This window comes from Coregonus clupeaformis, chromosome 31 (genome assembly GCF_020615455.1).
Source record: "Coregonus clupeaformis isolate EN_2021a chromosome 31, ASM2061545v1, whole genome shotgun sequence".
Classification (NCBI taxonomy): Eukaryota; Metazoa; Chordata; class Actinopteri; order Salmoniformes; family Salmonidae; genus Coregonus; species Coregonus clupeaformis.
The window spans coordinates 20,606,671-20,714,425 of record NC_059222.1 but is presented as its reverse complement, the minus strand read 5'-3'; the positions used below and the strand labels follow the sequence as shown (position 1 = coordinate 20,714,425).

At 43.1% G+C, this 107,755-nt stretch overlaps 3 protein-coding genes, 1 long non-coding RNA gene and 1 other non-coding gene across 9 annotated transcripts; 4 read left to right on the top strand and 1 right to left on the bottom strand.

The window, feature by feature from the left end:
* The first annotated feature begins 1,091 nt into the window (after positions 1–1,091).
* On the top strand, positions 1,092–24,073 carry LOC121547220 (SUMO-conjugating enzyme UBC9-B). 3 transcript variants are annotated; one of them, XM_041858378.2, is made up of 8 exons: positions 1,092–1,213; positions 6,217–6,267; positions 10,592–10,670; positions 22,068–22,151; positions 22,414–22,486; positions 22,632–22,741; positions 22,834–22,913; positions 23,039–24,073. In XM_041858378.2, exons 3-8 carry the CDS (start codon positions 10,605–10,607, stop codon positions 23,100–23,102), a joined length of 477 nt encoding a protein of 158 aa, XP_041714312.1. In that variant the 5' UTR covers positions 1,092–1,213; positions 6,217–6,267; positions 10,592–10,604; the 3' UTR covers positions 23,103–24,073. The 3 variants fall into 3 exon arrangements, with proteins under 3 accessions (XP_041714312.1, XP_041714311.1, XP_041714310.1); XM_041858377.2 differs by having other exon boundaries at positions 6,214–6,267; XM_041858376.2 differs by lacking the exon at positions 6,217–6,267.
* Positions 24,074–38,374: 14,301 nt separating this feature from the next.
* Positions 38,375–60,893, top strand: LOC121547221 (E3 ubiquitin-protein ligase BRE1B). The gene is made up of 20 exons (XM_041858379.2): positions 38,375–38,462; positions 39,159–39,307; positions 39,436–39,603; positions 39,711–39,918; positions 40,141–40,338; positions 42,141–42,262; positions 42,466–42,612; positions 42,911–42,985; positions 43,135–43,254; positions 43,598–43,777; positions 44,291–44,426; positions 44,764–44,885; positions 45,221–45,480; positions 45,626–45,743; positions 45,925–46,074; positions 54,780–54,992; positions 55,276–55,401; positions 55,610–55,750; positions 58,889–58,990; positions 59,150–60,893. The coding sequence occupies exons 2-20, from the start codon at positions 39,167–39,169 to the stop codon at positions 59,324–59,326; spliced, it is 2,904 nt and encodes a 967-aa protein (XP_041714313.1). The 5' UTR covers positions 38,375–38,462; positions 39,159–39,166; the 3' UTR covers positions 59,327–60,893.
* Positions 60,894–62,988: 2,095 nt separating this feature from the next.
* On the top strand, positions 62,989–73,446 carry LOC121547222. 3 transcript variants are annotated; one of them, XR_005996501.2, is made up of 5 exons: positions 62,989–64,887; positions 69,720–69,818; positions 69,938–70,081; positions 70,252–70,300; positions 72,282–73,446. It is a non-coding gene; the product is annotated as an uncharacterized LOC121547222 (long non-coding RNA). The 3 variants fall into 3 exon arrangements; XR_005996500.2 differs by having other exon boundaries at positions 70,252–70,304; XR_005996502.2 differs by having other exon boundaries at positions 69,938–70,120; positions 70,252–70,304.
* A 9,002-nt stretch (positions 73,447–82,448) lies between these two features.
* On the bottom strand, positions 82,449–95,346 carry LOC121547223 (zinc finger protein 646-like). Its single transcript, XM_041858380.2, has 4 exons — positions 95,131–95,346; positions 91,479–94,261; positions 88,913–90,019; positions 82,449–85,306 (listed from the first exon to the last, which is right to left on the bottom strand). The coding sequence occupies exons 2-4, from the start codon at positions 94,052–94,054 to the stop codon at positions 84,406–84,408; spliced, it is 4,584 nt and encodes a 1,527-aa protein (XP_041714314.2). The 5' UTR covers positions 94,055–94,261; positions 95,131–95,346; the 3' UTR covers positions 82,449–84,405.
* A 10,556-nt stretch (positions 95,347–105,902) lies between these two features.
* Positions 105,903–105,976, top strand: trnav-uac. Its single transcript has one exon. It is a non-coding gene; the product is annotated as a tRNA-Val (tRNA).
* The last annotated feature ends 1,779 nt before the right edge of the window (positions 105,977–107,755 follow it).

Below are 107,755 nucleotides of genomic sequence, written 5' to 3'. Positions count from 1 at the left end.
TCTGTGTACTTTGGTCTGACCTGTGTCACAGTGGCTGGCTGCACTACCTCCTCAGCAGCACCCTTCTTTCTGCTAGAATACATGCCATGGAGAAATAACATAATTATATTTTGTGCACCAAAGTATCCAGTCAAGTTCCCAGTATAATGTGATGAGTCAATGTATGCACTCACTAACTGTAAGTCGCTCTGGATAAGAGTGTCTGCTAAATGACTAAAATGTAATGAGTCAGCTGGTTACTTCATCACAGACCACTGCAATGCATGATTGAAGACTGTCACACTTAGGCCTATTATTCCAGAGTAGATGGGCTTGATTTCTTCCTCAATAAGAATGATGATGATTATGCTGTTGATATCAAAGATAATTATCATGATAATGTCATCACTACATCAGTCACTTCTGACTATTACCATGATTTTATGCAATGTTTAAAATAACTAATGTTACTGGGATAGATTTATGGTCTTGCATAGGGTAAGCCCAATAAAATGGTTTGTCTTTCACATTTGGTGTGTGTGTGTGTCTTTTTAATGCAGTTTGTAGCAGCACACTTAGGATATTTTTTCTGTCTTAAATGGAGAATAAAAATAAGTTAACATACGAACTTCATAGCACCCTATGTGGTAGGCTAATCATATATATTTAAAAAATGGTTTCAAAAGAGCATAACATTGTTTGATCAAACATCCATTTATGGAACTGATCAACGTAAACAAATGGCGCCCTCTAGTGTTATTTATTAAAAAATGCTCGTACCTCACCTTTAAATCTTTAGTCGTCTACAAAATTGCCTGTTTGCGCTTATTTTCTGGACTATATCTAAAATTATCCAATTTCTGTGGACATATTGCATAACTGAAATGATCGGACATAGTAAGAAGGCCATCTTCATCAGCTGTCACTTACGAATGCAAATTGTGCCCAAGTCAATGCAGACCACATTATGAACATTGTACCACTTAATTGTCAATTATTTCAACTAACACAAACTAGTAACGTGATTATGGTACATCAATCCCTGCAGAACCCCCACTTAATTATAATTATTTTCAGGCGGTTGGGAGGTTGCCTATGTTACTGGTCCGGTTATTTAGCCTGGGCAGGAACGGTTGTTTTTTCAGGAGGGAAACTTCACCGGGCTTTATCCCGATTTAAACACGGCTAATTCATCCAGTTAAAAAAATACGAGTCATTATAGCCATATTGAAAGGTAAGAGAATGTCGCCCGTGGCCTTACAATTGTGTATTTATGTAATACGAGGTTATATAATCTGCCTGAGTTTGCGCAATTTTCGGTAGTTGGTTGATGCGTAAATGTGCGCCAGTTTGGGAAGCCCTCGGTTCTTTGTCCTGCTCAGTCATGGGTGGTATTATTGCAAATTTGTTTGGTTCCGTTTTAAACTAAAGAAAGCGGACCAACATAGCAACTCATATTTATGGGCTTCAGATGATGAGAAGAGCGAGTCTCGTTGCCACAACAAGATGTGAAAGAAAAAAAAAAACACGACAAGTGTTCAAGCAGACTCCGTTCGCCAGCCGTGCGCCACATATGGGTAGGGTACTCGCACATGTTGGCTAGTTGGCCACAGTTTCTGACCTGTAACTTGCACTATGAGTAATTTCTTTCATACGTAATTTGTATCGTCGCTGACATAGTTACCTGCTAACGTGCTTTAGGCAGCCAGCGGACCAGAGATATTTTGCGCAAACATGGGGTTTTCTGGCGCAGATGAACAGCCGGATGATGTTATGTTGCTAGCTAGCTATGATGATAGCTGTGTGCTCAGTCCATGACTATCATAGTGGTCAAATAGGAAAAATCGCGTCAAATAGGCTGGATTCTGTGCAATTACTAAATCTACTGGCTACCTCACCGGCTCATTTTCCTGTTGAACTGATCTTCTCGAATCCGCAGGACATAAAACAATATAGAGGTAAGATGGATATCGAGTTTGAGACATGACATGTAGTATTTTAAAATACGCTTTTCATACTTATTCAAAATCCCTGTTCTTTTTGTAAGCTTTCTCAGAAAAACAAGAGTATCTCTGTTATATGTCAACGGAACAATGAGGGTATACCAAGCTTTATATTTTCAAAGCCTTTTACTTTTAATTCAGCTCGTGTCATGCAAAATTTGCTTTTTGCGACCAGCGAAAACAACTTTGAAGACAATGACCACAAAATGTAAAATCCCCAAAAGTTATGAGAAACCTGCACCCCTATGTCAACAGAGCTAGGCTGTATTAGTTTACGATATCTCACTTCTTGGATATAATGTTGATGATATGTCAGAGAAAGACCACACTGAACGATTCAGAACATAAAATCACATTTGTCATTGTAAAATGTACACTGCTCAAAAAAATAAAGGGAACACTTAAACAACACAATGTAACTCCAAGTCAATCACACTTCTGTGAAATCAAACTGTCCACTTAAGAAGCAACAATGATTGACAATAAATTTCACATGCTGTTGTGCCAATGGAATAGACAACGGGTGGAAATTATAGGCAATTAGCAAGACACCCCCAATAAAGGAGTGGTTCTGCAGGTGGTGACCACAGACCACTTCTCAGTTCCTATGCTTCCTGGCTGATGTTTTGGTCACTTTTGAATGCTGGCGGTGCTTTCACCCTAGTGGTAGCATGAGACGGAGTCTACAACCCACACAAGTGGCTCAGGTAGTGCAGCTCATCCAGGATGGCACATCAATGCGAGCTGTGGCAAGAAGGTTTGCTGTGTCTGTCAGCGTAGTGTCGAGCATGGAGGCGCTACCAGAAGACAGGCCAGTACATCAGGAGACGTGGAGGAGGCCGTAGGAGGGCAACAACCCAGCAGCAGGACCGCTACCTCCGCCTTTGTGCAAGGAGCAGGAGGAGCACTGTCAGAGCCCTGCAAAATGACTTCCAGCAGGCCACAAATGTGCATGTCTGCTCAAACGGCCAGAAACAGACTCCATGAGGGTGGTATGAGGGCCCGACGTCCACAGGTGGGGGTTGTGCTTACAGCCCAACACCGTGCAGGACGTTTGGCATTTGCCAGAGCACCAAGATTGGCAAATTCGCCACTGGCGCCCTGTGCTTTTCACAGATGAAAGCAGGTTCAAACTGGGCACGTGACCGACGTGACAGTCTGGAGACGCCGTGGAGAACGTTCTGCTGCCTGCAACATCCTCCAGCATGACCGGTTTGGCGGTGGGTCAGTCATGGTGTGGGGTGGCATTTCTTTGGGGGGCCGCACAGCCCTCCATGTGCTCGCCAGAGGTAGCCTGACTGCCATTAGGTACCGAGATGAGATCCTCAGACCCCTTGTGAGACCATATGCTGGTGCGGTTGGCCCTGGGTTCCTCCTAATGCAACACAATGCTAGACCTCGTGGCTGGAGTGTGTCAGCAGTACCTGCAAGAGGAAGGCATTGATGCTATGGACTGGCCCGCCCGTTCCCCAGACCTGAATCCAATTGAGCACATCTGGGACATCATGTCTCGCTCCATCCACCAACGCCACGTTGCACCACAGACTGTCCAGGAGTTGGCAGATGCTTTAGTCCAGGTCTGGGAGGAGATCCCTCAGGAGACCATCCGCCACCTCATCAGGAGCATGCCCAGGCGTTGTAGGGAGGTCATACAGGCACGTGGAGGCCACACACACTACTGAGCCTCATTTTGACTTGTTTTAAGGACATTACATCAAAGTTGGATCAGCCTGTAGTGTGGTTTTCCACTTTAATTTTGAGTGTGACTCCAAATCCAGACCTCCATGGGTTGATACATTTGCTTTCCATTGATAATTTTTGTGTGATTTTGTTGTCAGCACATTCAACTATGTAAAGAAAAAAGTATTTAATAAGATTATTTCATTTCATTCAGATTTAGGATGTGTTATTTTAGTGTTCCCTTAAATTTTTTTGAGCAGTGTATTTTAAAACATAAGGAAGTTACGTTTCTTCACCAAAGCGCTTTTTCACCCCCTCTAGGCAAAGTTGGACACCCTAAGTTTTGGATACATAACCTTCTGTACACACCAGGAGCTTTCTAGGGAAGTCAACATGGGAGATAGACTTAGCAACTTATCTATGAATGTAAAACTCCAGTCTTCGAGGGCCACTGTTTATACATATTTTTATCTTTTGACATATAGGCTAGACTTTAAACCAGGTATATACCCTTGTGCAAGATCAAATTGTATTTGTCACATGTGCCGAATACAACAGGTGTAGACCTTACCGTGAAATGCTTGCTTACGAGCCCTTAATCAACAATGCAGTTCAAGAAATAGAGTTAAGAAAATATGTACTTTTTATTTTATGCTTTGTTTTATTTAGTAACACAATAACGGGGCTATATACAGGGGGTACTGGTACCGAGTCAATGTGCGGGGGTACATGTTAGTCAAGGTAATTTGTACATGTAGCTAGGGGTAAAGTGATTATGCATAGATAATAAACAGCGAGTAGCAGCAGTGACCCATGCCAAATCTCTTCAGTCTCCTGAGGAGGAAAAGGCGTTGTCGTGCCCTCTTCACGACTGTCTTGGTGTGTTAGGACCATGACAGTTTGTTGGTGATGTGGACACCAAGGAACTTGACACTGTCGAACCGCTCCACTACAGCCCCGTCGATATGAATGGGGGCGTGTTCAGCCCTCCTTTTCCTGTAGTCCATGATCAGCTCCTTTTGTCTTGCACATGTTGAGGGAGAGGTTGTTGTCCTGGCACCACACTGTCAGGTCTCTGACCTCCTCCCTATAGGCAGTCTCATCGTTGTCGGTGATCAGGCCTACCACGGTTGTGTCGTCAGCAAACTTAATGATTGTGTTGGAGTCATGCTTGGCCACACAGTCGTGGGAGTACAGGAGGGGACTAAGCATGCCCCCGTGTTGAGGATCTGCGTGGCAGATGTGTTGTTGCCTACCCTTACCACTTGGGGGCAGCCCGTCAGGACGTCCAGGATCCAGTTGCAGAGGGAGGTGTTTAGTCCCAGGGTCATTAGCTTAGTGATGAGCTTTGTTGGCAGTATGGTGTTGAACGCTGAGCTGTAGTCAATGAACAGCATTCTCACATAGGATTCAATCTTAGTCCTGTATTGACGCTTTGCCTGTTTGATGGTTCGTCTGAGGGCATAGCAGGATTTCTTATAAGTGTCCGGATTGGTGTCCCGCTCCTTGAAAGCGGAAGCTCTAGCCTTTAGCTCTGTGTGGATGTTGCCTGTAATCCATGGCTTCTGGTTGGGATATGTACGTACGGTCACTGTGGGGATGATGTCGTCGATGCACTTATTGATGAAGCCGATGACTAAGGTGGTATACTCCTCAATGCCATTGGATGAATCCCGGAACACATTCCAGTCTGTGCTAGCAAAATAGTGCTGTAGCGTAGCATCCGCGTCATCTGACCACTTCCGTATTGAGCGAGTAACTGGTGCTTCCTGCTTTAGGTTTAGCTTGTAAGCAGGAATCAGGAGGATATAATTATGGTCAGATTTGCAAATGGAGGGCGAGGGAGAGCTTTGTATGCATCTCAGTGTGTGGAGTAAAGGTGATCTAGAGGTTTTTTTTCTCCTCTGGTTGCACATGTGACGTTGGTAGAAATGAGGTAAAGCGGATTTAAGTTTGCCTGCATTAAAGTCCCCGGCCACTAGGAGCGCCGCTTCCGGATGAGCATTTTCTTGTTTGCTTATGGCCTTAAACAGCTCGTTGAGTGCGGTCTTAGTGCCAGCATCGGTTTGTGGTGGCAAATAGACAGCTACGAAAAATATAGATAAACTCTCTTGGTAGATGGTGTGGTCTACAGTTTATCATGAGGTACTCTACCTCAGGCGAGCAATATCGAGACTTCCTTAATATTAGACATCGCGCACGAGCTGTAATTGACAAAGGCACACCCCCACCCTTCGTCTTACCAGACGTAGCTGTTCTGTCCTGCCAATCCACTGAAAACCCAGCCAAATGTATATTTTCCGTGTCGTCGTTCAGCCACGACTCGGTGAAACAAGATATTACAGTTTTTAGTGTCCCGTTGGTAGGATAGTCTCGAATGGATATCATCCAGTAAATTTTCCAGTGATTGCACGTTGGCCAATAGAACGGATGGTGGAGTTGGGTTACCCACTCGCCGACAAATTCTAACAAGGCACCCCGATCTCCGCCCCCTGTATTTCCGTCTTTTCTTCACGCGAATGACGGGGATTTGGGCCTGGTCTCGGAGAAGCAGTATATCCTTCGCGTCGGACTCATTAAAGAAAAACTCTTCGTCCAGTTCGAGGTGAGTAATCGCTGTTCTGATATCCAGAAGCTCTTTTCGGTCATACGAGACTGTAGCAGCAACATTATGTACAAAGTAAGTTACAAACAATGCGAAAAAACACACCAAATAGCACAGTTGGTTAGGAGCCCGTAAAATGGCAGCCATCCCCTCCGGCGCCATAATGCTTATAATATTTATTTATTACACATACAATTGGTATCATAAGGATTCAACCCCCTTGGGATACATTTAATTTATTCTGTTGCATTACAAAGTGGAATTAAAATAGATTTAACAGATGTTTTATTTTATCATTGGTCTATACAAAAATACTCTGTCAAAGTGAAAACAAAATTCTACAAATGTTTACAAATGTAATAAAAATTAAATAACTAATATACACTGCTCAAAAAAATAAAGGGAACACTTAAACAACACATCCTAGATCTGAATGAATGAAATAATCTTATTAAATACTTTTTTCTTTTACATAGATGAATGTGCTGACAACAAAATTACACAAATTATCAATGGAAATCAAATTTATCAACCCATGGAGGTCTGAAATTGGAATCACCCTCAAAATTAAAGTGGAAAACCACACTACAGGCTGATCCAACTTTGATGTAATGTCCTTAAAACAAGTCAAAATGAGGCTCAGTAGTGTGTGGCCTCCACGTGCCTGTATGACCTCCCTACAACGCCTGGGCATGCTCCTGATGAGGTGGCGGATGGTCTCCTGAGGGATCTCCTCCCAGACCTGGACTAAAGCATCCGCCAACTCCTGGACAGTCTGTGGTGCAACGTGGCATTGGTGAATGGAGCGAGACATGATGTCCCAGATGTGCTCAATTGGATTCCGGTCTGGGGAACGGGCGGGCCAGTCCATAGCATCAATGCCTTCCTCTTGCAGGAACTGCTGACACACTCCAGCCACATGAGCCCTCATACCACCCTCATGGAGTCTGTTTCTGACCGTTTGAGCAGACACATGCACATTTGTGGCCTGCTGGAGGTCATTTTGCAGTGCTCCGCCTGCTCCTCCTTGCACAAAGGCGGAGGTAGCGGTCCTGTTGCTGGGTTGTTGGCCTCCTACGGCCTCCTCCACGTCTCCTGATGTACTGGCGCGCCTCCATGCTCTGGACACTACGCTGACAGACACTACCTGAGCTGCACTACCTGAGCCACTTGTGTGGGTTGTAGACTCAGTCTCATGCTACCACTAGAGTGAAAGCACCGCCAGCATTCAAAAGTGACCAAAACATCAGCCAGGAAGCATAGGAACTGAGAAGTGGTCTGTGGTCACCACCTGCAGAACTACTTCTTTATTGGGGGTGTCTTGCTAATTGCCTATAATTTCCACCTGTTGTCTATTCAATTTGCATGTGACATTTATTGTCAATCAGTGTTGCTTCCTAAGTGGACAGTTTGTTTTCACAGAAGTGTGATTGACTTGGAGTTACATTGTGTTGTTTAAGTGTTCCCTTAATTTTTTTGAGCAGTGTAGTTTCATAAGTATTCACCCCCATTGTTTAGGCAATCCTAAATTAGTTTAGGAGTAAGATTTGGCTTAACAAATCACTTAAGTTACATGGACTCACTCTGTGAAATGATAGGGGTTGACATGATTTTTGAATGACTAACCCTTCCTCTGCCTTGCAAAAGTATTAAGACCCTGTGGATTTCTTCACATTTTGTTACAAAGTGGGATTACAATTAATGTAATAGTTTTTTTTGTGTGAACAATCTACACAATACTTTGTCAAAGTGGAAGAAATTGTACTTTAAAACGTTTTTATAATTTAATATAGTTGCGTTAGTATTCAGGTCTCTGAATCAATACATGTTAGAAACACCTTTGGCATCGACTACAGCTGTGAGTCTTCTGGGTAAGTCTAAGGGCTTTGCATTTACATTTACGTCATTTAGCAGACGCTCTTATCCAGAGCGACTTACAAATTGGTGCATTCACCTTATAGCCAGTGGGATAACCACTTTTACAATTTTTTTATTTTTTTTGGTGGGGTAAGGGGGGGGGTTAGAAGGATTACTTTATCCTATCCCAGGTGTTCCTTTAAAGAGGTGGGGTTTCAAATGTCTCCGGAAGGTGGTGAGTGACTCCGCTGTCCTGGCGTCGTGAGGGAGCTTGTTCCACCATTGGGGTGCCAGAGCAGCGAACAGTTTTGACTGGGCTGAGCGGGAACTGTGCTTCCGCAGAGGTAGGGGAGCCAGCAGGCCAGAGGTGGATGAACGCAATGCCCTCGTTTGGGTGTAGGGACTGATCAGAGCCTGAAGGTACGGAGGTGCCGTTCCCCTCACAGCTCCGTAGGCAAACACCATGGTCTTGTAGCAGATGCGAGCTTCAACTGGAAGCCAGTGGAGTGTGCGGAGGAGCGGGGTGACGTGAGAGAACTTGGGAAGTTGAACACCAGACGGGCTGCGGCATTCTGGATGAGTTGTAGGGGTTTAATGGCACAGGCAGGGAGCCCAGCCAACAGCGAGTTGCAGTAATCCAGACGGGAGATGACAAGTGCCTGGATTAGGACCTGTGCCGCTTCCTGTGTAAGGCAGGGTCGTAAATGGGCAAATATTGTGAAATATTTGCCCATTTATTCTTTAAAAAACTATTCAAGCTCTGTTGGGGTACACGGCTAGACAGCAATTTTCAAGTTTTGCCATAGATTTTTAAGCAGATTTAAGTCAATTTTAACTTGGCCACTCAGGAACATTCACGGTCTTCTTGGTAAGCAACTCAAGTGTATATTTGTTCTTGTGTTGTAGGTTATATTGTCCTGCTGAAATGTGAATTTCCTCTCCCAGTCTCTGGTATAAAGCAGACTGAAGCAGGTTTTCCTCTAGGATTTTGCCTGTGCTTAGCTCCATCCCATTTATTTTTATCCTGTGAAACTCCCCAGTATTTGCCGATGTCAAGCATACCTTTCTGCAGTAACCACCATGCTTGAAAATGAGGCAGTTACTTATGTTTGGGCAACGCGGAGTAACGCAGAGTGCCTGGATACAGCCCTTAGCCGTGGTATATTGACCATATACCACAAACCCCCGAGGTGCCTTTTTGTTATTATAATTGTAATTAGAGCAGTAAAAATTAATATTAATTTTGTCATGCCTGTGGTATATACGGTCTGATATACCACAGCTGTCAGCCAATCAGCATTCAGGGATTTAACCACCCAGTTTATAATTACAAATAATTTGTATCCTGCAAATTGACTGCAGCAAGCCCAAGCAGATGTTTGACTAAAACATAAACATTTCAAACCTTGTTTACGTTTTTATACAATCACGTGTCTCTATTATGCGTGGGAATGGTTTAGAATAGATTATTTAAATAAAAATCACTTGGGGGGGGGGGGGAAATGTATTAATTATTCCCTGCTATAGACCAATAAGCATGACCAGTCAAATGTATTTCGATCAATGAATAGGCTAAAAAGCATTAGACCTATTTCGCAATGGGATTTTGTTTGTTTTAAAAATATATATATCTATCTCTCTGACAAAAGCTGGCAATTACCGGCTAATGGAAACCCTGAACACATCACTGATTAACTGCCTCATTATTTTCAAGCATAGTGGTGGCTGCATCATGGTATGTTTGACATAAAAGGCTTTGCAAAAAGTAGAAATGACCAAGAAGACAGTGAATGCTCCTGAAAAGAGCTTGAACAATTTTGAAAAGAATGATGGGCAAATATTGCACAATCCAGGTGTGCAAAGCTCTTAAGGCGTCCGCATGCTTCCCAGCCGAAACCGTTCGGAAGAGTTTGTGCATATATTATGATGATATTTGGTGCCGTCCTTTGTTCGAACATCTTAGTTAGATCTCGGCAAAAACGTCAAAATTAATGACACATTTCTTGAGTGGAAAAACAGTACTATTGGTGCTTTTTTTTTTTTTTTTTTTTTTTTCAAGTGAAGGTCTTAAGGGAGTATGAAAGCACACTTGTTCGGTTCGCATAGCTAGGCGCCAGCCGAACTGAAGCATACTAACGCCTTTAGACTTACTCATGAACTGAAAGCTGTAATCGCTGCCAAAGGTGTTTCTAACATGTATTGACTCCGGGTGAATATTTATCTAATCAAGGTGTTTTATTTTTTATCTTTAAAACATTAAACGCTTTCTTTCACTTTGGCATTGGAGTATTTTGTGTAGATTGTTGACAAAAATAACTATTAAATCAATTTGAATCCCACTTTGTAACAAAAATGTAGAATAATTATAATACCCACTCTGCCTTAATGATACATGTAACCTAATTTCTTAGATTTTGTATGTACATGCCTTTGAAAGCACACTTGTTTGTTACTTCTGCTGTTTCAGGAGCCCACCAGTCATGTCTGGCATTGCATTGAGCCGGCTTGCTCAGGAGCGCAAAGCGTGGCGGAAAGACCACCCTTTCGTGAGTATTTATGCCAGTCAAGTTTCACATTTTCTGTGTGTAGTTCTAGACCAGGGGTGTCGAACTTACAGCTCAGATCCGCCACGCGAGGGGGTCCAATCCGGCCTGCAGGTGGTTTTAAGTAAAACATTTTATATACACTGAGTGTATAAAACATTAGGAACACCGTCCTAATATTGAGTTGCACCCCCCTTATTATATTATACCCCCTTCAAAGGCACTTAAATCTGTTGTCTTGGCCATTCACCCTCTGAATGGCACACATACACAATCAATGTCTCAATTGTCTCAAGGCTTAAAAACCCTTCTTTAACCTGTCTCCGCCCCCTCGTCTAAACTGATTTGAAGTGGATTTAACACGTGACATCAGGTATCATAGCTTTCACCTGGTCAGTCTGTCATGGCAAGAGCAGGTGTTGCTAATGTTTTTTTACACTGTGTGGTATGTATACATACAGATACAGTGCATTGGGAAAGTATTCAGACCCCTTGATTTTTTTCTCCACATTTTGTTACGTTACAGCCTGATTCTAAAATTGATTAAATAAAATAACGAATCCTAATCAATCTGCACACAATACCCCATAATGACAGAGAAAACAGGTTTTTAGAAATGTTGGCAAATGTATTAAAAACAGATACCTTATTTACATAAGTACTCAGACCCTTTGCTTTGAGACTCGAAATTGAGCTCAGGTGCATCCTGTTTCCATTGATCATCCTTGAGATGTTTCTACAACTTGATTGGAGTCCAGCTGTGGTAAATTCAATTGATTGGACATGATTTGGAAAGGCACACACCTGTCTATATAAGGTCCCACAGTTGACAGTGCATGTCAGACCGAAAACCAAGCCATGAGGTCAAAGGAATTGTCCATAGAGCTCCGAGACAGGATTGTGTCGCGGCACAGATCTGGGGAAGGGTACCAAAACATTTCCGCAGCATTGAAGGTCCCCAAGAACACAGTGGCCTCCATCATTAGAAATAGAAGAAGTTTGGAACCACCAAGACTCTTCCTAGAGCTGGCCGCCCAGCCAAACTGAGCAATCGGGGGAGAAGGGCCTTGGTCAGGGAGGTGACAAAGAACCTGATGGTCACTCTGACAGAGCTCCAGAGTTCCTCTGTGGAGATGGTAGAACCTTCCAGAAGGACAACAATCTCTGCAGCACTCCACCAATCAGGCCTTTATGGTAGTGGCCAGACGGAAGCCACTCCTCAGTAAAAGGCACATGACAGCCCGCTTGCAGTTTGCGAAAAGGCACCTAAAGACTCCAACCATGAGAAACAGTACTTAATACAACAACTGATGAAACCAAGATTGAAACTCTTTGGCCTGAATGCCAAGCGTCACGTCTGGAGGAAACCTGGAACCATCCCTACGGTGAAGCATGGTGGTGGCAGCATCATGCTGTGGGGATGTTTTTCAGCGGCAGGGACTCAGAGACTAGTCAGGATCGAGGGAACGATGAACGGAGCAAAGTACAGAGAGATCCTTTATGAAAACCTGCTCCAGAGCGCTCAGGACCTCAGACTGGGGCGAAGGTTCACCTTTCAACAGGACAACGACCCTAAGCACACAGCCAAGACAACGCAGGAGTGGCTTGGGGACAAGTCTCTGAATGTGCTTGAGTGGCCCAGCCAGAGCCCGGACTTGAACCCGATCGAACATTTTCGGAGAGACCTGAAAATAGCTGTGCAGCGACACTCTCCATCCAACCTGACAGAGGTTGAGAGGATCTGCAGAGAAGAATGGGAGAAACTCCCCAAATACAGGTGTGCCAAGCTCGTACAGTGAGGTGGAACATTTTTATTTGATCCCCTGCTGATTTTGTACGTTTGCCCACTGACAAAGAAATGATCAGTCTATAATTTTAATGGTAGGTTTACAAATAAACCTACCATTTAAAATTATAGACTGATCATGTCTTTGTCAGTGGGCAAACATACAAAATCAGCAGGGGATCAAATACTTTTTTCCCTCACTGTAGTGTCATACCCAAGAAGACTCAAGGCTGTAATTGCTGCCAAAGATGCTTCAACAAAGTACTGAGTAAAGGGTCTGAATACTTGTCTAAATGTGATAAAAATGTTGCTTCGTCATTATGGGGTATTCTGTGTAGATTGAGGGGGGGAACAATTTAATCCATTTTATAATAAGGCTGTAACGTAACAAAGTGGGAAAAGTCAAGGGGTCTGAATACTTTCCGACTGCACTGTGTGTATAGAAAATATAAATAACAATTTTACTGAGATGCAGTTCTTATAAGGAAATTGGTCAATTGACATAAATTCCTTACACTTTAATCTATGGATTTCACAACTGGGCAAGGGTGCAGCCATTGGTGGGCCTGGGAGGGCATACCCAATCAGTTTTTCCCCACAAAAGGGCTTTATTACAGACAAATACTCCTCAGAACTTTTACCTTTTATTTCAGCTCATGAAACATGGGACCAACACTTTACATGTTGGCATTGTGTTGTGACAACTGCACATTTTTAAAGTGGCCTTTTATTGTCCCTAGCACAAGGTGTACCTGTGCATGCAGGAGAAATGGGGATGTAAACATTTGTGCACAAAATGTGAGAGAAATACGCTTTTTGTGCATAAGGAATAATTCTGATTTAAAAAAATATATTTCAGCTCATGGCCAACACTTTACATGTTGCGTTTATAATTTTTGTGTGTGTGCGCTTCAGAGTCCAATGGCGGTGAGCTTTACAGCACTCCAGCTGACGCTTGGCTTTGCGCATGGTGATCTTAGGCTTGTCTGCGGCTGCTCGGCCATGGAAACCCATTTCATGAAGGTCCCGACGAACAGTTCTTGTGCTGACATTGCTTCCAGAGGCAGTTTGGAACTCTGTACTGAGTGTTGCAACCGAGGACCGATGATTTGTACGGGCAACGCGCATCAGCACTCTGTGGTCTCGTTCTGTGAGCTTGTATGGCTTACCACTTCGCAGCTGAGCCATTGTTGCTCCTAGACGTTTCCACTTCACAATAACCGCACTTATATTTGACCGGGGCAGCTCTAGCAGTGCAAAACATTTGATGAACTGACTTGTTGGAAAATTACGGTGCTACGTTGAAAGTCACTGAGCTCTTCAGTAAGGCCATTCTACTGCCAATGTTTGTCTATGGAGATTGCATGGCTGTGTGCTCGATTTTTATACCCGTCAGCAACGGGTGTGGCTGAAGGAGCCGAATCCACTAATTTGAAGGGGTGTCTACATACTTTTGTGTGGCTAGATAGATAGATCGATCTATCATAGATATATCTCTACTCAGCAAAAAAAGAAACGTCCTCACTGTCAACTGCGTTTATTTTCAGCAAACTTAACATGTGTAAATATTTGTATGAACATAACAAGATTCAACAACTGAGACATAAACTGCACAAGTTCCACAGACCTGTGACTAACAGAAATTGAATAATGTGTCCCTGAACAAAGGGGGGGGGGGGGGTCAAAAAAAGTAACAGTCCGTATCTGGTGTGGCCACCAGCTGCATTAAGTACTGCAGTGCATCTCCTCATGGACTGCACCAGATTTGCCAGTTCTTGCTGTGAGATGTTACCCCACTCTTCTACCAAGGCACCTGCAAGTTCCCAGACATTTCTGGGGGGAATGGCCCTAGCCCTCACCCTCCGATCAAACAGGTCCCAGACGTGCTCAATGGGATTGAGATCCGGGCTCTTCCCTGGCCATGGCAGAACACTGACATTCCTGTCTTGCAGGAAATTACGCACAGAACGAGCAGTATGGCTGGTGGCATTGTCATGCTGGAGGGTCATGTCAGGATGAGCCTGCAGGAAAGGTACCACATGAGGGAGGAGGATGTCTTCCCTGTAACACACAGTGTTGAGATTGCCTGCAATGACAACAAGCTCAGTCCGATGATGCTGTGACACACGGACCCTCCACCTCCAAATCGATCCCGCTCCACAGTACAGGCCTCGGTGTAACGCTCATTCCTTCGACGATAAACGCGAATCCGACCATCATCCCTGGTGAGACAAAACCGCGACTCGTCAGTGAAGAGCACTTTTTGCCAGTCCTGTCTGGTCCAGCGATGGTGGGTTTGTGCCCATAGGCGATGTTATTGCCGGTGATGTCTGGTGAGGACCTGCCTTACAACAGGCCTACAAGCCCACAGTCCAGCCTCTCTCAGCCTATTGCGGACAGTCTGAGCATTGATGGAGGGATTGTGCATTCCTGGTGTAACTCGGGCATTTGTTGTTGCCATCCTGTACCTGTCCCGCAGGTGTGATGTTCAGATGTACCGATCCTGTGCAGGTGTTGTTACACGTCGTCTGCCACTGTGAGGACGATCAGCTGTCCGTCCTGTCTCCCTGTAGCGTTGTCTCACAGTACGGACATTGCAATTTATTGCCCTGGCCACATCTGCAGTCCTCATGCCTCCTTGCAACATGCCTAAGGCACGTTCATGCAGATGAGCAGGGACCCTGGGCATCTTTCTTTTGATGTTTCACAGAGTCAGTAGAAAGGCCTCTTTTTAGTGTCCTAAGTTTTCATAACTGTGACCTTAATTGCCTACCATCTGTAAGCTGTTAGTCTCTTAACGACCGTTCCACAGGCATGGGAAACATCTTTGAAAGACAGGGTCCTGAAAAAGGGACGTTTCTTTTTTTGCTGAGTTTATATTAGTGCCTTCGGAAAGTATTCAGACCCCTTGACTTTTTCCACGTTTTTTGTTAGGTTACAGCCTTATTTTAAAGTTGATGAAGTTGTTTCCACTCATCAATCGACACATATTACCCCATAATGACAAAGCAAAAACAGGTTTTCGAATGTTTTGCTAATTTATAAAAAATAAAGGAAATATCACATTTACATAAGTATTCAGACCCTTTACTCAGTACTTTGTTGAAGCACGTTTGGCAGCGATTACAGGCTTGAGTCTTATTGCGTATGACGCGACAAGCTTGGCACACCTGTATTTGGGGAGTTTCTCCCATTTTTCTCTTCAGATCCTCTCAAGCTCTGTCAGCTTGGATGGGGAGCGTCGCTGCACAGCTATTTTCAGGTCTCTCCAGAGATGTTTGATCGGGTTCAAGTCCAGGCTCTGACTGGGCCACTCAAGGACATTGAGAAACTTGTCCCGAAGCCACTCCTGTGTTGTCTTGGCTGTGTGCTTAGGGTCGTTGTCCTGTTGGAAGGTGAACCTTCGCCCCAGTCTGAGATCCTGAGCTCTCTGGAGCAGGTTTTCATCAAGGATCTCTCTGTACTTTGCTCCGTTCCTCTTTCCCTCGATCCTGACTAGTCTCCCAGTCCCTGCCACTGAAAAACATCCCCACAGCATGATGCTGCCACCACGGTGCTTCACCGTAGGGATGGTGCCAGGTTCAAAGAGTTCAATCTTAGTTTCATCAAGACCAGAGAATCTTGTTCCTCATGGTCTGAGAGTCTTTAGGTGCCTTTTGGCAAACTTCAAATGGGCTGTCATGTGCCTTTTTACTGAGGAGTGGCTTCCATCTGGCCACTCTACCATAAAGGCCTGATTGGTGGACTAATGCAGAGATGGGAGAAGCTTCCAGAAGGACAACCATCACCACAGAGGAACTCTGGAGTTCTGTCAGTGACAATCGGGTCACCTCCCTTACCAAGGCCCTTCTCCCCCGATTACTCAGTTTGGCGGGGCAGCCAGCTCTAGGAAGAGTCTTGGTGGTTCCCAACTTCTTCCATTTAAGAATGATGGAGGCCACTGTGTCCTTGGGGACCTTCAATGCTGCAGAAATGTTTTGGTACCCTTCCCCAGATCTGTTCCTCGACACAATCCTTTCTCTGAGCTCTACGGACAATTCCTTCGACCTCATGGCTTGGTTTTTGCTCTGACATGCACTGTCAACTGTGGGACCTTTTATATAGACCGGTGTATGTGCCTTTCCAAATCATGTCCAATCAATTGAATTTACCACAGGTGGACTCCAATCAAGTTGTAGAAACATCCAAGGATGATCAATGGAAACAGGATGCACCTGAGCTCAATTTCGAGTTTCATAGCAAAGGGTCTGAATACTTATTTAAATAAGGTATTTCAGTTTTACATTTTTTTAAATACATTTGCAAAAATGTCCAAAAACCGGTTTTCACTTTGTCATTATGGGGTTGTGTGTGTGTGTGGATTGTTGAGATTTTTTGGGGTATTTTAATCCATTTTAGAAAAGGCTGTAATGTAACAAAATGTGGGAAAGTCAAGGGGTCTGAATACTTTCCAAAGGCACTATATATATACAGTACCAGTCAAAAGTTTGGACACACCTACTCATTCAAGGGTTTTTCTTTATTTTTTACTATTTTCCACATTGTAGAATAATAGTGATGACATCACAACTATGAAATAACACATGGAATCATGTAGTAACCAAAAAAGTGTTAAACAAATCAAAATATATTTGAGATTCTTCAAATAATCACCCTTTGCCTTGATGACCGCTTTGCACACTCTTGGCATTCTCTTAACCAGCTTCACCTGGAATGCTTTTCCAACAGTCTTGAAGTAATTCCCACATATGTTGAGCACTTGTTGGCTGCTTTTCCTTCACTCTGCGGTCCGACTCATCCCAAACCATCTCAATTCGGTTGATGTCGGGGGATTGTGGAGGTCATCTGATGCAGCACTCCATCACTCTCCTTCATGGTCAAATAGCCCTTACACAGCCTGGAGGTTTGTTGGGTCATTGTCCTGTTGAAAAACAAATGATAGTCCCACTAAGCCCAAACCAGATGGGATGGCGTATCACTGCAGAATGCTGTGGTAGCCATACTGGTTAAGTGTGCCTTGAATTCTAAATAAATCACGGACAGTGTCACCATCACCCCCACACCATAACACCACCTCCTCCATGTTTTACGGTGGGAAATACACATGTGGAGATCATCTGTTCACCCACACCGCGTCTCACAAAGCCACAGTGGTTGGAACCAAACATCTCCAATTTGGACTGCAGACCGAAGGACAAATTCCCACCGGTCTAATGTCCATTGCTCGTGTTTCTTGGCCCAAGCAGGTCTCTTCTTCTTATTGGTGTCCTTTAGTAGTGGTTTCTTTGTAGCAATCCGACCATGAAGGCCTGATTTCACACAGTCCTCTCTGAACAGTTAATGTTGAGATGTCTGTGACTTGTACTCTGAACATTTATTTGGGCTGCAATTTCTGAGGCTGGTAACTCTAATGAACTTATTCTCTGCAGCAGAGGTAGCTGGGTCTTCCATTCCTGTGGCGGTCCTCATGAGAGACAGTTTCATCATAGCGCTTGATGGTTTTTGCGACTGCACTTGAAGAAACGTTCAAAGTTCTTGAAATGTTCCGTATTGACTGACCTTCATGTCTTAAAGTAATGATGGACTGTCGTTTCTCTTTGCTTATTTGAGCTGTTCTTGCCATAATATGGACTTGGTCTTTTACCAAATAGAGCTATCTTCTTGGCACAACAAAACTGATTGGTTCAAACGCATTAAGAAGGAAAGACATTCCACAAAGTAACTTTTAAGAAGGCACACCTGTTAATTGAAATGCATTCCAGGTGACTACCTCATGAAGCTGGTTGAGAGAATGCCAAGAGTGCGCAAAGCTGTCATCAAGGCAAAGGGTGGCTATTTGAAGAATCTCAAATTGAAAATATATTTTGATTTGTTTAACACTTTTTAGTTTACTACATGATTCCATGTTATTTCATCGTTTTGATGTCTTCACTATTATTCTACAATGTAAAAAATAAAGAACCATTGAAGGAGTAGGTGTGTTCAAACTTCTGACTGGTAGTGTGTTTGTGTGTAAGCACGCACGCACACACACACACTGAACAAAAATATGAACGCAATATGTAAAGTGTTGGTCATGTTTGACAAGCTGAAATAAAAGATCCCAGAAATTTTCCATAAGCACAAATGTTGTGTACAAATGTGTATTTCATCCCTGTTAGTTAGCATTTCTCATTTGCCAAGATATGCCACACCTGACAGGTGGATGGATTATCTAGAAGCTAATTTAAACAGCATGATCATTACACAGGTGCACCTTGTGCTGTGGATAATAAAAAGCCACTCTAAAATGTGCAGTTTTGTCACACAACACAATGCCTCAGATGTCTCAAGTTGAGGGAGCGTGCAATTGGCCTCCGTCGTTTTAGAGAATTTTACAGTACGTCCAACTAGGGCTGTGGCGGTCATGACATTTTGTCAAGCGAATAACTGCCGGTCTCACGGTAATTTACTATTAATTAACAAACACGTTTAGCATCTCCTGGCGTCCATGCATAGCCTACAAGCCACTGATGCAGACCTTTTTAGAACATCTACATTTGAAAAAGTATAATAAATCATTTTAATATGGACTACACCATCACAAATCTATTTTAGATGGGTCTAAAGAAACATGATATGAAGTAAATGTAGTCCATTTCAGAAGAACAGAATAGCATACTCTGCGTTGTCCTTATGTTAGGCCCTGATCTGGCTACACTAGTTCATTTAGCAGACAATATTTGCTTATAAGTCCCGTGGCATTCTTTTGTAGTAAGAACAATACAATTGAACATAGCTGAATAAAATAGAAACTGTATTTTTCCCCAAACAATTTCAGAGGGAGTGCGCACATGCGGCTGTTCTGTATTGAGCGGTTGTTAATAATAATAATATGCCATTTAGCAGACGCTTTTATCCAAAGCGACTTAGTCATGCGTAACAAAGAAACAGGTCCTCCTATATGCTTAATTTAGAGTTATTTATGCAATTTTAGTTTGTTTTAAATTTTTTCTCCCCAATGTCTCATCGCTGCAACTCCCCAACGGGCTTGGGAGAGGCGAAGGTCGAGTCATGCGTCCTCCGAAACATGACCCGGCAAACCGCGCTTCTTAACACCCGCTCGCTTAATCCTGAAGCCAGCTGCACCAACGTGTCGGAGGAAACACTGTTCAACTGACGACCGAAGTCAGCCTGCAGGTGCCTGGCCCGCCACAAGGAGTCGCTAGAGCACAATGTAGTGACGCCGCAACACTGCGATGCAGTGCCTTAGACCGCTGCGCCCTATGTTTAGATTTTTAAAATAGATTCTAAGGATGCATGATGCGACTGATTTGAAAAAGGTTGCATGAAAGGCATGAACTCTGCTTTGTTTCTTTTGCAGGCTGCACACACTTCATCAGTCTCTCATTCACATTTTGACAAGCACTTGATAATATTCTCACCAGGCCTCAAATTTCCTGGCAGCATCCCCCTTGTGTGGCTGTAATGCCCCCTACAAAAATCCATGCATTTTGCGGTCAAAATGGCCGTTATGCCCTTGGGCTGAATATAATAATTATAATTCCGGCTGCCAAGCACCTCACGCACATGGCTCTCTGATATCTCAATTCCGATTAGCCAATGCCTGTCACGTGATCAGATCCTTGTCACAGGCATCTCCGCTCCGAAGTAGGCTACAAGTGAAGACCGACACATCGTCTTATTGAATTCCGAGGAGCATATTGAACATGTTATAACTGTCTACATTTACTTTTCATCAGCCAACAAGATGAGTAGGCCTAACGAACAGCAAAAACACTAGCCTATGTCAATCTACTATCCCCCATAGTACAAAAGTTTACCTATTCTATTGGTCAGCTTGTCCTTCTGTGCAATAAATAAATATTCCAAACATACTCTGGGACAGTTGTGATGCCAAAGATCCCAAATTAATACAACCACTGGCATCTCAAACTTTTAAAAGCAATGTGGCTGATGCAACAGATCAGAACGTTTAGCTTAAAATGTTGATTAACTATTCGGCCATTTCTTCACATTATAAGCGCAGCAATGCGCACATGGCAGTAGGCTATAAGCGCAAATGTTCCAAAATGCAATCAGTTAGCGGGAAAACACCATTCTCAAAAGTGACTGCAAATGCGATTATGCATGTAATGCTTTATTATAAAGGAGCATTCTCCAAACTTGAAACTCACGCGCCGCCTATGAATGCCAGTTACGCTCTACACCGGTTGTAAAGTGGATGAATGTGCTTAATTTTAAGTAGTTATTTGGCCACTTTAATTGTGATACAAACCTTGTCAAAACATATAGGGGCCTGGGCCTCCCGAGTGGCACAGCGGTCTAAGGCACTGCATCGCAGTGCTAGAGGCGTCACTACAGACCCGGGTTCGATCCCGGGCCGTATCACAACCGGCCGTGATCGGGTGTCCCATAGGGCGGCGCACAATTGGCCCAGCATGGTCCGGGTTAGGGGAGGGTTTGGCCGGGGGGGCTTTACTCATCGTGCTCTAGCGACTCCCTGTGGCGGGCCGGGCGCCTGCAGGCTGACCTCGGTCATCAGTTGAACGGTGTTTCCTCGGCACGTTGGTGCGGCTGACTTCCGAGTTAAGCGGGCGGGTGTTAAGAAGCGCGATTTGGCGGGTCATGTTTCGGAGGACGCATGACTCGACCTTCACCTCCCGAGTCCGATGGGAAGTTGCAGCTACGCTACACGCTGGGCATCATTCACAAGTGGTGATAGGCTAATAGTCACCAATCAGACTATTCTTAATTTAATCATGTCTTTACATATACTAAATAATATATGTGTGAAATTAGTTTTGATTTAGAATGGATCATTATCATGCACCTGTCTCGAAACAACAGGGGCAGGAGAAAAAAATACATGTCATCTATGCACTTAAATAGCAAATGGAGGACGCTTTTCCCGTGGCTCATTTTCATGCCAGCCAGGTAGGTTATACTCCTGTTGTACAGCAAAGCAATGTGCTTAATATTAGGAAAGTTGAGAAAAAATATATAGTAGGCCTAGCCTATAGAAAGCTGATGGGATCCTCTTTTTAATAGAGGCCATCAACTCTTTTCAATTACATAGCCTATAGAAAATGTTGCGCAACATGAGCTCATGGGCTCTCATGAAGAGTTTTGATTTGATTTTCGATTACGTTTGCATTAATGTCAGAGTAATTAGAGGGCCATCAGCAGCATCCGAGCTTGGGGAACCCGGGACTAAACGCTCACTTGGAATTTGACTGCGGTCATGACTCGTGACCGCAGGTGTGGCGGTAATACGGTCACTGTAATCGTCCAACTGGCCTCGCAACCGCAGACCACGTGTATGGCGTCATGTGGGAGAGCTGTTTGCTGATGTCAACGTTGTAAACAGAGTGCCTCATGGTGGAGTTATGGTATGGGCAGGCATAAGCTACGGACAACTAACACAATTGCGTCTTATCGATGGTATTTTGAATGCATAGAGATACCATGACGAGATCCTGAGGCCCATTGTTGTGCCATTCATCCACCGCCATCACCTCATGTTTCAGCATTATAATGCATGGCCCCATTGATGTTTATTTCTTTTTGCTTCATCTCACTCTGTTATACTGTTTGATGCACCTCTTTCTCAGGGCTTTGTGGCTGTTCCGACGAAAAACCCAGATGGAACTATGAACTTGATGAACTGGGAATGTGCCATTCCTGGGAAGAAGGGGGTAAGTACAGCCATTTCTCTACACATGCAATACAGTTTCAAATAGTCATTGTTTATAGCACTCCATCTGTGCATAGTTGGTAGTAGATCATTGAGAGGAAATGTTTTGCACCTGCATATGTAGTAGTTGCATACACCAACACTAAGAAGTGGACATCTTGTATGAAACCAAAGAATTCTAGGATGGGGTCATAGCTCATCCTTGACCCTCACATAGTCCAAGTGTTTGTGATCCATTATAAACACGTATGACTCATCCCCAGACCCCATGGGAAGGAGGCTTGTTCAAACTGCGGATGCTGTTCAAGGATGACTATCCTTCCTCGCCCCCAAAGTGTGAGTTTCTTTTTCCCCCTCACATTTTCAGTCATATCAGATCAGGTGATCACAAAGGTAGGAAGGATGTATTGGAACAGGACTTAGAACTTATCTCATGACCTATTTTCCCCTTACTGATTCCCTCGTTTTTTCTATTTTATAGGTAAATTTGAGCCGCCGCTCTTCCATCCTAACGTATATCCGTCCGGCACAGTATGCCTCTCCATTCTAGAGGAAGACAAGGACTGGCGACCAGCCATCACCATCAAGCAGGTTAGGAGATACTGGTGATCGACTTACAAACTATAGCCACCAAATGGCTATGCCCAACTAACATTATCTTTATGTATTGTCATTTCTTACAGATCCTATTAGGAATACAGGAACTCTTAAATGAGCCAAATATCCAGGATCCAGCCCAAGCAGAGGCATACACAATTTACTGGTGAGTCCTGCTAGTATCGAGGGGATTCCTTCCCGATTGTAGTCTTGTTTTTGGATAGGGATATGGTGGATGTAACACTAGATTCCGATCATTGTTGTTTTACTAAACCCCTCTCTTGTTTTCAGCCAAAACAGAGTAGAATATGAAAAAAGAGTTCGAGCACAGGCCAAAAAATTCTCCCCTTCATAAGGGTGAAGACTCTGTTCGGCTTTGGCAGAAGGAATGGGTCAAACGCGGATCACCGCCCCTCTGTTTCTCAATGAATGTGCCCCTCTCACATCGGGACTTGCTTATAAGGACTTCTATATAAAACTTTGACAGGCATTCTGTGCCATCCTCTTCTCCTCTGACCTACCCCTTTTTTTTTTGTTCTTAACCACTGGGCTGGCGTGTGGTGGGTGCTGGGAGGAAATGGGTGCCGTAGCACCCCGGCCACTTCCTTTTAGCTGTATTACTTGTCTTATGGTGCGAGGGACACGGCACAGCACCGGTTTCACCATCGAATCAAAATAACCCGATCTTCAACGTCTTGGTTGTCTTAAGTTTTTTGTTTAATTTTGCTCTCATTGGTCTATTCCTTAAAAACCCCTCCCCTCTTGTATTTTTTATTATTTTAATTATGTAAAATGTGCTATTTACTTACTTGTCAGTATTTCAACTGCTGTATAATGAATGGCACTTTTACACTGTCATCTCACTAGTGTCTCTAGATGGCTGGTCTGATTTGTCTTACGCAGGTTTTCTATTCAGCATGCTGTAATATAAGAATCTGCTACCTAAACTGTCTTTTTTGTTATATGGAGTGTTTGCTATGAAAAAAAGAAAATGGCCACATTGAATCGCAAGGCAGGTAGGGTTACTTCTGTATTAGTCTTTATGTTTATATGGTGCTTTGTTCATGTATGTGTTAGTAAATAAACTGTTTCTATAAAGCCATTGTTACTCTGTCTCGAGCAGTAAAACTAGTGGTTAACAAATGTTGGCATAGAAAAGTTAATAGCTGTAGCTGCCCCCCATAACTCTTATTTAAGACACTTTCTATATACCAGATTTTGTACAAATAGTATATTAAAACATGTTTGAGCATCATGATACAGAGTAAGACATTTGATTTCCATCTCATTGAGTGGAGAAATAAAATAAAGGATCATAATACAGGATATTTGCACCTTTTATTTACAAAAAAACCCATATGTAAGGATGTTATTATTCCATATGAGTAAGAATTAACACCTTTTTCTGTAGATTAAGAGCAAATGGGGCTTATTTATTTTTATGTTTTCTAGCCTCTTCCATGCTAACGTATGTCAGGCACAATATGCCTATCCATTCTAGGGGGCAAAATATAAATCTGTTTTCACTTTGTCATTATGGGGTGTTGTGTGTAGATAGAGGAAATTGTTTTATTTAATCCATTTTAGAATAAGGCTGTAATGTAACAATGTGGAAAAAGTCAAGGAGTCAGCATACTTTATGAACGCACTGTATACATGATCAAGGATGGCCCCAGCGACGACCTGTAACCCAGCGTCTGACGCGCCTTTCCTGGGCATTTCTTATGCCGTGTCTCTGGGGCACCGCTCCCGGCTCCCAGATGGCCCACCGGAGAACGTGTCTGAGGCAGTGTCTAGACTTGACAGTTCATGCAGCTTTTGTATTCTGATCATGGAATTGCGGACACGTCATGCATCTACATTTAAATGTCTACCGTGTCACTTACGACTTCTGCTATCAAAATGTGAAGATCGCATTGAAAAGACTGGTCTAGACACACAAGTCGCATTGTGGTTGGATTGTGTTCAGATCTGGCTGACCACTTCAGGAGGTGGTCAGGGACGCATTGTGTGCGGATTTCTCCTTAGGTCTAGACGCAGTCAAGGCGCATACAGTGGGCGAAGTCATCAGCACTTTGCCCACAAGTTTCCAGAAAACGTTTTTGGGAGCAAGAGGCACCTTTTTTCATTAAACGTTGGAGGAAATGCCTTCCTAGTGTGTGAGGAACGTGTTTGCTGGCTTCATAAATCCTAGCCAGCTAGCTACTTTTTGTTTGGCTAGAGTTATGCTAACCTTTTTGCAATCCCTTTTAGCTTTGCTTGCTGGCTAGTTACAGAGGTCAGCTGCAGTAGTTGGCTACTGCCATCAAGATATTGTGTTATGATCAGATTTAGCGTGTTCCACTGTTTGCAGAATGCATACCGGCATTTCAATATAGCGCTGGAAAAGGGAATCCGGACTACGGCTGACCCCATTTAGTCGACTGGTCAATTGCTTGGTCGATAGGCTTTTGGCCGACCGAGATTTCTTTAGTCGAGCAGTAGCAACAAAAAAAGACACCTGTCTGATTCGTGCCTGTCCGAGTCGACTGATCCATTGTGGAGGCCGTGGGGATGGCAAAGTCCATCAGTCTAAGACATGCGAGTGACATTGTATATGGTTATATTACTTAAGAACAATGGTGCAACACAAATACAAATATTATTTTATAACAGATGTGCTTTCTCTCGCGTTAGATAGTGGTCTCTGTCGGCGGTTCTGAAACATCAGTGCGCTGTTGAATTGGCGCCTTTTCCAAGACCATGTTGGTATGTGCATAATAGCAAAGATAACCAGCATATTGGTGTTGAGAACAATGCGGCAGAAGCAGCAGCGGAGTTAGGAGATGACAAACAGCCCTTGCCTTAATTGTCTAAGAAAAGTGAGGAGAGAGGAAACGCCAACTTAATTAGGTCTATAATCAATAGCCTAACTGTTAAATGTGCCTCTCAACCAGCTTCACCTGGAATGCTTTTCCAACAGTCTTGAAGGAGTTCCCACATATGCTGAGCACTTGTTGGCTGCTTTTCCTTCACTCTGGAGTCCGACTCATCCCAAACCATCTCAATTGGGTTGAGGTCCAGGGATTGTGGAGGCAAGGTAATCTGATGCAGCACTCCATCACTCTCCTTCTTGGTCAAATAGCCCTTACACAGCCTGGAGGTGTGTTGGGTCATTGTCCTGTTGAAAAACAAATGATAGTCCCACTAAGCCCAAACCAGATGGGATGGTGAATCACTGCAGAATGCTGTGGTAGCCATGCTGGTTAAGTGTGCCTTGAATTCTAAATAAATCACAGACAGTGTCACCAGCAAACCACCATAACACCTCCTCCATGCTTTACAGTGGGAGATAATAATATAATAGAATATACCATTTAGCAGATGCTTTTATCCAAAGCGACTTACACACATGCAGAGATCATCCGTTTACCCAAACCGCGTCTCACAAAGCCACGACGGTTGGAACCAAAAATCTCCAATTTGGACTCCAGACCAAAGGACACATTTCCAACGGTCTAATGTCCATTGCTCGTGTTTCTTGGCCCAAGCAAGTCTCTTCTTCTTATTGGTGTCCTTTGGTAGTGGTTTCTTTGTAGCAATTTGACCATGAAGGCCTGATTCACACAGTCTCCTCTGAACAGTTGATGTTGAGATGTTTCATCATAGCGCTTAATGGTTTCTGTGACTGCACTTGAAGAAACTTTCAAAGTTCTTAATGTTCTGTATTGACTGATCTTCATGTCTTAAAGTAATGATGGACTGTTGTTTCTCTTTGCTTATGAGCTGTTTTTGCCATAATATGGACTTGGTCGTTTACCAAATAGGGCTATCTTCTGTATACCACCCCTACCTTGTCACAACAACTGATTGGCTCAAACGCATTAAGAAGGAAATAAATTCCACGAATTAACTTTTAAGAAGGCACACCTGTTAATTGAAATGCATTCCAGGTGACTACCTCATGAAGCTGGTTGAGAGAATGCCAAGAGTGTGCAAAGCTGTCATCAAGGCAAAGGGTGGCTATTTTAAAGAATCTCAAATATAAAATATATTTTGATTTGTTTAACACTTTTTTGGTTACTACATGATTCCATGTGTTATTTCATAGTTGTGATGTCTTCACTATTATTCTACAATGTAAAAATAAAGAAAAACCCTTGAATGAGGAGGTGTGTCCAAACTTTTGACTGGTAGTATGTATATTTGTGTGTGAATATATGTGTGTGTGTACAGTCGTGGTAAAAAGTTTTGGTCTTCACAAAGTTCGCTGCTTCAGTGTTTTTAGATATTTTTGTCAGATGTTACTATGGTATACTGAAGTACAGTAAGGGAAAAAAGTATTTGATCCCCTGCTGATTTTGTACGTTTGCCCACTGACAAAGACATGATCAGTCTATAATGTTAATGGTAGGTTTATTTGAACAGTGAGAGACAGAATAACAACAAAGAAATAAAGAAAAACGCATGTCAAAAATGTTATAAATTGATTTGCATTTTAATGAGGGAAATAAGTATTTGACCCCCTCTCAATCAGAAAGATTTCTGGCTCCCAGGTGTCTTTTATACAGGTAAAGAGCTGAGATTAGGAGCACACTCTTAAAGGGAGTGCTCCAAATCTCAGTTTGCTTCTGTGGACAGGTGTCTTTTATACAGGTAACAATCAATCAATCAGATTCCAAACTCTCCACCATGGCCAAGACCAAAGTGCTCTCCAAGGATGTCAGGGACAAGATTGTAGACCTACACAAGGCAGGAATGGGCTACAAGACCATCGCCAAGCAGCTTGGTGAGAAGGTGACAACAGTTGGTGCGATTATTCGCAAATGGAAGAAACACAAAAGAACTGTCACTCTCCCTCGGCCTGGGGCTCCATGCAAGATCTCACCTCGTGGAGTTGCAATGATCATGAGAACGGTGAGGAATCAGCCCAGAACTACACGGGAGGATCTTGTCAATGATCTCAAGGCAGCTGGGACCATAGTCACCAAGAAAACAATTGGTAACACACTACGCTGTGAAGGACTGAAATCCTGCAGCGCCCGCAAGGTCCCCCTGCTCAAGAAAGCACATATACATGTCCGTCTGAAGTTTGCCAATGAACATCTGAATGATTCAGAGGAGAACTGTGTGAAAGTGTTGTGGTCAGATGAGACCAAAATTGAGCTCTTTGGCATCAACTCAACTCACCGTGTTTGGAGGAGGAGAAATGCTGCCTATGACCCCAAGAACACCATCCTCACCGTCAAACATGGAGGTGGAAACATTATGCCTTGGGGGTGTTTTTCTGCTAAGGGGACAGGACAACTTCAACGCATCAAAGTGACGATGGACGGCGCCATGTATCGTCAAATCTTGGGTGAGAACCTCCTTCCCTCAGCCAGGGCATTGAAAATGGGTCGTGGATGGGTATTCCAGCATGACAATGACCCAAAACACACGGCCAAGGCAACAAAGGAGTGGCTCAAGAAGAAGCACATTAAGGTCCTGGAGTGGCCTAGCCAGTCTCTAGACCTTAATCCCATAGAAAATCTGTGGAGGGAGCTGAAGGTTCGAGTTGCCAAACGTCAGCCTCGAAACCTTCATGACTTGGAGAAGATCTGCAAAGAAGAGTGGGACAAAATCCCTCCTGAGATGTGTGCAAACCTGGTGGCCAACTACAAGAAATGTCTGACCTCTGATTGCCAACAAGGGTTTTGCCACCAAGTACTAAGTCATGTTTTGCAGAGGGGTCAAATACTTATTTCCCTCATTAAAATGCAAATCAATTTATACAATTTTTGCGTTTTTCTGGATTTTTTTGTTGTTATTGTCTCTCACTGTTCAAATAAACCTACCATTAAAGTTATAGACTGATCATTTCTTTGTCAGTGGGCAAACGTACAAAATCAGCAGGGGATCAAATACTTTTTTCCCTCACTGTATAATTACAAGCATTCCATAAGTGTCAAAGGCTTTTATTCACAATTACATTAAGTTTATGCAAAGAGTCAATATTTGCAGTGTTGACCCTTCTTTTTCAAGACCTCTGCAATCCGCCCTGGCATGCTGTCAATTCACTTCTGGGCCACATCCTGACTGAAGGCAGCCCATTCTTGCATAATCAATGCTTGGAGTTTGTCAGAATTTGTGGGTTTTTGTTTGTCCACCTGCCTCTTGAGGATTTACCACAAGTTCTCAATGGGATTAAGGTCTGGGGAGTTTCCTGGCCATGGACCCAAGATTTCAATGTTTTGTTCCCCGAGCCACTTAGTTATCACTTTTGCATTATGGCAAGGTGCTCCATCATGCTGGAAAAGGCATTGTCCTCGTCAACACTCACCTGTGTTAACGAGAGAATCACTGACATGATGTCAGCTGGTCCTTTTGTGGCAGGGCTGAAATGCAGTGGAAAAGGGTTTGCTTGCAAGCTGAAGAACACCATCCCAACCATGATGAACGGGCGTGGCAGCATCATGCTGTGGGGGTGCTTTGCTGCAGGAGGGACTGGTACACTTCACAAAATAGATGGCATCATGAGGAAGGAAAATTATGTGGATATATTGAAGCAACATCTCAAGACATCAGTCAGGAAGTTAAAGCTTGGTCGCAAATGGGTCTTCCAAATGGACAATGACCCCAAGCATACTTCCAAAGTTGTGGCAAAATGGCTTAAGGACAACAAAGTCAAGGTATTGGAGTGGCCATCACAAAGCCCTGACCTCAATCCTATAGAAGATTTGTGGGCAGAACTGAAAAAGCGTGTGCGAGCAAGGAGGCCTACAAACCTGACTCAGTTACACCAGCTCTTGTCAGGAGAAATGGGCCAACATTCACCCAACTTATTGTGAGAAGCTTGTGGAAGGCTACCCGAAACATTTGACCCAAGTTAAACATTTTAAAGGAAATACTACCAAATACTAATTGAGTGTATGTAAACTTCTGACCCACTGGGAATGTGATGAAATAAATCACTCTACTATTATTCTGACATTTCACATTCTTAAAATAAAGTGGTGATCCTAACTGACCTAAGACAAGGAATTTGTAGTAGGATTAAATGTCAGGAATTGTGAAAAACGGAGTTTAAATGTATTTGGCTAAGGTGTATGTAAACTTCCGACTTCAACTGTATATGTATATATATTTATGTATTGTGTGTGTGTGTGTGTGTGTATGTATATATATTAGAAATAAGACCGATCCTGCTTCTGTTGCCTGTTTGAATGTTTGTTTAATAGCCTACTGATCACCAAGCCTCAAGCAACCACATGTTGTCGGATAAACAATTTCACATTTTGCTTTTTTAAATATCTTTGCTATGCTGTAATAAAGGCTTTACACTTTCTTTCATTAGACCAGCCTCTATTAATAATAATGTATTTAGTGTTTACACTTCCAAATGATCAGAAATTATATTTATAATAACCCTCCTTTCTGTTATTATTACTATGAGTTTATTATTATTATTATTATTATAAGTAATGTCATTATCATTAGTAGGCTTAGTATAACAGCCTTGTATAACCACCATCGAGCTGTAGGCCTAAGAGCGCATCCTGTTTAGTCTTAATACCGTAACTTACTTAGGCATATATTTCAATACTTACAGTGCCTTCGGAAAGTATTCAGACCCCTTGACTTTTTACACATTTTGTTATGTTACAGCCTTATTCTAAAATTGATTAAATAGTTATTTTTTCCTCATCAATCTACACACAATACCCCAAAATGACGAAGCAAAAATAGTTTTTTAGAAATGTCTGCTAATATATATATATATATACACAGTCGGGAGAACAAGTATTTGATACACTGCCGATTTTGCAGGTTTTCCTACTTACAAAGCATGTAGAGGTCTGTAATTTTTATCATAGGTACACTTCAACTGTGAGAGACGGAATCTAAAACAAACATCCAGAAAATCACATTGTATGATTTTTAAGTAATTAATTTGCATTTTATTGCATGACATAAGTATGTGATACATCAGAAAAGCAGAACTTAATATTTGGTACAGAAACCTTTGTTTGCAATTACAGAGATCATACATTTCCTGTAGGTCTTGACCAGGTTTGCACACACTGCAGCAGGGATTTTGGCCCACTCCTCCATACCTTCTCCAGATCCTTCAGGTTTCGGGGCTGTCGCTGGGCAATACGGACTTTCAGCTCCCTCCAAAGATTTTCTATTGGATTCAGGTCTGGAGACTGGCTAGGCCACTCCAGGATCTTGAGATGCTTGTTACGGAGCCACTCCTTAGTTGCCCTGGCTGTGTGTTTCGGGTTGTTGTCATGCTGGAAGACCCATTCACGACCCATCTTCAATGCTCTTACTGAGGGAAGGAGGTTGTTGGCCAAGATCTCGCAATACATGGCCCCATCCATCCTCCCCTCAATACGGTGCAGTCGTCCTGTCCCCTTTGCAGAAAAGCATCCCCAAAGAATGATGTTTCCACCTCCATGCTTTACGGTTGGGATGGTGTTCTTGGGGTTGTACTCATCCTTCTTCTTCCTCCAAACACGGCAAATGGAGTTTTGACCAAAAAGCTATATTTTTGTCTCATCAGACCACATGACCTTCTCCCATTCCTCCTCTGGATCATCTAGATGATCATTGGCAAACTTCAGACGGGTCTGGACATGCGCTGGCTTGAGCAGGGGAACCTTGCGTGCGCTGCAGGATTTTAATCCATGACGGCGTAGTGTGTTACTAATGGTTTTCTTTGAGACTGTGGTCCCAGCTCTCTTCAGGTCATTGACCAGGTCCTGTCGTATAGTTCTGGGCTGATCCCTCACCTTCCTCATGATCATTGATGCCCCACGAGGTGAGATCTTGCATGGAGCCCCAGACCGAGGGTGATTGACCGTCATCTTGAACTTCTTCCATTTTTTAATAATTGCGCCAACAGTTGTTGCCTTCTTACCAAGCTGCTTGCCTATTGTCCTGTAGCCCATCCCAGCCTTGTGCAGGTCTACAATTTTATCTCTGATGTCCTTACACAGCTCTCTGGTCTTGGCCATTGTGGAGAGGTTGGAGTCTGTTTGATTGAGTGTGTGGACAGGTGTCTTTTATACAGGTAACGAGTTCAAACAGGTGCAGTTAATACAGGTAATGAGTGGAGAACAGGAGGGCTTCTTAAAGAAAAACTAACAGGTCTGTGAGAGCCGGAATTCTTACTGGTTGGTAGGTGATCAAATACTTATGTCATGCAATAAAATGCAAATCAATTACTTAAAATCATATAATGTGATTTTCTGGATTTTTGTTTTAGATTCCATCTCTCACAGTTGAAGTGTACCTATGATAAAAATTACAGACCTCTACATGCTTTGTAAGTAGGAAAACCTGCAAAATCGGCAGTGTATCAAATACTTGTTCTCCCCACTGTACAGTGGGGGAAAAAAGTATTTAGTCAGCCACCAATTGTGCAAGTTCTCCCACTTAAAAAGATGAGAGAGGCCTGTCATTTTCATCATAGGGACATGTCAACTATGACAGACAAAATGAGAAAAAAAAATCCAGAAAATCACATTGTAGGATTTTTAATGAATTTATTTGCAAATTATGGTGGAAAATAAGTATTTGGTCAATAACAAAAGTTTCTCAATACTTTGTTATATACCCTTTGTTGGCAATGACACAGGTCAAACGTTTTCTGTAAGTCTTCACAAGGTTTTCACACACTGTTGCTGGTATTTTGGCCCATTCCTCCATGCAGATCTCCTCTAGAGCAGTGATGTTTTGGGGCTGTCGCTGGGCAACACAGACTTTCAACTCCCTCCAAAGATTTTCTATGGGGTTGAGATCTGGAGACTGGCTAGGCCACTCCAGAACCTTGAAATGCTTCTTACGAAGCCACTCCTTTGTTGCCCGGGCAGTGTGTTTGGGATCATTGTCATGCTGAAAGACCCAGCCACGTTTCATCTTCAATGCCCTTGCTGATGGAAGGAGGTTTTCACTCAAAATCTCACGATACATGGCCCCATTCATTCTTTCCTTTACACGGATCAGTCGTCCTGGTCCCTTTACAGAAAAACAGCCCCAAAGCATGATGTTTCCACCCCCATGCTTCACAGTAGGTATGGTGTTCTTTGGATGCAACTCAGCATTCTTTGTCCTCCAAACACGACGAGTTGAGTTTTTACCAAAAAGGTTTCATCTGACCATATGACATTCTCCCAATCCTCTTCTGGATCATCCAAATGCACTCTAGCAAACTTCAGATAGGCCTGGACATGTACTGGCTTAAGCAGGGGGGACACGTCTGGCACTGCAGGATTTGAGTCCCTGGCGGCGTAGTGTGTTACTGATGGTAGGCTTTGTTACTTTGGTCCCAGCTCTCTGCAGGTCATTCACTAGGTCCCCCCGTGTGGTTCTGGGATTTTTGCTCACCGTTCTTGTGATCATTTTGACCCCCATGGGGTGAGATCTTGCATGGAGCCCCAGATCGAGGGAGATTATCAGTGGTCTTGTATGTCTTCCATTTCCTAATAATTGCTCCCACAGTTGATTTCTTCAAACCAAGCTGCTTACCTATTGCAGATTCAGTCTTCCCAGCCTGGTGCAGGTCTACAATTTTGTTTCTGGTGTCCTTTGACAGCTCTTTGGTCTTGGCCATAGTGGAGTTTGGAGTGTGACTGTTTGAGGTTGTGGACAGGTGTCTTTTATACTGATAACAAGTTCAAACAGGTGCCATTAATACAGGTAACGAGTGGAGGACAGAGGAGCCTCTTAAAGGAGAAGTTACAGGTCTGTGAGAGCCAGAAATCTTGCTTGTTTGTAGGTGACCAAATACTTATTTTCCACCATAATTTGCAAATAAATTCATAAAAATCCTACAATGTGATTTTCTGGATTTTTTTCCTCATTTTGTCTGTCATAGTTGACGTGTACCTATGATGAAAATTACAGGCCTCTCTCATCTTTTTAAGTGGGAGAACTTGCACAATTGGTGGCTGACTAAATACTTTTTTCCCCCACTGTATATATATATATATATATATTTTATTTTTTTATTTTTTTAAAATCACATTTACATAAATATTCAGACCCTTTACTCAGTACTTTGATGAAGCACCTTTGGCAGCGATTACAGACTCAAGTATTTTTGGGCATGACGCTACAAGCTTGGCACACCTGTATTTGGGGAGTTTCTCCCATTCTTCTCTGCAGATCCTCCCAAGCTCTGTCAGGTTGAATGGGGAGCGTCACTGCACAGCTATTTTCAGGTCTCTCCAGAGATGTTAGATCGGGTTCAAGTCCGCGCTCTGGCTGGGCCACTCAAGGACATTCAGAGACTTGTCCCGAAGCCACTCCTGTGTTGTCTTGGCTGTGTGCTTAGGGTCATTGTCCTGTTTGAAGGTCAACCTTCACCCCAGTCTGATGTCCTGAGCGCTCTGGAGCAGGTTTTCATCAAGGATCTCGCTGTACTTTGCTCTGTTCATCTTTGCCTCAATCCTGACTAGTCTCCCAGTCCCTGCCTTTGAAAACATCCCCACAGCACGATGCTGTTGCCACCAACATGGTTCACCGTAGGGATGGTGCCAGGTTTCCTCCAGACGTGACGCTTGGCATTCAGACCAAAGAGTTCAATCTCGGTATCATCAGACCAGAGAATCTTGTTTCTCATGGTCTGAGAGTCCTTTAGGTGCCTTTTTGCAAACTCCAAGTGGGCTGTCATGTGCCTTTTACTAAGGAGTGGCTTCCGTCTGGCCACTCTACCATAAAGGCCTGATTGGTGGAGTGCTGCAGAGATGGTTGTCCTTCTGGAAGGTTCTCCCATCTCCAGAGAGGAACTCTGGCGCTCTGTCAGTGACCATCGGGCTCTTGGTCACCTCCCTGACCAACGCTCTTCTCCCCCGATTGCTCAGTTTGGCCGGGCGGCCAGCTCTTGGAAGAGCCTTGGTGGTTCCAAACTTCTTCCATTTAAGAATGATGGAGGCCTCTGTGTTCTTGGGGACCTTCAATGCTGCAGACATTTTTTGGTACCCTTCCCCAGATCTGTGCCTCGACACAATCCTGTCTCGGAGCTCTACGGACCAATTCCTTCGACCTCATGGCTTGGTTTTTGCTCTGACAATGCACTGTCAACTGTGGGACCTTATATAGACAGGTGTATGCCTTTCCAAATCATGTCCAATCAATTGAATTTACCACAGGTGGACTCCAATGAAGTTGTAGAAACATCTCAAGGATGATCAATGGAAACAGGATGCACCTGAGCTCAATTTCGAGTCTCACAGCAAAGGGTCTGAATATCAAATCAAATTTGATTTGCCACATGCACCGAATACAACAGGTGTAGACCTTACAGTGAAATGCTTACTTACAAGCCCTTAACCAACAATGCAGTTTTAAGAAAAATAATTGTTAAGTAAAAAATAGATAAGTAAAAACTAACAAATAAATAAAGAGCATGGTGACGTCACCATTTTGTCCAAATGGGGATTTAAAACCCTTCAAACCAGTTTCATGTTTTCATTGTGAAATGCTAAAATAGATATCTATAAAAATACACTAAAATAAAACATGACATTCTGTATTGTTGCCTCATATTCATAATTTGTCTGTTTTGTGTGCTCGTTCACCATCAAATGACTGACTGGGCTGTCTCAGTGGCTGTGCTCATTCACCATCAAATGACTGACTGGGCTGTCTCAGTGGCTGTGCTCACTCACTCTCTAATGACTGACTGGGCTGTCTGGCTGCAGAAAGTCCATAGGTATTGTTGCTGTAAGAGATATTTAATCAACTTAAGCACTCCGCTTTGGTACATTATATATTCACATAAATGATTGTATAAACAAAAATAAAATAGCCACTATTTTACCTCCTGTTACAGTCTCTTCAGCAACTCAGCCCTCATCTCCGGTGTTGTCGGGAGGAAGTTGCTGGACAGGCATTTGTATATCTGGACCACAGCAGCCTGGTGCTTGCATGGAGCTCCTGTGTGCCCTACTGGACAAGTGCAGAGGTCCATCTCCATCTCAACAGTAAAGGTCTGGCCTGGTGTGGTGCCCTTCACCCTGTACTGCTTCTCCCCCACCTGACAGACATTAGGAGAGAGAGGATAGGCAACTTATAATAGAAGATACAACAAATAATAAAAGACCACATGATGGATTTTTTAAATATTACAAACCTGTATTCATCACAATTTTACCTGCTCGATGTCAGATTGCTTGACGTTGCTTTCCTGGGCCAGACAACTTGAGTGCTGGAACATTTCCCAGCGACCAAGGGCAACGTCAGTGACCCCTGCCTCATAGTAGGCCTCCAGGTGCGATGTCAGCAGTTAAATAAGGCAGGGTGATTGAACGCGTTCGTGTGCTGAAGGATTTTATCCTTAAGGACCCGCATTGCTGCCTCCACCAAGTGTTTTGTGTCGTTCCCTCAGTTTGGCAGCCCTCCCGATAGCTGAGTGCCCAACACTCTCAACGACTGAACAGTCGATCGAAGTAGACCATGAATTTCTTGTACCTGTAATTAGGGTCAAATATGTACTTGAACAATGTCTTGTACTATCACATATTGGTTACAAAATGTATCCCAAATAACAACATATCCCAAACAAGGACTGGGAAAATTTTTATTAGAAAAGACTCAAACGGATCAGCATGTCCTGGTTTTATCATAAAGTTACTGAGAATAAAGCATAAGTTAATATATTGCACCTCATTATACTGTCATACTACACTAACCTGGCTACAACTGGGTTTCGCTTTGCCTGTTGATAGAGGGGCTCAACCATCTCTTCACTGTCATACATTATGTCTTTGATGACAGTGAAGAGGGTCTGCCTGTCTCAGGTGTACTCCACTCTCCTTGCTCCACAGCCACCTCCACACTGCCTGGAGTAGGTGGAAGGTGCAGAGGAGCAGTTTGGCCCCTGGAAATGCCGTCCCTAATGCTCCCCTCTCTGCCTTGCAGTCATCTGTAATGATGAGGCGAAGACCAGCCTGAACTCTCCCTGCAAAGGCGTCCTCCCTCAGCATGTCCTTCAACAGTTGAAATCTGTGCAAAAAGATGTGTCCACAATTCCCTACACCTGTTCACTACTAATACTTTCAAACGAAAAGGAGAGCCGCACACTCTAGGAGCTCAGATGCAATAATTGAATAACCTAATATACCCTGATGAAGACAGCTTGTCTGTCGAAACGTTTGTTATTAGGTTATTCAATTATTGCATCTGAGCTCCTAGAGTGTGCTGCTCTCCTTTTCTTTTTTAGGGTTCTACTCCGTTAGCCAGCACCTCGCCTAAATCGGTATGCGTTTCTTTCGCCTCCACACTACTAATACTTGAACACTTACCACGATACAAAATGAAATGATCATAATCATCATAACACAAGACTGTCCTGAATTCAAAAAAATATCACCCAGTTTCCTAGGCACCTATCTTAAAAATGTTTTAACTTACCGGTAACAGATCTGGAGGTCTGGACAGAGGGATCTGTTTGCCGAGATGAAGATGTAATCCTCTCCGTACTCCATCTGCAGGTCGTTCTTCAGGACCGTCAGGGCAGATGAGGGGGAGTGCCCGATTTCAAAGAGCTGGGTCAGTGTCTCTATGTCTTTGGGCCCCACATCCCTGTGCCTGAGGGCGTCTGCCACAAACATGTTGTGGTTATGTACATTGTAGTTGCACACAATGGACGCATATTATGGAAGATGAGGGTCTTTGCTCCTGGGACCAACCACACACAGAATTATGTCAAATTGAGTCAGAGAACAAAGAGGGGATAACTGGATTAACAAACAGGTTTATTAGACATGAATCGCTGACCCACCTGCTCAATCTTCCGGTCTTGTCGGCACATGTCAGCAGAGTACAGGTAGTCTTTGCCTCGCATCAGGATTCTTGGACAGTCTTCTGTCATTGGCTGTTTGGAATCTGACGGCCACATTGTGTTGACACCTATAATGAGCCTGAACAAAATATATGGAGTTTATTCTTCTAATTTCTACAAAACAGCTAAACTAGTTACTGGGATAAGGTAGGAGACCATAAATAACAAGACTAAACAAACAAGAAGTGTGTGTGTGTGTGTGAGAGAGAGACCGTGTGTGACATGACACTGTTGCTGATTTGGCCTCAACTTTTGTGACAGCGACCCTCCAAGTGATTCCTGACTCGTGTGTCTTCTGTAGCCACTCTTTAAACCGACTTACTCCTTCAATGGCCATTCAAAAGAATGTCTCAAAAGAGCAGTGGTCCATTTGTGTGGGCCTCTCCTCGTAGGAACCGACATGGTACTTTTTAAAAACATTTATGTCATTTAGCAGACGCGCTTATCCAGAGCAACTTAAGGGCACAAATAGATATTTCACCCAGTCGGCTCAGGGATTCGAACCAGTGATCTTTCGGTTATTTAGCCAACGCTCTTAACCACTAGGCTACCTACCTATTAGTAACGTTCATTTAAAAATAAAAATAAAATATTTTGAGATCTGTCCGCGGACCCTCCGCTGACCCGGACCCACCTTTGAGAACCCCTGGACTAAACATCATGTCACAGAATTCATCGCATAAAACAACGTTTGAATATTTATTGTATAATAGAAAAGTTGGTACATCATGCATTCGTTTAGGCGTGAACTATACTGTAAAAAGAAAGCGAGACGCTGCCAACAGGACCTTTTATTTTGATGAAACGACTTTCTCCATCGGTACACTTACCGTGCCGTACAGGAAGTAGCTACTGTCGTCATCTCCGTTTAGCGGCTATGTTTTACGAGGTCTCTTTCTGAAGGTTTGTCATATTTCTTAGTGATTGTGAAATAAAAACGTATATTAATTAATAGTACCTTATATATGATTGCATGTGGAATACATTTAAAACTGATTTGAGGAAATAAACCGTATAACTAGCTAACTAGCCATTGCACTCACAGTTGCTAATCTGTTAGCATTCTTTACAGTCAGTATTAGCCTGTTAGCTAGCTAGATTCTTGCAAACGTTATACTAGGTAGTAAAATATAGCTAAGACGCAACTGCCGCTATTTAGGAAGCTAAAGTACATACGCATGCCAAGTTTTTGATGGCCACTTCGCAAGTTTAGGCGCACATAATTCACACATCAAAAACTGGATAGCTAGCAAGTTAGCTAGCGGGACATTCTGGCCTTCATTGAATTGGCATTTACAAATCAAAATTTATTCGCCAACTTGAGCAATTGTAAGAAATCAACATCAATTATTTGTAGTTAGATACCAGGTAGTAGTTAGCTTCAGTAACGTTAGCAAAATTTAACTTCACAAGTTGGTGACACAGTGACAAAACCCTAGTGTTGTTAAGGGGAGATTAGTAGTCTTGTCATCAAAGCTAAATGTCTCTCTTTCGCCATTCATAGAGTACATAGTCAGCTGACGAATTATGTTGTTCAAACGAAATGTACAATTTTCATCGGCCTTCTGGCCTAAAACAGCTGTCACACTTTTGTTGCAGAAGCAGCAATGATGTCTGGCACCGGGGGAGGGAAGCGAGCCTCAGGTGGGGACAGCCCCCCTGGTCCACCTGAGAAGAAGATTAAAAAAGAGGAGAAGACCACCACCACTCTCATTGAGCCTATACGCATTGGGGGAGTTTCCTCTACGGTTTGTCACTCTATTTTTGTCCTCCACAACTAGGTCTTGGCCTCCACATCTTGGTCTTGTCTATAATGAAGTTCATTATCCCTCCTATATTGTTATCTTCTTCATTATCGTGTATTTGACATCGGCAGGAGGAAATGGACATGAAAGTGATCCAGTTTAAGAATAAGAAGCTGAGTGAGCGTCTGGAGCAGAGGCAGACCATGGAGGACGAGCTGCGAGAGAAGATCGAGAAGCTGGAAAAGCGACAAGCCACTGATGATACCACACTGCTCATTGTGAATCGTTACTGGTCCCAGGTATGTACATTCCACAATCGTTTGCTGCCATGAAGGATCATAGACATATACTTAACCTAAAATGTAACCCCACACATACTCAATTACTCTCTTTATTTAACTTCCAGTTGGAAGAAAATGTTCACGTCCTGCGCCTACGCATTGACCCCACGGTGGTCCCAGCACCACCTGCTACGCCTGCCCCTACCCCAATAGAAGAGGATGGTATGATGATCCCACCACCCCCTCCTCCAGCACCAGAAAACGAGGAGCAACAGCCTCCCCCACCTGATGTTATGGAGAAAGCTCCTGAACCACAGCAGGACTCGGCAACAGGTAAAGATGCTCTCTCTCAACCTTTATCTATGCATATCTAGCCTCTGATCCGCAGTAATGATACCTCCAAGTCCATTGCGTTGCCACCTGTAATAACTGGTGTGAGGTATGGAAACATAACAAAGCAGTAAACCTTTCTAGCACTTACGCCACATGTTTATATTGTCAACCACATCCTAAATCCTCCCATCCTAACTGTTTACCTATCACCATGGTGTGTAGCACCGCCACCCTCTACTTCCCTTAGTGAGAGTGCCAAGGCCTTCCTCTCCATTCTGGACAACAGCAGTGAGGAGGAGCTCAGCCTTCAGCTGCAGGACAGGATGCAGTTTAGCAAAGAGGCTGCTGCTTGCATGGTCTGCGTCTTCGACAGGCTGCACAGCCGCATCGATGGCTTATGCACCCAGATCCAGTCCGCAGGTAACTATTCAGACTCACTAATCATGACTAGGGACAAGAGTTTTTCACTTTGTTGTTGTAGAAGCATGCGGGTTCTAAATGTGGCATAATCATGTAGAGGAGTTCCCTACTATGATATTCACTCTGGTCTTGTGTTAAATTCCTGTAAGTCACATTGGATCATAGCATCTGCTACATGGCATATACACTACCGGTCAAAAGTTTTAGAACACCTACTCATTCAAGGATTTTTCTTTATTTCTACTATTTTCTACATTGTAGAATAATAGTGAATACATCAAAACTATGAAATAACACATGGAGTCATGTAGTAACCAAAAAAGTGTTAAACAAATCAAAATATTTTATTTTTGAGATTCTTCAAATAGCCACCCTTTGCCTTGATGACAGCTTTGCACACTCTTGGAATGATCTCAACCAGCTTCATGAGGTACTCACCTGGAATGCATTTCAATTAACAGGTGTGCCTTCTTAAAAGTTAATTTGTGGAATTTCTTTCCTCCTTAATGTGTTTGAGCCAATCCGCTATGTTGTGACAAGGTATACAGAAGATAGCCCTATTTGGTAAAAAACCAAGTCCATATTATGGCAAGAACAGCTCAAATAAGCAAAGAGAAACGACAGTCCATCATTACTTTAAGAAATGAAGGTCAGTCAACATGGAACATTTCAAGAACTTTGAACGTTTCTTAAAGTGTTGTCGCAAAAACCATCGAGCGCTATGATGAAACTGGCTCTCATGAGGACCGCCACAGAAATGGAAGACCCAGAGTTACCTCTGCTGCATAGGATAAGTTAATTAGAGTTACCAGCCTCAGAAATTGCAGCCCAAATAAATGCTTCACAGAGTTCAAGTAACAGACACATCTCAACATCAACTGTTCAGAGGAGACTGTGAATCAGGCCTTCATGGTAGAATTGCTGCAAAGAAACCACTACTAAAGGACACCAATAAGAAGAAGACTTGCTTGGGCCAAGAAACACGAGCAATGGACATTAGACCGATGGAAATGTGTCCTTTGGTCTGGAGTCCAAATTTGAGATTTTTGGTTCTAACCGCCGTGTCTTTGTGAGACGCGATGTGGTTGAACGGATGATCTCCGCTTGTGTATTTCCCACCGTGAAGCACAGAGGAGGAGGTGTTATGGTGTGGGGGTGCTTTGCTGGTGACACTGTCTGTGATTTATTTAGAATTCAAGGCACACTTAACCAGCATGGCTACCACAGCATTCTGCAGCGATACGCCATCCCATCTGGTTTGGGCTTAGTGGGACTATCATTTGTTTTTCAACAGAACAATGACCCAACACACCTCCAGGCTGTGTAAGGGCTATTTTACCAAGAAGGAGAGTGATGGAGTGCTGCATCAGATGACCTGGCCTCCACAATCCCCCGACCTCAACCAAATTGAGATGGTTTGGGTTGAGTCGGACCGCAGAGTGAAGGAAAAACAGCCAACAAGTGCTCAGCATATGTGGGAACTCCTTCAAGACTGTTGGAAAAGGATTCCAGGTGATGATGGTTGAGAGAATGCCAAGAATGTGCAAAGCTGTCATCAAGGCAAAGGGTGGCTATTTGAAGAATCTCAAATAAATATATTTTGATTTGTTTAACACTTATTTGGTTACTACATGATTCCATATGTGTTATTTCATAGTTTTGATGTCTTCACTATTATTCTACAATGTAGAAAATAGTAAAAATAAACAAAAACCCTTGAATGAGTAGGTGTTCTAGAACTTTTGACCAGTAGTGTATTATCACTAGTTGAGTAACCCTAGTAACAGTGTTGTCTTTGTCAGTGTGTGAGGACGACAGCCAGGAAGAGCTGCTCCGTCTGAATCGTACTCTGCTGGAGGAGAATAGCAGACTGCAAGACCTGGCTTCCTCCCTGCAGAGCAGACACCACAAGATGTCTATGGAGGTACTTTGCCTCACCCTGTAATGTATAGTGTGTGTGGGGATTGGGAATGCCCACATCTCCATGGTGTCTTCTCTCAGGCTTTTGTATCCTCTTCAATATGAATGTCTGCCATTTCTCATCGGTGGTAATACATGGCGATTGTGTAAACTCATCCAGACAATTCCATAATCAAATGTGCTCTCATCTGTACTTCTCTTAATCAGTACAATGAGCTTGTGGATAAGGTGACGAGCTCAGAGACCAAGGTGTCTGAGATGGAGACTGCTGTGGAGGATCTGCAGTGGGACATCGAGAAGCTCCGTAAGAGGGAACAGAAGCTCAACAAGCATCTAGCTGAGGCACTGGAACAGGTTTGTTTTAATCTGTGGCCGTGTATAGTCCTGTATCTCATCATCGCTGATGTCACTCTCAATTATCCATCGATGGCCAGCGATAAGGCTGAAGCACCAGAGCATGCCAGCCATTGAATCGCAGCTGTGTGTGTTGTGTGTTTCTCTATGTCCAGCTTTATGTACATGAGTAAAATAATGTTTTGTTTTCAAGACTGTAACCACATCTATATAACTATTGTAATATTTCTGGGTTAGTGTCTGTACTAATATATGGGCCAAGTTCGCTAAACACCTCCTTTATGATTGTTCTGTCCAGTTGAACTCGGGCTACTACACCACTGGCAGCTCAGGGGGGCTACCCGGAGGCCAGATCACTCTCAATATACAGAAGGTGAGTGCAGACTTGTCACTCTATTGTCCAACCATATTCTTGAGCTTCCCTTCCATCTTGTTTTGATACATTGTTGTATTCCAACCCTGTCATATGGAGTTAAATTGGTGCCAAAAGTGATGATAATTTAACATTATTATGTCCATTAGTTTGAGAGCCTGAATGCAGAGTTGGAGCAGAATCAGGAGCTGGCCAACAACCGCATGGCGGAACTGGAGAAACTCCAGCAGGAGCTCCAGGAGGCTGTGAGGGAGAGTGAGAAGCTTAAGGTACAGCAGCAGTCCTCTCTGAGGGAATACAAGACTAAACTCACAACAATACTCTGTGCATTCTATTATCTGTCTGCTTAACAACGGATATGCTCACTGTTTAGGCAGTAATGATGAGTCAGATGTCATGTCAAGGCAGGCAATAATTGTAGAATGTATAAACACAATAACTTGTGTTTGTGATATTATGATCATTGAATCTATACTCCGTATGTAATATCATGTCGTGTATTTACTTTTCTGTTTGCTCTAGCCCAAATGAATTGCATTCATATCGTTTTTCACCAAGACATCTTCCAGTGTATGGGGGGTTAACTCACTCACCCACTTAACTCCCTTTCAGTTGGACCTGAAAAATATTCCAGAGGAAGTGGTGAAGGAGACCGCAGACTACAAGTGCCTGCAGTCCCAGTTCTCACTGCTCTACAACGAGTCTCTGGGGGTGAAGACCCAGCTGGACGAGGCCCGTGCCCTGCTCCTCACCGCCAAGAACGCCCACCTCAGACAGATAGAGCATATGGAGGTCAGAAGCACTGATTTAGCAGATAGGTTTTACTTGCAGTCATTGTGATCATGGTTGTTTTACCTCCCTTTGGTTGTCGCTTTGGATAAGAGAATCTGACAAATAACTTAAGTGTAGGAGGGAGCTTGATTGAGCCTGTCTGGGGTATCAGATGGATGGGATTTGAACTTTTAGGACTATTCCATTGGTTCCATTATGTCAGGCAAGCTCAATCAAGCGCAGCTAATGTATTTGAAAGACCTAATACTACTTGAACCCGGGTCTGGCACGTATATCATGAATACAATAGGAATATGTGGTTAGAAAGGTAATGCTATGGCGACAGTGCCTTGTGTTTGGGCAAAACATTACCAATTTGGCGTAAGCAGAAACAGACAGGCTCTTTAGACGCTTGGAAAGTGGATTACGTCACAATCGGTAAAGAATGGTCAACATTAGTAGTCAGGATATCAGATTGGTGTGATCTCGCTGTTTGACCGCCGTCAACAGAAGTTGGTGTTGTAATCTTTTCAGAGTGACGAGCTGTCACTACAGAAGAAGCTCCGCACAGAGGTCATCCAGCTGGAAGACACGCTGGCCCAGGTGCGCAAGGAGTACGAGATGCTGCGCATCGAGTTTGAGCAGAACCTGGCGGCCAACGAGCAAGCAGGTAACGTCTCATCTCCACAACACCTCCCACTCCCTAGGCTTGTTTCTATCACTAAAGCAAATGTTTCTCAGTGTGACTTTTGAATGGACGATTGTCAGTGATGTCAATCTTATGTGCTTAGTAATATATGCATGTCTTTATTTGTTCATTTTAAAATGTTCTGTAACCAAGGATGTTGACTGTGTGTTTGGGAGGAATGTATCCTATCCTGTTATCACTATCCATATTGCTCTCAAGTTTGGCAGACAATAGTCAGGGAAAACCATGCGACGGCTCTGACTGAAACCACATGGTCATCATCTTATCGACACCTCTGTCCCTTTGACCTTTCCCTTAGGCCCAATCAACAGAGAGATGCGCCACCTCATCAGCAGCCTCCAGAACCACAACCACCAGCTGAAAGGTGACGTGCAGCGCTACAAGCGGAAGCTCAGAGAAACACAGATGGAGATTAACAAGGTAGGCAGCCGATCCTGCACGTGAGACCAATAGACTTTCTTCTCTACGAATATTTAATCAATATGCATAGCTCATAGATAGAGCCAGGAGTTTTTTCTGACCATATGACCTGACCAGGTCAGGATAAACTCTGGACCCTTATTATAGGTTAACTACAGCCTGGAGTTTGTCCTGGTGAGGTGGTTAGGTCACATGGTTCAACAAAACCTGAGATGCACAATATTTGGTTAATAGATAAGGATAAACGTGACACTTGAATCACGATATTTGGTACGAAAATGTGATAAACGCGATTGATGTCCCAAAACCATTTTCTATCCCTGTCCATTTGTCAGTTGCGGTGCCAGAGTGGTGACACTGGGCTTCTGTCGTTGGAGGAGCCGGTGAGCGACAGCCTGGAGGTGAAGAAAGAAGAGGAGGAAGACCAAGAGGAGGAGGAGGAGAGGAGGAGGGAGCTGGAGAGACAGCGGGCCCGGGAGAGAGAGAGGGAGGCCGAGAGGGAACGGGAGAGGGAACGAGAAAGGGAGCGACAGCGCAGCGAGGAGTTGAAGAGGAAAGATTCGGACACTCTGAAGATGCTGAGGGCGGAACTTAAGTATGTTTAGTTTTTGGTCACAGAACACACAACTCGTATTTTATATAGAATAAAGGGTACTGTCATATAGTAGAGTAGATGACTCATTGTCTTACTCTGGAGTTAGATAGTGCTAACTCTTCTGTTTATTCTCCTTTCCCCTCAGGAAAGCCCAGGAGTCTCAGAAGGAGATGAAGCTACTTTTGGACATGTACAAATCAGCTCCCAAAGAGCAGCGAGACAAAGTGCAGCTTATGGCAGCAGAGCGCAAGTCTAAAGCCGAGGTTTGTCCAGCTATGCTCTGACTTCTTTCTTCAAATTCCAACCTGTACTGTAGGTTATCAATGAAAATCAATTCATGAGGTACTTAAATTGTTATCTGAATCTACCCCCACTACAAACTGAAGTAGTGCCTATGAGTCTCAGTCCGTGTGTTATACCTAAATCCCCCCCTCTGTGTCCCAGGTGGATGAGTTGCGGGTGCGGGTTCGAGAGCTGGAGGAGAGGGAGAGGAAGGAGAGCAAGAAGCTGGCTGATGAAGACGCTCTCAGGAAGATCCGCGTGGCAGAGGAGACGATCGACCACCTACAGAAGAAGCTCACTGCCACCAAACAGGTACTGTATATCCACTACACATTCAAACCGTTTGCAGAGGTGCTGAATATGTTAAATATCACAATTGCAGTGGGTTTGCCTTGGCTTTGCCATTTCTTTGTTTCATTTGACCAGGGATTTCAATGGAATAAGTGAGGTATCGCAATTTTATTTATATTTATTTATTTATTTCACCTTTATTTAACCAGGTAAGCCAGTTGAGAACAAGTTATCATTTACAACTGCGACCTGGCCAAGATAAAGCAAAGCAGTGCGATTAAAAACAACAACACAGAGTTACATATGGGGTAAAACAAAACAAGTCAAAAATACCACAGAAAATATATATATATACAGTGTGTGCAAATGTAGTAAGTTATGGAGGTAAGGCAATAAATAGGCCATAGTGCAAAATAATTACAATTAGTATTAACACCCGGGACCACCCATACACAAAAATGTATGCACGCATGACTGTAAGTCGCTTTGGATAAAAGCGTCTGCTAAATGGCATATTATTTATTTATTTATTATTTAACACTGGAATGATAGATATAAAATAAATAACAATATAGGGATGAGGTAGTTGAGTGGGCTAATTACAGATGGGCTGAGTACAGGTGCAGTGATCGGTAAGGTGCTCTGACAACTGATGCTTAAAGTGAGGGAGAGATTTTTGCAGTTTGTTCTGGAACTGGAAGGAATGGCGGCCAAAGGAGGTGTTGGCTTTGGGGATGACCAGTGAGAAATACCTGCTGGAGCGCATACTACGGGTGGGTGTTGCTATGGTGACCAATGAGCTAAGATAAGGGAGGGGTTCAAATTGTTAGGGTTATGTTTCAGTGGCCTCCCGAGTGGCGCAACGGTCTAAGGCACTGCATCGGAGTGCTAGAGGTGTCACTACAGATCCGGGTTCGATCCCGAGCTGTGTCGCAGCCGGCCGTTACCGGGAAACCCATTTGGCCCAGCGTCGTCCGTGTTAGGGGAGGGTTTGGCCGGCTGTGATGTCCTTGTCCCATCGCGCTCTAGCGACTCCTTGTGGCGGCCCGGGCGCATGCACGCTGACTTCGGTCGCCAGCTGTACGGTGTTTCCTCCGACACATTGGTACGGCTGGCTTCCGGGTTAAGACATTGGTGCGGCTGGCTTCCGGGTTAAGACATTGGTGCGGCTGGCTTCCGGGTTAAGACATTGGTGCGGCTGGCTTCGGGTTAAGACATTGGTGCGGCTGGCTTCGGGTTAAGACATTGGTGCGGCTGGCTTCCGGGTTAAGACATTGGTGCGGCTGGCTTCCGGGTTAAGACATTGGTGCGGCTGGCTTCCGGGTTAAGACATTGGTGCGGCTGGCTTCCGGGTTAAGACATTGGTGCGGCTGGCTTCCGGGTTAAGACATTGGTGCGGCTGGCTTCGGGTTAAGACATTGGTGCGGCTGGCTTTCAGGTTAAGACATTGGTGCGGCTGGCTTCCGGGTTAAGACATTGGTGCGGCTGGCTTTCAGGTTAAGACATTGGTGCGGCTGGCTTCCGGGTTAAGACATTGGTGCGGCTGGCTTCCGGGTTAAGACATTGGTGCGACTGGCTTCCGGGTTAAGACATTGGTGCGGCTGGCTTCCGGGTTAAGACATTGGTGCGGCTGGCTTCCGGGTTAAGACATTGGTGCGGCTGGCTTCGGGTTAAGACATTGGTGCGGCTGGCTTCCGGGTTAAGACATTGGTGCGGCTGGCTTCCGGGTTAAGACATTGGTGCGGCTGGCTTCCGGGTTAAGACATTGGTGCGGCTGGCTTCCGGGTTAAGACATTGGTGCGGCTGGCTTCCGGGTTAAGCGAGCAGTGTGTCTCTCGACCTTCGCCTCTCCCGAGTCCGTACGGGAGTTGCAGCGATGGGACAAGACTGTAACTACCAATTGGATATGATGAAATTGGGGAGAAAAAGGGGTAAAAAAGTACCAAAAATAAATACTCATCAGTTACTGAGTATACCAAACATTAAGGACACCTTCCTAATATTGAGTTGCATCTGTGCCCAGTGTGATTAGCCTACCTTTTAAAAACTAATATGATAGGCATATCAAGGCTATAGTTTTTTCATGTTGATCATCTAGGTAAGCGCATTTGCGCTTCCATTAGGCTACTTTCAGACTGTAAGTGACGGGATTTCACTATAGTATAGCCTGCCTTATGCTAAATCAGAAAAAAACTGTGGCTGATTTGGTGGGAAAGAAAAGCACGTCTTCGCCTGTTTGGCAGTTCTTCGGTTTTAGGCCGAATGATAAAGGTGAGCCAGCAGACCTGAATATGCAAAAAGATTATTAGGGCAAAGTATGGTCAGACTACAAACCTCCGTCAACATTTCCAAGTCCATCGTCCTGCTGAGTTCGATACTCTGGGGCAGAAAAGGTGAACATGCTGGTGTTCCTTGCCAGTAACCTTTAGGTCGTTTGCACTCTGGAGCAGGTTCTCATCAAGGATTTGCCTGTATTTGGCTCCATTCATTGTATCCTCTATCCTTACCAGTCTCCCAGTCCCTGCCACAGAAAAGCATCCCCAAAGCATGATGCTGCCACCACCATGCTTCACTGTAAGGATGGTGTTAGATGGGTGATGAGCTGTACCTGGTTTTCCCCAGATATTGCATTTTGCGTTCAGGCCAAATAGTTACATTTTTGTCTCGTCAGACCACAGAATCTTTTGCCTTATGATCTCAGTCTTACACATGCCTTTTTGCTAACTCCAGGCGTGCTGTCATGTGCCTTTTTCTCAGGAGTGGCTTACTCTCCCATAAAGCCCAGATTGGTGAAGTGCTGTAGAGACTTTTGTCCTTCTAGCAGGTTCTCCCATCTCAGCCAAGGAACTCTGTAGTTCTGTCAGAGTGATCATTGGGTTCTTGGTCACCTCCCTGACCAAGGTCCTTCTTGGCCAGTTGCTCAGTTTGGTCGGACGGCCAGCTCTAGGCAGAGTCTGGGTAGTTCCATATTTTTTCAATTTCCCAATGATGGAGACCACTGTGCTCTTGGAAACTTTCAACACTCTAGAAATTGTTTTATAACCTTTATATGCCTCATCACAATTCTATCTCGGATATCTAGGGACAGTTCCTTGGACTTCATAGGATAGTTTCTGCTCTGACATGAACTGTCAACTGTTGGACCTTATATAGACAGGTGTGTTTCTTTCTAAATCACGTCCAAATAATTGAATTGGCCACAGGTGGACTCCAATCAAGTTGTAGTGACATCTCAAGGATGATCAAAGGAAATTGGATGCACCTGAGATCAATTTGGAGTGTCATAGCAAAGCGGTGTAAATACTTACGTAAATGATAGATTTCTGTATTTAATTTTCAATACATCTGCAAAGGTTTCTACAAACATGTTTTCACTTTGTCATTATGGGGTATTCTGTGTAGATGGGTGAGAGAGAAAAATCTGTTTAATCCATTTTAAATTCAGGCTGTATCAACAAAATGTGGAATAAGTCAAGGGGTATGAATACTTTGAAGGCACTGTATATTTAGGATTTGTACCGTTCGATAGGCAAAAGGCATATCCTAATAGGTCTATTTGTTTTTAGCATAAGCCAAAAAATGTTTTTAGTTGATTGTGTATTTATGATTTTTACAGTTTGATGGCAAAAACCATGAGGATAATAGGCCTGTTTGTTTTTAGCTTAAGCCAATGTTCATTCAAGTGTTAGAAATGTTATAGGCTAAATAGTATTTTTTTTTTTTATCTGAGTGTTGACTTTTATATACAGTGAGGGAAAAAAGTATTTGATCCCCTGCTGATTTTGTACGTTTGCCCACTGACAAAGACATGATCAGTCTAATTTTAATGGTAGGTTTATTTGAACAGTGAGACAGAATAACAACAAAAAATCCCCGGGACCACCCATACACAACAATGTATGCACACATGACTGTAAGTCGCTTTGGATAAAAGCGTCTGCTAAATGGCTTATTATTATTATTAAATCCAGAAAAACGCATGTCAAAAATGTTATTAAAATTTGCATTTTAATGAGGGAAATAAGTATTTGACCCCTCTGCAAAACATGACTTAGTACTTGGTGGCAAAACCCTTGTTGGCAATCACAGAGGTCAGACGTTTCTTGTATTTGGCCACCAGGTTTGCACACATCTCAGGAGGGATTTTGTTCCACTCCTCTTTGCAGATCTTCTCCAAGTCATTAAGGTTTCGAGGCTGATGTTTGGCAACTCGAACCTTCAGCTCCCTCCACATATTTGCTATGGGATTAAAGTCTGGAGACTGGCTAGGCCACTCCAGGACCTTAATGTGATTTTTCTTGAGCCACTCCTTTGTTGCCTTGGCCGTGTGTTTTGGGTCATTGTCATGCTGGAATACCCATCCACGACCCATTTTCAATACCCTGGCTGAGGGAAGGAGGTTCTCACCCAAGATTCGACGGTACATGGCCCCGTCCATCGTCCCTTTGATGCGGTGAAGTTGTCCTGTCCCCTTAGCAGAAAAACACCCCCAAAGCATAATGTTTCCACCTCCATGTTTGACAGTGGGGATGGTGTTCTTGGGGTCATAGGCAGCATTCCTTCTCCAAACACGGCGAGTTGAGTTGATGCCAAAGAGCTTGATTTTGGTCTCATCTGACCACAACACTTTCACCCAGTTCTCCTCTGAATCATTCAGATGTTCATTGGCAAACTTCAGACGGCCCTGTATATGTGCTTTCTTGAGCAGGGGGACCTTGCGGGCGCTGCAGGATTTCAGTCCTTCACGGCGTAGTGTGTTACCAATTGTTTTCTTGGTGACTATGGTCCCAGCTGCCTTGAGATCATTGACAAGATCCTCCCGTGTAGTTCTGGGCTGATTCCTCACTGTTCTCATGATCATTGCAACTCCACGAGGTGAGATCTTGCATGGAGCCCCAGGCCGAGGGAGATTGACAGTTCTTTTGTGTTTCTTCCATTTGCGAATAATCGCAAAAACTGTTGTCACCTTCTCACCAAGCTGCTTGGTGATGGTCTTGTAGCCCATTCCAGCCTTGTGTATGTCTACAATCTTGTCCCTGACATCCTTGGAGAGCTCTTTGGTCTTGGCCATGGTGGAGAGTTTGGAATCTGATTGATTTGATTGCTTCTGTGGACAGGTGTCTTTTATACAGGTAACAAGCTGAGATTAGGAGCACTCCCTTTAAGAGTGTGCTCCAAATCTCAGCTCGTTACCTGTATAAAAGACACCTGGGAGCCAGAAATCTTTCTGATTGAGAGGGGGTCAAATACTTATTTCCCTCATTAAAATGCAAATCAATTTATAACATTTTTGACATGCATTTTTCTGGATTTTGTTGTTGTTATTCTGTCTCTCACTGTTCAAATAAACCTACCATTAAAATTATAGACTGATCATTTCTTTGTCAGTGGGCAAACGTACAAAATCAGCAGGGGATCAAATACTTTTTTCCCTCACTGTAGGTTCATTTGATGGTTGATCATGAAAGAGTAGGCTATGTCTAGGCCAACAAGTCACATTCAAATCGAATGGGGATTGGGGAGAAAAGGGAAATTTTAAGATTTTAAAACAATAAGCCAGACAACGGATTGTCAGCTGCAAAAGGCCCATGATCATCCGACATTGGAAAGGGGGGAAAAAAACGTTAGACCCTATCTGACAATTTGCACTGCTTTGGTGCTCTCCGCTCTTTCTACAATCTACGTTGTTCTCTTGCATTATGTTTATAGTCTAACTACCATATATGTATTGAAATGTATTAAGCTATGGGGAATAGGCCAATTGGCATGTCACCCTGCTGTGTGCTCACTGCACTGCACCGTTGTGCACTGCCAGACTCCAGTCAAATTAAAATATGCTAAACCATCATTTGTGACATCACGATGTCGTCATCATCGACGATGGCTGTCAAACATCGTCGATAGAAGATACAATCGTAAAATGTTAATTACATTAGATGAAGTGTCATAGTGAAGTCCGTTGATACATATTACACTGAACAAAAATATAAATGCAACATGTAAAGTGTTGGTCCCATGTTTCATGAGCTGAAATAAAATATCCTAGAAATGTTCCAGACACACAAAAAGCTGTTTCTCTGAAATGTTGTGCAGAAATTTGTTTATATCACTGTTAGTGAGCATTTCTCCTTTGCCAAGATAATCCATCCACCTGACAGGTGTGTCAAATCAAGATGCTGATTAAACAGCATGATCATTACATAGGTGCACCTTGTGCTGGGGACAATAAAAGGCAGTTATGTCACACAACACAATGCCACAGATGTCTCAAGTTGAGGGAGCGTGCAATTGGCATGCTGACTGCAGGAATGTCCCCCAGAGCTGTTGCCAGATAATTTAATGTTCATTTCTCTGCCATAAACCGCCTCCAACGTCGTTTTAGAGAATTTGGCAGTACGTCCAACCGGCCTCACAACTGCAGACCACGTGTAACCACGCCAGCCCAGGACCTCCACATCCGGCTTCTTCACCTGCGGGATCATCTGAGACCAGCCACCCGGACAGCTGATGAATCTGTGGGTTTGCACAACCAAATAATTTCTGCACAAATTGTCAGAAACCGCCTCAGGGAAGCTCATCTGCGTGCTCGGCATCCTCACCAGGGTTTTGGGCTGACTGCAGTTCAGAGTCGTAACCGACTTCAGTGGGCAAATGCTCACCTTCGATGGCCACTGGCACGCTGGAGAAGTGTGCTCTTCACGGATGAATCCCGGTTTCAACTGTACCGGGCAGATGACAGTATGGCGTTGTGTGGGCGAATGGTTTGCTGATGTCAATGTTAAGAGTGCCCCATGATGGCGGTGGGGTTATGGTATGGGCAGGAATAAGCTACAGACAATGAACACTATGCTATTTTATTGATGGCAGTTTGAATGCACAGAGAAACCGTGACGAGATCCTGAGGCCCATTGTCGTGCCATTCATCCGCCGCCATCACCTCATGTTTCAGCATGATAATGCACGGCCCCATGTTGCAAAAATCTGTACACAATTCCTGGAAGCTGAAAATGTCCCAGCTCTTCCACGGCCTGCATACTCACCAGACATGTCACCCATTGAGCATGTTTGGGATGCTCTCGATCGACGTGTACAACAGCGTGTTCCAGTTCCCGCCAATATCCAGCAACTTCGCACAGCCATTGACGAGGAGTGGGACAACATTCCACAGGCCACAATCAACAGCCTGATCAACCCTATGCGATTTGCATGAGGCAAATCGTGGTCACACCAGATATTGACTGGTTTTCTGATCCACGCCCCTACCTTTTCTTAAAGGTGTCTGTGACCTACAGATGCATATCTGTATTCCCAGTCATGTGTAATCCATAGATTAGGGCCTAATGAATTTATTTCAATTGACTGATTTCCTTATATGAACTGTAACTCAGTCAAATCTTTGAAGTGGTTGCATGTTGCGTTTTTGCTTTGTCATCATTGGGTATTGTGTGTAGATTGAAGGGGAAAAAAACAATTTAACCTCTACGGGATCGGTGTCCCGTATACGGGACAGTTGAGCAAACGTGCGCTAATGTGATTAGCATGACTGGTGTAAGTAACAGCAAACCTTTCAGGACATAGACATGTCTTATATGGGCAGAAAGCTTAAATTCTTGTTAATCTAACTGCACTGTCCAATTTACAGTAGCTATTACAGTGAAAAAAATACCATGCTATTGAGAGAGCACAACAACAAAAAAATTATCACGGCAACTGGTTTGATACATTCACCTCTGAAGGTAAATAATGTACTTATATTCAGTAATCTTGCTCTGATTTGTCATCTGAAGGGTACCAGTGATAAAATGTAGCATAGTTTTGTTTGATAAAATACATTTTTATATTCAAATGTAGGAACTGGGTTCTACAGTTTGAACCCCTGCTGTCTCTGGCTCCACACCCACCGTGCCTGTCCATCTAGATGTGTGAAAGTTAGTGTATAAGCAAATGATCCATCATGTATGACATTCCTGGGAGTGTGTAAACTTACATTTTGTATTACCATATCATTTTTGTATGTTCTTTATAGTTATGTACTTAAATGTATCATTTGACCAATTCGGCACATTTGGGCAGACTTGATACAAAATAGTCCAGTATTGCAATGCTTCACTGGATCAACCTGAATCTTTGCACACACTGCTTCCATCTAGTGGTCAAAATCTAAATTGTGCCTAAACTGCAATATGATATTGTGGCCTTTCTCTTGCATTTCAAAGATGATGGAACCAAAAAAATAATAGAAAGCGCATGTTTTTTTGTTTGTATTATCTTTTACCAGATCTAATGTGTTATATTCTCCTACATTAATTTCACATTTACACAAACATCAGTGTTTCCTTTCAAATGGTATGAAGAATATGCATATCCTTGCTTCAGGTCCTGAGCTACAGGCAGTTAGATTTGGGTACGTCATTTTAGGCGAAAATTTGAGAGAGAAAAAAGGGTCCGACCCTTAAGAGGTTAATCCATTCTAGAATAAGGCTGTAACGAAATGTGGAAAAAGTCAAGGTGTCTGAAATATGTTCAGAATGCACTGTAAATAACACCGTGTGATCTAATTTGACCTAATGTGTTTATCTGGCATATTGTACCAAGTGTCTGTCTCTCTTTCTCTCAAGGAGATTCAACCTCAATGAAATTAAACTACATAACTAACAGTTAAATAAAAAAATGAAAACAACTCTATTCCAACCTCCTAACCCCCTGTACCTCTCCATTCTGTCCAGGAGGAAGAGGCCCTACTGAGTGAGATGGACGTGACGGGTCAGGCCTTTGAGGACATGCAGGAGCAGAACAGCCGGCTAATGCAGCAGCTGAGGGAGAAGGACGACGCCAACTTCAAGCTGATGTCGGAACGCATCAAGTCCAACCAGATCTACAAGCTGCTGAGGGAGGAGAAGGAGGAGCTGGCCGACCAGGTGCTCACCTTCAAGACCCAGGTGAGATGGACTGTCGCATCGTGTTTGTGTTTATTTCCAGGGCAACTTGCAAAGCGGATTTAAAACAGGTGCACAACTCATTTGGCAAGGGAAACAGGGGAAACCATTTTTTTTTTTTTTACAAAGAAAACCTTTACAAAAAATAGCATATCTCGGGCCGCATTGAAAACACTGGCTATTGAAATAAAATAAAAATAAACATTTGATAGTAGTCTGGATAATGCTTGTGTTTCTGAGCCAATGAGGAAGAGGTCTGATTGGTTCCCCTTGCTGTCTGTCACAGGTGGAAGCACAGCTATTGGTTGTACAGAAGCTGGAGGAGAAGGAGGGCATCCTCCAGAGCACACTGGCCACTCTGGAGAAAGAGTTAGGAGTCCGCACACAAGCACTAGAACTCAACAAGAGGAAGGTAGGAAAACAATACCTCTACTACTACTAAGATAGTTTTAAACTCTCCTTCTTCCACAGTTACCTTACCAATACTACTACTTTTACTATTTATACTGTAATGCCACGGTTACAAAGGACAAATACTAGCAATTGTATTGCTGGTCACTCTTCTTGTAACGTTCTGTTGGGAGTATCTCTGAGTGTCTCTTGCCCCTCCATGTCCCCAGGCGGTGGAGGCAGCCCAGCTGGCTGAGGACCTGAAGGTGCAGCTGGAACACACCCAGTCCAAGCTGAGAGAGATCCAGGTGTCTGTGTCCGAGAACCGCACCGCCAGAGAGAGGGAGTTGGGCAACCTCAAAAGAGCACAGGTACACACAACTACTGACAAGTCTGTCCATTCTAGCCCTGATATGTTAATTTGTCAAACCCCTAAAAGTCTTCAGCGATTACAGTGGGAAAGAAAATTAGAGCGTGTGAATGTTAACTGTAGGTTTAATATGGTCGTGAAGAGGGCACGACAACGCCTATTCCCCCTCAGAAGACTGAAAAGATCCTAAAAAAGTTATACAGCTGCACCATCGAGAGCATCCTGACTGGTTGCATCACCGCCTGGTATGGCAACTGCTCGGCCTCTGACCGCAAGGCGCTACAGAGGGTAGTGCGTACGGCCCAGTACATCACTGGGGCCAAGCTTCCTGCCATCTAGGACCTCTATACCAGGCGGTGTCAGAAGAAGACCATAAAAGTTGAAGACCGACTCCAGCGGTACCAGAGCGCCAAGTCTAGGTCCAAAACGCTCCTTAACAGCTTCTACCCCCAAGCCATAAGACTGCTACACAGTCAATCAAATGGCTACCCGGACTGCTACTCGCTGTTTATTATCTATGCATAGTCACTTTACCCCTATCTACATGTACACTACCGGTCAGAAGTTTTAGAACACCTACTCATTCAAGAGTTTTTCTTAATTTTTACTATTTTCAACATTGTAGAATAATAGTGAAGACATCAAAACAATGAAATAACACATGGAATCATGTAGTAACCAAAAAAGTTTCATTCCAGGTGACTACCTCATTAAGCTGGTTGAGAGAATGCCAAGTTTGATTCCATAAGTTTTAGAACACCTACTCATTCAAGGGTTTTTCTTTATTTTTACTATTTTCTACATTGTAGAATAATAGTGAAGACATCAAAACTATGAAATAACACATATGGAATCATGTACAGTCGTGGTCAAAAGTTTTGAGAATGACAAGTATTGGTATTAACAAAGTTTGCTGCTTCAGTGTTTTTAGATATTTTTGTCAGATGTTACTATGGTATACTGAAGTATAATTAAAAGCATTCCATAAGTGTCAAAGGTATTTGTTGACAATTATATTAAGTTTATGCAAAGAGTCAATATTTGCAGTCTTGACACTTCTTTTTCAAGTCCTCTGCAATCCGCCCTGGCATGCTGTCAATTCACTTCTGGGCCACATCCTGACTGATGGCAGCCCATTCTTGCATAATCAATGCTTGGAGTTTGTCAGAATTTGTGGGTTTTTGTTTGTCCACCCGCCTCTTGAGAATTGACCACAAGTTCTCAATGGGATTAAGGTCTGGGGAGTTTCCTGGCCATGGACCCAACATTTCAATGTTTTGTTCCCGGAGCCACTTAGTTATCACTTTTGCCTTATGGCAAGGTGCTCCATCATGCTGGAAAAGGCATTGTTCGTCACCAAACTGTTCTTGGATGGTTGGGAGAAGTTGCTCTTGGAGGATGTGTTGGTACCATTCTTTATTAATGGCTGTGTTCTTTAGGCAAAATTGTGAGTGAGCCTACTCCCTTGGCTGAGAAGCAACCCCACACATGAATGGTCTCAGGATGCTTTACTGTTGGCATGACACAGGACTGATGGTAGCGCTCACCTTGTCTTCTCCAGACAAGCTTTTTTCCGGATGCCCCAAACATTCGGAAAGGGGATTCATCAGAGAAAATGACTTTACCCCAGTCCTCAGCAGTCCTTGTACCTTTTGCAGAATATCAGTCTGTCCCTGATGTTTTTCCTGGAGAGAAGTGGCTTCCTCGCTGCCCTTCATGACACTAGGCCATCCTCCAAAAGTCTTCACCTCACTGTGCGTGCAGATGCGCTCACACCTGCCTTCTGCCATTCCTGAGCAAGCTCTGCACTGGTGGTGCCCTGATCCCGCAGCTGAATCAACTTTAGGAGACGGTCCTGGCGCTTGCTGGACTTTCTTGGGAGCCCTGAAACCTTCTTCACAACAATTGAACCTCTCTCCTTGAAGTTCTTGATGATCCGATAAATGGTTGATTTAGGTGCAATCTTACTAGCAGCAATATCCTTGCCTGTGAAGCCCTTTTTGTGCAAAGCAATGATGATGGCACGTGTTTCCTTGCAGGTAACCATGGTTAACAGAGGAAGAACAATGATTTCAAGCACCACCCTCCTTTTAAAGCTTCCAGTCTGTTATTCTAACTCAATCAGCATGACAGAGTGATCTCCAGCCTTGTCCTCGTCAACACTCTCACCTGTGTTAACGAGAGAATCACTGACATGATGTCAGCTGGTCCTTTTGTGGCAGGGCTGAAATGCAGTGGAAATGTTTTTGGGGGATTAAGTTCATTTTCATGGCAAAGAGGGACTTTGCAATTAATTGCAATTCATCTGATCACTCTTCATAACATTCTGGAGTATATGCAAATTGCCATCATAAAAACTGAGGCAGCAGACTGTGAAAATTAATATTTGTGTCATTCTCAAAACTTTTGACCACAACTGTAGTAACCAAAAAAGTGTTAAACAAATATTTAATATTTGAGATTCTTCAAATAGCCACCCTTTGCCTTGATGACAGCTTTGCACACTCTTGGCATTCTCTCAACCAGCTTAATGAGGTAGTCACCCTTGGTTACTACATAATTCCATGTGTTATTTCATAGTTTTGATGTCTTCTCTATTATTCTACAATGACTTATGGTCCTCTGTAGCTCAATTGGTAGAGCATGGCGCTTGTAACGCCAGGGTAGTGGGTTCGATCCCCGGGACCACCCATACATAAAAATGTATGCAGACATGACTGTAAGTCGCTTTGGATAAAAGCGTCTGCTAAATGGCATATTATTATTATTATTATTAGAAAATAGTAAAAATAAAGAAAAACCCTTGAATGAGTAGGTGTTCTAAAACTTTTGACCGGTAGTGTACATATTACCTCAACTACCTTGACTAACCTGTACCCCCACACATTGACTTGGTACTGGTACCCCCTGTATATAGCCTCATTATTGTTATTTTATTGTTACTCTTTTATTTGTTTTACTTTAGTTTATTTAGTAAATATTTTCTCAACTCTCATATTTCTAAACTGCATTGTTGGTTAATGGCTTGTAAGTAAGCATTTCACGATAAGGTCTACACCTGTTGTATTGGTGCATGTGACAAATAACATTTTGATTTGATTTCACTACTAAAGTAGTTGACTGTCTGTCTAACTTATAGGAGGACCTGTCCAGGCTACGACGAAAGCTGGAGAAGCAGAAGAAAGTGGAGGTGTACACTGATGCTGATGAGATCCTGCAGGAGGAGATTAACCAGTACAAGGTGAAAAAAGAAACTTGACCAATCTTGATGGAATAGACTTACTTTTTGTTTTATCAATTGCATGAGGTGGTACATGTGAGAAGGTTCACATAGTGTGTCTTGTGGTACATTTTCTATCCAAATTGACCCTGCCATTTTCTCTCATCCACCCCTTCGCAGGCGAAGCTGCGTTGTCCGTGCTGCAACACCCGCGACAAGGAGACGGTGCTCACCAAGTGCTTCCACGTGTTCTGCTACGAGTGTCTGAAGACGCGCTACGACACCCGACAGAGGAAGTGCCCCAAGTGTAACTGTGCCTTCGGGGCCAACGACTTCCACCGCATCTACATCACCTAACTCCGTTACCATGGAGAGGAGGAATAGAAGAGAACAGAGCCAAAGGAGAGGGAGACAAATATAATAGTGAGGGTGTGGTTGGAGAGGTGTCTGGAGAGCTTAGTTTCTCAGTTTTAATGGCTCCTTTTGGAAAGACTTTCTTAAATTGCATCATTGCCGGTTGGTGCTAAGTGACCAAACAGATAGAGAGTTGTGATTGATTGAGATGTACGGTAGGTAGTAATAAATACAGAAGTGCTCATGCACACATACCAAGGTATTACTACTTCTGTTTTTCTGTCCCATCTTAGTTTGTCAGATCTTGCCCATGTGGAATTCTTCACTTTTAACCGAGCCCATTTTTAAGCTGTTATTCACCTTTTAAAAGTGAACTGGGATGTTGTCGTGGTGCTGTATGATTTGTATACAGACTTACCCAGAATCATCCTTTAGAACACCTGTATGTGCTTGTTTTGGATATTCTAAGAAAAGAAGCCCAATCTCAAGAACTGAGATTCCTTTACTGGACACATATTAGTTCAGACGTTGTGTACATTACGACTCCATTCAGTTGAAATTGAGTTTCTTTCATTATCGTAATGATCAGGTATGCACCTGTGGAGAGATTTCACCGGATAATGCTATTGTCAATACCTAGGAATCATTCGACATAAAGTTGGCAGTTAAGTTTGACTTAGAATCAGCACAAACAGGAGTGTTAAGGATAACCTGTTATAACCAAGCCCATTGCTAGCAGATTGAGCGCCTCAGTCACACACAACATCTGCAGGTTTTAGTGCTTCATTACTGATGACATTTCAGTGGAAGAGTCAGCTCACGAGTGTCATCTTAAGTGGGCCGTCCCATCCAGCTCTTTCAAGACTACTTAAAGATTACTGGAACATTAAAGGGGCAATATGTAATATTTTTGCATTGTAATTTCAGAAAAGGTCCTTAATGTATCTACAGTAATAGTGGAAGGATAGTTTCACTATGTTTATTCCCCCCAAAAATGTTTGGGCCCACACGAAATTCCATTCTAATGGTGCAGACTTCTTGACTGGGGCCATCAAAGGGCAAGAAATCACTCAGCCCCAGTCAATTTGACAACTAGAGACGGTCCGTTGTTGAATTGTTACATGTAGTACCTTTAAAGTCTCAAAACATATGTTACAACCATGTTCTGCCTTAATGGAATCTCTGAACCCCATTTTCCTCAGTTCTGATGATGCTAGCTGTTTATTGAGAGCTTGGTGATGTGTTTGATGTTAGCTCCTGTGAGAACCAAAATCATAGCTGGCCTCAAAAAACCACAGTGAGACTCTTGTGATCTAAAGTAAATTGCAAAAAAACATAATACATCTGTTCAAAATAAGACCTCTATAATATTTTGTTGTAATGTTTGAGTTTTGAGACTCAGGATATTTGGATTGGTATTAATGAGTGGACAGTGTGGGCTCTGTGTTATGAACATACATGCCATAGACAAAGGAGCAGTTCTCATTTGGAACATAGTGATCATTTTGTATTTCACAGAGCGTAGAAGTTGTACGTTTTCCTAGTAAAAACATACACTTGTGCATCATGAGTTGACTGTTGAATACATTTACTCATCTTCGGGTTTTCTGACCTGAACCTTTTGGGAGGTGAACAATGGGATAACGTTTGATCTTGCAAAAAAATTAGGAGTGTCCACTTGTGCGCCTAACATTTGGTTGCCCAATACTGTATATAGGAGGCAGGGTTAACGTTAGCCGGTAATAGCCGGCTTCTGTTTTTTTTTTAAACAGTAAAGCCAATAAAATCAAATGTGCACAGTCCAATTGTCCAGGAGAAGGGGGAAAAATCCCATTGCGAAATAATACTTTATAGCCTATTCATTGATGGAAATACCAGTTGATGTAAATACATTTGACTGGTCATGCTTATCGGTCTATGGGTTAATTTGCATAATTTAGTGTAATTCAATTGGCGTGTATATTCGTAATGTATCTTATTTATCACACGCGCACAGCATACAGATACAGGGCCTTTGAGCGGAAAATCTGTCAGTCTGCGCTTTATAAGCCCAATCATTGCTCAACAATTCTAAATGCAATTGTGTTTTAAAAATAGTTGTGGCCATGATTAAAAAGAGCCACTATTTTTGTTTCTCAACTGGTAATTGAAGCGCATTTCCCATTCGCCATTCGAATGCATAGGCAATGGAAGGCAGGATTCATCAGGGCGTGTAACACCACAATGAGCTCGAAGCAGACCCGTCGCCAGACCTCAGTCTTAAGGGGGGCATATGAAATGCATGGGAGGGCAGGGCACAATTATTATTAGCCTACAGTACGTATATTTAATAATAAATTCCCTCAAGTGGAGGGGGCACAAGCATTTTTGGGGGCGGGCCCGGCCCCCTATGGCCCGCCCATAGCGACGGGTGTGGCTCGAAGCACTATGCATTTTGAAAACATAGCTATTTAATTGTTTGAAACCTGAACGTTTTACTACATATGAGGCATGTTTTACCTTGCTTCAAAGTAGACTTGGCAAAATCCTACAATATTCGTTTCCGTATGCCATTGAAAGAAGTAGTCTATTTGTCTCATGTTTTATTGGTTTTCATCAACTTTCTTGAATTGTCTGGTAGCCAAATGCACATTCGCGCATTGCTGCGCTAATAATGTTAAGAAATAATAGTTCAACATTTTAAGCTAAACATTCTGATCTGTTGCATCAGATTAATTTCTTTTTAATGTTTTTATGTAGCCTAGGCCTACTGGTTGTATGCATTTGGGATCTATTGTCCCACAACTGTCCCAGAGTCTGTTTGGAATAGGCTATTTCTTTCTCAACAAGCTGACCAATAGAATAGGTAAACTTTTCTACCATGGGGAATAGTAGATTGACATACAGTGCATTCGGAAAGTATTCTGACTTTTTCCACATTTTGTTACCTTACAGCCTTATTCTAAAATGGATTACATTTCTCTGCAGATCCTCAAGCTCTGTCAGGTTGGATGGGGAGCGTCGCTGCACAGCTGTTTTCAGGTCTCTCCAGAGATGTTCGATCGGGTTCAAGTCCGGGCTCTGGCTGGGCCACTACTGCGTTGTCTTGGCTGTGTGCTTAGGGTCGTTGTCCTGTTGGAAGGTGAACCTTCACCCCAGTCTGAGGTCCTGAGTGCTCTGGAGCAGGTTTTCATCAAGGATCTCTCTGTACTTTGCTCTGTTCATCTTTCCCTCGATCTTTCCCAGTCCCTGCCGCTGAAAAACATCCCCACAGCATGATGCTGCCACCACCATGCTTCACCGCAGGGATGGTGCCAGGTTTCCTCCAGACGTGGCGCTTGTTTCTCATGGTCTGAGAGTCTTTAGGTGCCTTTTGGCAAACTCCATGCAGGCTTTCAAGAGCCTTTTACTGAGGAGTAGCTTCCATCTGGCCACTCCACCATAAATGCTGATTGGTGGAGTGCTGCAGAGATGGTTGTCCTTCTGGAAGGTTCTCCCATCTCCACAGAGGAACTCTAGAGCTCTGTCAGAGTGACCATTGGGTTCTTGGTCACTTCCTGACCAAGGCCCTTCTCCCCGATTGCAAACAATTCTAAAAACTTGTTTTCGCTTTGTCATTATGGGGTATTGTGTGTAGATTGATGAGGATTTGTATTTATTTAATCCATTTTAGAATAAGGCTGTAACGTAACAAAATGTGGAAAGTCAAGGGGTCTGAAAGTCAAGGGGTCTAATATAATACTTTCCAAATGCACTGTAGGCTCATAGGTGGCGAGTCCATATGGCTAAGATTTCCCAAAGTAAATTGAATTAAATTGCCAAAATTATATAGCCTAATTAACCTACTCCTGTCTATACATGATTTGGTCACAGAGGATCATTAGCTTCCCCTAGCCTTAAAATAAAAATAAGTTGTGGATTGTTTTTAATTGGGTCTGTGCTGCAGGCTGCTATATAGGTCCACTAATACAGGACTTTTAAAGGCCCAGTGCACTACTTTTGTGATTTGTATTTATTGAATTAATATTTTTCAGGGGGTGCTCCAGCACCCCTACTTCCTGTGGCTATGATAGCCTAGCTTATTGGCACCAGGAGGCCATATCCCCATGCACATATTCATTCTTTATCATTGTTGGGTCAGTGCCACTTAAGTTTGTTTTTTGACAATAATTTGCAGAGTAAGCAACCCTGTAATGTGTTAAAAAAAAATATATATATATATCTGCTAATGTCTCCAGTCATATAAAGTGTAGTAGAATTGCATGAAATGTGTTTTTCCTGTGCAAAGAAAGAAACGTAGGCCTATCTGATATAGCCTATAGGCCAGACCTCTACCCTATGAGCTCAGCTATGCATTGAAAATGATTTGTTTGCCTACAGTGATTGGATAGCCATAATTTTGGCTAATAATATAACAATCTACTCATCACATTACGTAAGTCTGCAAATGCGATTATACATGGGATGCTTTATTATAAAGGTGCATTTTTATGGTGAAAATGTACTTACCCAAACTTGAAACTCACACGCTGCCTAAGCATAGGCTAGTGATAATGCTGTTCATTACTGGTCTTGTTGGCTGAGGAAAAGTAAATGTGGACAGTAATTCTAACCTCTTCAAAGTGCGCAGTAAGGACGCATAATTCCATCCTTGATTTACATGTTCTGTTAAGATGAATTACCACAATCTAAATGTGATTTCTGTCATTCTGAGTACCGTGGTGGACGCCCTAATCAGGTTATGCACCCAATGCATAAATTAGAATGCTGCAGGTCAAGTCCAGTGCCACATTTTCATAATGGAAACCCTGATAGGAGGGGTTTTGTTTGTGTTGTGTTTTTACTGATTTTGCTACTTAATGAGAATGGCGACAAGCCCCTATTGAACACTGCAACAGCTGCAGAATCTAATCATGTGAACCAAGATAATGATGATCTTCTCTAATATTAGTCATCTCTGTAGTGTTTCTCAGAAAAGTACAACTTTGCATCACAAAAGTTCCTCATTTGTGAGATTTTACACAACCCTAAATGTATTCAACCCCAGTTTGAAGTCCTTTTCTCCACTGCTTGATCCAGACCTATGCAAGATACTTTTTTGGCAGTGCTCAGTGAATGACGTAGAACACAGGCGTGGTATTAACAATGAGAACACTCTTAATTCCAGACTATATACAGTTTTCACTCCTAAATTGGCTATGGTAGTTAGCGCTGCTGGTTCAAAATACACATTGTGGATGATCCATTGACATTTCTCTCTTTACTACAATAACCGAAACTGAAATGTTGTATCCTGCCTGTCGGGACGGCTGTGCTTCATGCGAACTACACTGATAATTTGAGAGCAGTACATAGGAAATGACTCATAGGAGTTGAACTGTAAGCGTGGGTGTGTACTCTATTAAAACGAGGCTCAGACTACTCCGGGTGACTCAGTGCGAGGCTTGCTTTCCATTGTAAAAACGAACACCGGCTGTTCATCAGATGAACTTTCGGGAATTGCGTTTATACAAGAAGGATGGCTTCAAACGTTCTCTGTGCGCTTTGTGGACTGATCATTGCGACTATAGTGAATGGGCAGAGAAGTAAGTCAAATATGTTTTCTTAAACTTTTATGGATGTGATCAAATTTAATTGTATAAAGTTTGTTTACGTTGACATGTCTATGTAAGGGCAAGTAAAAAGTACTTTAATAAATGTTTTATTCCGATGCGACATTTTAAATGCGAAAACTTTATTTCTCTCACTTTTAATCGCATGGGAATTCGTGTTTCATTTAAGATCATGGAATCATCGCATGTCCGCTGAAATTGAGTCTGATAAAAGGTTGCTTACAGAGTTGATTCCTCTACCAGCTGCCTTCTCACCGGTTCCGCATTCTAATGACCTTATTTCACTCCATCCATGCCCATGGGTGAGGACATACCTAATTGAATGGTGTAGCCTACTTGTAGTTGGCAATATAAAAAATAATTATAACTTCTTTACTTTCTTGAGAGGATGTATAAATGATTAGCCTAATTGGTGACTGAACTTGACAAAATAATTTCCCATTCCCAACACATTAAGAATTCCTTTATTGAGATTATTTTCTAGGGTGGCTCTTATTTACAATGAGAGCCTACCCCGGCTAAACCCCGACGACGCTGGATTAGCAGTCCTTGAAGACTAACAAAGATGAGAATCCCTTGAAAATATATAACACTTCCTGATAACATGCATCAATCAGCTGCTTCTTCATAAATAGTATTTTACCATGGAAACTCAGACTGACTGTCTGAAACTGTAGATTTAGTGCTGACTTGTCTCCAATTTCCTGCACTCTTGTCTCACCTTTGTCTTACATCATTGTGTGACTCAATACTGACCTTTTGGTATCGTTTAACTGCGTTACAAAGCAGCTGAAGCAAAATGCAACTAAAAGAAGAATCCTGTTAAGTATGAATGATCAACCCCACACCAATCATAGCCTACATTATATCCATGATTAAAGTATTGTGGAATGCTGAGATAATGTAGCAAGAGCAATTGCAGGTCATGAAAAATGTTTGCATCCTTCCAACTGTTTGCCGTGAATGTTGAAAATGGTTAACATTTTCTCAATTAAGTACATTGCCCATGTGGTAACATGCTGAATTACAAAGTAACAAACCACATTGTCAACACCTGATTACACTGGCTAGACCTTTAACCCTTGTGTGACCTTTGAGCTCAAGAAAGAGGAAACTATAGGCTTGCATCTTATTTAACTCTTTATCTTGACATAACTTCAATGAGTAAATGTATTGATGTGAAGATGTCAAAGTGATCTATTATTATATCCCTGCAACCTGCCAAGCATTGTCAGAGTAACCCTAACTCTGTAAAGTAACAGGTTTATCATTACATTATTTACAAGTTTGTTTAGTGCCGTGATCACCACATTGAATTTACCATCATGCTTTATTCTTTACTGAGTTTAATTAACATTGCAGACCTTTTCCTTCAATACTTCACCTTACATATATTTATTTACATGTGCATTCAGAAAGTATTCAGACCCTTTTTTCCACATTTTGTTATGTTACAGCCTTATTATAAAATTGATTAAATTGTGTTTTCCCCTCATCAATCTACACACTACCCCATAATGACAAAGCAAAAACAGGTTTTTAGAAATGTTTGCAAATGTATTTTTTTTAAACACCCGGAAATATTACATTTACATAAGTATTCAGACCCTTTACTCAGTACTTTGTTGAAGCAACTTTGGCAGCAATTACAGCCTCGAGTCTTCTTGGGTATGATGCTACAAGCTTGGCACACCTGTATTTGGGGAGTTTCTCCCATTATTCTCTGCAGATCCTCTCAAGCTCTGTCTGGTTGGATGGGGAGCGTCGCTGCACAGCTATTTTCAGGTTTCTCCAGAGATGTTAGATCGGGTTCGTCTGGGCTCTGGCTGGGCCACTCAAGGACATTCAGAGACTTGTCCCGAAGCCACTCCTGCGTTGTCTTGGCTGTGTGCTTAGGGTCGTTGTCCTGTTGGAAGTTGAACCTTCGCCCCAGTCTTAGGTCCTGAGCGCTCTGGAGCAGGTTTTCATCAAGGATCTCTCTGTACTTTGCTCCGTTCATCTTTACCTCGATCCTAACTAGTCTCCCAGGCCCTGCCGCAGAAAACATCCCCACAGCATGATGCTGCCACCACCATGCTTCACCGTAGGGATGGTGCCAGGTTTCCTCCAGATGTGACGCTTGGCATTCAGGCCAAAGTGTTCAATCTTGGTTTCATCAGACAGGAGAATCTTGTTTCTCATGGTCTGAGAGTCTTTAGATGCCTTTTGGCAAACTCCAAGCGGGCTGTCATGTGCCTTTTTACTGAAGAGTGGCTTCCGTCTGGCCACTCTACCATAAAGGCCTGATTGGTGGAGTGCTACAGAGATGGTTGTCGTTCTGGGAGGTTCTCCCATCTCCACAGAGGAGCTCTGTCAGAGTGACCATTGGGTTCTTGGTCACCTCCCTGGCAAGGCTTCTTCTTCCATTTTAAGAATGATGGAGGCCACTGTGTTCTTGGGGATCTTCAATGCTGCAGAAATCTTTCGGTACCCTTCCCCAGATCTGTGCCTCGACACAATCCTGTCTTGGAGTTCTATGGACAATTCCTTCGACCTCATGGCTTGGTTTTTGTTCTGACATGCACTGTCAACTGTGGGACCTTATATAGACGTGTGTGCCTTTCCATATCATGTCCAATCAATTTAATTTACCACAGGTGGACTCCAATCAAGGAACATCTCAAGGATGATCAATGGAAACAGGATGTACTTGAGCTGAATTTCGAGTCTCATAGCAAAGGGTCTGAATACTTATGTAAATATGATATTTCTGTTTTTTATATGTAATACATTTGCAAACATTTCTAAAAACCGTTTTTTTTGCTTTGTCACTATGGGGTATTGTGTGTAGATTGATGAGGATTTTTATTTAATTTTAGAATAAGGCTGTTATCGTAACAATGTGGAAAAAGTCAAGGGGTCTGAATACTTTCCGAATGCACTGTATACAAAAGTATGCGTACACCCCTTCAAATTAGTGGATTCGGCTATTTCAGCCACACTCGTTGCTGACAGGTGTATAAAATCGAGCACACAGCCATACAAACATTGGCAGTAGAATGGCCTTACTGAAGAGCTCAGTGACTTTCAACGTGGCACCGTCATAGGATGCCACCTTTCCAACAATTCAGTTCATCAAATTTCTGCCCTGCAAGAGCTGCCCCGGTCAACTGTAAGTGCTGTTACTGTGAAATGGAAACGTCTAGGAGCAACAATGGCTCAGACGCGAAGTGGTAGGCCACACGTGCTTAAGCGCGTAGCGTGTAAAAATCGTCTGTCCTCGGTTGCAACACTCACTGCTGAGTTCCAAACTGCCTCTGGAAGCAACGTCAGCACAAAAACGGTTATTTGGGAGCTTCATGAAATGGGGTTCCATGGCAGAGCAGCCGCACACAAGCCTAAGATCACCGTGTGCAATGTCAAGCGTCGGCTGGAGCGGTGGAAACGCGTTCTCTGGAGTGATGAATCACGCTTCACCATCTGGCAGTCCGACGGACGAATCTGGGTTCGGCGGATGCGAGGAGAATGCTACCTGCCCCAATGCATAGTGCCAACTGTAAAGTTTGGTGGAGGAGGAATAATGGTCTGGGGCGGTTTTTCTTGGTTCGGGCTAGGCCCCTTATTTCCAGTGAAGGAAAATATTTACGCTACAGCATACAATGACCTTCTAGACGATTCTGTGCTTCCAACATTGTGGCAACAGTTTGGGGAAGGCCCTATCCTGTTTCAGCATGACAATGCCCCCATGCACAAAGCGAGGTCCATACAGAAATGGTTTGTCAAGATCGGTGTGGAAGAACTTGACTGGCCTGCACAGAGCCCTGACCTCAACCCCATCGAAAACCTTTGGGATGAATTGGAATGCCGATTGCAAGCCAGGCCTAATCGCCCAACATCAGTGCCCGACTTCACTAATGCTCTTGTGGCTGAATGGAAGCAAGTCCCCGCAGCAATGTTCCAACATCTAGTGGAAAGCCTTCCCAGAAGAGTGGAGGCTGTTATTGCGGCAAAGGGGGGACCAACTCTATATTAATGCCCATGATTTTGGAATGAGATGTTCGACGAGCAGGTGTCCACATACTTTTGGTAATGTAGTGTATATTAGTCTGGTACTGCTGTCTGTGGCTTCTCTAAAAGGATATAAGAGGTTTCAGTTGTAGCGTCTCAATGGATGTAGACATTTTATCTAGTTTATGACATGTTTGTCGGTCAGGGAGGAACCACCGTTCACTGCTGCTACGGTAATGTTTGCTCTCAGTCTCACCAAAACTTCTCTAGAAGTCAAACACCCAAAACAATGCGGCAAAGCTGGTCTTGATAACACACATCCTGCCCTTCACACACTGTGTATCACCATGCTTGTACACGCAAAGCCAGTGAGTAATGTTCATTTGGGTGTAAGTGCATCAGTACGCAAAACCAAAGGAATTCCCCAACTCATTTTATAAGAAGAGGAAACCCACAGTTTCTCGGATCTTCTCAATTTCTTTAGACTTGATGTCACACGATTTCTTTATTATTGGGCTAAAACAATTCCTTTCAGAGATTACACAGACTGAGTGCATTCCTTTTTATTGGCAGGTTTTAAAAACATCTACGTACTTAAGTTGCTATCTAAAGACTAGTCAAGCTGATCTATGGTTCTCACTGTGCAGGACACTGACCAATGTTGAAGGAAAATAATGGATACACTCTCTATTCCAATAGTTAATTTGCTTTGGTGAGGTAGAGGAACATTTTCCAATGAGCAAATGTACAGTACGAGTCACAAATTGTGGTCATTCAAAGGGTAAACGTGAAGTCTCTCCATTTATGTTTTTTCACAGGCCTATGCAACAGTAAAGAGTTCTGGAGTTCAGACATAGACCAATGTGTATCCTGCTCAACATGCAAGCAGTATCCAAAGACTCCTTCATGTAACACTTGTAAGTTAAATTATTAGCTAAGGAACATTCAAGCTTATCTTACAACTAAATCTTGCAAATAACCAATGCTTTATTGTATGCCTAAAACTGTCCTCTTCGACCAATATGTCCCCTTTCAGGCACATTTACAGAGGAGAGATCTGATGTCTGGAGACTGGCAGCCATTTCCAGCTTCTCTGTGCTGGCAGTCGTTCTGGTCGCTGCAGGATTGATCATTGGGGTCATGTTGCATCGACGCACAGCAAACAATAGGCCCCTTCGTGGTAGGGCTCACGGATACCATCTCCTGATAAACTAACATTGTCAGTCATTAAACTTATTGTAGCATGATGATAGAGGCACACATTTCTTTGTAGCATTTTGACACATTGAGCTCTTTAGGTTCTGGTGAAAATACAGTAAAAATGTTCTGCATTTTCTTGTTGTTCTGCAGAACCTATTGAAGAGACAACAGGACCTCTTTACCAAGCTTAAACATTTCAGTAGGTATGCATTCCACAAATGTGTTGATGTGTGAACAATCAATGATAAAGGCTATCAATTATTATACATAATTAAATAAATGTATGTAAGTAGCCTACATACAGTGGGCTCCAAAATTACTGCCAACCCTGACTGGCAATGCACAAACAATACTTTAAAAAATATAAACAATATAATTATAGAGAGAAACTCAAAATACCGACGTGAGAAATACTGTACTTTATTAATGTTTCAATGGAACCAACCAAAATCATACAATTATTTAATACTAAATAAATGTCACCAAAATCAAGGTTTCATAATTATTGGGGGCGGCAGGTAGCTTAGTGGGTAAGAGCGTTATGCCTGTAACCGAAAGGTCGCTGGTTCTAATCCCCGAGCCGACTAGGTGAAAAATCTGTCGATGTGCCCTTAAGCAAGGCACTTAACCCTAATTGCTCCTGTAAGTCGCTCTGGATAAGAGCGTCTGCTAAATGACTAAAATGTAAAATGTAAAAAATATTGGCACTCCTCATTTAGTACTTAGTGTAATCACCTCTGGCAAGGATAACAGCATGGAGTCTTTTCCTGTAATGTTTGACAAGGTTAAGGAACACATTTGGAGGGATTTTGGACCATTCCTCTATGCAGATCCTTTCAAGATCCTTCACATTCTTGGGTTTGCGCTTATCAACTGCCCTCTTCAGCTCAGCCCACAGATTTTCGATTGGACTGAGGTCCGGCGACTGAGATGGCCATGGTAGAACATTGATTTTGTTGTCACAGAACCATTTCTGTGTGGATCTTGAGGTATGTTTTGGGTCATTGTCTTGTTGGAAAGTCCACCTACAGCCAAGTCCCAGCCTTCTGGCAGAGGCAACCAGATTGTCAGCCAAAATTGCCTGATACTTGGTGGAATTCATTATGCCATCAATCTTAACCAGTGCCCCTGGACGTCTGGAATTAAAACAGCCCCAAAACATCACTGACCCACCACCATATTTCACTGTGGGTATGAGGTGCCTCTCCTTGTATGCATCTCTGTTTCGACGCCAAACATGCCGATGCTGTATCTGACCAAAACATTCAATTTTGGTCTCATCTGACCAGAGCACCTTCTTCCAGTCATAATTTAAATGACGTTTGGCAAACTCAGAAAGGGCTTTCTTCTGTCAACCCTTCCAAAGAGCCTGTGGTTGTGGCGGTGGCGTCTGATGGTGCTTTTTGAAACCTGGTGACCCCAAGACGCCACCAAGGCCTGCAATTCTTTCACAGTGATTCTTGGGGATTTTGTTGCTTCTCTCACCATCCTCCTCCCTATCCTGGGGGGCAAAATGCATTTGCGTCCTCTACCCGCGAGGTTTTCAACTGTTCCATATCTTTTTTTAAATAATTGCCCTGACAGTGCTCAGTGGTATATTCAATTGTTTGTGGATCTTCTTGTAGCCATTACCATATTTATGAAGGTCTACAACCGTCTGTCTCTTTTGAACTGCCAGTTCTTTTGTTTTCTTCATGGTGTTGGATGACAAAGGGATATTGCATGCGTGTTACCTCATTACTATACCCTAGTGAAACAGGAAGTGATGTAATGGCTCAGTATAGTTCCTTAAGACTTAGATCAACTTAAATAAGTGGAATTTAATTCCTGGTTTAATTTTGGTAGATGTTATTTACAATACTCTTTAAGGGTGCCATTAATTGTGAAACCTTGATTTGGAGGACATTGATTTTTAATTAAATCAATAAATGATTTTGGTGGGTTCCATTGAAACATTAATAAAGTACAGTATTTCTCACATGTTGGTATTTTGAGTTTCTCTCTATAATTATATTGTTTATATTTTTTAAAGTATTGTTTGTGCATTGCCAGTCAGGGGTGGCAGTAATTTTGGAGCCCACTGTAAGTCTGCAAATATTTCTGTACAAATTGTAATTGTTTTGAAATAATGTGGGATGCTGAGAGTGAATTAACCAACAAATCTCTCATTACTTCCTCAGCCTCATCTTCATCTTCCTCCTGACATCGACGTGACAGAACCAAGGGAACACCTTTTGATGACCAATCGTCAGAAGAATTTTTGTACAATGGACTGTGGGTATTATTTGAGTAGAGTTGGACAATTTTAATTGATTATACTGCTAGTTAGTAAAGATGTGCTCACACTCATTATAGACTGTTACAGAACGGAGCTCTCACATAGAACTGTGTTAACTCATGCTGTCAATCCCATGTCTTGTCTGAAGTCAGACTGTACTCTGAGGAAGACCAGGTGGTTAGTAAAGAGTAGCTTACAGCTCTTTTTGTATTGATGTCCTTTGAGTAGTGATGCTAGTTTTAGCCAGTGTAGATATTCCTATCTATCGATAAGTCATTTCTTCAACAATAAGTAGGTTCAAAAACAGTAGTGAACATGAGACACATCTTGAATGATTTGGATTTATTACCATAACTGTCAATGCTTGACCACCTATTACTGTATTGGTGTCGGACATACTGTACATTTAGCCTATTAGGTCGAATACCAGCTAACACACTGCCTCGACTTGCCACAAGCAGGATAAATGTGAATACAGCACAATCAAACTTTCTGGGCTAGGTTTGACCAACTGTACTTCTAAGACTAAAAGGTTTCTATTTGCTGGTCATATATAACAACCTCTTGGTAATGAAGTATACAAGTGATATGTTAGATGAGTGGTCACCAACTGGTCGATCTACAAGGCATTCCTAGTTGATCACCAAACATTTCTGTAAAAAAAACAACGATTAAGCCTTGCTTCCTATTTTCTTTATTAGTTTTGCGCTGTTGGCGGTAGGTGCATTTTGATTCCGCAGCCCTAGCGCCGAGAAGGTAGTGTTCCCATTTTGAAAATTTCATGTGTCTGAAGGTAGAACTCTGCCTACCCAGCAGGCCCAGAAAGCAAATCAAGTGTACCTATATGCCTACCGCTGGCCAATCAGATAGCTCAGATTACCGTGTCTGCACAGTTTCCTCGAGCCATAGACTGTAAAAAGAAGCTTGACTGCACAGCAAAGTTGATACTGTGAGATTTCAAAACGTTTCAAACCCTGACTAGAGACTCAACGCATACAGCAAAGAGCTGCTGTTTTTATGAGTGAGTTCATGTATAAGTTGTTATTCAGCACTGTCAACACTTTGTTCAACACTTTTATAAGCCATAAAATGCGCGTTCTCCTTACTTCCACTCACGCTACAACCAGCACTGCAGATGCAATGAATGACTATAGCAAAGTGTTCCGATAAGCTTGCGTTGTTATTATTAGCGGCTTGTGTCTTTTTCAATATCAAGGAATGTTTCACTTTTTCTGGTCATAGGAGTAACAACATGAATTGGTGCATGAGGCAGAAATATTGCAGTGCGACTTGAGTTTTGCCATCAGCTGGAATCAGCGGAGGGACGGTGAGTCGGGTGAGAGGCAGCCTCACCGCTGCTCCCTCCCTCCCCTCAGACTGACCATCAGATGCAGGCCACCAGTCCAGTAAAAATAAAAGGAATTATTATGCTCACTCAGCAGTGCCTCACAAGTAATACAACAAATTATATATTACCAGTGTGATCCTATACCATTTAATATATATAATTTTCAAAATGGTCTGAGAAGAACAACATTGGCAGGGCAATTCAATCATAGCCAATATGCAGTAATAATGTATTGGGCCTATAGCCTACTGCACAAACATCATTACTACAGAATCCCCATCAAAATCTGTCAGTTTAAGCTAGATATCTGTTTTTTTGCATTGGATGTGTCTCAATCCACTGCATCCGCCTATGTCGCACTTCCGCATCTGCAGTGAAAGGTGGCAGAGCTAGAGCGGTAACCATGAGACATTACGAAAATCGGTCTTCTCACAAAAACGTCTGTAGCGTCCGAACGGTTTGCACTACAAACTCTATGGAAAGGGGAGACTCACGAACACTATGGTGTTCTCTGTTTTGCTCTACAAGCCCCACAAGTGTCACAGGACTCCTGTGAAGGTAACCAGTTCCGGTTTTTAAAAAATGAATGGAAGTTTTGTGCCTACCCCAAAAAAGGGTTAAATATGTGTAAAAAAAATGTTTTTATATAATATATTTCCTGAGCTTTCTTCTCATAGATCTCGGCTTGCATTTTGACTCAGTGATCTTGACTAAGAAAAGGTTGGTGACCACTGTGTTAGACTATAAATTCATTTTGGGCCATTTGAATAAATTAATGTTGGGCACATTTGGGCCATTTGAATGTACTTTTAGGGCCATTTATCCAGTCTGTGCTTGCAGGTAGGCCAGGGTTCTTCAACTCCGGTCCTGGAGGGCCGAAACACTTCTGTTTTTTCCCCCCCAGAATTCTGTGGGAATGCGTTTGTATAGTTTATATCTAAGCATTTAAATCCTTCCCAGATCGACACAAATAGGGAGTCCTTAGCACTATGCTCTGATTCAGAGGGGTTGGGTTAAACGAGGAAGACATATTTCGGTTGAATGAATTCAGTAGTGCAACTGACTAGGTATTCCCTTTCCTGAGTCAATGCTTGTGTGACAGAATATTTCTAACACTATTAGTCACCGAATGTCAACCCAGGAAGGAACATTTCGGTTTAGCAAAAAACTAACTGAACCCTATTGACAAGTATAACTGTGTACTCAGCTTCAAACTAACTCGGAACACAATTTTAGGGGTTGTGTGTCAGGAGAATGTGGATGGCTGAATAATTACCTATTTCATAATCCTGACAAAATTACTTCGTTATCAATATTAAGTGGATATGGATACCAGCAGCAAGAAAAGGTCAATTTGACAATTTTTATACATAAATTATTTTTATATATTTATATATTTTTGAACGTTTATAGTTACTTTGTGGTAACAGCTAAATGTATGGATAAATACTGTCAAAGGGATCCCTGCAAAGTTGTTTGTAAAACCTGTGACACCAGCTGACCAACTTTATTTGTCACTGAGCAATAACTAACAATTTGTTAGTTCATTTACTTTTCTTGTCTGTTAGATTTATGTACATGAGCTAGTATAGTAATAAGCAATGTCACTAGTGAACTCTGGCTGACTTTTGTATTATGTTAAGAATAAAATGAACTCCCATAAACTGATTTTCTTGATGTATCTACCTTGTATTAAGTTGTTCAACAACTTTGCAAATGTACACAACCAGATACTGCGTGTAGGAGACTGGCATTGGTTTGGAACCAGGTACTACTGTGTGTAGGAGAAAGGGCTTGGTTCGGAACCAGGTTCTGCATGTTTTGTTATAAAACCTTTCAAACTAAATAAGGGTCGGAACCCTTTGAAAAGGACATGAACTCAATTAAACACAATGTATTTTTTTTTTTTTGTCATTTATTTTCAACTGATTTGTTAAGGTTCTAATTAGCTAAGTTCATAGTCCTAACCGGGAAGTAAAAATCTACATTTCAAAGTGACAAATGTATACAGGGTTATATGAATAAAATATTTCAGACTTGAGTTAAACACAATTCCAAACTGTGTGGTATATGCTTTGTATTACACTATAGTTAATTTAGCGGTGAGTTCCTTGTGTAAAGGAAAATCCTGCTATGAATTTACAGAGAACCCAACCAATGTCTCATTCCAATATTTACAACTGTAGGAGATGCACATGACACACAGTACATGGTGGCAAAAAAGTTGTGTATATTAACAAATGCCAGAAGGGTTGGAACCATAGTAATCAGAGACCATGCCACTTGCAAGGTTTAAACTGAGATCTGACATTAACACTCTACATGCAGGCCATAAAATGTTCATGGTTTATGAAAATACATGTTGCAATTTCACGTAATTAGGATATGCGAGCCAAATTACAGAACTTAACCATAATGTACACTACCGTTCAAAAGTTTGGGGTCACTTTGTCTATTAAAATAACATAAAATTGATCAGAAATACAGTGTAGACATTTAATGTTGTAAATGGCTATCGTAGCTGGAAAAAGCTGATTTTTAATGGAATATCTACATAGGCGTACAGAGGCCCATTATCAGCAACCATCAGTCCTGTGTTCCAATGGCACGTTGTGTTTGCTAATCCAACTTTATCATTTTAAAAGGCTAATTGATCATTAGAAAACCTTTTTGCAATTATGTTAGCACAGCTGAAAACTGTTGTGCTGATTAAAGAAGCCATAAAACTGGCCTTCTTGAGACTAGTTGAATATCTGGAGCATCAGCAATTGTGGGTTCGATTACAGGCTCAAAATGGCCAGAAACAAAGAACTTTCTTCTGAAACTCATCAGTCTATTCTTGTTCTGAGAAATGAAGGCTATTCTATGCAAGAAATTGCCAAGAAACTGAAGATCTCGTACAACGCTGTGTACTACTCCCTTCACAGAACAGCGCAAACTGGCTCTAACCAGAATAGAAAGAGGAGTGGGAGGCCCCGGTGCACAACTGAGCAAGAGGACAAATACATTAGTGTCTAGTTTGAGAAACAGGCACCTCACAGGTCCTCAACTGGCAGCTTCATTATATAGCACCCGCAAAACACCAGTCTCAACGTCAACAGTGAAGAGGCGACTCCGGGATGCTGACCATCTAGGCAGAGTTGCAAAGAAAAAGCCATATCTCAGACTGCCCATCTTAATCTTTTATTTTTATTGGCCAGTCTGAGATATGGCTTTTTTCTTTGTGCACCGGGGAATCCCACTCCTCTTTCTATTCTGGTTAGAGCCAGTTTGCGCTGTTCTGTGAAGGGAGTAGTACACACTTCTGGTTAGAGCCAGTTTGCGCTGTTCTGTGAAGGGAGTAGTACACAGCGTTGTATGAGATCTTCAGTTTCTTGCGAATTTCTCGCATGTAATAGCCTTCATTTCTCAGAACAAGAATAGACTGACGAGATTCAGAAGAAAGTTCTTTGTTTCTGGCCATTTGGCCTGTGATCGAACCCACAATTACTGATGCTCCAAATACTCAACTAGTCTCAAGAAGTCCAATTTTATTGCTTCTTTAATCAGTACAACAGTTTTCAACTGTGCTAACATAATTTCAAAAGGGTTTTCTAATGATCAATTTGCCTTTTAAAATGCTAAACTTGGATTAGCAAACACATCGTGCCATTGAAACACAGGACTGACGCCTATGTAGATATTTCATCAAAAATCAGTTTCCAGCTACAATAACCATTTACAACATTAACAATGTCTACACTGTATTTCGGATCAATTTGATGTTATTTTAATGGACAAAAATGTTTTCTTTCGAAAACAAGGACATTTCATAGTGACCCCAAACTTTTGAACTGTAGTGTATGTCAATACAAATAACCATTTGAAAAAAAGTGTTGTTTATATATTGGTAAGTCTGCCATCACCATAGTAAGCTATTCTAAGTGTGCAGTAGTTCCTTATGTTGTAAACTTTTTAATTCAGAGCTATTTTGTGAGTTGTACTTTCCCTGTGTCAGGATGGCCATGTGTTTCATCTTCTGAATCAAGTAATATACATTTTACTCAGTGGGAAAGCATGTTTGAATGGTCCGTCACAGAAATTAAATCAACAAGATGGTACCATGTTAGTAAGTGCACATGTACTGACAAAATGAGCCGTAGACATTTCTTAAAATGTCAACATATTGCTTATAATATTGGTAGATTGGGGAGAACAACTTACATGCATCTCGACTGCCCACGTGTAATTCGAATTTGAGGTGTTGGGAGCTGATGCCTTATTAACAATGTGCTCATGATACAGGCCTACCTGACTTTAAACGTTTGAATGATTACAGTGTATTGAAGTGATATGTTATAATCTTTCCTAAATAAACTGCTATAGCTTTAAATATCAGTTGTTGGATTGGCAAGGCTCTTTGAGGTATTTCATACTCTTACCGGTCCCAGAAATATTTACAATTCACAATACACTATATACCAAAAAGTATGTAGACACCTGCTCGTCGAACATCTTATTCCAAAATCATGGGCATTAATATGGAGTTGGTCCCCCCTTTGCTGCTATAACAGCTGCCACTCTTCTAGGAAGGCTTTCTCCTAGATGTTGGAATATTGCTGCGGGGACTTGCTTCCATTCAGCCATAAGAGCATTAGTGAGGTTGGGCACTGATGTTGGGCGATTAGGCCTGGCTCGCAGTCAGAGTTCCAATTCATTCCAAAGGTGTTCGATGGGGTTGTGGTCAGGGCTCTGTGCAGGCCAGTCAAGTTCTTCCACACCGATCTTTACAAACCATTTCTGTATGGACCTCGCTTTGTGCACAGGGGGGCATTGTCATGCTGAAACAGGAAAGGGCCTTCCCCAAACTGTTGCCACAAAGTTGGAAGCCCAGAGTCAACCAGAATGTCATTGTACGCTGTAGCGTTAAGATTTCCCTTCAGTGGAACGAAGGAGCCTGAACCATGAAAAACAGTCCCAGACCATTATTCCTCCAAACTTTAAAGTTGGCACTATGCATTCGAGCAGGTAGCGTTCTCCTGGCATCCGCCGAACCCAGATGAGTCCGTCGGACCGCTAGATGGTGAAGCGTGATTCATCACTCCAGAGAACGCGTTTCCACTGCTCCAGAGTCCAATGGCAGCGAGCTGTACACCACCCCAGCCGACACTTGGCATTGCGCATGGTGATCTTAGGTTTGTGTGCAGCTGTTCGGCCATGGAAACCCATTTCATGAAGCTCCCGACGAACAGTCATTGCGCTGACGTTGCTTCCAGAGGCAGTTTGGAACTCGGTAGTGAGTGTTGCAACCGAGGACAGGCGATATTTATGCACTACAGCACTCGGCGGTCCCGTTCTGTGAGCTTGTGTGGCTTACCACTTCGCGGCTGAGCCGTTATTACCCCTAGATGTTTCAACTTTAGAACAGCACTTACAGTTGACAGGGCAGCTCTAACAGGCCAGAAATTTGACTAATTTACTTGTTGGAAAGGTGGCATTCTATGACGGTGCCACGTTGAAAGTCACTGAGCTCTTCAGTAAGGCCATTCTACTGACAACGTTTGTCTATGGAGATTGCATGGCTGTGTGCTTGATTTTATACACCTGTCAGCAACGGGTGTGGTGAAATAGCTGAATCCACTAATTTGAAGGGGTGTCCACATACTTCTGTATATACAGTGCCTTCGGAAAGTTCAGACCCTTTCACTTTTTCCACTTTGTTACGTTACAGCCTTATTCTGAAATGGATTAAATAAATAATCCTCAGCAAATCTACACACACAATACTCCATAATGACAAAATGAAAACAGAAATATCTTATTTAGTATTTAGACCCTTTGCTCAGACTCGAAATTGAGCTCAGGTGGATCGTTTCCATTGATCATCCTTGAGATGTTTCTACAACTTGATTGGAGTCCACCTGTGGTCAATTCAATTGATTGGACATGATTTGGAAAGGCACACACCTGTCTATATCAGGTCCCACAGTTGACAGTGCATGTCAGAGCAAAAAACAAGCCATGAGGTCGAAGGAATTGTCCGTAGAGCTCCAAGATAGGATTGTGTCGAGGCACAGATCTGGGGAAGGGTACCAAAAAATTACTGCAGCATTGAAGATCCCCAAGAACACAGTGGCCTCCATCATTCTTAAATGGAAGAAGTTTGGAACCACCAAGACTCTTCCTAGAGCTGGCCACCCGGCCAAACTGAGCAATCGGGGGAGAAGGGCCTTGGTCAGGGAGGTGACCAAGAACCCAATGGTCACTCTGACAGAGCTCTAGAGTTCCTCTGTGGAGATGGGAGAACCTTCCAGAAGGACAACCATCTCTGCAGCACTCCACCAATCCGTGCTTTATGGTAGAGTGGCTAGACGGAAGCCACTCCTTAGTGAAAAGGCACACGACAGCCCGCTTGGAGTTTGCCAAAAGGCACCTAAAGACTCTCAGACCATGAGAAACAAGATTATCTGGTCTGATGAAATGAAGATTGAACTCTAACCTGAATTCCAAGCATCACGTCTGGAGGAAACCTGGCACCATCCCTACGGTGAAACATGGTGGCAACATCATGCTGTGGGGATGTTTTTCAGCGGCAGGGACTGGGAGACTAGTCAGGATCAGAGCGAAGTACAGAGATCCTTGATGAAAACCTGCTCCAGAGCGCTCAGGACCTCAGACTGGGGCGAGGTTCACCTTCCAACAGGACAACGACCCTAAGCACACAGCCAATACAACGCAGGAGTGTCTTTGGGACAAGTCTCTGAATGTCCTTGAGTGGTCCAGCCAGAGCCCGGACTTGAATCCGATCTAACATCTCTAGAGAGACCTGAAAATAGCTGTGCAGCAACGCTCCCCATCCAACCTGACAGAGCTTGAGAGGATCTGCAGAGAAGAATGCAAGAAACTCCCCAAATACAAGTGTGCCAAGCTTGTAACGTCATACCAAAGAAGACGTGGTTGTAATCGCTGCCAAAGGTGCATCAACAAAGTACTGAGTAAAGGGTCTGAATACCTACAGTGAGGGAAAAAGGTATTTGATCCCCTGCTGATTTTGTACATTTGACCACTGACAAAGAAATGATCAGTCTATAATTTTAATGGTAGGTTTATTTTAACAGTGAGAGACAATAACAACAACAAAATCCAGAAAAACCCATGTCAAAAATGTTATAAATTGATTTGCATTTTAATGAGGGAAATAAGTATTTGACCCCCTCTCAATCAGAAAGATTTCTGGCTCCCAGGTGTCTTTTATACAGGTAACGAGCTGAGATTAGGAGCACACTCTTAAAGGGAGTGCTCCTAATCTCAGCTTGTTACCTGTATAAAAGACACCTGTCCACAGAAGCAATCAATCAATCAGATTCCAAACTCTCCACCATGGCCAAGACCAAAGAGCTCTCCAAGGATGTCAGGGACAAGATTGTAGACCTACACAAGGCTGGAATGGGCTAAAATACCATCGCCAAGCAGCTTGGTGAGAAGGTGACAACAGTTGGTGCGATTATTCGCAAATGGAAGAAACACAAAATAACTGTCAATCTACCTCGGCTTGGGGCTCCATGCAACATCTCACCTCGTGGAGTTGCAATGATCATGAGAACGGTGAGGAATCAGCCCAGAACTACACGGGAGGATATTGTCAATGATCTCAAGGCAGCTGGGATCATAGTCACCAAGAAAACAATTGGTAACACACTACGCCGTGAAGGACTGAAATCCTGTAGCGCCCACAAGGTCCCCCTGCTCAAGAAAGCACATTTACAGGGCCGTCTGAAGTTTGCCAATGAACATCTGAATGATTCAGAGAACTGGGTGAAAGTGTTGTGGTCAGATGAGACCAAAATGGAGCTCTTTGGCATCAACTCAACTCGCTGTGTTTGGAGGAGGAGGAATGCTGCCTATGACCCCAAGAACACCATCCCCACCATCAAGCATGGAGGTGGAAACATTATGCTTTGGGGGTGTTTTTCTGCTAAGGGGACAGGACAACTTCACCGCATCAAAGGGACGATGGACGGGGCCATGTACCGTCAAATCTTGGGTGAGAACCTCCTTCCCTCAGCCAGGGCATTGAAAATGGGTTGTGGATGGGTATTCCAGCATGACAATGACCCAAAACACACAGCCAAGGCAACAAAGGAGTGGCTCAAGAAGAAGCACATTAAGGTTCTGGAGTGGCCTAGCCAGTCTCCAGACCTTAATCACATAGAAAATCTGTGGAGGGAGCTGAAGGTTCGAGTTGCCAAACATCAGCCTCGAAACCTTAATGACTTGGAGAAGATCTGCAAAGAGGAGTGGGACAAAATCCCTCCTGAGATGTGTGCAAACCTGGTGGCCAACTACAAGAAACGTCTGACCTCTGTGATTGCCAACAAGGGGTTTGCCACCAAGTACTAAGTCATGTTTTGCAGAGGGGTCAAATACTTATTTACCTCATTAAAATGCAAATCAATTTATAACAGTTTTGACATGCATTTTTCTGGATTTTGTTGTTGTTATTCTGTCTCTCACTGTTCAAATAAACCTACCATTAAAATTATAGACTGATCATGTCTTTGTCAGTGGGCAAACGTACAAAATCAGCAGGGGATCAAATACTATGTAAATTAGTTTTATTTTTATTTTTTATAAATGTGCAATATGGGGTATTGGGTGTAGATTAATGAGTAAAAAGGCTACTTAATCCATTTTAGAATAAGGCTGTAACATAAAATGTGGGAAAAAATCAAGCGGTCAGAATACTTTCCGAATACACTTTATATAGTGTATATTAAATACATATAGGCTATGACATAAAGAAAACCAAGAAAAACACATTGTGGTGTCAGTTATACATTTCATGATGTACTGGGACCACACCCCCAAACAAGGCCCTCTGCGGTTTTAAACCTAAAGGATCTCCGCTTCCTACTTGTGTTTCCCCCCCAAAAAATTGCCATTACAGTGTTACTGAAAAGATGCACTGTTTTGTACATGATAGGCACCTTTTCTGGTAGGCATTGCAAACCTAAGATAAATCCTAGATTTAACTTCATTGCACATTTATGTAAAGGTTATATGACCACAAATTGCTTTTTCCAAAGACACCAAACCATTTCTCAAATAGTGGTGATCAACATGCGCTTCTGGATACACGTTGCGGTCAACATGGTTGAAGCAACCAACAATGTTGACAAGTTTGAACACTGGAGCTTGTGTTAGATGAGTGGTAAAACAAAATTCTGTAGATTCATCTCTACCTTTTCAAAGTTAAAAAGAATTCATTATGAAACATTAACAGAAATACAATAACCATTAAAATTAGACAGAAATAAATACTTTGTATCATAAGTATGAAGTAGGCTTTCACAACACGATAATTCTACACTTTTGACTTTCATTTTACGGACTGACGCAAACATACCTTTGAAAGTTTGAGAAGTCAAAAGCATGTGTATCGTATTTTAAGGGTTTGCAACGTATGAAAATTGTTGAGGGGGATTATGGACAACAAAACCTACAATTCTTATTTGAACAAGACATGGGTGAGAAATGGCACCTGTAAAAATAAAGTCATGCCCAACTCCGACATTGATAATTATCTACAATGCTTTGCACATCAGATATTTTCTGTGTGGCAAAACCACAGTGCTGGCAAGACCACTGTCCTTGGCTAATGCATTCCTACCTGTGTTGGAGTCGCACTAATTGAGAATAATGGAATTACAGATTGAAGAATTTCCTTAAACGCTACATAGGATATTTCTTAAGAGTCAAGGTATCATTCATAGAAACTGTGATATATCAAAGTATACACAGAAAAATAGAAAATAAATCAAAAATAACATAAATAAATAATTAAATATGTCCATTTAGCATACAATGTCACTCAAAGGTGAACCCAAATATCATCATTCCTAAAACCATTTACTTGTTTACATGATTTCAGTAAATACCTTTGATATCATCCTCTGGGTAAGCCTAGAGGTCATCTCCCGGACAGGGTTGTCCTTATTGAAGCCACATCAGAAAAGGTCAAATCAACCACTTCTCTCTAACCTATGGCAATATTGAGAACAGACCGCACTTTTGATAAGCACAGCAGAGAAATGAACCTACGGAGGCACTGAACACAGTAATAGATAGCGAGAGGAAATTACAATTTCAGAACAGCACTTTTCTCATAAAAATATGAGTAATTCATGTGTGAATCAAGCTCACATGCAGGAACTGGGCTGAAGCAGTTCTGTTACATCGGTTCGCTTTGGTTGGGAAATTGACTGGAGTCTACCTTGTGAGGAGGACATTGATACAGTCAGTATGGAAGGAGGTTCAATAGTTCTCACTCCTATAGCGTCAAACGATTAAATGACTGTGTACTCCATGGGAAAACATTCCATCCTATAAAAGATTTGACAGACACTCGCCTGTGCCGGTCTGGGTATTTTTACAGTGCCACAATCCCTGCTCGAGGTAAGATCAGAAATCCTTCTACCAGTCCAAAAGTGTATGACCAAAGCATAATCTGAAAAATGAAATGTTTGTGAGGCAGCTTTGAAGAGTTCAACATCAAGACTAAACACTGTCTCTACTTGGGCTTTGTGGAACACGCCACTTCACAATTACTGATAGGTGCCCAGTGGATGGGGGGAATAATATAATAACTATTTGACACTTTCTCTAAAATGAAGAAAACCACTCTTCTCTGAGTCCTGACTCAGAGAAAAGAGCCCATGTCCAAATCCATAAAACTGTTAGCATCCATGCCGAAGGAGGACTCGTAGGCCTGGCCACCACTCTGGTGCATCTTCTGGTGGTGGCGCAGGTTTGACTTGCTGGAGAAGCGCTTGTCGCACAACAAGCAGGAGAAGGGCTTCTCTTTGGTGTGGATCCTCCGGTGGCAGATGAGCTGGGTGGACACGCGGAAGGCCTTGCCGCACTCCAGGCACTGGTAGCGCTTGGGCTCAGTGTGGATGCGCCGGTGGTTCTTCAGCGCCATCAGGTTGGTGAACTCCTTCTGGCACACGGAGCAGAAGAAGGAGCCTGTCTTGTGGCTGTTCTTATGGTTGAGGAGGGAACCGGCGTGGCGGTAGGTGCGGCCGCAGTGCTCACATACATGGCTCTTCTCCCCTGTGCCGTGAGCCTCGTTGCTCTCCTGCTGGTCCTGTGGGTTGGGCATGCCGCCGTGCATGTGGGCAAACGCCGGTATCAGCTTGGGCATGCCTTGGATCCCCATGGTTCGGTCTAGTCCCGAGTCCCAGCCTAGGTCATCCTCCATTTGCATGTTGTGTTGTTGATAATGCCCCTGGGCCCGGTGGTGCAGGTCCTGGTGTTGTTGGTACCTGGCTGGGTTGGGGAAGCTCTGATGGCAGGGGCTGCAGACCAGGGTGCGGTCCTTGGAGTGCACCTCCATGTGGTTCTGGAGGTGCGAGATGAGACAGAAGGTCTTGCCACAGTCTGGGCAGCAGTGGCGCTTCATCTGGGAGTGGATCTGGAGGGCGAGGGGGTCAGGGAAAGTCTGGAGGCACAAGGTACAGTGGTGGAGGTTTTCGGAGTGCGTCTTTTTATGGTTGAGCAGGGAGCCAGCATGGCGGTATGAGCGTCCACACAGGTCACACCTGCAGCAGAGAGATTTATTAAAATCCCTGTTCATGACAATTATTTCAATTGGGCATACAGTGGCTTTCTTTTCTTCCAAAGGCCCACCTAACAAGAAGATCATCTCAGGCTTAACTTTTACTAATAGAATTGAACTATGGGGAAATTATACACAGATTTACCCTAACACTAAACATAAAAAATTGCCATTAACACTAGAACCGCTAAAGTAGTCATTTGGAGTGCTCATGAACTTAAAAAATATATTACTCTGCCATTTTTTAAGTCATGCCCCCCTCCGTCCTTGACTTTTCCTAAAAAAGTATATAAATACACTGTCGTTGTTACAATCTTAATATCACAAACAGAACTGGAGAATATAACCAGTTTTAGGAGGGCACGTCATTTAAAAAATGTTTATAGCCTGAATTCAAAATGGATTAAATATTTGTAAAAATTCTCACCCATCTACACACACAATACCCCATAATGACAAAGTGAAAACATGTTTTTAGAAATGTTTGCAAATGTATTGAAAATAAAATATACAAATATCTAATTTACATATGTATTCACACCCCTTCGCTATGACACTTCAAATTGAGCTCAGGTGCATCCAATTTCCTTTGATCATCCTTGAGATGACACTACAACTTGATTGTAGTTGACAGTGCATGTCAGAGCAGAAACTATACCATGAAGTCCAAGGAACTGTCCGTAGATCTCCGAGATAGAATTGTGATGAGGCACACTGTATATCTGGAGTAGGATAAAAAACTATTTCTAGAGTGTTGAAAGTTTCCAAGAGCACAGTCGTCTCCATCATTGGGAAATTGAAAAAATATGGAACTATCCAGATTCTGCCTAGAGCTGGCTTTCCAACCAAACTGAGCAACCGGGCAAGAAGGACCTTGGTCAGGGAGGTGACCAAGAACCCAACGATCACTCTGACAGAACTACAGAGTTCCTTGGCTGAGATGGGAGAACCTGCTAGAAGGACAACAGTCTCTACAGCACTTCACCAATCTGGGCTTTATGGGAGAGTGGCCAGACGGATGCCACTCCTGAGAAAAAGGCACATGACAGCACGCCTGGTGTTTGCAAAAAGAAATGTGAAACACCGATCATAAGGCAAAAGCTTCTGTGGTCTGATGAGGCTAAAATTGAACTCTTTGGCCTGAATGCAAAGCGCTATGTCTGGAGAAAGCCAGGCACAGCTCGTCACCCTATGCTAAGGGGATGCTTTTCAGCAGCAGTGGCTGGGAGACTGGTCAGGATACAGGGAACAATGAATGGAGCCAAATACAGGCAAATCCTTGATGAGAACCTGCTCCAGAGCGCAAACGACCTTAGACTGGGGTGAAGATATACGTTCCACAAGGATAATGACCCCAAGCATACAGCCAAAGCAATGCTGGAATGGCTTAAGAACAATAATGTGAAAGTCCTTGAGTGGCTCAGCCAAAGCCCAGACTTGAATCCCATTTAAAATCTGTGGAAAGACTTGAAGATTGCTGGTCACCGCCGCTCGGCGTCCAATTTAACAGAGTTTGATCAAATCTGCAAGGAAGAATGGGAGAAAATCCCCAAATCCAGATGTGCAAAGCTGATACAGACATACCCAAGTAAACTCAAAGCTGTAATTGTCGCCAAAAGTGCTTCTACAAAGCATTGACTCGGGTGTGAATACTTATGTAAATTAGATATGTATTTATTTTTCAATAAATTAGCAAACACTGTCATTATGGGGTATTGTGTGTAGATGGGTATTTAATCAATTTGGAATACAGGCTGTAACAACAATGTGGAATAAGAGGTATATACAGTACCAGTCAAAAGACACACCTACTCATTCAAGGGTTTTTCTTTATTTTTACTATTTTCTACATTGTACAATAATAGTGAAGACATCAAAACTATGAAATAATACATTGAATCATGTAGTAACCAAAAAAGTGTTTAATCAAAATATATTTTATATTTGAGATTCTTCAAAGTAGCCACCCTTTGCCTTGACGACAGCTTTGCACACTCTTGACATTCTTTCAACCAGCTTCATGAGGTAGTCACCTGGAATGCATTTCAATTAACAGGTGTGCCTTCTTAAAAAGTTAATTTGTGGAATTTCTTTCCTTCTTAATGCATTTGAGCCAATCAGTTGTGTTATGACAATGTAGGGTTGGTATACAGAAGATAGCCCTATTTGGTAGAAGACCAAGTCCATATTATGGCAAGAACATCTCAAATAAGCAAAGAGAAATTACAGTCCATCATTACTTTAAGACATGAAGGTCAGTCAATCCAGAAAATGTCAAGAACTTTTAAAGTTTCTTCAAGTGCAGTAGCAAAAACCATCAAGCGCTATGATGAAACTGGCTCTCATGAGGACCACCACAGGAATAGAAGACCCAGAGTTACTTCTGCTGCAGAGGATAAGTTCATTAGAGTTACCAGCCTCAGAAATTGCAGCCCAAATAAATACTTCAGAGTTCAAGTAACAGACACATCCCAACATCTACTGTTCAGAGGAGAATGTGTGGATCAGGCCTTCATGGTCGAATTGCTGCAAAGAAACCACTACTAAAGGACACCAATAAGAAGAAGACTGGCTTGGGCCAAGAAACACGAGCAATGGACATCTGTCCTTTGGTCTGATGAGTCCAAATTTGAGATTTCTGGTTCCAACCGCTGTATCTTTGTGAGACGCAGAGTAGGTGAACGGATGATCTCCGCATGTGTAGTTCCCACCGTGAAGCATGGTGTGGGGGTGCTTTGCTGGTGAGACTGTCAGTGATTTATTTAGAATTCAAGGCACACTTAACCAGCATGGCTACCACAGCATTCTGCAGCGATACGCCATCCCATCTGGTTTGCGCTTTGTGGGACTATCATTTGTTTTTCAATAGGACAATGACCCAACACACCTCCTGGCTGCGTAAGGGCTATTTTACCAAGAAGGAGAGTGATGAGTGCTGCATCAGATGACCTGGCCTCCACAATCACCGGACCTCAACCCAATTGAGATGGTTTGGGATGAGTCGGACCGCAGAGTGAAGGAAAAGCAGCCAACAAGTGCTCAACATATGTGGGAACTCCTTCAAGACTGTTGGAAAAGCATTCCAGGTGAAGCTGGTTGAGAGAATGCCAAGAGTGTGCAACGCTGTCATTAAGGCAAAGGGTGGCTACTTTGAAGAATCTCAAAATATAAAATATATTTTGATTTGTTTAACACTTTTTTGGTTACTACATGATTCCATATGTGTTATTTCATAGTTTTGATGTCTTCACTATTATTCTACAATGTAGAAAATAGTACAAAAATAAAGAAAACCCTGGAATGAGTAGGTGTCCAAACTTTTGACTGGTACTGTATATATATTCTAACGTTACCTAAAACCTTCATTATTTTTGCCATAGTATATATGAAATGTATTAATTACACTGTTGTTAGAATGTTGCAATCAGAATGACTGCTCATTAGCTCGAAGGCAGTCCCTCAAGGCTCAGTGGTTCTAGTGTTAAAGCCATGAAAACAGAAGACTAAAAAAAGGGGGATCATTCTAATAATATCCATGAAAAAGAAACATGCCTTACATAATGAGCTGATTATGAAACAAGTAACTCACGTGAAGCACTTGTCTCCACTATCTCTGTGATAGCTGTCACCAGCTCTAGCCGAGTCATCCTGACCCCCCCGGCAGCGGTGCCTCTTCAGCCCAGACTTGCCCTGGAAGGTCTTGCCACATTCTGGGCAGCTGAAGTGGCTGGCCACCCTGGTGTGGACCTTCTGGTGGTTATGGAGGATACTGGCCAGCCGAAACGCCTTCCCGCAGGTCAGGCAGACGTGCTTCTTCTTCTGTGTGTGGATTCGTGTGTGGTTGCGTAACGCCATGGGGTTAGAGAAGGGCTTGGAGCAGAAAGTGCAGCTGAAGTGGCCAGACTTATGAGTGTTTTTATGATTCAGGAGACTGCCTGCGTGGCGGTAGCTGCGATTGCAGATGATGCAGGTGAATGGTCGCTCCTCCCTTTTCAAGGACATACTCGTTTGTCCATCACTGCCCTCTGATGAGTTTGCCAGTGACCCACAGGTATGGGCTGTCAGTTGCTCAGCAGATATAAACGTCAGTCTGCACTGATTACATGTAATGTTTCTTGCTCGTCTGCGACCTCTTCCCCTGACCCCTCCAGGCATATCCTTTCTGAGGTGTGTGCAAATATGGCTAGACAACTGCTTCTTTCCCCTAAACGCCTTACCACAGTCTTGACAACTGTGCTTTTTAACTGAGAAGTGGATGCGCAGGTGGTTCTTCATAGCCAGTTGGTTGGAGTAGGTGTTGTTACAAACAGAGCAGTAGTATTCACCGGTCTTGTGGGAGTTCTTGTGGTTGACCAGACTTCCTGCGTGCCGATACGTTCGCCCACATTGGTCACAGGAGTAGGGGCGAGGGTCGCCTGCTTCCACTGATTGGACTCCAGTCTCAACCCCCTCCTCCACACTGGGTTTCTCTCTGTTGAGGGTTGGCCTACGCTTTTTGTGGGTGGTGGTGGCTTGATTGGCAGGTGCATTTAACAAGTGCATTCCTCCCTCTGACCTCGTCCCATTCATCTGCATGAGGGCCTGAATCTGGTTGTTGAGCTCCTGTATTTTGGCATGGTTCTCCTTGTGAATTCTTAGGTGGTTCAATAGCTGCTTCTGTATCTTGAATGCCTTCCCACATTCATTGCAAGTATATCTAGAAGAGGAGACAAAGAGAGAGGTTAATCCTATGTTTACAAAGCACAGAACATTTGAGCATGAATGAAGTTATGACAAAACACAAAATACATTACTGCAATGTAGACAGAGCTCTAAAGTGCTCCTGGATATTTTGCAGTGCGACCAGGAAAAAATTTGCCCGGATAATAATTGTTGTAATGATTGGCTTCACTGTGCAGTTGTATCAGAGTGCCCTAGAGAAACAAAACGAGCGCAGATTCGTTCAATCCAAAGCCTACATGTAAATAATATTAAAGAATGCATCAGTGATTTGTATTTCTTGCAGCTTTCTGAAGATGTAACAACATACCACTTTGTGTAGCCAGTTAGCGATGCCGAGGCTTTCCCATTAAAGTTTCCAAATTAAAATGTTCCTGCAAAGTAGGCTTAGCTGGCTGAATGATATCATGATGATTTGTATCAATCGGGTAGTGTTTTGTTTTGCAAACTCTGCTATTGCGCATGCAGTACAGAAACATCACCAGCCAAACACCAGTCTCTTGAAGTGAGTAATTAAAATGAAACAAAAGTGGTCTCCTGGTGTGGTTTAAGCATTGTTGTGGACTTAGAACATCCAACTGTTGTTTTTCTACAAAAAAAATCCAAAACCTGGAAAAACAAAACCGAGAAAACCTTTTTTTTGTGTGTGGCTTTCGGTGTTATTATGGAGATAAATACTATTGGCTGGTAAGAATTCTGAGTGTCTGGTAGATTTTTTCATCTACCTGCCACAGTGGCTGGTGGACAAAAAGTTAATTTTTAGGCCCCGTTCATAAACCATGTCGCGGGTCGTTCCAAAACCACTCACAGGCATTTGTTTACACCTTGCTCAGTCATATTACCTCATTAGCTTGCTAGCCAACAGCCTGGTTACTTTACCAGTATATCTAAACATTTGGGTGCACAGACAGAAAGAAAAAAAATGGGATAGCTTCTTTAGAAGATCAATGATCATAGCACTGAATGAACGCGTGATCTATTGCATGTCGTCGCATGACTACCTCAACAGCTAGTACACAATGAAGAAACCTAATATTCCACCAATGACTTTGCAATTTCAACAACAGGTTTTTGTATCAATATTTTAGCTTTTTATATTAAAGGTCTTCAAAAGTAGCTAGAATTCATATGCTATATCTCAATCAATTAAACAAATATGTCTCTATCTATCTTCTGGTGCTCCTAGATTGTATGTTGTGCTCCTAACTTGTGCTACCAATGAAAAATGTTAATTTAGAGCCCTGAATGTAGACAATGCCAATTGTACAGGCAGTGTATCCTTGGATTAGTTTACAAGCACTGGGTAATTCTCTTCATGGACAATGCAATAACCTAAACCTTGAAATGTAATAGTACAATTAATTGCATCTCCCGCATGTTTAATACACTATATGTTTATTTATTTCTCTGTGTTAGCAATTAGGTTTAGAAATTACCTCTTAACATCAAAGTGGGTCCTCTGATGGTTCTTAAGGGCCAGTAGATTGTAGAAGCGCTTCTGGCAAACCATGCAGCGGAATACTCCCGTTTTGTGGGACTTTTTATGGTTGAGAAGGGAGCCAGCATGTCTGTATACTCTTCCACACTGATCACACTTGTACTGGCGATCTCCATTGTTTAAATTCTCTTTCATGTGTCCTAATTCTTTACTGTTGACAGAGTCACCCATTTCGGTTTTTTCAACACAGTTTGCAGATTCACTTTTCCCATTTGTTGTACATTGATGGGTCTCAAGATGATGGTAACTGGTGCAAAACATACCACAATGTCCACAGATTATGCTGTCCACCTCCTCTTTGTGCCTAGTTCCATCACTATTGTCCATATGTACGTGTTTAGCATCATCTGCCTGTGCTTTATTGTGTAAGAGCTGATGGGCAAGCATGTCCTGCTTCTTGGCAAAACTCTCTCCGCAAGTACTGCAGATCATCAGACCCCCATCCATCTGCTGTCTCTCTCCAGGGTCCTCTTCTTTTTCAGCCTCTAGGGAGGACATGGAGGAGGGGCCGGAGCTTGTAGGAGTACCATGGGATTGAGTGTGGCCACGAAGATGGCTCCTCAGAGCCCTCATGCTTGTGTAGCGGTTCCCACACGCCGAGCACTGATAGAGCTCTCCGTCATCATCCTCTTCATCTTTGCCATCACCACCATTTAACTGCTCCCCATTCAGGCCTTCATGGAAGTTGTGTTCACCAAAGTACCTTTGTCTAGGGCTGCCATTCAGTCCCTGGAACTCTATATGATCTCCTGGATTTCCCATGGTGCATTGGCCATTAGTGTCCAGGAAGGTTAAGTTACTGTCATAGTCATTTGACACGGCATCTTGCTGCTGTTGTAGCAGGGGGCATATGTGCGACTTGATTCCTGCGATGTCTGCAAATGTTTCACCACAGTCTGCGCACATGTGACTCTCCATCAGGTGTTCGTTGTGAGGTAGGTGCACAGTTCTGTCCTGGGGAAAGGCGGAGTCAAACTGCACATGGCATGATCCTCCATTGCCTTGTTCACTCGTGTTCTCCTGAGCGAGAGTCATCATACTGCTAGCATCACCCTCCTGAGAGGAAAAGCAGGCCTGCTGGTTCTCCAGCGTTAGGGGCTCAGAAGAGAGCCAGTCTCCTTCAGAACCGAGGTTGAAGGAGGACGAATGGGCCCTGTGGATGCGGACATGGCTGTGGAGGGCAGCCATGTGTGGGTAAGTCTTGCGGCAGATGGAACACTGGTAAATGCCCGTCTGATGAGAACGCTTGTGGTTGATGAGACTCCCTGCATGCCGGTAGCTTTTGCCACAGACCTGGCACTTGAAGCGGCGCTCACCGTTTTCTGTAACTGAGGACTGCTCTGCCTTACTTAGATCGTCAGCAGAAATCTCTGAATCCAAGATTAAGGGGTTTCCCTGAGTATTTAAGGTGGATTCGTTACTGGAGTGGTCAGAGTATTTTTGAATATCATTGATCTGCTCCCCCTGATGATCCATCGATGGAGTATTGTTTAGAGGTGGTGAATAAAAGTTTGAGTCAGGAGAAGGAGTGACACTAAGGTCATAAGAGACATGATGATCCTCAGATAAACCTTGATTGTGCCCAAACGACATAGAGGAAGAATTATGCATTTGGATGTGTTCCTGGAACTCATCATCATTAGGAAACATCACTTGACACAGGTGGCAGAAATGGACTGGAGCCTCCCTGTTCAGGGGTGAAAACTGCTCTGGTGTTGTGCCTGCGTAAGTGACTTCCATGGAACGGGTGTCTGGCCCACTTCTGGACTTGTTGTGGGTTCTCTGGTGACTATGGAGGGCAGCAAGATTATAGAACTGCTTGAAACAGACAGGGCACTCAAACATCCCTACCTGGTGAGACTTCTTATGATTGATCAGGCTTCCATGGTGTCTATATGACTTTTCACACTGATCACATTTGAAAGGTCGATCCCCTGCTTTGAAGCCTAGGTTTTCACTATCATTTGCTGAGTTGGGGATAACCTCTGCCTCCTCCTGGCTAAGGCTATTATCAGACATAATATCCATCCTTGTGTCTTCCTGGTCAGCCACCAAGACCAACTGCTTATCAAGGTCATCATTATCCTCAATTTCATCTCTATTCTCAATTGGAGAATATTCTGCAGCGGCACTCCTCTTTGATTGCCTGGAGAGATGGACCTTTTGATGGGTGGCCAGCTGAGTAGCTAACCTAAAGGCCTTCCCACAGTCCATGCAGGAGTACTTCTTCTGTGATGTGTGGATGCGCAGATGGCTTTTCAGGGCCAGAGGGTTTGAGAGCTTCCTAGCACATATTGGACATTGAAAAGAACCCAACTCGTGTGTTTTCTTGTGGTTAGCCAAGCTACCTGCATGCCTGTAGCACCGCCCACATTCATCGCATTTGAACTTGCGATCTTCCTCTTGCTGGAAGTGACTATCCATGTGTTCCAGAAGGCTTGGCATGTTGGAGCACACGATGCCACAGTGTTTGCAAGGGAAGCCTTTGGTCCTGCCAGGCTCTTGCATAGCCATTACAGGATAGTACTGTAAATATTTGAGCTAGATAATTGTGGGGAAAATACATCAGATTCCCAGCTCCTCCATATCACAACAGCTTACATCCATTGTATGGTCCAAATAGGAAGGCTGCACAAGAATGGAATCTGATAATTTAGTACCACTCCATTGAATATTACATTTACTTTCTGTAGTAGAAATGATGCAGGTACACCATGAGGGCTGTGGAAAAAATTGATAACAGATTTGGTTATTTGTCATCATTTGCAGTCACTGTATTATTTATTTATCTATGGGATAATCATGGACAATAGGCCTACTAATACGATGGGTACAAACCTTTATGCAAAATATGGCTAATAAACTAGGCATATATCTAAATTCGGCATGCTTTTTTTTAAAACTCAGCTCAAATCTCGGTTTAATCTATAGTCTGCTAAATGGCATATTATATTATTATTAATATGTTCAGTCAAGTAACGCAACATGACAATTGTGCCCTTCATTATTGTGTACAGTGACAATACTTTTCCTGTCTTGGCCTAGCGACATAAAATGTCATAATAGTCACGTGAAATGAGTGGCAAATGTCCTCGTTATTTACATGCAAATCAAATGTATAATAAATCAGAATTTAGTTTGTTACTTGTTGGCTAGCTCTGTCTAGATAGATGTTGCCCGATTCAAGTTGAAGGTGGCTAGCTAACGTTATATTGTGTCACAATACCCTTGCGCGACAGCTAGCCGCCTAGCTATGTCAATAATGTGGGGAAACAACACCTCGGTCAAAACAACGTAAAACTTCAAATGGTTGAATTCCATTCGCTACATTTAATATGTTACTTAAAAATACGCACCATTATGGAAATGTTATCCATTGGTTTGCGAACAATCCAATGCTGGATACAAGCCGCTAGCTAGCAAGTAACGATTAGCATCATCATGCTTCGCTAGCTAACGTTAGCTAAACAAACATTGCATCAAAAAAGCGATACCCTGTCTTACCATCTATATGATTCGTGCGTCCAGCCAAATATATTCTGGAGTTTCTAATGTATGGTATTTAAATCCAGCACTTTGTTTTTACTCACCACAAAGTTTTTTCTATTCCTAAAAGACCAGTCTTCTTCGATTCTTTTTTCTTCCATCCCATTCCACATACTTCCTGCTCGTTGCTAGGAAACAGGAAATGTGTACCACTACAATACGTCCCTCTTCGTCGTTCTGTCATGCACACATAACTGTGCGTTATCTATAAAACTATTTTCGTGGATTTGCGCTGTAAAATTATCAAACGGCCTGCTACGTCAAATGCATTTGAAGACACATGTATAAGTACTACAATGTTATCCATCCCCGTTACAGGCTTAGTTAGCTCATTCCAAATTAACAATCATCCACCTGACGTGAACATGCAAATAATGGAAGCATTCAGCAAAACAGGAGCGTGCTATTTAATTATTTCCTCTGTCGATAGTTAATTATAATAAAGCCATTCATGATGTTTTCCGACGTCTTCTCACTAACTGTAAAATGCACTAGAGTTGGTAAGATATGAGAATATCCATCAAGCGGTCTTTTATGTTTGCTACCGCCACGCAAGTGCTGCTCTGTTGCACGTTCGAGAATAGCCTTGTCTACGGCATGGAAAAGAGAAGAAGAGGAAGAGAGATGCCCAACTCCGCGGATAATCGAGTAATGTGTAACTGCATTAGTGGAGCGTGTCTGGAAGTGGGCGTGTCAACAGAAGTGAGAGGCTCAACAGAAGTGGGTGTATGGAAAGCGAATCAGTGAATTGGGCAGATTTGTTGACACTCAAGATTATGTCGGGTCCCCGATATGTTGGGACCGATAGGCACCTTTTCATTATAACATTGGAGTAAATGACGGTCCTAGCTGGCCTCATAAATGCTAGCCAGCTAGCTAATATTTAGAAAAACGATTATTATTTTTTGGCTATAGTTATGCTAACCTACAGAGGTTATCTGGCTAGTTAGCTACAGTAGTTAGTTGCTGCCATCAGTTGTTGTTGTGTTATCATATTATGCATACTGGCATTTGAATATAGCGCGGGAAAAAGGAATCCGGACACACTGTGGACACATTTAAATGTAGGTGTAGAAGCATGAGTTGTTCGGAATTCCATGATCAGAATACTAAAGCTGCATGAACTATCAAGTCTAGACACGACCAGAGAGGATCATCCTATGTTTAAAAGGGGGCACTTTGCTGTTATATAGATTAAAACAATCCATTTCCGATGGATTGACAATGGAACCCTGTTTAAATACCCTTATTTTAAAATGTAGCTATACAGAGTTGGCTACAATTCCAAATCTAATCTGCCAGAAGAGGCAGAACATATATTATAGCAAATAATACACACAAAAAAAGGGTTCCAAAAGGGTTCTTCAGCTGTCCCCATAGAAGAACCCTTTTTGGTTTCAGGTAGAACCATTTTGGGTTCCATGTAGAACTCTCTGTGGAAAGGTAACTACAATGCATGGATCCCAAAAGGGTTCTACCTGGAACCAAAATGGGTTCTTCAAAGGGTTTGTTAATATGAATTAATATGCCATTTAGCAGACGCTTTTATCCAAAGTGACTTACAGTCATGTGTGCACACATTTTTACGTATGTGTGGTCCCGGGGATTGAACCCACTACCCTGGCGTTACAAGCGCCATGCTCTACCAATTGATTTGTTCTCCTATGGGGACAGCCGAAGAACCCTTTTAGGTTCCAGAAAGTACCTTTTTTTCTAAGAGTGTATGGCTAAAATCCATTGTACTGATAGAGGTTAACCCACTTTTCTTCATGGTATCATGATTATGAATTACACTGTAAACAACAACGGTATAATTGTCACACAAGCAATTAATCCAGGTGTATGGAGATGTATGCTCAATACAACATTAAAACCAACTTATCGAAGGCTGTGCCACAAAAAGGGAGAGACAATAACTTAAAAGAGAAAGGAATTTATTAGTTAGTCTGCCACCAATTAAAAATAAATGGCTTAAAATTACTAATATAAATCGTAAAATGTATCAGTTTCGCTTATGGTCAAGAGGGTTGACAACTATGCTGCATAAAATTCAAGATGGTTGGTAACAGATTTTCGATATCCCAATACCATGGTATCAGGTTTATGAACTAATATACAAAACAACAATTGACGCATCAATTCATTATTTTCAAGTTATGCTATTATATAAAATTATTGCTACAAAAAGAATGCTCAGTATATGGGCCATTGAACAATCAGACCGGTGCAGACTCTGCCACAAGGAAATATCAGGGTACGGTTGGACCTGCAAACTGTATTGTTGGGGGAGTCATTAGGAAATATAATTGTGTTGTAGGGTAAAATGTTTATTTTCAGGGCAATTTCAGCAGGAATGTTGCAGATGGGGAGGTTCAAGTCCCTAGTGAGACACCATGGTAGAATGGATAGATCTATTACAAGAGGAAATGGTAGAATTATGATTTACTGGGAAAGATGGGTTGATCTGTGGCTGTCTGAAGGTTGGAATTAATAAGTGTTGGAATAAACACATCCACAGTATAAATGTTTGAGGTCCTCCAATCAGGGGTGTGGGTGGGGATGTGATTATTGTATGTTTTGTTGTTATTTTTTTGTGTTTTAGTTTCACGCTGTGAGCGGTGTGTGTGCTGGTCCTGGTGGTTATGGGTGTGCTCGCATCCATGCCCGCCAGGGCGGGGCTTAGTCCTTCCCACTGTCTCAGGACGGGTGAGGGCGAGCGCACCCACGATTGGAGCGGCCATTCATATTGTTATTTATTTATTTATTTTTATACAAAAATACTGCTGTTACGACAGGTTCTGGTATGTGGATGGAGGGGTGAAGGCCAAGTCCTACTCTTAATTTGCGCCTAGGTGTGCTGTATGGCAAAGTGTACCTGCCATTCATTGCACCCGAGGTTGACCGTCCGTGGTAATTGTTCCCACTGCTGTAGGGTGGCTGTACCAAAGGCTGCTGCAACATTTGGTTGGCGAGGTCGCAGAACATTCTTTCCTGTGAGGCTTGCAATTCCCCCTGCCAGGTGTGATTCTCTACCTGGGCCTCCCCTGTATCTTTTCCTCACGGATTCTATGCAGGAGACTGAGCTACATTACTTGTTCTCGGTAGGCCTGGTCCATGGACTCCCTGCAGGCTGCAAACTTTTCCACCATCACCTCAGAGGCCACCTCGATTTTGGTCTTCTTTGCCCTCTTTTTGGAGTGAGTACTACTAGCAGTGTCTGGGGAAAAAACAGTAGACAATATTTTTAAGATGTCTGGCCATTGTGTGCAACTAAATCAAATCAAATGTTATTTGCCACATGCGGCGAATACAACAGGTGTAGACATTACCGTGAAATGCTTACTTACAGCCCTTAACCAACAATGCATTTATTTCTTAATAAAAAAGTAAAATAGTGTTGAGAAAAAAAGAGCAGAAGTAAAATAAAATAACAGTAGGGAGGCTATATACAGGGGGGGGTACCGGTGCAGAGTCAATGTGCGGGGGCACCGGCTAGTTGAGGTAGTTGAGGTAATATGTACATGTGGGTAGAGTTAAAGTGACTATGCATAAATAATTAACAGAGTAGCTGATGGGGTGGGGGTGCAAATGGTCCGGGTAGCCATGATTAGCTGTTCAGGAGTCTTATGGCTTGGGGGTAGAAGCTGTTGAGAAGCCTTTTGGACCTAGACTTGGCGCTCCGGTACCGCTTGCCGTGCGGTAGCAGAGAGAACAGTCTATGACTAGGGTGGCTGGAGTCTTTGACCATTTTGAGGGCCTTCCTCTGACACCGCCTGGTATAGAGGTCTTGGATGGCAGGAAGCTTGGCCCCAGTGATGTACTGGGCCGTACACACTACCCTCTGTAGTGCCTTGCGGTTGGAGGCTGAGCAATTGCCATACCAGGCGGTGATGCAACCAGTCAGGATGCTCTCGATGGTGCAGCTGTATAACTTTTTGAGGATTTGAGGACCCATGCCAAACCTTTTCAGTCTCCTGAGGGGGAATAGGCTTTGTCGTGCCCTCTTCACGACTGTCTTGGTGTGTTTGGACCATGATAGTTTGTTGGTGATGTTGACACCAAGGAACTTGAAGCTCTCAACCTGTTCCACTACAGCCCCGTCGATGAGAATGGGGGCGTGCTCAGTCCTCTTTTTTTTTCCTGTAGTCCACAAGCATCTCCTTTGTCTTGGTCACGTTGAGGGAGAGGTTGTTATCCTGGCACCACACAGCCAGGTCTCTGACCTCCTCCCTATTGGCTGTCTCATCGTTGTCGTGATCAGGCCTACCACTGTTGTGTCGTCGGCAAACTTAATGATGGTGTTGGAGTCGTACCTGGCCATGCAGTCATGGGTGAACAGGGAGTACAGGAGGGGACTGAGCACGCACCCCTGAGGGGCCCCCGTGTTGAGGATCAGCGTGGCAGATGTGTTGTTACCTACAATTAACACCTGGGGGCGGCCCCAGGAAGTCCAGGATCCAGTTGCAGAGGGAGGTGTTTAGTCCCAGGATCCTTAACTGATGAGCTTTGAGGGCACTATGGTGTTGAACGCTGAGCTGTAGTCAATGAATAGCATTCTCACGTAGGTGTTCCTCTTGTCCAGGTGGGAAAAGGCAGTGTGGAGTGCAATAGAGACTGCATCATCTGTGGATCTGTTGGGGTGGTATGCAAATTGGAGTGGGTCTAGGGTGTCTGGGATAATGGTGTTGATGTGAGCCATGACCAGCCTTTCAAAGCACTTCATGGCTACAGACGTCAGTGCTACGGGTCGGTAGTCATTTAGGAAGGTTATCTTAGTGTCCTTGGGCACGGGGACTATGGTGGTCTGCTTGAAACATGTTGGTATTACAGACTCAGTCAGGGACATGTTGAAAATGTCAGTGAAGACACTTGCCAGTTGGTCAGCACATGCTCGGAGTACACGTCCTGGTAATCCATCTGGCCCTGCGGCCTGGTGAATGTTGACCTGCTTAAAAGTCTTACTCACATCAGCTACGGAGAGCGTGATCACATAGTCATCCGGAAAAGCTGGTGCTCTCACGCATGCTTCAGTGTTGCTTGCCTCGAAGCGAGCATAGAAGTGGTTTAGCTCGTCTGGTAGGCTTGTGTCACTGGGCAGCTCACGGCTGTGCTTCCTTTTGTAGTCTGTAATAGTTTTCAAGCTCTGCCACATCCAACGAGCGTCAGAGCCGGTGTAGTAGGATTCAATCTTAGTCCTGTATTGACTCTTTGCCTGTTTGATGGTTCGTCGGAGGGCATAGCAGGATTTCTTATAAGCGTCCGGGTTAGAGTCCTGCTCCTTGAAAGCGGCAGCTCTACCCTTTAGCTCAGTACGGATGTTGCCTGTAATCCATGGCTTCTGGTTGGGGTATGTACATACGGTCACTGTGGGGACGACGTCATCGATGCACTTATTGATGAAGCCAGTGACTGATGTGGTGTACTCCTCAATGCTATCTGAAGAATCCCAGAACATGTTCCAGTCTGTGCTAGCAAAACAGTCCTGTAGCTTAGCATCTGCGTCATCTGACCACTTTTTTATTAACCGAGTCACTGGTGCTTCCTGCTTTAGTTTTTGCTTATAAGCAGGAATCAGGAGGATAGCGTTATGGTCAGATTTGCCAAATGGAGGGCGAGGGAGAGCTTTGTATGCGTCTCTGTGTGTGGAGTAAAGGTGGTCTAGAGTTTTTTTCCCTCTGGTTGCACATTTAACATGCTGGTAGAAATGAGGTAAACTAAAAGGGGAGAGGGAAGACTGGAAAGGAATTGAATGTCATGGGGGTAGAGTGATTGTTTACAAAAAATAGTGTAGGCTACACAACAAACAGTTTTACATAATAGACCAATAATGTAAGAAGTTGCTCAAGTAAGTCATGGCCAAACAAGGTATCTAGCAAACAATGCTAGCTAGTACGCTAGCGAAAAATAGACACAGCAAAACAACAACTCACCATTGTGTATGTTTCCCCAAATCGACTGGCAGAGGCTGAGATAGGGCCAATATTTCCTCCCATAAACACTTTGACCGTCTTTGATAGCGTGGAATTGTGTTTTGTGATCTGTTGTTTGGTTCAGTATATCCCCCAGTCAGCAAGCCATATCCCCCGGTCAGCAAGTCTTTTGGCGATCTCTTTATAAATGGCTGCATCGCGCACGGTACTGCTCAATTGTGCCTGGATTTGTTCTTCGGCATTGATGCTGAACAATTCCATCTCGCTGTCTGTCCGTTGTCCTTCCGTTCTTTGTCCTTTCATTGTTTTGGGCAAATATCTCAAAACAACACGTTGCTAGTAGACAAAGGTGTTTCAAGGATGTAAAATTATTCAAGTTGTGTGTGTGTTCAGGATGATCACAGGGAGATAAACAAGAGATGCAGAAAGTGTGACATCTCTGTGAAACTTTGTGATTGGTGTTTGGACGTTAAATGACGAGACAGTCATTGATACGAGCAACCAGTCTTGTTCAGCACATTTCATCCGGGTATATCAAGCACACCGGTAAAAACACTGGTGTTGCAGCAAATAACATTTACCAACAGATGGCATCAACGTGCCATTTTATACCCATAACATCTTCCCTTTTATAAAATGGGACAGCAACTGTCAATTCATTAACCTAGTAATAATATCCAACATGAACAGTTTAGGTTTTTTCAGGTATAAAATAAACAACACATTTTGATAGTCTTCACTTTTCCCATTATTTTGTTATTTTCTTTTTTTATCTCTGTCTGTCAACAGTCCATAATAGGAAACCTACAGATTAAGTATTTTAGGTGGCTGGTACAGCCGCCAGCTGTGCGAAAAGACAGGGATTTTCTGTGAGCACTGTGGGATCATACACAGGCGTGTCACCTGACTGTCTGAGGGGAGTGTTGATGGGCGAGGGAGCGGCCGCCCTGTGAGCCCCTGGCTCGTCGTCCAGTGCCTCAGGTCCCACATGACTTGCTGGGGGTCCGTCCTTTGTCATGCGACCCCTATGACCATCAGGGTTCTGAGTAGGTGCTGGCTCAGCAACCCGAAGGTCAACCCTGTTACGACGGTACAGTGATCCATTCACTTCGACCAAGTAGGAATGTGATGCAACTTTCTGCACAAAGGATCCGAGTCTCCAGAGGCCGGTCCGGTCCCCTGGTAGTGGCTCATCCACACTGCTTCACCCACCATGAGCTCAGGTAAATCCTGTAGTGATTTGTCGTAGATGAACTTGGACACCTGTCTTCTGTGACAAAGCTTCTTCAGCATGTCTGTCACCACACAGGGCTCCAGGAGAGTGTTGGCTACTGGCAGAGCTGCTTTTAAGCACCGAGCCATGAGGCGCTGGGCAGGGCTGCTATTCATGCCTTCTGTTGGGGTATTGCGCCACTGCAGGACCGCTTTCCAGGCAACCTTGCCCTATCTCAGACTTGTTTTGCAGAGGTTCTTCGCGATTTCGACTGCCGACTCTGCCTTCCCATTAGCTTTTGGGTGTCATGTCGATGAGGTGACACGCTTGAATTCCCATTCTGCAGCAAATTTCCAGAACTCAAAGTAGGAGAATTGGGGTCCATTATCTGAGATTACCCTATCTGGCTGGCCATAGCAGGCAAACTGAGTCTCGCAGCGTTTGATCGTCGTCTCTGCTGAGATGTCAGGGAGGAGGTCAATCTCCGAGAATTCTGAGTAATGATCGACTAACAGAAGAAAGTCTTTACCACTGTGCTGGAAGAAATCAAGACTTGCTATCTGCCAGGGGGCACATCGGTAGCTCGTGGGACATTTTCTCTCTCTGTTGCTAAATGGCGTATTCATTGCAGATTGTGCATTTAATGAGTCTTTTATTTCACTCTGCATTCCTGGCCAATACAGTGTGTCATGTGCTTGTCTGCAACAGGCATCACCTCTAATGTGACTTGAGTGCACGTTCGCCAACATCTCAGGGCGCAGGGACCGGGGAATAACGACTCTCTTACCCTTGAATATCACTCAATTTTTTGAAAACTCTTCTTTGACTGGCCAATATTCTCTGATGGCTAGAGCAGTTTCTTCCTTACAGTCGGGCTAGCCCATCAGAATCACAGACCTCAATGCCTGGAGGTGCTTGTCCCTGTCTGTGTGCGGTCTGATTTGTAGAAGGCGCTGGTCAGCAACATTGAGGTAGTCTGCCTTGTTGATATGTTCAACATCCACTTGCTCTGTTTGTAAACTGCACACTGTGCGTTGTTCATGCATGGAGCGTGTGTGTGTTCCTGATGCAGTAGCCCTGCTGAGCGTGTCACTCGCATACATCTCCGGCCCTGGCTTATACACCACCTTGAGGTTGTAGTTTTGTAGGGCCAGTAGCATGCTTTGCAGGCGTTTCGGGGCGTTCAGGAGAGGCTTGCTGAATATAGCAATAAGGGGCTTGTGACCTGTCTCTGCGGTAATGTTGTCGCACCCGTACAGGTAGTGGTGGAAGCGTTGGCATGCAAAACAATGCTGAGGCACTCATTCTCTATCTGGGCATAATTCTGCTCTGTTGGAGTGAGTGTCCTAGAGGAGAATGCCACAGGCTTACCCTCCTGCATGAGGCAACAGCCCAGTCCATACTGGCTCGAGTCACTTTGAATCGTGACATGTTTTGACACATCATAGTATCGCAGTACAGGTGTCTGGGTGACCAGTTGCTTTATTTCCCTCACCGCTGTGTTGTGTTTTGGGAGCCAATGCCAGATGGCGTCCTTGTCTATAAGCCTCCTTAGTGGCTCACACACCTCAGAGAGCCGCGGCAGGAACTTGGCCAGGTAGGTGACGAATCCGACGAAGCGCTGCAGTGCCTTCACGTCAGATGGAGGGGGCATGTCCAAGACAGCCTTCACTTTCTCAGGATCCGCCTTCAATCCGGTGGAGGACAATATGTGCCCGTGAAAGCGGACCTCTGGCACTTTGAACAGAAGCTTTTTTTTATGTTTAGCCTTAGCTTGACCTGTCTGCATCTGTCCATCAAGGTCAGCAGCTTGGCGTCATGGTCACATTCTGCCTCCTCATCACTGTCCCCACAGCCCACTACAACGATGTAATCTGCTATGGGTTCCACACCACTGAGTCCCACCAGCAGCTTGTGCTGTTTCCGCTGATACACCTCTGGAGCCACGGAGACCCCAAACGGGATGCTTCCTGCCCCAGGGTATCCAAAAGGTGGTCATGTAGCTGCTGGGCTGGTCGAGCTTGCACTGCAGGAAGGCATCTCTGGCGTCCATGAGCATGAAAACTCTGGCCTTCGGGAGCTTGTAAAGAACATCCTCCAACATGGGTATAATGTAATGTGAACGTCGCAGAGCCCGGTTGAGGCGTTTAGGATCAATGCATATCTGTAGCTTGTCTGGTTTCTTTATGATAACCATATTACTTATCCAGTCTGTAGGCTCAGTGATGTGGCCATCTGCTTCGTATTTGTCAAGCTGAGCCTTCGCAGCTGCTTTCATGGCCACTGGTACATTGCGGGATGCACACTGGACAGGCTGGTTTGCTGCGTCCAACTCAAAGTGAACTTCGCCGGGAACTGACTCGATCAGTGCGTTGAAGACATCATGTGATTTGCTTAGGAGTGTCTCTTTGCTCAGGGGCCCAGCCTGGACTTTGTCTATGTTAAGGTCTGCTGAGATGGTAAAGTTATTAAGCCCGAGGCACTCACAAGTGGACCCTGACAGTAATGGCTGTTGACTAGCCTTTGGCACTCACTACCCCTATGCACTTGCTAGCATAGACATAATGCTCAGTGCTGTTGTTCTCACCATCTGTGTTTGTTTCAATGGAGTGCACTTTACCCTCCTTTCTCTTGCTTTTCATGCAGAACCTCACAAAGTGATTAGCTGTGCCACAGGATTTTCATATTTTCTCATAGGCTGGACAGTGTTATTTTCCACGTCCATGAGAAATCTACGTATCTGCACATATTGGGGCTGTCTATTGCAGAGTTGGCTGTAGTATTATCATTAGCATTAGCCGTGGCAAAGGGGAATTTCTTTACTATGCTGCCTTTCTAGCTCCATGGACCTTATCCGTATATCAGTAAGCTCTGCTGCACGGAAAGTCTCCACTGCCAAGACCAGCGTCAGGCCACGTTCTCTCAGCAAACTTCTGCGCGTGCCCTCATCAGCTATACCAAGCACTATCTTATCTCTGATCAGTTAATCTCTTAAAGCACTATATTCACATGTAGCTGCCTTTTCCCATAGCCTGGTGACAAAGCTTCAAAGGACTCCCCGTCCTCCTGTTTACAACAGCCGAAAACATAACACTTGTAGATAACATTCTTTGCTGGCTTAAAGTAATGTTCAAGAGCATCAAGAATAACTGTTGCGTTACCTTGCTGAGCTGCTGTTAGGTTCAGGTTGTGTTTGTATACGTGTCGGCATTCAGCTCCCATTATAGTCCTCAAAATGGCAGCCACTACATCATCATCCTTTTCCAGAAGTCCCGTGGCTTGTGCATAGTCCTCCCATTCACGTCTGAACGTATACCAGTTCGTGCTCCAATCTCCGCTGAGCTTCATAATGGTGGGAGGGGGAATTTTCACAGCCATGTCTATCCGATGCTAACAACACTGAAGCTAACTAGCAAACTCACTGTAGCTAAGGTGAAGCTTAACTGATCAGAGATAAGATAGTGCTTGGTATAGCATGAGGCCCCAAAACTCTGAACCAAACCACTGTGCTAAAAATCTTGATGATGAATGAGTTGCCATTTTTTTTGTCAGTTTTTTATTTTATTTGTTAAAGACACATAGATGCCATGGAATATGACAACAGCACTATCATGCCATGAAAGTGAAATTCATGTTTTCTCTTCCAAAAAAAATCATAACATTGTAGCTTTCAGCCCTGTGTAGCTCAGTTGGTAGAGCATGGCGCTTACAATGCCAGGGTTGTGGGTTCGATTCCCACGGGGGGCCAGTATGAAAATAATAAATAATATGCACTCACTACTGTAAGTCGCTCTGGATAAGAGCGTCTGCTAAATGACTCAAATGTAAATGTAAAATGTGAATTCCGGCAATATTTTACTCATGGCTTAAAGTAATGTTTTGTAAACCCGAACAGTTTGCTCTGATTTGCGGAAGTCATGAATAGTTATGCCACTTCTGACAGCATGTTTGGACGTTAAATGACGAGACAGTCATTGATGCGAGTAACCAGTCTTGTTCAGCACATTTGTATTTGTATTTATTATGGATCCCCATTAGCTGCTGCCAAGGCAGCAGCTACTCTTCATGGGGTCCAGCAAAATTAAGGCACTTTTAAAAAAACATTACAATACATTCACAGATTTCACAACACACTGTGTGCCCTTAGGCCCCTACTCCACCACTACCACATATCTACAGTACAAAATCCATGTGTACGTGTGTGTATAGTGCGTATGTTATCGTGTGTGTGTATGCATGTGTCTATGTTTGTGTTGCTTCACAGTCCCCGCTGTTCCATTAGGTGTTTTTTAATCTGTTTTGTAAATCTAATTTTACTACTTCCATCAGTTACTTGATGTGGAATAGATTTCCATGTAGTCATGGCTCTATGTAGTACTGTGCGCCTCCCATAGTCTGTTCTGGACTTGGGGACTGTGAAGAGACCTCTGGTGGAATGTCTTGTGGGGTATGCATGGGTGTCCGATAGTTCCAGTAGTTCAAACAGACAGCTCGGTGCATTCAACATGTCAATACCTCTCATAAGTAGTGATGAAGTAAATCTCTCCTATAAGCCAGGAGAGATTAACTTGCATATTATTAATATTAGCTCTCTGTGTACATCCAAGGGCCAGCTGTGCTGCCCTCTTCTGCGGCAATTGCAATTTTTTTGTGGCACCTGACCACACGACTGAACAGTAGTCCAGGTGTGACAAAACTAGGGCCTGTAGGACTTGCCTTGTTGATAGTGCTGTTAAGAAGGTAGAGCTGCGCTTTATTATGGACATACAGTTGAAGTCGGAAGTTTACATACACTTAGGTTAGAGTAATTAAACGAGTTTTTCAACCACTCCACACATTTCTTGTTAACAAACTATCGTTTTGGCAAGTCGGTTTGGATATCTACTTTGTGCATGACACAAGTAATTTTTTCAACAATTGTTTACAGACAGATTATCTCACTTATAATTCACTGTATCACAATTCCAGTGGGTCAGAAGTTTAAATACACTAAGTTGAGTGTGCCTTTAAACAGAAAATGATGTCATGGCTTTAGAAGCTTCTGATATGTTAATTTACATCATTTGATAGACAACAATAATTGTTTCACCTCTTCTACACTCACTTTACGGAATTCAAAAATACAACGATTGTCTTTCATAATTTGGTCAGATATACTTGGATGTGTAGTGTCAGCAATTATTGCTGGCATGTCATGCCTACGTTTGATAATCTTGCCAATGAAAACCTAATTAAAGTAGTTGGTAATATCAGTTGGTTTTGTGATGCAATGAATGATGGAGCTGAGTTTGCCCCTTTTCCCAAAATTTCATTTAAGGTGCTCCAAAGCTTTTTACTATCATTCTTTATGTAATTTATCTTCGTTTCATAGTGTTGTTTCTTCTTCTTTTTATTCAGTTTAGTCACATGATTTCTCAATTTGCAATACGTTTGCCAATCGGTTGTGCAGCCAGACTTATTTGCCATTGCAATACATCCGCGTATACTGGTGTTGCAGTAATTAACATTTACCAGCAGATGGCATCA

Excerpts from the sequence above, each read along its gene's own strand:
- LOC121547220 (XM_041858376.2), top strand. The coding sequence starts at position 10,605 with ATGTCTGGCATTGCATTGAGCCGGCTTGCTCAGGAGCGCAAAGCGTGG. Across the intron at positions 22,487-22,631 it reads TCCTTCCTCGCCCCCAAAGT|GTAAATTTGAGCCGCCGCTC; the intron begins GTGAGTTTCTTT and ends TCTATTTTATAG. Across the intron at positions 22,914-23,038 it reads GAGGCATACACAATTTACTG|CCAAAACAGAGTAGAATATG; the intron begins GTGAGTCCTGCT and ends TCTTGTTTTCAG.
- LOC121547221 (XM_041858379.2), top strand. The coding sequence starts at position 39,167 with ATGATGTCTGGCACCGGGGGAGGGAAGCGAGCCTCAGGTGGGGACAGC. Across the intron at positions 39,919-40,140 it reads ACAGCAGGACTCGGCAACAG|CACCGCCACCCTCTACTTCC; the intron begins GTAAAGATGCTC and ends CATGGTGTGTAG. Across the intron at positions 40,339-42,140 it reads CACCCAGATCCAGTCCGCAG|TGTGTGAGGACGACAGCCAG; the intron begins GTAACTATTCAG and ends TGTCTTTGTCAG.
- LOC121547223 (XM_041858380.2), bottom strand. The coding sequence starts at position 94,054 with ATGGCTATGCAAGAGCCTGGCAGGACCAAAGGCTTCCCTTGCAAACAC. Across the intron at positions 90,020-91,478 it reads ACCCACTTTGATGTTAAGAG|ATATACTTGCAATGAATGTG; the intron begins GTAATTTCTAAA and ends CTCCTCTTCTAG. Across the intron at positions 85,307-88,912 it reads AGTGGAGACAAGTGCTTCAC|GTGTGACCTGTGTGGACGCT; the intron begins GTGAGTTACTTG and ends TCTCTGCTGCAG.